This window comes from Helianthus annuus, chromosome 16 (genome assembly GCF_002127325.2).
Source record: "Helianthus annuus cultivar XRQ/B chromosome 16, HanXRQr2.0-SUNRISE, whole genome shotgun sequence".
Classification (NCBI taxonomy): Eukaryota; Viridiplantae; Streptophyta; class Magnoliopsida; order Asterales; family Asteraceae; genus Helianthus; species Helianthus annuus.
In genome coordinates this window covers 171,825,285-171,969,463 of record NC_035448.2, presented here as the reverse complement: position 1 = coordinate 171,969,463, position 144,179 = coordinate 171,825,285, and the positions used below count along the sequence as shown (strand labels likewise).

The 144,179-nt window shown below is 37.3% G+C and overlaps 9 protein-coding genes, 6 long non-coding RNA genes and 1 other non-coding gene across 17 annotated transcripts in view; 7 read left to right on the top strand and 9 right to left on the bottom strand.

The window, feature by feature from the left end:
* The window catches only part of LOC110916674 (flavonol 4'-sulfotransferase), a 1,267-nt gene extending 412 nt beyond the window's left edge, over positions 1 to 855 (top strand). The window contains exon 1 of the mRNA XM_022161370.2: positions 1 to 855. This exon is cut by the window's left edge and continues 412 nt beyond it. Coding sequence (XP_022017062.1) covers positions 1 to 644 — 644 coding nt within the window. The 3' untranslated portion in view covers positions 645 to 855.
* Positions 856 to 21,187: 20,332 nt separating this feature from the next.
* Positions 21,188 to 21,654, bottom strand: LOC118487959. The gene is made up of 3 exons (XR_004882993.1): positions 21,560 to 21,654; positions 21,397 to 21,465; positions 21,188 to 21,236 (listed from the first exon to the last, which is right to left on the bottom strand). It is a non-coding gene; the product is annotated as an uncharacterized LOC118487959 (long non-coding RNA).
* Positions 21,655 to 23,245: 1,591 nt separating this feature from the next.
* LOC110916253 lies at positions 23,246 to 23,662 on the bottom strand. The gene is made up of 3 exons (XR_002579609.2): positions 23,626 to 23,662; positions 23,462 to 23,530; positions 23,246 to 23,303 (listed from the first exon to the last, which is right to left on the bottom strand). It is a non-coding gene; the product is annotated as an uncharacterized LOC110916253 (long non-coding RNA).
* Positions 23,663 to 29,056: 5,394 nt separating this feature from the next.
* Positions 29,057 to 30,252, top strand: LOC110916656 (flavonol 4'-sulfotransferase). Its single transcript, XM_022161353.2, has one exon. The coding sequence runs from the start codon at positions 29,128 to 29,130 to the stop codon at positions 30,061 to 30,063; it is 936 nt and encodes a 311-aa protein (XP_022017045.1). The 5' UTR covers positions 29,057 to 29,127; the 3' UTR covers positions 30,064 to 30,252.
* A 7,607-nt stretch (positions 30,253 to 37,859) lies between these two features.
* LOC110920012 (cell surface glycoprotein 1-like) lies at positions 37,860 to 38,420 on the top strand. Its single transcript, XM_022164257.1, has one exon. The coding sequence runs from the start codon at positions 37,860 to 37,862 to the stop codon at positions 38,418 to 38,420; it is 561 nt and encodes a 186-aa protein (XP_022019949.1).
* Positions 38,421 to 43,715: 5,295 nt separating this feature from the next.
* Positions 43,716 to 43,822, top strand: LOC118488516. The gene has a single exon (XR_004885059.1). It is a non-coding gene; the product is annotated as a small nucleolar RNA R71 (small nucleolar RNA).
* Positions 43,823 to 57,797: 13,975 nt separating this feature from the next.
* Positions 57,798 to 59,004, top strand: LOC110916952 (flavonol 3-sulfotransferase). The gene has a single exon (XM_022161592.2). It carries the CDS (start codon positions 57,807 to 57,809, stop codon positions 58,806 to 58,808), a length of 1,002 nt encoding a protein of 333 aa, XP_022017284.2. The 5' UTR covers positions 57,798 to 57,806; the 3' UTR covers positions 58,809 to 59,004.
* Positions 59,005 to 59,139: 135 nt separating this feature from the next.
* Positions 59,140 to 62,054, bottom strand: LOC110916632. Its single transcript, XM_022161339.2, has 3 exons — positions 61,842 to 62,054; positions 60,183 to 60,237; positions 59,140 to 59,629 (listed from the first exon to the last, which is right to left on the bottom strand). The coding sequence occupies exons 1-3, from the start codon at positions 61,968 to 61,970 to the stop codon at positions 59,274 to 59,276; spliced, it is 540 nt and encodes a 179-aa protein (XP_022017031.1). The 5' UTR covers positions 61,971 to 62,054; the 3' UTR covers positions 59,140 to 59,273.
* Positions 62,055 to 77,556: 15,502 nt separating this feature from the next.
* On the top strand, positions 77,557 to 79,770 carry LOC110916627. The gene is made up of 2 exons (XM_022161333.2): positions 77,557 to 77,905; positions 79,422 to 79,770. Exons 1-2 carry the CDS (start codon positions 77,792 to 77,794, stop codon positions 79,539 to 79,541), a joined length of 234 nt encoding a protein of 77 aa, XP_022017025.1. The 5' UTR covers positions 77,557 to 77,791; the 3' UTR covers positions 79,542 to 79,770.
* Positions 79,771 to 81,219: 1,449 nt separating this feature from the next.
* LOC110916624 (UPF0187 protein At3g61320, chloroplastic) lies at positions 81,220 to 84,198 on the top strand. 2 transcript variants are annotated; one of them, XM_022161330.2, is made up of 4 exons: positions 81,222 to 81,998; positions 82,519 to 82,686; positions 82,798 to 83,004; positions 83,878 to 84,198. In XM_022161330.2, exons 1-4 carry the CDS (start codon positions 81,354 to 81,356, stop codon positions 84,091 to 84,093), a joined length of 1,236 nt encoding a protein of 411 aa, XP_022017022.1. In that variant the 5' UTR covers positions 81,222 to 81,353; the 3' UTR covers positions 84,094 to 84,198. The 2 variants fall into 2 exon arrangements, with proteins under 2 accessions (XP_035840790.1, XP_022017022.1); XM_035984897.1 differs by lacking the exon at positions 82,798 to 83,004 and having other exon boundaries at positions 81,220 to 81,998.
* Positions 84,078 to 86,442, bottom strand: LOC110916623 (riboflavin biosynthesis protein PYRD, chloroplastic). The gene is made up of 3 exons (XM_022161329.2): positions 85,939 to 86,442; positions 84,915 to 85,213; positions 84,078 to 84,832 (listed from the first exon to the last, which is right to left on the bottom strand). The coding sequence occupies exons 1-3, from the start codon at positions 86,320 to 86,322 to the stop codon at positions 84,235 to 84,237; spliced, it is 1,281 nt and encodes a 426-aa protein (XP_022017021.1). The 5' UTR covers positions 86,323 to 86,442; the 3' UTR covers positions 84,078 to 84,234.
* Positions 86,443 to 96,763: 10,321 nt separating this feature from the next.
* On the bottom strand, positions 96,764 to 102,243 carry LOC110917766 (riboflavin biosynthesis protein PYRD, chloroplastic). Its single transcript, XM_022162220.2, has 3 exons — positions 101,615 to 102,243; positions 98,377 to 98,675; positions 96,764 to 97,510 (listed from the first exon to the last, which is right to left on the bottom strand). The coding sequence occupies exons 1-3, from the start codon at positions 102,029 to 102,031 to the stop codon at positions 96,907 to 96,909; spliced, it is 1,320 nt and encodes a 439-aa protein (XP_022017912.1). The 5' UTR covers positions 102,032 to 102,243; the 3' UTR covers positions 96,764 to 96,906.
* Positions 102,244 to 102,331: 88 nt separating this feature from the next.
* LOC118487957 lies at positions 102,332 to 122,309 on the bottom strand. Its single transcript, XR_004882991.1, has 3 exons — positions 122,297 to 122,309; positions 119,879 to 119,880; positions 102,332 to 102,517 (listed from the first exon to the last, which is right to left on the bottom strand). It is a non-coding gene; the product is annotated as an uncharacterized LOC118487957 (long non-coding RNA).
* LOC118487958 lies at positions 114,265 to 114,996 on the bottom strand. The gene is made up of 2 exons (XR_004882992.1): positions 114,904 to 114,996; positions 114,265 to 114,441 (listed from the first exon to the last, which is right to left on the bottom strand). It is a non-coding gene; the product is annotated as an uncharacterized LOC118487958 (long non-coding RNA).
* On the bottom strand, positions 115,306 to 116,111 carry LOC110918216. The gene is made up of 3 exons (XR_002581148.2): positions 115,711 to 116,111; positions 115,452 to 115,597; positions 115,306 to 115,351 (listed from the first exon to the last, which is right to left on the bottom strand). It is a non-coding gene; the product is annotated as an uncharacterized LOC110918216 (long non-coding RNA).
* Positions 116,608 to 118,291, bottom strand: LOC110916350. The gene is made up of 5 exons (XR_002579668.2): positions 118,132 to 118,291; positions 117,820 to 117,889; positions 117,675 to 117,719; positions 116,912 to 117,014; positions 116,608 to 116,821 (listed from the first exon to the last, which is right to left on the bottom strand). It is a non-coding gene; the product is annotated as an uncharacterized LOC110916350 (long non-coding RNA).
* Positions 122,310 to 144,179: the final 21,870 nt, after the last annotated feature.

The following is a 144,179-nucleotide window of genomic DNA, read 5'->3' as shown; positions in this document are numbered from 1 at the left end:
AAATTGAACAAATTATAGAAAAACACCCCAACACCTCACGCTTTGCACCCATAGCCACACACCTTCCTTACAATTCCCTGCCAGAATCAATCAGAGCTTCGAACTGCAAGATAGTTTACGTATACCGGAATGTAAAAGATGTCATAGTTTCTTATTACCATTTCATGAGAGAAATATACAAACTACCCATGGAAGATGCCCCATTTGAGGAGGCGTTTGACGAGTTTTGTCAAGGCTTTTCAATATATGGACCATATTGGGATCATATCTTGGGATACTCAAAAGCAAGCTTGGAGAGACCTGAGACAACTCTTTTCCTGAAATATGAAGATATGCAAAAGGATCCTACAAGCAACGTGAAGAGACTTGCAGAGTTCATTGGGTATCCCTTTACAGCCCAAGAAGTGGAAGAAGGTGTGATAGAAAGTATTACAAAGATGTGTAGTTTTGAGAATTTGAGCAACTTAGAAGTAAACAAAACTGGTCTTCAAAAAGGAGAACGGTTCCTTGTGCCTGAAAACCGATTCTACTTCAGGAAGGGTAAGGTTGGAGATTGGGAGAACTACTTCACAGATGAGATGATCGAAAAGATTGACAAACTGATTGATGAGAAGTTGAGCTCCACCGGTTTAGCTCTAAAGTGAAAGGGATCACACTGTTGGCTCATGATTTTAGTCTATGCTTAAAGTTATGATTTTAAATAAGTGATGTTCTTGCTTTCAAATAAGTGAGGGCTATGTCTCTCTTTGAATGGGTGTTTTCCATCCATCATAATGTGATGTTCTTGCTTTCAAATTTAAACTATATATGTTGTTGTATGTCTATTAGTATTGATAGTTTCTTTGCTTTGCTTTTTGGGATATTTGTCAAATTCTACGAGATGCATTGTTAAATCATTAATAAGGTTATATGTACTGGGGCGCGAGAAAGAGCCATAGCGCCGCTATGGCGCCTAGAACACCGCCCCCAAGGGCGCTATGTTTCAAAAATGGGTGGAGGGCTTGAAATTTTTCGCGGCGTTATTGTTGTTTGGTTAATTGAGTTGGCCAATCAAAAATAGAAGAGTTTTTTTATATTAATTAATAAAACTTAAAATTATTAAATAGGTAATGATGGGTAGGGGTTTTATGACTACGGCCTCAAATTGCATAACGCCCCATAAATCCCCTTGCTGACGTGGCACGACACGTGTCGCATAACGCCCCCAAAAGGGCTTTATGACTACACATGGCCTAAACAATGGATAACTTCTGAAACCAATGTTTCTTTTATTAGTTTTCAGAAGTTAGCTCCTCCTCGTTGTGCCCAAACAACCCGACTAAGAGATCGCTTTATGCATTCAAAAAGGTCGAGTCTTCCCGGTACATAGGTGTGTTTTTCAGCACCCCAAAGCTATCAAAACGAAGTGCATTGCGGTCCATTCCGACAACCTTTTCAAACAAACAATTGAATCGTTATAGCAAGCTTCATAAATCGTGACAACATTAAAATCAATCTCGTCCATACACAAACCACAAATTCTTCGTGGTTCGACCTCGTACTACCACTAACTCATAGCTAAGGGTAAATCGGGAATATAAATATTATCTTTGACCGGGGCGCGACACTCCGATCAGGAAGCAATAATAGAGTGACACATGACAAACATAAAAAAAACTTGAGAGGGGCATTTTTGTCAAACACAAACTAGTCTCATTTAACCCTAGGGCAGGGGCGGGCCCAAGCCCACTTCAAGGTGGGCGGGCGCACCCCCGGAGAAAAAAAATTTAGTGTTAAATTCCTTCGAAAACCCCGTCCGCACCCCTTGGAATTTTTCGTCCGCACCCCTTGAAATTTTTCGACCGCACCCTTGAAATTTTTCGTCCGCACCCCTTAGGTAAAAAGTGTTATCAATTTATATTTTAATTTTTTTAGTAAACTCTTATTAAAAAAAATAATACCTAAATTATATAACTTTTAATACCTAACTAACTAAACCCAAATACCCATACATTTACCCACTTATAATTCCTAACTAGCTAGCCCACTAAGTCTTAGCCCATTAACCAAACCCAACAATATTTCAAACTATAATAAAATAATTAAAGCCCAAAACCTTTAGAAATTCTCTCCCGCTCCCTCCCTCTCTTGCGTCCCTGCACTGCCAACGAACAACATCACCCAACGACAACAGTCCAGCAGCCGGCGACCACCGTAATCAGCCACCATACCACCGTCGTTTGACACCAAATCTAACCGGAATCCGATAAGTTTCTTTGTTATTTTGATGATTTTGGTTGATATTATAGGAGAAAAAAAGGTAATAAAGTTGTTAAATAGGTTTGAAATTTTGTGTTTTTGACGTTGTTTATGGTTGTTTAGATGATTTTTAGGGTGATTATGTTGTTTATATATTTTTAGGGTGATTACAACTAACGTTATGATTTCTAGGCTTGAATAGTTGAAAATTAAAATTGAAACATTATGTTATGGAGCAATGAACTTATGTTATATAGAGAAAGAATTGTTAAAAAATTAGTTTTAAATGATGTTTTGGATAGATTTCAAAAAATGAAAACCCGTAGGGCGTCGACGTTTTAATTATGTTTGTAACAAAGTTTACATATTTTTTATTATTATATAAATTTAGTTTTATGTTCGTTTGTTTTACATGACCCGACCCGACCCGACCCGATACGAACCGATTTTTTTACTCATATACCTAGGGGCCTAAAATTTTTAAAAATGTTCCACACCCCCATGGAAAAATTCCTGGGTCCGCCACTGCCCTAGGGCTGACAATTTTACATGAATATACGACACGAACGACCTTAACAGGTATCGTGTATGACCTTAACACGTATCGTGTTAAACAGGTAGACACGAAACAACCTGCTAATTTTCGTGTCTAAACAGGTCAGATACCTGTTTACCTGTTATGTACCTGTTAAGACATGATAACGTTTTAATTTTAATTAAATTAACCCTAATCTAAAAAAAAACCCGATCATACTTCATCCCACCTCCAGACCACCACCACCACCAGGGGCGGACCCACATTGGTGCCACCGGGGTCCTCGGACCCCAATCTTTTTTAAAAAAATAGTAGATTCGAGATATTAAATTGTATATGGACCCCATAAATACAATTAGGTGGACACCATAGAAATAAAAAGAAAGCTGGTGTAGTGGTATATATCCCTCTTTTCCACCAAGAGGTTATGGGTTCAATCCTTGATAAGCTCATTTTTCTTATTTTTTTTAAAAATCTAGTTCAAACCTCACTTTAACTCGACCCGAACGAGGACCGGCCCGAAAATGGACCCCATTGAAATAAAATCATGGATCCGCCACTGACCACCACTCCACCACCCATCCCTCCGCCAACGCTGGTGTCGTCTCTTTCCGTTCGTATTGTGGACTATGGATTCCTAACGCAAGAAAACTTCTATACATGTGTACAAAGACAATTTCTTTGCCACGTGCCCATTTCTAGAAACCACTGCAAATCCTCCAAATGATTTATCTCATCTCTCTTCACAAATTTTGGAGACCAATCAATATAAAGCACCACCGACTTTGAAGATGATGACAAGTTAATGGTTTATCTTCTCCAATTGAGATATCAATCACATCATTATTCCATATATAAATAAGCAAACTTTTTTGTGCATAACCATTTGTAATTTGTGCTTTGAGAGTTTTTCAAAAAAAAAAAACTTGATTTTTTAAATTTAACCTAAAGGTTTTTACCTTTTTACAATTTTAACCCTACATAATTTGTTTTTTTAACTTTAACCCAAACTTTTCATTACTTTTAACCCAAAGGTTTTTACCTTTTGCAATTTTAACCCTACATAATTTGTTTTTTTAACTTTAACCCAAAACTTTTCATTATTTGCAATTTAACTTCACAACTTTTGTCACTTATACTTTTCATCTTTGACAAATTTTCGGTTTACGTATAGTTCTTAATTTTTCGAGTTAATACGACGCAACGTACAAGTGTGGTTCAACTTTTTTATGTTTTGTTTCAAAATTTGCAAGTTAATACGACGCAACGTACATGTGTGGTTCAACGTTTTTACCTCTATTTTTTCATGTTTGACAGGTTCGTCGCAACACGCAGATCCTAGGTCGAGTCCGTGTTGGTGGTCGATAACGATTGTGTGACAATAGTACTATTTGACACCGTTTTACGCCCCGCCGCAACGCGGCGTGTGATTTGGGTGTTTTCTAAAGAAAAAGTGGTTATGCATATGGTCGTCGTAACCTTGGCTTTGGGTGTTTCCAAAAAAAGTTGATTTTTTTTACTTTTCACCCAAAAGTATTTCATAAATTACTTTTAACCCAAAACTATTTGTTTTTTTACTTTTAACCCAAAACTATTTGTTTTTTTACTTTTAACCCAAAACTTTTTATATTTTGCAATCTATCCTCACAACTTTTTTTACTTTCAACTTGGTCCTTTATAGTTTTCATTTTCCACAATTTTTTCGCTTTATGCTTGGTTCTAAATTTTGTAACTTAACACATCGCAACGTGCGTCTTTGGTTTAACTTTTTACGTTTCGTTCTAAATTTTGCGAGTTAACATGACGCAACGTGGGTGTGTGGGTGAACGTTTTTACATCGTCTATTTTTCATCGTTTGACAGGTTTAACATAACGTACGGGTCCTAGATCGACTTAGTCATAACTAAAGAATCCCCGCCGCATTGCGGCGGGTCTCAATCCGAGTTAATTTCTAAAACGCATTACATTTCTAAAACGCATAACCTTGATTATTTGAAAATATACTCAAATAAATGATTATTTTTTTTAATTTGTGTTTTATAACAGTGTCCTACTTCATTGCGTTTTTTAGTTTTGTTTTTACTCCATTGCGTTTTACAAAAGAATGAAAAAACATATTTTTTTTTGTTTTCTGTCCATTACGTTTTAAAGAAAAAGCATTTCTTTGTGTTTTCTGGTCATTGCGTTTTACAAAAAAAGACATTTTTTTGTGTTTTCTGTCCATTGCGTTTTAGAAAAAAGACATTTCTTTGTGTTTTCTAGTCATTGCGTTTTAGAAAAAAAAAAGAATTTCTTTGTGTTTTCTGGGCATTACGTTTTAGAAAACAAAGATTTCTTTGTGTTTTCTGGCCGCCGCGTTTTAAAAAAAAAAACATTTCTTTGTGTTTTATGACTATTGCGTTTTAGAAAAAAGAGATTTTTTGTGTTTTCTGGCCATTACGTTTTAGAAAAAAAAAGATTTCTTTGTGTTTTCTGGCCATTGCGTTTTAAAAATAAGACATTTCTTTGTGTTTTTAGGCCATTGCGTTTTACAAAAAAAAAAAAAAAAAAAAAAAAGACATTTCTTTGTATTTTTCAGCCATTGCGTTTTAGAAATACCACATTTGTTTTGTGTTTTTTAACTATTGCGTTTTAGAAACAAGACGTTTCTTTGTGTTTTTTGTCATTGCGTTTTAAAAAGAAAAAAAAAAATATGCTTTTTGTCTATTACGTTTTACGCATCTGGGTTTTCGAAAAAAAATCAAAAATATAGCAATAGTTACTTGTTATAAAGATAAAAAATGCTCGTTTTTTTTTTTTTTTTGCAATTTTTATATAAAAATAATGTCGTATGAAAGAGTTATTAACGTTTAAAAAACGGGGGGGGAGGAGGAATTGGGGGAGAGAGAAACTAATGCTTTGAATTTACTAAAATACCCCTACACAAACTCACGTGCCTCTTTCTTTTTATCATTTATACTCATTTAATCCAAACCCTTGATCAATTGATGGTCAAGATTATTTCCTAGCTTTTCTAGACAAAATAAACTTCCTATTATACCCTGACCCTCAATGATGATGATGATAATAATAATAATAATAATAATAATAATAATAATAATAATAATAATAATAATAATAATAATAATAATAATAATAATAATAATAATAATAATAATAATAATAATAATAATAGCATCAATGATGAGGATAGTAATAATGATGTTTTTAGTTATGTGAATACTAATAGTTGTATCTAGCACCGAAGGGACTTAGACGGGGTGGATATTCACGCGCTTAGAGATACTAATATTGCACTGCTCTTCAAGTGGTGGCGGCGTTTCAAAGAAAATCGATATGGATTGTAGAGGAAGGTCATATGGGAGTTTCATAATAGTAGCAAGGCGTGGAGTTTCATTCCGGGTAAATTGTGCATTCCAGGTCTTTGGAAACAAATCGTAAAAAACACAACATGAACTATCAGCTCAAAACCTAAATCTATCGGGGTTGTTTCAAGGGGTTCCGGGGGTCGATCTGGGCTTATCATTCTAGCACGATTGCTTGATTTTAGATCATGTGCTGAAAGATAAACTTCCAGATATTATTTTCCCCCATAAATCTATCGGGGCTGTTTCAATGCCGTACAGGCTTGATTTTTGGTGACTCGGTTTCAGGCCAGATATAAGATAAAAACATCTCATTAAGCGTATTATATTCCAGATATTATTTTCCCCCATTCACCCATGAAGACCAGGTCATCCGCATACATTTTGGTGTGCGATTGTCGGGCCATTATTTGGTAATTGAATCCCCCTAATTAACCCAACCTCAGATGCTTTTTTAATAAAACACGTTAGTGCATGTGCCTCCATTGCCATTATAAAAAGAAAAGGTGATACAGGATCTCCCTGTGGTACCCTCCTATAGCATTGAAATTCTAAAGTGGGAAATCCATTTATTAAAACATATGCTCTTGCTGATTTTAATACTCCTTTAACCCACATCCTCCATATCCCCGGGAACCCCATTTGTTGTAGTACTGAATCAATAAAGTTCCAGTTGATTGTGTCATAGGCTTTCTCGATGTCGATTTTAAAAATGAAAGCTTCTTTTTTTTTTCTTCCTAAGCCAAGAGACCCACATAGAGCGGGTCGAGAAATGGAGCATTCAATGATCGGTTACAAGTCCCCGGGTTTTATGGTTTACCGCGTTAGAAATGGGGTTGGCGGCGGTGTTATCGCGCGGTGAGCGGTCACCACACGCCCTCCCCGAACTACGCCCCACACACCCTAAGCTATACCTAATAAATAAGTAACTGATTGCGCTACGTGTCATAATTTTATGTGCCCAAGATTCATGTAACCGTTTGAAAAGCTTCCCGCTTATTTTTCTGTGAGACTAAGTTATACCTAATAAAGAAGTAACTGAATATTAAAATTTTCTTTATTTATATTTACTTTATGAATATTTTTTATTTAGTATTTCTTTTATCTAACTATTCTTTTTATTTTTTTTCCGCTTATTACTGTATATTAACAAATGAGGTATGATCTTGACTACAGTAGTCAATTAAACCTTCATTTTAAAGTTATTTACCAAAGTGCCATTTGAGTATCATCTCTTTTTCTCCATCAAACATATCAAAGAATCAATTAGGTTTTCTTTTTTGTATTTTTTTTTTTGGTCTTACAGTATAATTTAGATTTTCAGCCCTTTGTTTTTTTTCCTTTGACTTAAGTTAAAGTGTTCTCTATAAATTTGAGTAAGTATATATTTTATGGAGTTAATTTCCTGGATAGTCCCTGTGGTTTACCGTTTTTTCACCTTTAGTCCTCACCTTTTCAAAATAGCATGTGTAGTTCCTGTGGTTTAACAAACTGTTACTCGGATAGTCCCTGTAATGGATGTGCGTTAAATAATTCAGTTAAGTGGGTTTAAATTACAAAAATACCCTTATAATTACAAAAGACTAGAAAAACAAATAATTTATTTAATAAAAATAAAAACTTTAACCTCTTCTCCCTCATCATCTAAGATCCGTGTCTCTCTCATCTCATAAACCCTCTCTCATCTCATAAACCCTCCCCCCGCCCAGATTCCCTGAAACATCATCTCCTACCACCTTCACATCCCAAAGTTCACCACCACCGGTAAACACCATCTTCTACCACCTTCACACATCCTGTCACCGTGAACCACCGCTGCAACGACTATTATCCATCTTCACCACTCAAACCACCACACCCAGCACCACAACTCTCGTATTTCCGACGAAATGGTCACCGATTTGCAGATGTTCACTGATCGAAACGAAAGTTTCCTAAACTCATTGCCTCACTGATGTGATTATCGAGTTTCGCGATGACGGAATCGACGTCGTTTTGCATTTTTAACTTTCCGGCGGGGAGATTAGCGGTCTGGCTGGTGATGGAGAATGTCAAAGTTGTCGGAGAGTGTTTGTGAGAGCGAGCGATTGATACACCAGACAAAGGTTTCATGGGATGCCACTTCAAACGCCACATCGTCTTTCAAAATTGGGCTGGTAAACCAAAAACTTCCCAAAAAATAGAATGGTAATTTATCATTTGAACGTATATACTTATCTTTGAAAGAAATAACGGTAATTTATCTTCAAGTTTCTTCAATAATTTTAAGCTTTTATGCAGCCGGTTCTTATTATTGGTGATTATAGATAGTGTAATGGTTATCTTGTGGCAGCCAGATCTGTTGACTGAGTCTTTCGAAGCTGTTATTGGTCATAATGTTGTGTTGGATGGTACATTAGACGCAGATCAAACTGAAAATGGGTAAGGTCGGTGCAGGTTTGCCAGAACTCGACCGCCGACGAGTTGGGGTGGTCGTCGGTGAGTGGATTGTGTTGTGGGTGGAGGTGAATGAGGTTGAAGATGATGGTGGTAGTGGGTGGGTCCCACATAGATGGTGGGAACTGGGAAGGGGCTGATTGGGTTAGGGGTGGAGTGGGGACCACACACATAATTATTTTATATATCTTTTAATATTTTAATTATTGTTTATTAATTATAAGGGTAATTTAGTAATTTCATACCAACTTAACTGAGCAAACTAACAGACATCCACTCTGGGGACCATCCGAGTAACAACCGAGCAAACCACAGGGACTATACATGCTATTTTGAAAAGATGGGGACTAAAGGTGAAAAATAGCAAACCACAGGGACCATCCGGGCAATTAACTCATAGTTTATGTCAGCTTTTGATATAAGTTTGCGTTTGTCTTTATCTATGTTTTATGTCATGTGGCAGTATAAATTCGTGTTTTTATTTTACGATTTCCCGGTTTTGATCGTTGATTGCTTACTACTTAACATAGTTTTACAACCCCTACGCCCGCAACGCGGAGGTTAAACACTAATTGTTTATAAAAATAGTGCACGACACAACAATATAAATGCAGCCAAACAAATTGAAATTGGCACTATGCCTGTATACATGTGTTAACCCCTAAATTTAAAAATTGAAATATTTTTCAAAGTTACTTTCCGGTCCAGTTTTATGACGGCGATTTTTTCGTATTAACAACTGACCAAAAACTGACCAAAAATTAAATTAAAAAACTGACTACAAAACCAAACCGAGATGACCAAAAATTAAATTAAAAACTGACTACAAACTGACCAAAAATTAAATTAAAAACTGACTACAAACTGACTAAACCATTCACTATAGTTCGAAAATTGTGTAACCAACTGACCAAAAATTAAATTAAAAACCGACTACAAAACCAAAGCGAGATGACCGGTTTAAATGGTTTCACAGTTTTTAAATCGAACTGTGAACACCCCTATCCCACACTTACAACCCGCCATGCACGTACTATATGACTATTAGCATATTCATGATCTTAGTTCATCGTTATTGATAATCCTTTCTTTTGATAGTCCAATGTTGCAATTGTAAATGTCTTTAACCTATATCATTCCTACACAGTGGATATTTGTTACGGGCTTTGCGACGAAAGAAATTCAAAGCAAGATCTGCAAATAAATATTTTAAGAGTAATTTTTAAATTTTCTGTAGAAAACTAAGATATAAATATTTAAAAGAGTAAAAAAACTAATGTAATAAACTAAGTATAAAAATCAACATCAGAAAATATATGAAAATCTGTTCCAAATTCACTAACAAATATTAATTAAAATTAGCAAATAAACATAATTTAATTAATTAAATTTAGGAAATAAACATAATTTAATAAATTATGCAATTAACTAAAATTAGCAAATAAACATAATTTAATAAATTATGCGGTTGAACCGTCCAATTGAACCAGTTAAACCGTGCGGTACACATGGTTGAACCACCCGATACACCCGGTTAAACTGTTTTTTAGCCCAATCCGGTACGGTGTAAAAACCGGATTTTAAAACATTGCAAATTTTCACAACAAATCGGTAGCAAATATGATTTGGTTGAAAAAAAATCCGTAACGACTGCGTGTCAAATATTCGCAAAGCATGTGAGTTGCAACTAAATGATTAGCTACTTATACTTCATATACACCAGCTAAATTTTAATAAAAAAAAATATAGTTCTGTAGAATATTTATAGATTTTATATTCTCTAGAATATTTATAGATTTTATAAGTTATAAAATTTATATTCTATAAATATTCCACAGAACTAAATTTTTTTTATTAAAATTTAGCTGGTTTATTCACTTTATGAATTTCCAAAGAACAAATAATTTCGTATAGTTTAGTTTAAGGGGAAATTCTCAATCAAGGGGTCTGTCAAATAATGGATTACGTTGCCTGATTTGACTTTGAATTAAAAAAAAAAAAAAAAAAAACTTTTACTTTTTAAAAATTTAAATTTATATTTGAATAAAAACAAAGGGAAGGATCTACTAAAAAGTGGATTTTGTCTAAGTAGTCTAAGAAAGATTGTGATGATGACATGTGGCACTCCTAATAAGTAGGAATCAAGAGCATTTTGGTCCTTATAAATAGGAGTGAAAATGACATGTGGCACCCCCTTTTGTTTTTTAAAAATACAAAAAAAAAAATCTAGTACAAAAAAATCTAGCACAAAAAATCTAGTACAAAAAAATATAGCACAAAAAATCTAGTACAAAATATATAGCACAAAAAATGTAGTACAAAAAAATATAGCACAAAAAAATCTAGTACAAAAAATATAGCACAAAAAATTCAGCAAAAAATTGTAGTACAAAAAAATCCAGTACAAAAAAATTGAGGAAAAAAAATTAAGACAAAAAAATTCAGCACAAAAAATTTAATACAAAAATATAGTACAAAAATCCAGCACAAAGAAATGTTATACAACATAGAAATACAACACATTTTAGTGGGTTTTTTTAGTCTTCATATTTTATATAGCAATATGGTACTCAAATTAAAGATAAAAAGACGCTCGATTTTATGGTGAAATTTTTATGAAAAAATAATGTCGTATAAAAAAGTTATGAACGTTTAAAAAATGGGGGTGAAATATATGCATGTGCCTTGCATGTGGAGAGAGAAAGTCCATAAATAGAATTTTCCCAAGATAACCTTGCACTCCTCCTTTCTCCTACACTTTTATCTTAACCATTGATTTGAAAAACGGATGGCTAAGATTCCTTCTCATCCTACTTAGGCAAAATAAACTTTTTATTTGATCTTATCCCTAAAAACAAAATAAGTAGTTTCGTTATTCACACGTCATCTTAACAGCTAATGCAACTATTTAGTACTAATTTCAGATTTATTATGTGGTTAAATCCATCAAAAACAGGCCGGGCTATCGTATTGAACACTCATTTTGTTAGTAAAGAAAGTATTATATAATACTACTAGGTTATAACCCGGGAATACTCTCGGGTTGTGAATCTTTATATCTAAAAAATAAATATGTATCTATATATATATTAATTAATAAAAATATACCATGTAGTTGTGAATCTTTATAACCCGGGAACTTCCCGGGCAGAAAAAATCAATTTATAATCTAATTATGTCATTAAATAAATTAAAAGACATGTTTTCAAACGTTATTAAGTGTTTAAATAAATAAGTTAAAATTGAGAATAGAAAAATTAACCTTAAAAACAGTAATATGTTTATTGAAACAAAAACCACTTTAGAAATAAATTAAAGGTATCTTTAAACCTAAATAGGAAAACTCATAAGTGACAAAACTAACAATATGAACTTCAAAAGACAATGACATAAAGTTTCAAAATTATGCCTAAACAGAAAATTTAATAAAAAATAAGAAAGAGTATACATATCAAAAAACAAACAATACCAACAACATTTAACTAACCTGTTTTGGTAGACGAACATTCCGAGTCCGAATTTCAAAAAAGATTGAGGATTGACCATGGGAAAATAGAAACAATAAATCATTCAGAACATATATTACTAATTTAAAAAAATAGTGACACAAAATTTAATAAGAAATAAGAAAGACTATACATAAAAAACAAAGAATACCAACAACATTTATCTAACTTGTTTTGATATACGAACATTCCGAGTACGAATTTCACAAAAGATTGACGGTTAACCATGGGAAAATACAAACCATAAATCATTCAGAACATACCTTACTAATTTAAAAAAAAAATACTGAACAGAAAGAATAAAATTAGATATTACAAACTTAAAAAAAGATAAAAAAATATAAAATTTAACTAACCTCTTTTGTTTGAGGAATTATCGGAGTCCGATTTTTATCACAGATTACGGATTCACATGAAAAAACAAATTCAACAAAATTCAATAACTGTCATAAATGTGGAAGACGTGATAAACAACTAACTAAAACAACATACCTTTAATTTTTTTGATCGGATCTACAGAAATAAGAACAAAGAAAACGTTAGTAGCAATCGAAACAATCTTTGTAAAATCAACTTTTGATCGGATCTAAGTGCAAATCTAATGGATTCTTCATCCACCAAATGATAGATTAGAATTTGTTCATTTTTAGATCAACAATATTTCAATTTTGAGATTTAAAATTTGAATTTAAGATTATTAATTTCAGTTTTAAAATCTAATTCATTCGTATATTGTTAATGAATTCCCCATGATACCCAAAGCAAAATAATATAAAATTCAAAAGAAAGTGTAAGAGTGAGAGATCACGTACATTGTAAGATTCCTTGATATGATAAGAATGAACTCCTCAATTGATTCCTCTCCACACATCAGCATGATATTGAAAAAAATCATCCAAATCAAATAAGTAAGATTGATTGAAACAAACAAAATAAACAATGAGAGGTTTATAGATTCATCTAACCTGTTACAAATTGACCTCGTTTTGATGCATAAGTCAAAAGCTACTTTCCAATCCATATATCTCATGATTTTTTAACATTCACAGTGACAACCCGGATATGCGAAAATAAATCGATCCATAACATACCTCTCATATGAATAGTCGTCATTGTTTTTACTCACAAATCTTTTTGAGAAACACAAAATCTAACCATAAACACACAATCTAACGATATCTTGAAGAAAAACAAAGAATTTTTTTTCACATGTTGATGTTTTTTTGTTGTACACAAACACAAATCGGAAGATCGAGAGAATCAATCATGAAAAAGAGGATTAAGACAGAGTTAGACAAAAATTTTATAATCAATGTAAATAAGAAAAATATGATTACCTGTGTGTCGATCTTTCAAGATGTAACGAAATCATAGTTAGATTCCTTGTAAGGTGGTTGTTCTCCCCACATTAATGAAGCAAATTCATTAGGTATTTCCTATCAGTGAAAACAAAAAAATAAATAATTAAATGCATAAGTTTAAATACAATATGTTTAGTAATCATAAAACCAATAAACATACAAAAAAAATAGGATCATCGTCCTCAATCAGCTTTAAGAATGAAAGACTGTTGTTACTCAAATCCATACCTGCAAATTAAATGTGAACGGTTTAAACACGTAAAAACGACAAATTATTTATAGAAGTAAACTAATAATAGCGGAAAACATATAAAACCGAAACAAACAAAATAAAAAAGGTTTCAAAAAACGTAACACCATTTATTTATAGAAATAGAAACCCTAATTCCGGAAAATTATCATACTAAAAATAAATCACTAACGAAATTTAAAATTGCTCAAAATTTTAAATTTATAATTTGAATTCCGGAAATAGAAATAGAAATAGAAACCTTAATTCCGGAAAATTATCATACTAAAAATAAATCACTAAAATTTACATTTGAGGTTTCAAAAATAAATCACTAACGAAATTTAAAATTGCTCAAAATTTTAAATTTAAAATTTGAATTCGAGAAATAGAAACTTTAATTACGAAAAATTATCATACTAAAAATAAATCACTAACGAAATTTAAAATTGCTCAAAATTTTAAATTTAAAATTTGAATTCTGGAAATAGAAATAGAAACCTTAATTGTCACACCCCAACCGATGGCGGAAACATCGGGATGAGACGAACAAATTGCTCAAAACAACATAACACTAAATGTGACAATATAAGTTAAATCATTTTATTAGATTCTAAAGGATAATACAAAGTTTCAAACATCCAAATATAAATTCAACAATAGGTTATTTCTAAAATGAGTTTCTAGGCCATCCTAGCTTGCTTTCTTGTATCTTGATAAATCAACCTGCAATATGTATTAAAATAAAGTCAACAAAAGCATGTTGGCGAGTATACAAGTTTTCATACATAGCATAGTACGTGTTTAAAATGTTGCTCATATCCAAATGTGAAATACAATATCATATTGACAGTATATACTCGAAACGATGTTACTCTACGTGTCCAAACCAAAGTTTAACGCAATTAAAGTGTCCAACCCAAAAGTGTACGGGTGGTTTTAACATAGTTTAACCTAACAATACCCGTTAATATAACGGGAGGGGCGTTTCTCAACCTATAGCGCTACCATTGTTAGGGGAGGCTTGCAAAGTTAATGAACACATAGTCATGATAGTTTACAGTAGCATAACATGTCTAACATGATTAAAATGTATCACATAGAGTATGGATAGAGTGTGCATAAAATGTTTAACGTGAATGTGTTGTTTGATATAGAATACATATTGCACCCAAAAAGTGTAAAACGAAAATGGGTCATGTATACTCACATTGATTGCGTTGCGTTTTCTTGGAAAGTAAGGAGAGATTGAGTTGGATCCAGAAGAGTGGCAACAAGCACAAGAGATTTACCCTATTTGATGATTTGGGATTCGTTAATTAAAATTGGGGAGAAGATTAATATTATCAGTAGTGATTGTAATAACAAAATATTAAGAATAGAATTTAACAATTAGTGATTTTAATATTAATGATAATAATAATATTATTATTATTGTTTAATATCCAATATTAATAATACTAATAGTGATAATATTTTCAATAATCATAATATTGATATTACTATCAATAATAACAATATTTAGTGATAGTAGTAATAATATAAAAATAACAATAATACTAATTCTGAAAAATTCTGATTTAAAAATAATAATAAAGATTCTGATTTATAATAGAAATAATGATTCTGATTTTTAAAAATAACAATAATTCTGATTAATAAGTTAATAATATTCTGAAATAATAAATCTGATTATAATAATAATATAGGTTAATAATTAAATCTGTTATATATATATATATATATATATATATATATATTAATAACAATTTTCCTGATCTATAAAGATTAGTAAAAATAATAAATCTGATTATTATTATATATTAGTAATAATTGTAATATTAATGATAATGATAAATATGATAATTAATAATAATTACACTAATAACAATGATTTTATAATTACACTAATAGTAATAACAATAATAATAATAATAAAAATAATAATAATATTAATAATAATAATAATAATAATAATAATAATATTTGTAATGATATTGATTTTAATATTAAGATATACAGAAACCTCAAAAATAGAATGTTATACAAGAATAGAAACACGACAACGAAACTGAAACGGTTAAAGGTACCGGGTTTTATCGTCTTCTCCGGCGAAGCTCCGGCGGAGTGCAGGCGGTCCGGCGACTTCGTTTTCTCGGTGACTTGAAACAAGGTGACAATCGAACTCCGGTGAAGGTGAAAAGGTATCCGAAAGGTGTTGCAATGGGTTCCGGTGTCGAGCGGGTTAAGCGAGAGTGAGCGAGTAACAGTGATGGAGGTTTCGTGGTGGTGATGGAACGAGAGTGTTTTGTGGGTGTGGTGTTCGAACAGAGGGTTCGGTATTTATAACATATGGGTCTCGCAAGATTATGGTAACGAATTCGTAATTTCGGAAACGACTCTGATTGATTGGAAATCGATCAAGAAAGGAAATGATTGATTCAGAATATAGTAAGTGTGTATTTCTGGTTCGATTTCGTTTTATTTGGAACGAAGGAAAGGAAATCATGGCTGTTACGTCTTCTGTTGGCGGCAATTCTTTTTAAAAAAAAGGGATGATGCGAAATAGTATATAAATATCAATTGGTTCCATAATCAAACGGATGTGGCATGCCCGGCCGAGTGGTTAAGATGTTATTTGTTGAGTTAGAGGTCGCGAGTTCGAGCCCAAGGGGGGGGCGGTTCTCACCCAGGAGAACCCCCCCCCCCCCTTTTTACCTTTTTGACTTAACAGCAGTTAAGTGCAGTTAACTGGGTTTTCTAACCCAGTTACATGACTTCTTTTATAAAAACTAACCCGGTTAGGTTAATTTGATGAAACTAAGGGATCTACTAACCAAGTTGGTAGAAACTAACTAAAATTCATTAAAATTCTTTTTATTTATTTACAAAACCAATTTATTTAATTAATTAATTTATTTAATTATTATAAATAGCATATTTCTTTATTTTAACTAATAATATATATTATAATTATTTGATTTAACCCAAATTTCTGGTAATTTACCGAATTATCGTACGAATTCCCGATTTTGTCTGGTTTAGGGTAATCTCTTGCTAGTACTTGTTTCGAGAGCCAAGATTAGAATATCTTTCCACTGTTTTTACGTGTTTGACATAGTTTAACGTGTTTTAACATGAAATAACATAACATAGTATTAAAACAAGCATATGATCAAAACGATGCACTTTTTCATTATGATCCAAGTCTCGAAATACAAGATAGGGTAAAATGAGAGTACAACCGACTGAAATTGGAAAGTACAACTGATAAAGCTATAAATAGAAAATTAAAAAATACGGAACGTTACAGTCTCCCCTACTTTAGGAGATTTCGTCCTCGAAATCAAGATGAAAGACCAAAAGAAAGGAAACGATGCAATGGTTATGATGGTTGAAGAACGACGCTGATCGAGACGATTTTACCATTAGGTGTTGGCATCTTGAGCTTGGTTGGCATTGAGAGCTGGGGCTTTTGGGGCTGGTTGTCGTTCTTGGTTCCATAAGGGACAGTGTGGGCGAAGGTGTGTCGTGTCTCCACACTTGAAACATGCGCGAACTCTGTTGCCTGACTCCGAGTTTTGAAATTTTCGTTTCCTACCCTCGTTGCCATTTGTTGGGGCTTCATGGCCAATGGTAACCTGGTTGGCTACCCGAGTGGATGTTGCGGCTTGTTTATCACGAACGCGATTATTGTTTAAACTGGCAGCGAGACGATAAACAGCCTCGATATTGTCAAGCTGGGCTGCCTCGATGGTGTCTCTCATGGTAGGGGGTAAACCGTGGATATACTTTTTGATCATACGATCAACCGTGAGGACTAGGTGAGGTACAACAAAGCTCAGCTGCTTAAAGCGGGTGGTATACGGGAGGTTATCGTCTCCAACTTGCTTGAGAGCCCAAAATTCTTCCTCAAGCTTCTGTTGTTCACGAGGAGGGCAAAATTCCTCCATCATGAGCTGCTTCAATTCTTCCCATGACAACGCATATGCCAACTCGTTTGAACGAATGTTCCTTTCATTCGTCCACCATTCTAGGGCTCTCGCTTGAAAGACACCAGTAGCACTACGTGTCTTGAGCTCATCAGGACATTCACTATTAATAAATGTGACCTCTATGCTGTCGAACCACTCGAACATAGCTGTCACACCTTCTTCACCAGTGAAGGGCTTAGGGCGGCAAGAGGCGAAATGTTTGTAGTTAAAGGCAATGGGCTTAGGTTGGGCAACTTTCGAGTCAATAGAAGAGTTTGGGGTGTTGGAAGCTTGGATTTCGTTCACAACTTTGGGGATAAGGCGGGCGAATTGTTTGGCCATGAATGCCATCATCTTCTTTTGCGAGCTGCCCCTTGATTTTCTGGACGAGTTGGAAAGTTGGCGAGATGAAGACATCTACGAAATTGAAATGATTTGAGGATGAGACTTTGATCATAATGATTATTGGAGAAAAATTGTTTAATGTATGCAACACGTAGCACATTGTTTCACATTGTTTCACATAGAATGACGTAGAGTGACATAGATGTTTCACATAGGGTAACATGTATGGTAAAAGCATAATAAATTTAATTTGTTTACGAAAGAGTATCATTAATTGTTTTAGATTGCGACAAAAGTGTAAATTGTGACTTCCTAGTTTGAAATGAAGATAACGCTCAATATAAAATCACATAGAAATTGAGATAACATAAAAGAGATTTATCATAAAACATGGATTGTCACGAAACGTAACATATGACACTTCCAAAGTGAATCGAAGACCTTCTCGAATTAAGGAAACGTGCTTTGGCCTAATAGGTATTAGTACTCTCATCGATGGTCCCCAGGTAGGCAACGGGTCCTTAATGGATTTATACGAATGCCAAGCCTAGACAGGACGTCCCGACTACCGGTACCTAACCCTTCCAGTTACTACACGTCCTTAATCGATTGGGAAATCGAGACTTTGGCGAGAGCGAAAATCGAGGAGTGGGACTAGTTAACAAGATGCGAGTATCACCCCTAACTTGATAACATCGTACCCTAACGTGGTTGGTACTTATCAAGAGATAAGGGTCCACTAGAGTATGAAATGGAAAACTCCCATCAAGGTTTGGATATCACTCCTAACTTGAGGGTAGATTTCGTGCAAAATCAAAGTATAGCTGAGTGAAAATCATTACCAAGTGTGGGAATCACCCCTATCTTGATAAGTCATTTCTATTGTGTTGTAAGAGTGTCTTCCAAATGTGTATTGTGTTAGCCTTAGGAAAGGCATATACATTAGAAGTCCAAAAGGATAGAGAGAAGCAAGTGAGGTAGAAGGGAGGTTGTTTTAAGCAACACATAGTGAAAAGGCTCCTAAACTATAGACTAGGCAAGGCATTCCTAATTCCCTATAGTTATGGCTCTGATACCAATCTGGTATCAAAGTACTCCTACTATAGACTAGGGAAAAGTATAGCAAGCCTACCTAATTCCCTATAGTTATGGCTCTGATACCAATCTGTCACACCCCAACCGATGGCGGAAACATCGGGGTGAGACGAACAAATTGCTCAAAACAACATAACACTAAATGTGACAATATAAGTTAAATCATTTTATTAGATTCTAAAGGATAATACAAAGTTTCAAACATCCAAATATAAATTCAACAATAGTTTATTTCTAAAATGAGTTTCTAGGCCATCCTAGCTTGCTTTCTTGTATCTTGATAAATCAACCTGCAATATGTATTAAAATAAAGTCAACAAAAGCATGTTGGCGAGTATACAAGTTTTCATACATAGCATAGTACGTGTTTAAAATGTTGCTCATATCCAAATGTGAAATACAATATCATATTGACAATATATACTCGAAACGATGTTACTCAACGTGTCCAAACCAAAGTTTAACGCAATTAAAGTGTCCAACCCAAAAGTGTACGGGTGGTTTTAACATAGTTTAACCTAACAATACCCGTTAATATAACGGGAGGGGCGTTTCTCAACCTATAGTGCTACCATTGTTAGGGGAGGCTTGCAAAGTTAATGAACACATAGTCATGAGAGTTTACAGTAGCATAACATGTCTAACATGATTAAAATGTATCACATAGAGTATGGATAGAGTGTGCATAAAATGTTTAACGTGAATGTGTTGTTTGATATAGAATACATATTGTACCCAAAAAGTGTAAAACGAAAATGGGTCATGTATACTCACATTGATTGCGTTGCGTTTTCTTGGAAAGTAAGGAGAGATTGAGTTGGATCCAGAAGAGTGGCAACAAGCACAAGAGATTTACCCTATTTGATGATTTGGGATTCGTTAATTAAAATTGGGGAGAAGATTAATATTATCAGTAGTGATTGTAATAACAAAATATTAAGAATAGAATTTAACAATTAGTGATTTTAATATTAATGATAATAATAATATTATTATTATTGTTTAATATCCAATATTAATAATACTAATAGTGATAATATTTTCAATAATCATAATATTGATATTACTATCAATAATAACAATATTTAGTGATAGTAGTAATAATATAAAAATAACAATAATAATAATTCTGAAAAATTCTGATTTAAAAATAATAATAAAGATTCTGATTTATAATAGAAATAATGATTCTGATTTTTAAAAATAACAATAATTCTGATTAATAAGTTAATAATATTCTGAAATAATAAATCTGATTATAATAATAATATAGGTTAATAATATTCTGAAATAATAAATCTGATTAAATGTTTTAACATGCATAAGTATTTTTGTTTCTAAACTTTGAACGTGTACGAAGTGCCATAAGAGACTCATCGGACACAATCATAAATGTTTTACATTTCCGAGTGGCCTAATAAGTTGAAATAAATAATAATTACTTGTTTTTTAAAAGATATAAATTTAAAAGTAAAAAAGTTATATATGATACTAAACTTTCCTCTTTCTCGGCAAAACACTTTGAGCAACATCAACTGTATATTTCGGAATGGCCTAAACAGAAAAAAAAATACATAAGTAACTACCATTATTGGAAAACATATAGAATCAGCATAACTCACATCAGAAACAAATGTGGAGCACAGACTCGGTTCAGAAAAAACAACATTTGTTTTCCCTGTAGGATCAACCTAAATAACAAAAAAGAATAAAAAATTAATATACAATGAATTAATAAATTGTATTATATAATACTTAAGTAAGTAGATATACATGGGACTTGTTCTTGGGTATCAAAAATTTGTCCAGATCCGTCTCAAACTTGCTTTTGTCCTAAAAAAGGGAAACATATATATTAAAAAAATGTAAAGAAATAAACTTAAATTCTGAAAAATATAATGAAGTAATTGGAAAAAAACCCTTTAAAATTAGATTTTTTTCAACACCGACAATTGTTTTCGCCTTGGGATCATCCTACGAAAGGTAGAACATTAACCTTTGAAAATGAAAAAAATAAACGTAAAATAATTCACTTAATTACAAAATCATATAATTTATTGAATGAACATAAACCTTTAAAGTTAAATCTTCATCACAAACAACCCTTGCTTTGCCTTGCGGTTCAGTTTTTTTTATCCCAATCATCTTTGAACTACGTATAACAAAAATAATTGTTTAACAATATAGTACCCATAATTATTAAATTTAATAAAGTAGCGAAAAAAAATTGACGAAAACTGTTTAACAATATAAAAAGAATAATAATTAAATTTAGTAAAACAAAAAAAAACAAAAAAATGACAAAAAATTACCTTCTTCTTAAGGTCTTCCATTTCAAGTAGAGATGAGAAAAAGTTATCAAACTTCGAATCATCAATATCCTACACAATTATAAATAAACAAATAAAATGTATAAATACAAAAAAGATATTTATAATACGTTTTAATAAAATTGATTAAAATATAGGGAATTACATTGAACACAGCTTCAAAACTTGCCAACTGAAATTTGTCATCTTCACATTCCACAACAACACCTTCTTGAAAGTCAGTTCCATCACTACTACACTTCTCCTTATGTTCAGACTACAAAAAATATCAAAAATAACAATGTGTTAAATTCAATATCAACTTGTAAGCTCGCGTTGATAACTAAATAATAGTGTAGATGTACCATCAACAATCTTAACTGAATCTTTGTAAGGTGGTTGGTCTCCCCAAATCATTGAAGCAAAGTCATTAGGTATTTTCTATGAGTTTAAAACAAAAAAAAAATGTCAGATTACTTAAAATATGATTAGTATTAGTAATTAGAATACAAATAAACGTACCAAAAATTTCGGATCATCTTCCTCAATAAGCTTTAAAAATGAAGGACTGTTGTGCAAGGGATCCACATCTGAAATAAAGGTTTATAAATAATTTAAACCTTTAATAATGAAGGTTTTTAAAAAATAAAAACGACAAAGTATTTATAGAAAAACAATCAATATTCCTAAATCAACAATCAATAAGCTTTAAAAGATAATTTAGTCAATGAACAAACTTCCAAATATAAAAATAAAAAGAAACGGTTTAGAAAAAATAAAAAATATTTATTTTTTAGATACAAATTCAATATTCCAAAGACAAAAAACATTAAACCGGGTGAAAAATTACCAGACCAGTGTAAATAAATCTTCATCATCAAGACAATCAAAACAGATCAGACACTAAAAAAATGCATAATCTTTAATGGATTGAGGCTTAATACACAACAAATTTATTACAAAACAAATATGAAAATGACAAATAACAGAGATTGATAGTACGGCAATGCACAAAAAAAATCAAACAAAATACCAAATTACCTTTGACAAATATGAAAATGACAAATAACAGCATACATCTTCGCATCTGTCATTGTTGTCAAAAACTGCTCGGCAATCGCTCTTCCTTCATCCCACTCCAATATAAAAGTTCCGTTAACACCTAAAAATCGATAATCATTTACAACAATTACAACAAAAAAATCAATAAATCACGAAAAACTACTACATATCAGGATTCAAATTATTAGTTTTCCGCCAAAATAATATAATTTTCAGAAAACTTAAATATCATCTAAAACTGAATAACTTCAATATACCGGAACAACATTAGATCAGATCTAAGCAAAACTAACCCAGAAGCCATGTCTCTGAAAATCAATGTGACACTTCAATATAACATTTTTTAGGTCTTTGAGATACTTATTTGGTTTCCCTGTAGGATCAACCTAAATAACAAAAAAAAGAATAAAAAAATTAATATACAATGAATTAATAAATTGTATTATATAATACTTAAGTAAGTAGATATACATGGGACTTGTTCTTGGGTATCAAAAATTTGTCCAGATCCGTCTCAAACTTGCTTTTGTCCTGAAAAAGGGAAACATATATATTAAAAAAATGTAAAGAAATAAACTTAAATTCTGAAAAATATAATGAACTAACTGGAAAAAAACCCTTTAAACTTAGATTTTTTTCAACACCAGCAATTGTTTTCGCCTTGGGATCATCCTACGAAAGGTAGAACATTAACCTTTGAAAATGAAAAAATAAACGTAAAATAATTCACTTAATTACAAAATCATATAATTTATTGAATGAACATAAACCTTTAAAGTTAAATCGTCATCACAAACAACCCTTGCTTTGCCTTGCGGTTCAGTTTTTTTATCCCAATCATCTTTGAACTACGTATAACAAAAATAATTGTTTAACAATATAGTACCCATAATTATTAAATTTAATAAAGTAGCGAAAAAAATTGACGAAAACTGTTTAACAATATAAAAAGAATAATAATTAAATTTAGTAAAATAAAAAAAACAAAAAAATGACAAAAAATTACCTTCTTCTTAAGGTCTTCCATTTCAAGTAGAGATGAGAAAAAGTTATCAAACTTCGAATCATCAATATCCTACACAATTATAAATAAACAAATAAAATGTATAAATACAAAAAAAGATATTTATAATACGTTTTAATAAAATTGATTAAAATATAGGGAATTACATTGAACACAGCTTCAAAACTTGCCAACTGAAATTTGCCATCTTCACATTCCACAACAACACCTTCTTGAAAGTCAGTTCCATCACTACTACACTTCTCCTTATGTTCAGACTACCAAAAATATCAAAAATAACAATGTGTTAAATTCAATATCAACTTGTAAGCTCGCGTTGATAACTAAATAATAGTGTAGATGTATAATTCTAACCGCAATAAAAAAATCATCATCATCATCACCATAGATTGAGTCATCCAAAACAACTAACTCCACCCTGTTGTTCTGAATTTGAGTACCGGTTTGATGATTAAAGACTGAAATCTCAAAAATTTTATTTCCATGCAATGAAAAGACAAAGGTAGATCGCCTTTCTAAGGCAAGATCGTTTATCATCTCAGAGCATCCATGAGTAAAAACACAGCTGTCAGTTAATCCGTCCATCTTAACGTTCCAAAATCTATCTCCTAAATAAAGAGTTGACTGACCACCTTTGAAATTTTGACCATAAAATTGCCTCCAAAATTCATCAGCCATTACCTGCATAGCATGTGATAATTAGTAATAAAAATTAAATTAAATACCAATATACAGAAATAAAACATTATACATCATAATTATTGTATAAATACTACTTACAATAACATCTTCGTGAGGATTGATCTTGGATATAAAGCAGTTTTTCTAAACAAATGATTTAAACACCATTAGAAAGAATGCTGATGGTCCATATGACTGAAACATAAGGTAGTCATCTTTTCTTACACAACTATCCCGAACAACTTTGGTGAAGCCATCACTAAGAACATGGCCCACATCAGTTTTTTTCACTCTTACAAATCATAACTTGTTACCATCAACAATCTTAATTGAATCTTTGTAAGGTGGTTGGTCGCCCCAAATCATTGAAGCAAAGTCATTAGGTATTTTCTATGAGTTTAAAACAAAAAAAAAATGTCAGATTACTTAAAATATGATTAGTATTAGTAATTAGAATACAAATAAACGTACCAAAAATATCGGGTCATCTTCCTCAATAAGCTTTAAAAATGAAGCACTGTTGTGCAAGGGATCCACATCTGAAATAAAGGTTATAAATAATTTAAACCTTTAATAATGAAGGTTTTTAAAAAATAAAAACGGTAAAGTATTTATAGAAAAACAATCAATATTCCTAAATCAACAATCAATAAGCTTTAAAAGATAATTTAGTCAATGCACAAACTTCCAAATATAAAAACAAAAAGAAACGGTTTAAAAAAATTAAAAAATATTTATTTTTTAGATACAAATTCAATATTTCAAAGACAAAAAACATTAAACCGGGTGAAAAATTATCAGACCAGTGTAAATAAATTTTCATCATCAAGACAATCAAAACAGATCAGACACTAAAAAAATGCATAATCTTGAATGGATTGAGGCTTAATACACAACAAATTTATTACAAAACAAATATGAAAATGACAAATAACAGAGATTGATAGTCCGGCAATGCACAAAAAAAATTAGCAAAAAAAAAAAAATCAAACAAAATACCAAATTACCTTTAACAAATATGAAAATGACAAATAACAGCATACATCTTCGCATCTGTCATTGTTGTCAAAAACTGCTCGGCAATCGCTCTTCCTTCATCCCACTTCACTATAAAAGTTCCGTTAACACCTAAAAATCGATAATCATTTACAACAATTACAACAAAAAAAATCAATAAATCACGAAAAACTACTACATATCAGGATTCAAATTATTAGTTTTCCGCCAAAATAATATAATTTTCAGAAAACTTAAATATCATCTAAAACTTAATAACTTCAATATACCGGAACAACATTAGATCAGACTAAGCAAAACTAACCCAGAAGCCATGTCTCTGAAAATCAATGTGACGCTTCAATATAACATTTTTTAGGTCTTTGAGATACTTATACCTGCATTCATAACAAATAATAACAAAAATGCTAAAAAAAAAACAAACAATGGAGCCTTAAGAAGATTACATTTAGGTCATGCCATACATTCTCATCATTACACATATGCACCCAAAATAGTTGACTAAGTAATGTGACTTTTTTTTAAATTATCCTTTGACCCATTTATAGATTTTTCCATGCAACACAAATTGAAACATAAACAAACATGAATTCATCTATAAAAAGTGCATCAAAAACTCTACTAAATCACCACAAATATAGAGAACCATCAATATAAACTCAAAAATTATGAAAAAAAAAAAACCGTTATCCCATTCAAGCATTTCATCAAACACCTTGCGTGCAATCCAAAAACTAAAACATTTTCAAACATTTTACACTAAAATTAACGTTCAGTCATCACGGATCTAATCAACCAATTTCCATAAAATTAATAAGAATAAAAAAAAAGTTAACATCAATTCAAATCTAAATAATTATGAACATATGAAATCATATGAAATTCAAGGAAAATTGTTTACAAATTGTGGACTAAAAAAAATACCACGATCCATATGAAACTGATGCAGATGAAATCAAGATAATAAATCGCCCAACTTGAAATCGTCAATGTCAAAAGCGACTGAGGTTAGGTTTTGATATTGTAATAGATTGGATGTAACAGATGACAACGAAAAGATTAAGGTAAGAGGTGGTGAGGGATCGATTCAGGGGAAGAAGAAGATGGCACATGAACAAGTTTGGTTTTTAGGGTTTGTGGAGAATGTCAAAGATCGTGAGAAAGAAGAATGAGTAAAAAGGATATAAAGGATCCGTTTGGATCATTAGGTGACCCAAAGTCCGACCCAGTTGTTTCTGGATCCCGTGTCCAATTCACAAAACATCTAATATTGTATCTTCCCTCCCAAAATCACCATCTATTCAACAATAAGTTGCCACATCATCAATTTGGCTTCACCATTCAAGGACAAATAGCCCAAATCATCTCCTTTATTAATATATATAGATAATTATTCATAAATAATTAGCTATAATCATATACATGGGTGGAGATACAATAGGAAGATTATTTGGCTAGGAAGTGATCTTGACCATCCATTAAGTTAATCAAGGGCTAAAATTAAATCAGGGAAATTGAAAGGAAGAAAAGAGGCGCGTGAGTTTGTTCAAGGGCATTCTAGTCAATCCAAGCCAATAGTTTCTCTCTCCTCCAATTCCCCCCCCCCTCCATTTTTTAAACGTTAATAACTCTTTCATACGACATTATTTTTTTATAAAAATTGCACCAAAAAAACGAGCGTTTTCTTATCTTTAAAACGAGTATACTATTGCTATATTTAAAAAAAATTAAGACCCAGTTGCATAAAACGCAATAGAAAAACCACCAGTTACGTAAAACGCAATGAAAAAAAAACCTAAAAAATGACATTTTTCTAAAACGCAATGCACCAAAAACACAAAGAAATGACTTTTTTGTAAAACGCAATGGCCAGAAAACACATAAAAATGTGTTTTACCTAAAACGCAATGCACCAAAAACACAAAAACGGTGTTTTACCTAAAACGCAATGCACCAAAAACACAAAGAAATGTCTTATTTGTAAAACGCAATGGCCAGAAAACACTTAAAATGTCTGTTTTCTAAAACGCAATGGACTGAAAACACATAAAAAATGTTTTACCTAAAACGTAATGCACAAAACACAAAGAAATGTCTTATTTGTAAAACGCAATGGCTAGAAAACACTTAAAATGACTCATTCTAAAACGCAATGGACTGAAAACACCTAAAAAAATGTGTTTTACCTAAAACGCAATGACTAAAAACACTTAAAAATGTGTTTTTTCTAAAACGCAATAGCCAGAAACCACATAAAACTCTTTTATTTCTAAAACGCAATGGACACATAAAATTGTCTGTCACTGTGAACTGTCTGAATTGTCTACGAATTACTGTCTTCGAAATGAGTAATTTTTCTGATGCATTTTTAGTACAGCAATTTAATCGAGCCAGGGACTCTGCCCCTTGGACCTCGCCAGGGGCTGCCGCCCCTAGGACCCCGCTACCAGGGGCTGCCGCCCCCGGATCCCCGCCAAGATCGTACAACGCAATGACTAAATAAAAAACCCAGATCATGAAAATGAAATTAAAGAATTTCTTACATGGATCGAAACCGATTTCTTCATCAATTGACGAAATTTGAATGATAGAAACACTTAATAACGCTCGAATCGAACGAATCGAGTGATTATCTCCAAAATCACCGGAAAAAACGAGATTTTTTTATGAAATTAAACTGGGTTTTCTTCAAAAAAAAGTTGAAGAACACGTTGATCGGGTTTTGAATCATTGATTGGTGATGAAAATCGCACTATAATGTAGTGATTATTGAGATAGAAAGTGAAGAAATGGTTGAAGATGGTGGGTTTTGAAAAAGGTGGGTTTGAAGTTACTGGGTTTTGAAAAAGGAAGAAGAAGGAGTTGGATTGACTAAAATACTCTTTTTCTTTATTTTAAATGTTGTCACATGTCATAATTCTATGGCTTCCTATCCTTCCTAGCAAAAATTAACTTCCTATTTGATCTTTTCCCTAATATACTGTTATATTTTGTTGACTATAAATAAAGTATACATGTATTAAGTTCACGCTTTGTGTTTTTAATTGTTGATAAAATGATGGAACTTGTATATTATCCTAAGACAAATTGCATTCTTCATGATGGATGAGATGAGCCAAGTTGACTATTATTATAAAACACAAGTTGACATTCTAGGAAAGACAAACCCACCTACAGAAAAAGCCAACATGTATATAAAAAAATAATACAATATTATGTATAACGTGGGGGCAACTCGACCTTTATATATGAATGTAAGGTCTAGATCTGGTGATAATTAGTTTACATCAAGTATGTGTAAAGTAATGGCATCAGAGAATACTTTTCTTTGTTAATAGATATTTATTCCATTAATCCAGCTTCGTGTAATTTACTTGAGTTTCTAACCTAATTTTTTATATAAAAAACAATACTCTCTATTTATTGAAAGTTTAAAACCTAGTGTGTTTCAAGAACCCTTCTTGAGTTTCTAAACTAACTTTTTATATACAAAAAACAATACTCTCTATTTATTAAAAGTTTAAAACCTAGTGGTTTCCAAGAACCCGTATAAATCTTCCCTTGACATCTATGTATGTGTACACAGTTATAACCTTTCAATATAATCTAATACAAGCTACCTCCCAATTATTTAATATATGGAAAATACAAAATGACGAAAATGCCCTGACTAACTGAGGAGCATGGATGGGGTTAACTCAATTTGATTAAAATGGCAATGATGGAAACTTTTTGGACCCACAGACGATTAATAAAACCTTTAGGGCAAAACTACACAAACCACAAAGACCAAAATGACAGTTTACTCTTAAATTAAAAGAAAAAAAAAAGCGTTTTTATATATAACTCATTAATTAACATGGTGCAATAAACTAGGACACTCATGTGAAGAATAAATATCAAATCAATTGAAGGTGTTTTTCACTTGTTGAGCTTAACCTGCTAGAGACATGGAGGAGATGTTCAAAACACTTCCTCAGCACACTAGTAGCTGGTTGAAAGGCAAGCAAACCTTGTACAAGTATCAAGACGTATGGAACCATGAAAAGTTCCATGCAGGAGGAATTTTAGCAAGACAAAGCTTCAAGGCGCGATCAAATGATGTATTTCTATGTAGTTATCCCAAGAGTGGCACAACATGGCTAAAGGCCTTGGCTTATGCCATCGTAACCCGAAAAAAGTTCGATGCATCAACCAGCCCTTTGCTCACAACCATGCCTCATAACTGCATTCCCACCCTTGATAAAGAAATTGAACAAATTATAGAAAAACACCCCAACACCTCACGCTTTGCACCCATAGCCACACACCTTCCTTACAATTCCCTGCCAGAATCAATCAGAGCTTCGAACTGCAAGATAGTTTACGTATACCGGAATGTAAAAGATGTCATAGTTTCTTATTACCATTTCATGAGAGAAATATACAAACTACCCATGGAAGATGCCCCATTTGAGGAGGCGTTTGACGAGTTTTGTCAAGGCTTTTCAGTATATGGACCATATTGGGATCATATCTTGGGATACTCAAAAGCAAGCTTGGAGAGACCTGAGACAACTCTTTTCCTGAAATATGAAGATATGCAAAAGGATCCTATAAGCAACGTGAAGAGACTTGCAGAGTTCATTGGGTATCCCTTTACAGCCCAAGAAGCGAAAGAAGGTGTAATAGAAAGTATTATAAAGATGTGTAGTTTTGAGAATTTGAGCAACTTAGAAGTAAACAAAACTGGTCTAGGAGAAGGATCCATTGTGCCTGAAAACCGATTCTACTTCAGGAAGGGTAAGGTTGGAGATTGGGAGAACTACTTCACGGATGAGATGATCGAAAAGATTGACAAACTGATTGATGAGAAGTTGAGCTCCACCGGTTTAGCTCTAAAGTGAAAGGGATCACACCGTTGGCTCATGATTTTAGTCTATGCTTAAAGTTTATGATTTTAAATAAGTGAGGGCTATGTCTCTCTTTGAATGGGTGTTTTCCATCCATCATAATATGATGTTCTTGCTTTCAAATTTAAACTATATATGTTGTTGTACGTATATTAGTATTGATAGTTTCTTTGCTTTGCTTTTTGGATATTTGTCAAATTCTACGAGATGCATTGTTAAATCATTAATAAACAATGGATAACTTCTGAAACTAATGTTTCTTTTATTAGTTTTCAAAAGTATTTTAATCGATTCTCCGCACCTCCTCGTTGTGCCCAAACAGCCCGACTAAGAGATCGCTTTATGCATTCAAAACGGTCAAGTCTTCCCGGTACATAGGCGTGTTTTTCAGCACCCAAAAGCCCAAAGCTATCAAAACGCTTTAACATTATTAATTGTTGAATAATAAGTACCCCAAAGCTATGTGTTGGAAAGTTGAGTTAAATGAGGTCTTCACTAAATATTTTGGACACAAATAACTATGTTTATATAAATGTTGTATAGACAATTATTTTTGGGTTTGTGAGAGCATCACAACAAAACAAACCTCGTCCAAAATGGAGTTAAAATGAATAAAATACCAATAGTTGAAGTTGTATGGTCGGAACAACCAAAGATGGAAAATATGGAAGAAAAAATAATAAGCTTTGTCAAGTTGTCTCATATAGATGGAATGCCAATAATTGAAGTGGTATATAAGGAGGATCAATCCTTGTAAATTGTCCACTAACTATAAATACTAGTGAGAACCCTAAAGGTTGTGAAGCACCCAAACTCGCACGTGCGTGCGAGATGGGCGTAACAGCGCACTTTGCACTTTGCACACCACGAGCAGCCTTCGTATTTTTTTAAAGTTGGTTCGAACGGCCCAGGTCAAGCGCGTGTGGTGCAGTCCAACGGGTCGGGTCCGAAACAACAACTGATGACATCAGCAACTGCTGTTGAGCTCAGCAGTGGTTCTAGCCAAACAACTGCTAGTTCGAACCAGCAATTGTTCACTACTTAGCTGTTTGACCAGCATTTTGGTTGGGCACTTTTTTGGGGGCCAAACAACACTTGTTTGCTCTTGATCGGTTGTTTGCTTTGGTCAACATCTTAGACCAGATCAGTTGTTCGCTACACTGATCAGTTGTTCCAAATTGTTGTTTCGACTAATTTAAGTCACAACATAGACAGGTTGGTTTGCCACTGATCAAAATTCAAAACCGCCTGACACGCAACCTGACCTTTGTCGATCACACTTGTTCAAAGAGGCTTCATCCACTAGACCAAGAAACAAAACCGCATGCTTCTACTGTTTCCTTTCACTTGCTAAACGAATTAATCCAAAGCCACCTACACTATGCTGGATCCTTTATGCCCACTTTTCATTCACCTACGTCGATCTCCCCTTATCACGAAACAAGCCAATCAAGGACTGCTCCGGTTCTTTGATCACCTTTAATAGCCACGGAACACCGTTATTCATCATCGTCATCACTATGTCAAAACGGTACTTCCCCGCAACAATGGCTGACCCGAAACACCTTATCATCTCGTATTCTGATGTTGTTAGTCTTCTCGTTGCTACCCACACCTATTTTTTCACACAAGAAAATCGTGGCTTCCCTTTCCATTCTCTCCTCATAGTATTGCAATTAATATTCCCACACACCAAGTCACTCAGTCAAACACTTGACCAAATCAGATTTGACACGTGTCAAGTTAGATCTATGGCCCGCAACTCACTAACCCATGAATAAACCGATAAACCAAACATAAGTTAGAGTAGGTTTTCGGACACAAGACGAAAACCCAATATAAACATAGCACAAAGTTTATGGTTTATGTTTGATTTAAACGGGTTTGGGTTAAACCGCGAATATGTTTAGCTAAATGGGTCGGGTGGGTCAACCTATTAACCTAATATGTCCGTGAGTTGACCTGCGTATTTTTATAAATTTACTTTAGAAAGTATTGCATATTAGAATCCAGCTTACCAACCTCATTAGACCTTTACAAGTAATTTTATTGTGTTCTTATCTTCTCTCAATCTTGAAACTCAATATTTGTTATTTTCTCAAATCTAAAACTTTAGAGTCAATATTGAGAGGCCTAGACACCAAACTATAATCGCATTTGGACATTCCGTAACAAATCGTTAACTTTGTTTTAGATCAAATAACGTGTAACGTTTCCGACAATTTAGCTACCTTCTTATATTGGCACTTATCTTTGTCTACATTTGTTTAGGATTTATGTTATAGTTTGAAAACTTATATGTATAGTTCAGCTAATGGTTTTTGTATTGGATGAGTTCGTGAAATCTCAGACTTACTTTAGTAGATGATAGTTATAAATTTGCGTTGGTTGGGCTTTATGATTCACACAACTAGGCCTGTAAACGAACCGAAAGTTCATGAACTGTTCTTGAACTTGTTCGGCGGAAAGTTCGTTTATGTTTGTTTATTTAATAAACGAACGAACACGGACAAAATATTTTGTTCGTTTAATTAAGTTTAATTAAATGAACGAACATGAACACACCTTGTGTTCGTTCATTTATGTTAATGAACGTTCGTTTATGTTCGTAAACGTTCGTTTATTTACGTTCGCTTAAATTTTAGTAAATACGTAAATAGTTATATTTATATAAATAGGGTAAGGATAGTGTAAAAAGTGCTCAAAGTGTGAGAAGTGTAAGAAGTGTATTATAACACTATATATAATACTATATAACACCATATAAACATCGTATAACAATATGTAACACCATATAATACCATATAACACTATGTAACACTATATATCATTATATAACAAATATAACACTATACATCTATAATAGACATGCTATCAGACAACCTATAGTGTTATATTTGTTATATAATGATATATAGTTTTACATAGTGTTATATGGTATTATATGGTGTTATATATTGTTATACGGTGTTTATATGGTGTTATATAGTATTATATATAGTGTTATAATACACTTCTTACACTTCTCACACTTTGAGCACTTTTTACAGGATCCTCTACCTATATAAATATTAGGTTTTTAACTACTTATAGAAATATAACTATTAGTAATTGAGTTTTTTAATAATAAAAAATGAAAGAGTAAATTGCATTTAGGTCTGTTTGCCAGTTTTATCCAAAATGACTTTTTTGTGCCAAACAGCCCTTCACCTTTGGCATTTTTTGCCATTTTCATCCAAACCACTAACTTAGTTTACTTTTTATGTTAAGTTGAAGAATATTTGGATGAAACTGGCAAATACAAAACCCCAGGGACGATTTTGGCAATTTACTCAAACTCTTTTTAATTTCTTTTATTTAATTAATTTTGTCACATATTTATACAACATAATATACATGCAATTTTTATATAAAAAAATTTAACAGTTTTGTCACATAATTTTTATAAATTTTCATTCAAACCACTAACTCAGTTTATTTTTTCTATTAAGGTGAACGATGTTTTAAATTTTATAAATTAAGACAGAAATTAAGATCCAGTTTTTTTTTTATTTAGATCTGTTTTATAAAGAGAAAACAATAGATAAAATAAATATCAATGGTGTGCAACACATAACAATCGATTACAACTTTTAGTATTTAATCAAGTGTAGAGATAGAAAAAAAAAATTGTAAAACGTTACATATTTTTAAATGTGTTGAGCACCTAAGAAATATGTTGGCATAAATAATTTATTTATCTAATTAAGATTATGAGGGTAACTAACTAATATTTATTCCGAGTGGTTTGAGTAAAGAAACTTTTGGTTCATGTCACTATACTTACTATGTAGTGGGTAATTTTAAGGTTTGGTAACGATACATTGTTTGATAGGGGGTGGCTTCTGATTTTTGTTAGGAGCGAATTTAAAATAGTAGAAAATGAATTACAAACTTGGTACATATGATAAGATTTTTATTTGACCTTTTTTCTATAAGGTCACTAGCATTTTAGTTTTATAAAATTTAGAGGTTGAAGTAGATTTTATTTTTATAAAACTGATGTATATAAAAAAATTGGAAAGTAATTTTTGTCTTACTTTATAAAATTTAAAAGATCCTTCACCTTAATAGAAAAAAATAACTGAGTTAGTGGTTGGATGAAAATTTATAAAAATTATGTGACAAAACTATTAATTTTTTTATAAGAACCGTATGTATATTATGTTTTATATATATGTGACAAAATCAATTAATTAAATAAAAGAAATTAAAAGGAATTCGAGTAAATTGCCAAAATCGTCCCTGAGATTCTATATTTGTCAGTTTCATCCAAATATTCTTTAACTTAACGAAAAAAGTAAACAAAGTTAGTGGTCTGGATGAAAATGTCAAAAAGTGTCAAAGTTGAAGGGCTATTTGGTACAAAAAAGTCATTTTGGATGAAACTGGCAAACAGGCCTAAACCTCAGGGACGATTATGGCAATTTACTCAAAATGAAATTTTAAAATTTTTCTTAGATCATAACGATCACTTACTTAATATTTATATTAATTTTAGTATCTATAAACCCTAATTTAGATGTGTTTTCGGATGAATTGTAATATACTAGACTTGCTTGTTTCTGTTCATTAATGTTAAATTATGTTTGTTTATATTTGTTCAATTATATTCATTTGTGTTCGTTTATGTTTGTTCAATCATGTTAATTTATGTTTGTTTATGTTTATTCAAATATGTTCAGCTAGATTTTTATTTTTGTTTATGTTCGTTTATGTTCGTTTAGGCTTTAAACGAACGAACACGAACATGCTCGATTTCTTAATAAACGAACATGAACAAAAAAAATGTGTTCGATTATATGTTCGCGTTCGTGCTCGTGTTCGGCTAAAGTTAAATGAACGAACACGAACATGCCCATATTCATTTTCGTTCGGTTCCTTTACATGTCTACACACAACTCGAACAGGGTGTAAGGGGTGAATGCCTCATGAGTTTGGGGGGAAATTTCACCCACTTAATCATAATATACCAGGTCATTTCCCCTCTCATTCTCTCCTCTTGCCCAAAAAACATAGGGGATGGTTTCTCCCAAACCATTTAAAAAAACATGATTGGTTAAGAAGATACTGGACTCCACCACTTACCCCTCTCCCTCAAGTCCCTGTATGCGGCAAGCTTTCCCCGATCAAACTCCTCCCTGCGCGGCATACTTTAGTGGCGGTGGTGTTTGTCGAGCGGCAAAGGGGCTTGCCGCACCCCTTGCCGCAACCATCCCGTACACCCTCAACAGCGTATAAACTATAAACGTTGTACAAATGTGACCTTTAGTGAACTTCTTTTAGTCCCTTTTCCACGTGTCTCTTCATATAATACTAGTAGTTACTCTACGTATTAACGCCATCCCTTTACCACGTATCTCTTTCATATTCCTTATATATCACGGAGAACAAAATATAAAAATTAAATAATCTTAGTAATTTGTGTGAGAACAAGAGAGCGCCCAGAGAAAGAATTTTGAGAAATTGAGATGATACTTGATTAAGGATGACAAAAATGTCCGAGAACCCAATCGATATACTTGAGACATTCGGGACAGGTATGGAACTAGATAAAAAAATGTCATAGCCATTGGAGTGGTATGGGATTAGGTGACAGTCGCCTTAACCATATCCTTGAATCATATACCCGAAATTTATTACATTTGAATTGTATTTCCCTTAATCTATCTTTAATAATATTTTATTCTAGTGATAAAATATAATTTTTCTTTTTTGATATTGTAAGACCCTTAGTAATATTTAACGGTTTTCGTATAATTTGCGTCTAAAAATGTGTATTAATGATTACACATACTTTTAAAAATACGGGTTCATTTAAAACTTTTACAAATTTAAAACAGTACAACATATTGTATATAAGTTCGTCGCTTAAAAATAACGACAAGTCAACATGCGGAAGCTTGTATCTTGATCGTGTTCGGTTTTTCGTTGAGCTTGATCGTCCTCCGGTACTATAAGTTATACCTTAAATTCATAAAACATGAATTGAATTAGTCATACGTAGATTAGAACGTGTTTAATCGAGTTCGCGAGGCAAAACTGATTAAAAAAAACAATTTTTCCGAAACTGAGCTCCGTCATGCCACGCGCCAGAGCCACATTGCTCCCTCGCGTGGCGCGAGGGAGACCCTTTTCTAGCAGGTCCGTATCTGGGACCTTCACTTTGCCAGCTATACTAGTTTTTACGGAAACGACCATAACTTATTCGTTATTGATCCGTAAAAACGCGATTCTTTTTCCTATGCAATCGTAATTTGATCATCCATCACATGGAGTTAAAATCCGACATTCGGATTAACAATATGCCCTCGGCTTTGTATTTAGTTTCTACGTATTTGACCCGTTTGTGTTTAAAAATCACAAACTTGTTTCTAGTTAATCATCAATCATACATCAATGTATTTAACACAAAATATTTATCTTGGATTCATCACTTTTGTGAATTACGCAGCCAAAATCCAAGTTTTGCACATAATTCGTTTTGACCCGTTTAGAGGATCTTTTATGCATTTAAGCATCGACTCGCTATTCTCTTTTCGCACTTCGCATTCCCATATTTAAATAACTACTTATATTCCACCACAAGTATTTTTGTGGTGGATTTAACATAATGAACCCCTTATCCCGAATTTTTACCCTTCGATTGGTCATTTTACGCAATGACCCATTCTTAGCCATTTGACCCACGAAAGTTTATGCCTGTTACTTTTATACGTGTCTAAGGATTTCATAATCATAATACAAATTTCTAAGCAACCCATAAGGGTCGTTCGCCCGATTTACCCAATAAGGACTTTTTGGTCAATTTTAGTCCCTCATTTTACGACGAAGGACTTTCACTAATTGTTTGACCAAAACCGCGCTTTAAGCTATAAACTTATTTATGCGTACCTGGCTCAGATCAACATATTGACCCGTTTCAATACCTTGTCTCGATAAATTACTAATTCATAGCATTGCTAATTCATAAGCCGTTTTATCATGTGTGCATAAAACTCGACAAACACTTATTAGTGGTTAATTGTCAAATGGTATCAACATTACCTGATGACGGGGGTAGCCCGAGACTAAATAAAATGACCAAATATGTAAACGCCCAAAAGGTTAAAAGGTTCAATGGTTGAAAAAGCTGAGAAGATAGAGTAAAGTAATACGGGAACAGTAAATAAGTCACATCCCCAAAACAGTCTCACCAACCACAGCCGTAAAAGCAACGCAGGTCCACAGAGCACATGCTATTATCCAAGGGTCAAAAGGCTTCAACCCCCGAAAGGGTAAGCCCCTCGCTGCAAGCTAGTTCACTAGTCAAATGAATGCCTCTTTGGGAGATGTCTTCTCCTATATAAGTGACACTTCATTTACTGAGAGAGGACATTCCGATCAGATTTGCTTCCTTAAACTCTGGTCCTTCACATCGTACACTTGCTTCACGCAAGTGTCCCTCACTCACATTCAATTCACACTTATTCTTTTTGTTCCTCCATCCTTTTCTGGACAACACTTAAGAATTGGATCTTCAAACAAGAAAAACAAACTAGTGAACCTCCTTCCACGTCTTGCAAACGTGGGGGGACCCCATGACCTGCGTTAGGCAAGGTTAAACCCTTTAACCCTTCTGCCTAACGACCCTCGCTACTACGTTTGGTCTATTATTTGTTGTCTCAACAAGTTGGCGCCCACCGTGGGGCTACGCCGCTATTTCTCCTAAAAAAGACCTAGTAGTGTAGCTCTTCTCTCTTGAATTCGCCATGTCTGAAAATGGGTCCCCGGGTGAAGTGAATCAGGTACCAAACACTTCAACTCCGGGTAGCAGCCAAGCTCACGTGGCTATTCCAACCTCTTTCTCAACTCCGGGGAGCACACCCGAGTTTCTTACCTTTAACACTCCAACTCCTTCTAGATCCGGAGTTCCTTCCCCTAATGTTGGCGTCACTGACACTCCAACACGTATTGAACTTACCCCCGAGGGAGTTGCCAACAATTTTCTTGAGTTGAGGACTCTCCTCAACCAGTACGTAAACAAAGAGAAGGATAAGGGAGTGAGGATTCGTCTAGACTATGATGAACCTGAACCAACGCTGTCTCCTGGACCTCCCATTCCACCCTTCACAGTCAGGAATGACGCCGGTCCCAGTAATCCTCCAAACCCTGTTCCATATTTGTCTACCATGACAAACCCTACAACACGACCCCTCTTTTCATCTCAGCCGGTTACGAGTGGTGCTCCTCTGGGCCATGAGATGACTTTGGATCAGCTCCTACATTCCCCAATATCAAGCTTTCCAGCTTCTACAGCCAATTCGTGGTAACAGGCTCTATCTGTGCTTCCATTGGCACGAAGCGCAGTAATGAGCACCCCTCTTGGAGTTAGCTGCCCAGTCACATCTGGAAGCCTTCAAGGCTTCAACCCTATGACCCAGATGATGACTCAGATGATGGCCAGCTTCCCGTGGCAACACTTCATCAATCAAGTGCTAGCCACTTGATGCGTGTGTAGTGTAATATATTTTTATAATATAATTAAACCCTTTTTTACACCTTTAGCCAAGTTTTAAATTTATAAAACACGATATTTACTAACACTAAACACACATATGGGCAAGTGCACCCATCGTGGACGTAGTATAGTGTTGGTAAGATACCGAGGTCGTCCAAGGACACAAGAGCTTTTAATACCGGTTTATCCTCAACGTCTAATCAAATCAAAAAGTTAGAAAAATGATTTTAAACTAAGAAAATAAAAACTAACTAAATGCTGAAAAATAAAAATAAATAAAAACAGATAGACAAGATGAATCACTTGGATCCGACTCGTGTATTAGTATAACCTTTGATTATTTTCGCACTTTTGCACTTGTTTAAGAGATTATCTTAGTTATTGTAGTAGGCCCCTCTTTTGAAGGCGACGTTACCCTCAACCCAGTAGTTTGAGTCAGCAAGGATACAATCCTAAAGGGCTGGATTATTGGAAGATAATGAATTAAGTTATTAATGCAAATTATGGTAGGCCCCGCTTTTGGCGGTGACGTTACCCTCGGCTAAGTAGTCTGAGTCAGCAGGGATACAGTCCTAAATAGCCGGGTTATTGTATTAATAGTAGTTAACTTATGAGGGGGTCAAAGAGTTTGGATCCCCGCCATCCAATACCTATGGGCATTGAAGGAGATCCTACTAAATTTGACCCAGGTCCCAAGCAGGACCTCTAAACGCTGAACAAGGGCAAGACCCTTACCAAACCGTTCACTTAACCCCCGACCAGGTAGCCAACATACCTCCATATAGGCCGTGGAGATATGAATGGTGAAAATCTTTTATTTTATATAGACAGTAAAATAATGCCAAGACACCACGGACAAACGATAAGGAAAGATCACCTTCAACATAAGCAACTAGTTATTAAAGTCATTAATACAAAACCAAATAAAAAGTGCAAAAGATTAAAAATAAAAAGTATTATACTAAACACTTGTCTTCACCAAGTGACGTAAGAGACTTAGGCAAACATGGCCTTGATTGTCAAGAACTCTTACTATCAATCTTGGATCCCGAGACGACTCACACACTCTACGATGGACAATGGATGATGGTGGTGGATGATGGTGTTATGGTGGTGGTGGGTGGTGGATGAAGTGTGAGAGAGGTGGTGTGCTAAGGGATGGATTGGAATGAAGCCAAGCACTCCTATTTATAGGCTGAACAGAAGGCTGGGCACGGCCCCTTGTCCGCTGGACACGCCCCCGTGCCCGTCTGACACTATCTCTCTTCATTAATTGTAATTTGCAATTACAATTAATGCGCCTGCTGTACTTTCGCCACGCCCCCGTGCTCACTGGACACGGCCCCGTGGTGGGCAATAGAAGCTTCTACAGGTTTGTCTTTTCTGATGCTTCTTGGGCACGGCCCCGTGCTGGCTGAGCACGGGGCGTGTTCAGGCTTCTGTTTTCTCTTCTTTGCTTGTGAGGATGCCGTTGAGGGTTCGGGCAGTCTACTTTTATCCCTTTTCTTGTATTTATGCTAGAATTAGCTGTCTTTTTGCTTCTTTTGTGAATTTGAGCTCATTTCATCCTGAAAATACAAAAGGAAGACAAAAACACTCTTTTTCCAACATTAGTACTTAAAAAGGGTTAGTTTTATGCCTTAATTGATGTAATTTATATGTTGCATTTTACACACATCAAATACCCCCACACTTGAACTTTTGCTTGTCCTCAAGCAAAACTCTTTAAATGTGGCTTACACTCCCAAATGGAATAGGTAGAAGAGAAGGTTTTTGGCTTGTCATAGAGTGTCGGGAATCCAAGATCTTTTTGGGCTTTATTTTTATTTATTTACAATCCTATTCGTTATGATTTATTTAGAACGTTTCATAGGATAAATTACTTATTTGGGCATAACATGCCTTTTTAAAATTTTATTTATATACAAGTTCACATACCTCACGGGAGAAATCACTCAACACTCGGCCGAAGGTGTATTTTTTTTAGTGAATCACTCGAGAGCGGCATGGAGCTTACGCCTTCCATAGGCTTGCCAAGCAATCAATCCTCCTTCTTTTTAACTTTTATACCTTTGTAAATATCAAGAGGACTTTTTGGGTGAAGGGTTAGGCTTGGGCTAAAGGTGGGTGGTTGGGTTAGTGGTTAGTAAAAGGGCGAAAAGCGTAAAAAGCGTCGGTTTTCGTAATACACTTTGTTTTTAGTGACTTTTTATTTTGAAGTATTTCTCCAAACAAGCTTTTGTTTGTATAGCTTTGTTTGTTTTTAACTTCATCATCATCATTTTTTTTTGATCAGTCACATAAAAGAATGAGTTTGCGAAAAACCGAGCTTGTTACTAAAATAAAGGGTGAAAAAAAAATAAAAAGGGTTTTTTGGTGGGTAAAAAGGGTTTAAGGTAATGAAATGAAAGGTTTAGGCTCAAAGGGGGTTAACTAGGGGGATTTTGGGTAGGTGGTAAAAAAAATGAAAAATAATGGTGTAGAAAGAAAAATGGTTAGTCCTAATGCCTCCATCATTTACTTCAATGGGTTTAAGTTGGTAAGGATCGGGAATGAATCGTCGTGGCAAGTTCTAGAGTTGTAAGAACCAAGCGGCTATTCACACAAGAAACGAAAAATGAGCATTTAGTCTAAAGATGTAAATTTGTATGCTCAATAAAGGCTCAAAACTCACTTTTGTGGGAATGGGTTTTTAATGTGATCAAGTATATATAATCAAATTTTAACTAGACTTGTTATGCCGTTTCATAATTTTCTTATGTTGGTTCTTGTTATCATGACGCTTTCGGTTGTAAATTTTATAAAAATATAATCTTATTAATCTTGTGATTCCTAACTTAAACTTTAGACAAGTAAAAAAAATGAAAAATTTTTGAAAAAATTTGGGGTGTTTAGCGGTTCCAATAGAGTTTTGTGTAAGGCTTGTTGTTAGGACTTGCAAAATTTCAAAGTGTTAGCTTCCCCCCCAACTTAAATTACACATTGTCCTCAATGTGTCCCAAAAATAAATTTTTAGGTTGATTGGATGTGTAATGTGGTGTTAAAAAGCAAAGATTTATGTTACTGGCAGTCTGGACACGGCCCCGTGGGGACCGGACACGGCCCCGTGGTCAGGTGCCAGTAACAGAAATTAAAGAAATGAGACAGAAGCCTGGACACGGGGGCGTGTCTGGTGAACACGGCCCGTGTCCAGTTACCTGAACTGGGCGATTTTTCTGCAGGTGGCTCAGCACGGGGCCGTGTTGGTTGAGCACGGCCCGTGTTGAGCCTTCTGTAAAGGAAATTTGTGTCGGGTTGCCTCGTTATTTGTGCATGGGGCCATTTTTCTCGTTCCCTTTTTTCATCCATTACCACGAGTGTGTTTTATTCCTGCAAATTAAAACTAAAAGATTAAACTAAACTAAGGATAGTTCCGCGGAATGCCTCCGTGGTGCGCCACGTTTATAAGGGTCCTTGGCTAGACCCAATGTGAGGTTATATATTTTCTGAGTGGGATGCTTGGCGTCCCATGTAACACCGTCGGAGAGCAGCATCCAAGCTCGAATCAATAACCTTCATGTAGTTGACCGGGTCGTCGTCCTCTATTCTCTTCCCAACCCCGAATTTTACTTCATCATCCCCATACCTCAAGGTGAGTGTTCCGTCATTCATATCTACCACTGCTTGTGCGGTGGCAAGAAATGGTCTCCCTAGTATGAGGGGGACCTCGGTGTCTTCCTCCATATCGAGTATGACAAAGTCGGCTGGATAGACGAATCTATCTACCTTTACCAAGACATTTTCAATGACACCTTGCGGGAATTTGAAGGATCGATCAGCGAGTTGTATGCTCATTTTTGTAGGACTCGTGGTTCCCAGGCCGAGTCTTTTAAACATTGATGAGGGCATGAGGTTAATGCTAGCTCCAAGGTCGGCTAGGGCATTACGAACGGGGGACTCCCCTATTGAGCAGGGAATCGTGAAGCTTCCAGGATCGGTTTTCTTTTGGGGAAGTTTATTGAGTACGAGGGCAGAGCATTCTTCGCCTAAATTGACTAATTGCAAATTTTCAATTTTCTTTTTATGAGTGAGGAAGTCCCTCATGAACTTAGAGTATTTTGGCATTTGGGTTAGGATCTCAATAAAAGGAATATTGACATGCAATTGCTTTAATAGACTTTCGAACTTCGCGAATTGCTCATTGGTCTTTTGACGAATTAACCTACCGGGGTACGGAACTCGAGGAGCCTTGGTAGGTTCTGGCGATGGAGGGGAGTTCTTTTCCTGCAGAGGTGTGGGTACCGTTTCTTCTATTGGTGGCGGTGCTTCTGTAGGCCCTACGGTGCGGTTTCGTAGCGTGATGAGGTGAACTTGCGCTTTTGGGTTTGTTTCGGTATTGCTAGGTAATGCGCCTTGCGGTCTCTCGGCAAAATTTTGAGCTATTTGATTTAATTGTTTTTCTATGTTTTGAATACTAGCTTGTTGATTTCTAAAATTTGATTCTAATTGTAGAAATCTTTCCGAGTTTTTCTTTTCAGTGTCGGAGATAAGGCGAGATACAGTATCTTCAAGCCTTTCTCGTCCACTTTGTTGTTGAGTGAAATTTTGTGACTCATTTCTTGGTTGTTGAAAGTTTGTTCGTTGGGTTTGTTGGTTACTACTATTGCCGGGTTCTCTCCAACCAAGGTTTGGGTGGTTTCGCCATCCTTGGTTGTAAGTTCCCGTTGGGGGACCCAACGGCCTAGGTCTATTATCAATGTAGTTTACCATTTCTTGTTGATCGTCCGTTTCTTTCATACAACTCCAATTTTCATGTGACCCACCACACCCTTCACAAGCCATAACCGAGACTGTTTTTGTCATTTCCAATTTTTTTATTTTTGAAGAAAGTGCCTCGATTTGGGCTTGTAAAGAGGTGCTTTCATCGACCTTATGGGCGCCCGGGGCAATAGTTTTATTGCCTCGGGGGGTGTGCCATTGAAAATTGGTTTGAGCAATTTCCTCAATTTGGTTATATATTTCATGCGGGCGTCGATTACCTAAAAGTCCCCTGGAGCTAGAATCAAGTGTCTGCCTTGTGTGTGGCAACAATCCATTATAGAAAGTGGATACTTGTTGCCATATCGCAAGGCCGTGATGTGGACACTTGCGTAATAACTCCTTGAACCTTTCCCAAGTTTCATATAAGGATTCCCCGTCCTCTTGTGAATATGTATTAATTTCAGTCATTAATTTAGCAGTTTTAGCGGGAGGGAAATACTTATATAGAAATTTTTGGGCTAGTTCATCCCATGTGTTTACCGATCCAGCTGGGAGGGCGTTGAGCCAAGCTTTTGCTCGGTCTTTTAGTGAGAAAGGAAACATTCGGAGGCGGATGGCGTCATTTGATGCTCCGTTGATCCGAAAGGTATCACATATTTCTAAGAAATTAGTAATATGTAGATGAGGATCCTCGTCCGCAAGCCCATGGAAGGTTGCGGAGTTTTGGAGCATTTGTATCAGATGTGGCCGAAGTTCGAAGTTATTAGCTTCAACATTCGGAGCATTGATAGCGGCGCCTAGGTTACCTACGGTGGGTCGTAGATAATCCATGAGGGTACGTTGGTCCGCCATTTGTGGTGGATCACCCGAAACCTTCCCTTGGGTTTTAGCTTTTAATCTTTTTCTGAGAAAGCGTCCGGGTTCTTCTAGAGGTTCTTTTATGTCCTTATCAGAACTGGAGCTCATACACTATGTAAGATTGGCGTCGGGTTCCAAGTCCTGCAATAAAAACAGAAAAGAATGCTGGTCAGAAGGTTCACCACGGCCCCGTGTTCAGCGAACACGGCCCGTGGTCGGAGTTGCAGTGATTGTTTTTCCAGATCCCAGTTACTGGAAGTTGGACACGGCCCCGTGTTGCACCGACACGGCCCCGTGGTCAGCCTTCTGTAACTTGGAAAACTAAAAACTGCCAGTAACGATGCTGGGCACGGCCCGTGTCCGACCAGGCACGGCCCGTGCTGAGCTCTGCAGAAGCTGAAAAACTAAGAAAATCCTAAAAAATTAAAAAGAAAAATAAAAATATGATTAAGTCGTTGATTCCTAACTTTCTTAAAATCCTTGTGTCCCCGGCAGCGGCTCCAAAAACTTGATGCGTGTGTAGTGTAATATATTTTTATAATATAATTAAGCCCTTTTTATACCTTTAGTCAAGTTTTAAATTTATAAAACACGATATTTACTAACACTAAACACACATATGGGCAAGTGCACCCATCGTGGACGTAGTATAGTGTTGGTAAGATACCGAGGTCGTCCAAGGACACAAGAGCTTTTAATACCGGTTTATCCTCAACGTCTAATCAAATCAAAAAGTTAGAAAAATGATTTTAAACTAAGAAAATAAAAACTAACTAAATGCTGAAAAATAAAAATAAATAAAAACAGATAGACAAGATGAATCACTTGGATCCGACTCGTGTATTAGTATAACCTTTGATTATTTTCGCACTTTTGCACTTGTTTAAGAGATTATCTTAGTTATTGTAGTAGGCCCCTCTTTTGAAGGCGACGTTACCCTCAACCCAGTAGTTTGAGTCAGCAAGGATACAATCCTAAAGGGCTGGATTATTGGAAGATAATGAATTAAGTTATTAATGCAAATTATGGTAGGCCCCGCTTTTGGCGATGACGTTACCCTTGGCTAAGTAGTCTGAGTCAGCAGGGATACAGTCCTAAATAGCCGGGTTATAGTATTAATAGTAGTTAACTTATGAGGGGGTCAAAGAGTTTGGATCCCCGCCATCCAATACCTATGGGCATTGAAGGAGATCCTACTAAATTTGACCCAGGTCCCAAGCAGGACCTCTAAACGCTGAACAAGGGCAAGACCCTTACCAAACCGTTCCCTTAACCCCCGACCAGGTAGCCAACATACCTCCATATAGACCGTGGAGATATGAATGGTGAAAATCTTTTATTTTATATAGACAGTAAAATAATGCCAAGACACCACGGACAAACGATAAGGAAAGATCACCTTCAACATAAGCAACTAGTTATTAAAGTCATTAATACAAAACCAAATAAAAAGTGCAAAAGATTAAAAATAAAAAGTATTATACTAAACACTTGTCTTCACCAAGTGATGTAAGAGACTTAGGCAAACATGGCCTTGATTGTCAAGAACTCTGACTATCAATCTTGGATCCCGAGACGACTCACACACTCTACGATGGACAATGGATGATGGTGGTGGATGATGGTGTTATGGTGGTGGTGGGTGGTGGATGAAGTGTGAGAGAGGCGGTGTGCTAAGGGATGGATTGGAATGAAGCCAAGCACTCCTATTTATAGGCTGAACAGAAGGCTGGGCACGGCCCCGTGTCCGCTGGACACGCCCCCGTGCCCGTCTGACACTATCTCTCTTCATTAATTGTAATTCGCAATTACAATTAATGCGCCTGCTGTACTTTCGCCACGCCCCCGTGCTCACTGGACACGGCCCCGTGGTGGGCAATAGAAGCTTCTACAGGTTTGTCTTTTCTGCTGCTTCTTGGGCACGGCCCCGTGCTGGCTGAGCACGGGGCGTGTTCAGGCTTCTGTTTTCTCTTCCTTGCTTGGGAGGATGCCGTTGAGGGTTCGGGCAGTCTACTTTTATCCCTTTTCTTGTATTTATGCTAGAATTAGCTGTCTTTTTGCTTCTTTTGTGAATTTGAGCTCATTTCATCCTGAAAATACAAAAGGAAGACAAAAACACTCTATTTCCAACATTAGTACTTAAAAAGGGTTAGTTTTATGCCTTAATTGATGTAATTTATATGTTGCATTTTACACACATCACCACTCAAGGGAACAATAATGGTAATAACAATATAGGTACAAGGGTCGAAGAAGACTTGGCCAAACCCTATAAGCCAGGTAACCTTTCATGCTTCTCACAGCAAATAGCCGATTATGATTTTCAAACAAAGATCAAGATGCCGTCCCACATCAGAACGTATGATGGGTCTGAGGACCTAGAGGACCATCTTCAGATCTTTACCGGTGCAGCAAGGATAGAGAAATGGTCAAACGCTGAATGTTGTCTAATGTTCATGCAAACCCTTATCGGATCTGCCAGGATCTGGTTCAACGATTTACCTGCTCGAAGCATTCGAAGCTTCGATGACCTTAGCAAGGGTTTTTTGGCCAACTTCTCCCAGCAGAGACGATATGTCAAAGATGCAACAATCATTTTTCAAATAAAACAACGTGACAATGAAAGTCTTCGTGAGTTTATTGAACGATACAAAAAGGAAGGTCTAACCTATGTAGGGGCCGATGAAAAAATGAGGGTAGCCGGTTTCATGAACGCTATCACCTCGAAATACCTCACAAGAGATTTCAAAAAGTCCCTGTCCAAGACCTTGGAAGAAGCCCTCGAAAGGGCAGAAGCCCACATCCGGGGAGAGGAGGCGGTCGACATCAAAGAACAAAGGAAAAGAGGGTCTAGCTGGCGAAGTAATAGCCCAGTCAGAAAAAGAGGGAATTACAACTCCTATGACAGACGACAAAAGGGTTCAGACCATCGAAGGTCTGAAGGCCGGAACCCTCCAACCAGGGAGAAAGGCATGAGCTTCACACCCCTCACAAAGACTCCTCAAGAAATCCTTGCAACAGAAGTAGTCAAGCAGAACTTTAGGCCTCCTTGGCCTCTCCCCAAAAGCAGAAAAAATGAGAACTCCACACAGTTCTGTGAGTTTCATGAAGAAAAGGGTCACCACACCAATGATTGCTTCCAACTCAAGAAAAGAATTGAGGAGGCTGTTAAGTCAGGAGAACTCGCCCATCTGGTAAAAGGGGTTCGAGACAAAATGGCTGAAGGAAAGGGAAAGGAAGTTAATATGGTGAACTCCGATGAAAAGGTTCCTCATAAAAGGCAGCGGTTGGAAGCTTTGGAGCTTCAATGCGTTTGCTTTCCCCCAACAGAAAAAGGCCCTCTTTCAAGCCCTCTCGTCGTAGAAGCTACCATTGGAACGATGAAAACATATAGGGCATAGATAGACACGGGGGCGGCCACTGAAATCATGTTCGAGAAGTTCTTCAACCGCTTGAGTAATGAAGAACGTTCAAGGCTTCAACCCTCTGGAACCTGCATAAAAGGCATTGCTGATATACCCCTCAAGCCTTTAGGGCAACTTACACTGAATGTTCGTTTCAGTGAAGGTCAGAAGGAAAGAATCCAGCCACTCACCTTTGTGGTTATCAACATACCTTCAAACTATGATGTGATCATAGGAAGACCGGGACAATGCGCCTTCTTCATGGCCGTGTCTGTTGGGCATGGCACGGTGAAATTCCTAACCGAAAGGGGGATAGCAACCCTTCAACCCTCTCAAGAGGCCTACATGGTTGAAGGCGAAAATCCCAGAAGTGAAGAAGACAAGCAAAGGATTATCATAAATCCTAGGTACCCTGAACAAAGAATAAGGGTCAATCCAAGCCTTTCACAAGAAACTCTCTCTTATCTGGAAAAGTTGTTGACACATTACAGTGATGTCTTCGCTTGGTGTCCAGAAGACATGACAGGAATCCCCCGAAACATTGCTGAGCATGAGTTAAGAATACCACCTGATGTTAAGCCCGTGGTCCAAAAGAAAAGAAGCTTAGCACCCGAAAGAAGCCTAGCTGCTTGTCAGGAGGTGGAGAAGCTCGTATCTGCTTACATTCTCCGAGAAGTCAAATACCAATCATCGGTTGCAAACCCGGTTATGGTCAAGAAACCAGACAAATCTTGGAGAATGTGCATAGACTTCAAAGATCTCAACAAAGCTTGTCCTAAGGACTGTTATCCACTACCTGAAATCGACCTCAAGGTTGACTCACTCATCGGTTACCCTTTCAAATGCTTTCTCGACGCTTACAAAGGGAATCATCAAATACTTATGAAAGAGGAAGACGAAGAAAAGACGGCGTTCCACACTGATAAAGGAATTTTTTGTTACAAGAAGATGCCCTTTGGACTAAAGAACGCCGGAGCAACCTACCAACATCTGGTGGACAAAGCTTTTGCAAGCCAAATTGGCAAGAACATGGAAGCCTATGTCGATGACTTGGTGATTAAAAGCAAGACGGAATATCAAATGCTTGACGACATCCAAGAAACTTTCAAAAATCTCAGAAAGGTTAACATGAAACTTAACCCTAAAAAATGCTCATTTGGATTCGAGGAAGGAAAGTTCCTGGGTCACATTGTCGGGAAACAAAGCATCAAGGCCAACCCAAATAAAGTAAAAGCCTTCCTCGAAGCCAAGCCACCAAAAACCAAAAAGGAGGATGAAAGCTTAAATGGGAAACTGGCTGCCTTGAAGCGTTTCACCTCCAAGCTGGCTGAAAGGTCCCTACCCTTCTACAAAACACTCAAAAATTGTTCTGATAAGAAGGATTTCAAGTGGACTGATGAGGCTGAGGAAGCCTTCAACCAGATGAAGCAACACCTTGCTTCCTTGCCAGACATCGCAGCTCCAGAAATAGGAGAGTTAATTTCAGTCTACCTATCAATTGCTGAAGAAGCTATAAGTGCAGTCCTCACAATCGAACGAAACACGGCCCAGGTACCTGTTTACTTCTTCAGCAAAACTTTAAAATTGACTGAGACCAAATATCCTCCCCTTGAAAAGCTTGCCCTAGCCTTAGTTCAAACAGCTAGAAGGCTTAGGAGGTATTTCCAAGCACATCCCATACAAGTGGTCACTGACCAACCTGTTAAAAATGTGCTTGAAAAACCTGAGAACTCGGGAAGATTGGCAAAGTGGGCGGTGGAGCTAGGTGAATACAACATCACCTATGTCCCACGAAAAGCTATTAAAGCCCAAGTCTTGGCCGACTTCATTGTGGAAGTCCCAAACCAAACAATTGACGAAGTAAACACTACCACCACTGAACCCTTCAACCCTGAAGCCTGGAAGCTATTCACCGACGGAGCTTCAAGCGTTGAAGGGTCAGGGGCTGGGTTAGTTTTAATCAACCCAGAAGGGTTGGAATTCACATATGCTCTTCGTTTTGATTTTCAGACCACAAATAATGAGGCTGAATACGAGGCACTGATCGCCGGCTTAAGGCTGGCTAAAGAAATGAAAGTTCAAAAGCTTGAAGTGTTCACAGACTCATTACTAGTCTCGAGCCAAGTCAACGATAGCTATGTATGAGAAGATATAAGGAAAAATCCAAAGAGCTGATGAATACCTTCCAAGCATGCAGTATCAAACAAATTCCCAGATCCCAAAACAAAAAGGCTGATGCCTTAAGTAAGCTAGCATCTCTCACCTTTGCCCACCTCACCAAGAAGGTGTTGGTAGAAGTGTTGAAGGCTCCATCGATTGATGAATTGGAGGTCCAAGACGTAGTCACCGAGGAAGATCCAAACTGGATGACTCCCATCAAAAATTTCCTTCAAAATGGTGAACTACCCAATGATTAAGTAGAAGCTGAAAGGGTTAAAATTAAAGCAAGACAATATGTGTTGCAAGGAGAAACCCTCTACAAAAAGGGTTACCTTGCCCCCTTGCTAAGATGTGTTGGTCCCGAGCAAAGTAAGTATTTGATCAAAGAAATTCACGAAGGCGTATGTGGAGCCCATTTTGGAGCAAGGTCGGTGGTTGCAAAACTCATGAACCTCGGATATTTTTGGCCCTCGATGCATCGTGACACCACTGAGCAATTGAAGAAATGTGATGCTTGTCAGATTCATGCACCGATCCCAAAAAATCCCAAGCATGATCTTGTCCCAATAACCTCGGCATGGCCATTCCATAAGTGGGGAATGGACATTGTTGGACCATTCCCTCCAAGCAAAGGAGGAGTGAAATTCCTGCTAGTGGCAGTAGATTATTTCACCAAATGGCCCGAGGTTAAACCCCTTGCAAAGATCACAGGCAAACAGGTCATCGACTTCGTTTGGGAAAACATCATCTGCCACTACGGATTGCCGGAAGTGATTGTCACCGACAACGGGAAGCAATTTGCTGAAAAGCCCTTCAGCGTTTGGTGTAAAGAGTACAGGATCAACCAAATCTTCAGCTCAGTGGCTTACCCGCAATCAAATGGCCAGGTTGAAAGGGCAAATCGAAGCATAGTGGAAGGTATCAAGACAAGATTAGGAAGATATGAAAGCAACTGGCTCGAAGAATTGCCTAGTGTTCTATGGGCAATTAGAACAACCGAAAAAACAAGCCACAAGAAAACACCTTATAGCTTGGTATTTGGATCCGAGGCTGTAATCCCTGCTGAAATAGGAGTTGTAACCCAACGAATCGTCAACATGGATCCCGAAACAAACCAAAAAGAGACCATGTTGAATTTACAACTCCTAGAAGAAGCTCGAGATCAAGCCGCAATTCAAGAAGCCAAGTATAAGCAGCAAATGGAAGCCTACTACAACAAGAAAGTCAAGAATGAACGATTCAAGCCAGGGGACCTAGTCCTCAGAAACAATGAAGCTAGCAAAAAGGAAAATCAAGGAAAGCTGGGCCCAAAATGGGAAGGTCCATACACCATCCTTGAAGCACACAAGGGTGGATCCTACAAGCTAGCAGATTCAGAAGGCAAAAGGCTTCCAAGGCATTGGAACGGCAAAACCCTGAGAAGATTCCATGTTTAGACAGGAAAGTTTGGTTTGTATCAAAATGTATCTCGAACAACCCTATGAAAACCTTTTGTAAAAAGCAAGTATTGCTTGAATGAATGAAGTTGTTTTATCAAACTTGTCTTTCTATCCTAAGGTCAGGCTGAGAACCTAGCAAAAAACTCCATGGCAAGGGCCATGTAAGGGGATGAGCTCCCAGGCCACATCGCTCAATAGGTTCAAGGGTTGAATGAACCTATATAAGGGGTGAGTTCCTAAATCAATACAACTCCATGAGACTTACTAAGCCAAAACAAAATTGTCTCATAGACAGGTCTGAACAACCTACATCAATCGTTCCTTAAGCCTTAGAAATATAACAAACAAACAGGCTTACGAAGTCGAATAAATAACAAAGAAATAACAAAGAGGATAGGTGCTATGTCTTATTGTTAAAAAACACCAAGGCTAAGTGTCTGCAGCACTGAACCCTTTAAGGTATAAAAAACATAAAGACAACACAAACTCAACAAAGACAAAGTTACAAGAAAGAAAAACACAAGCAAAAAGAAAATCCTTTAAACAAAACATACAAACCAAATCAAGTCATAACAAGCCATTAAGGCTTCAAGCTACCCACATGACAGCCCGAAACCTTGAAGGCTTCAACCCACCCACGACTAGCCAAAAGGCTCGAAGGGTTAAAGCCAATCAAACTAACTCAGCAAAAAAGGCATAAGTATAAAAACATAACAAAAGTAGCATAATTAACCAGCATACCATAGCAAAGAAAGTCATAAAAGACTTTCAAATAAAAGTTAAGGCAAGTCCTAGTAACTTGCAAATTTAACTACTGTTCAAACGGCCATACAGGCCCAACACACAACCAACAGGAACCTTAAGGGTTCCTGGAAACCTAATATTGTTCAAAGTAACATTACAAACCATAAGTTGTTTTGCTAAGAAAGCTACGAATAACCATTAAACAGCAGAAGACTTAGAGACACCAGAACCTTCAGCTTTGGCCTTCTTTGCTTTCTTGGACTTCCTAGCCTTTGCACCACCATCACCACCCACCGCTGAAGCCTCCAAGCCCGCATCCTTCGAAACATCCGGCACACTTGAAAAAGTATCATCACTATCTCCGGAATAGGATCTTTTCTTCGAAAATGAGCCCAAAACTTCCGCACAAACCTTTTCATTAAGGCCCTCTGGTTTCAAGTCCTGTAAAACAGATAAGGGCTTACCAAAACAAGAGGAAACCTGATGAACATAAGGATAGGTCAGCCTTTCCATCTGTTCAACTGAGCCTTTAAAAACATCAGAAGCATCGGAACGAAACAAGGGGGACTTTTCTAAAGGATGCCCAGCTTCATGCAACTTATAACCAGCAATGAGGCCTTGGTGTTTTCCCAAATTGAGCAACTTTGTATAAACCTCACCAAGAGCGGAGTTAAATTCAGTAGAATGAAGCAGATAAGTGACAACTTGTTGAAAGCCCTGCTCAATCAACCACTGGTTATCACTAGTTGCCCGGGAAACCAAAGCCTTCAAGCTTTCTTTTTCTTCATCAAAAGCTTTCTGAGCAACAGACAAAGCCTCCTTGTCTGCCTTTAGCTTCAACCGATCGGCCTCAAAACTCTTCTTAAAAGCACTCATCTCAATCTCATGCTGCTTGGACAAGGCTTCAACCTTTTTCGACCAAGCTTCCTCCTTCTCAGCAAAACCACTTATCTCCTTCTTCATCGCTGCCATCGAAGACTTCATTTTGTCTTTCTTCTTAGAAAACTCTTCGTGCTCTTGCATCCTCTGACGAAAACGGGCAACGCCCTGAGGAAGCATGGCAGCAAGATTGCAAGTGCTTAGAATCATACGAGATAACATCACATCATCATCCATTTCGGAGATAGTATTATGAACAGAAGGAGGAGCAATATGACTCAAGGCATCTTCACAAACAGCAGCATCTTTAAAACTGTCGTCAATTTTCACCGACCAACCTGGTACATAAACCGCATCCGGATCCAACCCTTCAACATCCATGCTCGAAGAACCCTGAACAGGAGCAGCAGCAACCTTCTTGGCCGAAGCCTTTTTGCCATGAACAACTAGTTTCTTCTCTTTCTCAGAACCCGCTTCAACACCTTGATCCCCAGACACTTCGACATCATCACTCAACTCCACCGGTTCAGTAGAGGTGGATTGAGGAACACCTTTTAAACGACGAGTAGATCGCCGGGTCGAAGTCTTGGGGACAAGAGGTTTAGAAAAACCTTTCACGTTGGAAACACTAACATACCCAGTACCCTCAAACCTTTGTTCAGCACCTTTCACCACAACATTCTCATCAGGGATAACAGAAACGTCCCCAAAAACAACATCAGAAGTGTCGTCGCTCTTAATGAAATCCAAGGCAGACATAACTGCAAGAAACAAACAGACAAAACATAAGACCTAAATTAAGAAAAACACGAGAAAAGTGGAAAAGAAAATGCATACCCGTGCCATCTCTCATCAGAACCGGATCCCGATTAGCTTTTTCCCATAACTTACTAACCCCTAACAAGACTAGCAAATGCTCAGGAAGGGGACGAACCCTTGAAGGGTATTCACGGATGGCTTTCAGAAAAGCATCATTCAAGTCAGATTCAAGGGGTTCCGGTTCATTGAGAACAGCATCCGGGTGCCTCCACACCATTTTAAATGGAACAATAGTATCGGAAACCCAGAAAAAACGATTCTTCCAAGTCCGAAGTGTTGTAACCATAGATGAAATAAGGCAGGAATCAACCTTGGATGTTTCAAAGGTAAACCAATCGCCATTTTTGGCCAAACGGCAAAAAAGCAATAACGAAGGATCATATCCGAGGGCACGGCACAAAACCTCAAAATGTAAAACCCTAGCCATGCCCTTCGGATGAATCTGACCGAAGGAGACTCGATAATACTCCAGTAAGTTCAACACAAATAAGGAAAACGGATAACGAAGGTTTGAAAACTCGAAATGACGACAATAAAGAGTGACAAAACCAACCGGACATTTGTCAATCGAAGCATCACACGCAGGGGCAGTAGGTTTAAATTTAGTCCCAATACCATATTCCATACAAAACAACTCTACTTCTTCCTGGGTTAATCGGGAAAAGGATTTTGCTAAATCCTTAAGAGCACCCATTTTTTGCAAAGAAAATATGAAGAATGTAACGAAATAAAGGGAACCGGAACTAACCTTGAGAAAAAGGAAAGGAGTTGCAGCGAGAAACTTGATGGAATTATGAAGAAAGCAAATGAGAAAATGTAAATGTAACAATCTAATATAGGGGTAATAATGTAAAACAATAAACCCTGCAAAACCGCCACCCTACGAACTGCCATACATCAAATCAGTTGTCAGATATTCAAATTTCAAACATTAACTGTTGACAACCTTCCAAGCCTTCAAGCACTGAACCCTTAAAACCTTCAGGCAATAAGATAAATGCATAAAAGTCAGAAGTCTTTGAGCTACTCCCAAAAACCTCTGACTTGGGGGGCTGATGACGGGGGTAGCCCGAGACTAAATAAAATGACCAAATATGTAAACGCCCAAAAGGTTAAAAGGTTCAATGGTTGAAAAAGCTGAGAAGATGGAGTAAAGTAATATGGGAACAGTAAACAAGTCACATCTCCAAAACAGTCTCACCAACCCCAGCCGTAAAAGCAACGCAGGTCCACAGAGCACATGCTATTATCCAGGGGTCAAAAGGCTTCAACCCACGGAAGGGTAAGCCCCTCGCTGCAAGCTAGTTCACTAGTCAAATGAATGCCTCTTTGGGAGATGTCTTCTCCTATATAAGTGACACTTCATTTACTGAGAGAGGACATTCCGATCAGATTTGCTTCCTTAAACTCTGATCCTTCACATCGTACACTTGCTTCACGCAAGTGTCCCTCACTCACATTCAATTCACACTTATTCTTTTTGTTCCTCCATCCTTTTCTGGACAACACTTCAGAATTGGATCTTCAAACAAGAAAAACAAACTAGTGAACCTCCTTCCACGTCTTGCAAACGTGGGGGGACCCCACGACTTGCGTTAGGCAAGGTTAAGCCCTTTAACCCTTCTGCCTAACGACCCTCGCTACTACGTTTGGTCTATTATTTGTTGTCTCAACATTACCATTTGACCCATTTGGTCTAAACGACCAAACATTTTGCGCTTATTTTTTAATGGTATTTTTTCACCATTTCATTAAGTAACTCTCTTTGGATTTCTCACCATTTAGTTATGTCGCCTTAACCCGTTTCTTACGCGTTTAACCCAACATAGTTTATGCCACTTGGCGTCATTTAAAGCTTCTACTTTTATCCATTTGTACGTGTCTAAATCACCACTTTACATATGTCATTTCATGACTAAATTACCATTTTGCCCTTTTTACCATTATACATGGTTTTTCATCTTTTGATATGTTCCGACCCGTACCATATCGCGTCGGAAACCATGTCTTGAATATTATCTCTATCGTATATGTAACTTTTGGAATAAGCACGTATTCTACAAAAAGGTGTAAGTTTCACTTACCTTGCATCCTAGAGTATGCTTTTCCTTCATGCTTGAATCGTTTGACCCGCTTCCTTCCCAAGCTTCACCTAGCTTGTCAAGCGTCAAACTATCATCATAATTCGTAAGCTGGTTAGATTGGTCATTATCAATCATGACTATTCCACCTTACGTATTTTCTATCAAAATTATCATTCGATCTTGTCATTGGTCAGTTTGACTTTTAAATGGTCAATTAACTTATTAACATACATGAATGCACAAGTTAACTCACTTAGGCATTTCATTCGAATATTCGATGAAATCACATTTTACATACTAACTAGTAGATAACATGATTTCAAGCATCAATAACATGATTTTAACATCAATTTCTTTAGATCATACAAAAACCTATCTCATGTCATGTATAATCTTATACTCGAATTCATAATTGTTCAAATATCTCGCTATTACTACCATCCATGATGATTTTGAGCATAAGTTTATAATAAACTTATTCATATTATCAAGTTTATCACAAGTTTGGCACTCTAACTCAAGTGTTCATCATATTTTCATAAAACCCACTTAGCTAGGTGTGATTATCCACTCAAACACCTAATCGTGGCAATTTTACTTCAAATCTCTACTTAGGGTTTGTTCCTAAGCAATCATACTTCACTAATTCGGCCATAGCCTCTACGATTCATACTTAATTCGCATCTTGCAATGTTAAATCAAAATTTCACAACTTCATGAATGTCAAAAATTCGACATACCTTACGATCCCCTTGACTTGGTGATCATTTATATGCATTCAAATCCGAATTTCGCCTTCGATTGATCCTTAAATTTGAAGATTTGGTGGAGCTAGGGTTTCACCTCTTTTTGTCTCCTGGAGGTCGATGCGCGCGCGCACACACACACTAAGTGTGTGTTGTGTTAAGGATTTAATTAAATAAAAATACTTGTTTCTTTTTTACGATTTTTGGTCCCTCAAGTTTAACTTTAATTATTTGGGACTACAACTCCATGTTTTATTACTTCTTTACATATTACTAACTAGGTTAATCACTCCTAGTTAACTTAGTGGGTTTGGGGAAATTATGACCCGTTTCATCTTAAGTCCCGTTAACTCGGGCCTTTTATATACTTTGTTTTCTCAAAGTATTTATCCTTCTTTTAATTAATATTAGGTTTAATTATTTAAATCCTAATATTTATCAGGTTAATTTTTACTACATATGGTATTTTACCCGTTCATTATTATTAACATGATTTGACTATCAAACCCGTTTTCGGGGTGTTACAAGTCTACCCCCTTAAAGAGGTTTCGTCCTTGAAACCTTTCTCCCATAGTTCATTGGGTTAAACTTAATGAACCTGATTTCGGTGATCATTTGAGCATTGCTCACATTCACTAATCTTACCAGGAAAGTATGGTAATGTCCGTTTGGCTTCTAAGCGTATGCGCCTTTCACGTGTAAGGCCTCATGGGCCGTTACTTTCAGCTTGTATCCTTTATCTTTATTGATTACTTATCTTGGCGGTTAGACTTATTAGTCACCGGTTACCTTATACCCCATCGCTCGGGTATATCCACTTTGCCTTTTTGAGGCTTACAAACATTTATTAACCCAATTTCATAGTTTACGCTACAACGTGGTTATATTCCATATTACTTTCCTTGACCGTAATCGCATCACGTCATGTTTAAGTTTATATAAACTTTTCATTATCGAGGATCTTCTTTTCGAATATATCGTCTTGCACCCATTGGTGTTAAGACCGGTATCTTTTAGTGTTTTCCGTTTTCTAATTTCTCTCATAATATTATATTTGTTAAAACGTTATTTCTCACTAAAACTGAATTTTAGTTTAACGTTTTTTTTTTAACTTATGTGAATCACTCATATCAAGTGGTGTTGTCATATCTTCCTTGCATGATTTTTAAGGAACTCTTATGTGGTGTTGTCATATCTTCCTTGCAGAATAGGATAGACCACATATAAAATTTAATGTATTCTAATTCCCTAAATTATTGAAATTGGGTCCACTACAATTTAAAAACCAAAAGAAGACACTCATGTACAGTTGTACACTGTACCTCATGCATATCAATTGGATGTTTCTAACAATCACCAAAACCCAAGTAATGTCTACTAGAGACATTGAAGAGATGATCAAAACACTTCCTCAACACACCCTTAGCTGGTTGAAAGGCAGGCTAACCTTGTACAACTATCAAGGCATATGGTTCAATACAAAGCTCCTTGTAGGAGTAATTTTAGCACAACAAAGCTTCAAGACGCGACCAAGTGATGTATTTCTATGCAGTCATCCCAAAAGCGGCACAACATGGCTAAAGGCCATTGTTTTTGCCATCATTACCCGACAAAAGTTTGATGAATCCAACACTCCTTTGCTCACAACCATGCCTCATAACCTCATTCCCTCCCTTGAGAAAAATATTGAACAAATTCTAGAAAATCGCCACAATGACTCATGCCTCACAGCCATAACCACAAACATTCCTTACAATATCCTGCCGGAATCAATCCGAGCTTCAAACTGCAAGATAGTTTACATATATCGGAATATAAAAGATGTCATAGTTTCTTATTACCATTTCTTGTGCGGAATACATAAAGTACCCATAGAAGATGCCCCATTTGAGGAGGCAGTTGATGAGTTTTGTCGGGGTATCAATGGTTCTGGACCATATTGGGATCATATCTTAGGATATGCAAAAGCAAGCTTGGAGAGGCCCGATATAACTCTTTTGTTGAAATATGAAGATATGATAAAGGATCCTACAAGCAATGTGAAGAGACTTGCGAAGTTCATTGAGTATCCCTTTACAGCGCAAGAAGAGAAAGAAGGTGTGATAGAAAGCATTATAAAGATGACTAGTTTTGAGAAGCTGAGCAACTTAGAAGTAAACAAAAGTGGTCTTCAACAAGGAGAACGAGTTGTTGTGCCTGAAAACCGACTCTACTTTAGGAAGGGTAAGGTTGGAGATTCGGAGAACCACTTCACGGATGAGATGAATGAAAAGATTGACAAACTTATTGATGAGAAATTAGGTCACACCGGCTTAGTTCTAAAATGACAAGCTCAAGACTCTACACTAAAGTTCATGGTTTTAAACTATATAATGTTTTAAACTTAGAAGTAAACAAAAGTGCTCTTCACATTTGGTCTCTCTTTGAATGTTTACTTTCCATCTATAACTATGTGATGTTCTTTCTTTCATATTTAAACTATGTTGTTGTATATCTATTAATAATATCAGTTTCTTTGCTTAACTATAAAATTTTTCTTGTGAAAACCTTTGAAAGACAAGCAAAGAGTGATATAGATACTTTTTTCAACTATTTTTGATATTTTTTTTCAAGGGTTATGTGTGTATATCTTTTTAAATTTAAATATGAACCACCCACAAAGCAGAAAACATATTTAACAAAATCATCAAAAGAGACACTGACCAAGTCCTCAAAAGTACATCAAACTACAAATAAAACATTCAGTGACGAGCGATTAACATGTAATCTTTCTCTAAATCAATAATGGTATGCTACTCGGCCATTTCTGAGTAAGTTGGTATGGGATTAGCTGCCCGGAAATCCTCTTTACTTCTACCATAATACGCGGTTAATTTGGTGCTGGGATAGGTGATGAAATTCCAACCAAAAGCGGACCCACCTACAATGTAGCTACCATGTGATACTACTTCTTCAACCGTAGCAGGTCTCTCTTCTGAAGGTTTTCTGATCACAGTTTTCTCTTTCTCTAATGGAGGCTCGGGGGGTTTGACATCTGTTGACTTTTTCCGGTCATCGACACTGTGGTCAGCAATGGTGGTCTTACATTTCTCCATGGTGTTTGTTTCTGAGGTCATCTCTTCGTATAGCTTCATCAAAACCTTCATTTCTGAAGAATGTATGTACCTCCATGAGTTTATGGTGAAACATAATAAAATATATATAGGGCTCTTTTTTTTTTGTTTACTTATAAACGTATCTGCTCGGGTTACCTTTATATCTAATGGGTCAAACGAGTGACGGATGGGTTAAACAGGTCAAAAGTCTATATAACTTTATTTCAAAAAAAGTTAAAACTATTATTGAATTAATATAAAAAAAATCCACTTTCATATCTACAGTTTTCGAGATTTTTTCTGTTTTTTATCTCCTTAAAATGCAGAAAACGTGTTCAAGTAAAAAAAAAGAAATATGTAAAAAATAATGCAGCAAGTAAGAATGCAGTGGGTTGGAAAAAGGTAAAAAGCTTTGGAAATATAGATCGTATTTATAAACGAAAAGTCTGGAAAACTCGATACACGCTACTTAAAAAATAGTGGGAATTTTTGGACATGGTTTTGGCTCCACCCCATTTGACCGGTACCAAAAATTATCCATTTTAACACAAACGAACACATTTTACTACCTCTGTCTAGAACACTTTGATTGTTGTAAAGACTTACGTTGATTGATTTCATTAGCAGCTTTGGACGTCTGAAAGTCTGGAGTCCGGAGAACCTTTAAGATAAGAGAAATTAATGAAAAAATATAATCATATAAAGAGTGAACTGATGAGAATCCTGTGTGTTTATATATGGTACAACTACTTAATGCAGGAAGTAGCATTTAAAAAACGCTTGCATCCGGTAGGACAAAAAGTTCAAGGCAACTCCTTAAGTAATCTTTTCATTTTCAAAAGCAAAGTTATAATATCCAAAAATTAAAGAGTGAACACATTTTTTTGCTAACCCGTTAAATCTTTTATGGCATTAGCATTATTAAATTCAAAGGGCTTAAAAGGTTTTTCTTTTCTCAAGAATAAAAAATGTTCGATAAAATTCAAGTTGAGAAACTAATTAGTAAACAGTATGAAGTCAGAATATATAATTTGCTTGAAGCAGATGAGATACAGATATACCAAACTTTAGTGACTACGGGCAATGGATCTATAACATTTGTATATAAAATTTGAACCGAAATAATTTGTATATTAACTAATATTTCACAAAAATCAGACTAATAACAGGCAATGTATCTAACATTTGTTTTATTATTATAAACATGTAATTGATAATCATATACACATGCACTAATAAATTCCAAAAAAAATAAACATTTAAATTCTTAAGAAAAGTATAGTCATCTTTGTTCAAATCAGACTCGAATAACTTGAAATCTGATTCAAACAGAATTCGAATTTCAGTGTATTCGAATTGGGTCATTATTCGACTTCAATATTTAATTCGAACTCAAATTCAGGGATCCCAAACCTGATCGATTCGAATAACCTGATTACGCATTATATATTCAAAAAAAATAAAAAAAATAAATAAATAAACATACTTATTAACTTATAAAATCAGTTGGGTTCCTTTTGTACTTGAAGAATCTGTAGTCTGCACAAGTTTTTGTATGTGCTAAAAAACAAAATTAAGTCCACTAAACCAGACTTCACTTTTAACGCTTATTGCTAACCCTCGACACTCAGTTATCGCTAAACCATTCGCAACCTTCGCCGTTCATGAATAGTTCTAATTTTTTTTCCTTAACCGGTTTATTCGAATAGTCCCGATTTCTATTCGACTGAACACCCCTAGTAGAAACGCTTCCACGCGTACGTCTATAAAACAAGGGACCTTAATGTTGCCAAAGCTCACAAAGCTTAAAAGAAAGAAAACAATAAAACAATACAAATATAAACTGTGATTGTCTAAACTAGATAAATATAATAAAACTACACAATACCACCACAAATTAACTACAATAAACTGCATTCCTAAACCAATGAGTCAAGCATTGTCTAAACTAGACATATTATTTTCATATTGATATTTTGGGCATAACACAAATAGGGGGAAAATGCTACAACCATTTAGGGCAAACTGCATAGGGAGTTGAACAAAACTAAATTCAACTATTCAAGAATACTTTTCTTTCAATATTTTACAAGGTTTCAACTAATTTCCTACAATTTAAGTTTCTTGTTACAAACCCTAATTAAACTGGCAAAAAGTTAGGCTAAAATTATCATAAAGATACAGTTTTTCCGAGAAAAACAATATATCAAGAAACTATAAGTAGAAAAAAGTATGGAAGGCCTGAAGTTAAGAAAGTTTGATTACCTCAAGGAAGTGAGGACGAAGATCCTTAAGAAGGGCTCGAATCTTGTAGTAATTTGAATCTTGGATGTTCGGAATGGTGTCGTAAGATCGCTTTTTGGGGTTTTGTGGGAGATTTTGGGGGTTTTCCATCTTTGAGATCAGGGCTATGGGTAATCTAGTGTGGGAGCTGTATCGATTCTTTTGGGAACGATGACGAAAACTGTTGCGTCTGGTTATATGTTGTTTATACTTTTTGTGCTTTTTATTTTTTCTTTTCTTTTGAAAACAACTTATTGAATTATTGGCTTTTCAGAAAAGTGATATGAAGTGATTTTTTGAAAAAGTCACTTTTCCCCTCACATACAACCTGGTTGCCAAACATCATTTTAGAGGTTAGGGCATACGGTGTGGTTTCGGTAAAACCACTTTACCGAAGTGGCAAACCAATGCCAACATAGTTTGCCGAACATCATTTGCCGAAAAAGGGGCAAAATCGGCGAGTGTATGCCGATTCGGGAAGAGGAAAGATGTGAGAGAGAGGGTATTGTGGGGTGGGGTCCAATCCAATCTCAACCAATCACACTTTTTTTCTTTTTTTTTTAAAAAAATAGTTTACCACTTCACCAAGTGTCTAAACCATTGCCAACATTTTGAGCATAGTTTACCACTTTGACATGGCACACTTTTATTGGTTGATTTTTTAGTTTGTCATTCAAAGTGTTTAACCACTCCCTACACCCTTATAACTTTTCAAAAAGCCAATAAGTTGTTTCAAAAGGCTTAGAGGTTGTTTGGTAGCCTCTGAATGGTCATTAAGAGACTACCTCTTAATGGAACCATTAAGAATTTTACCAATGAGAAGGTAGAAGAATGTGACATGTGATGATTTACCATTCAGAGGTTAGATCTTAACCATTCAGACTTGAGGTTACCTCTTATTCATTCAGAGGTTTTAAACCATTAAGAGGTAGCATCTGAATGGTCATTAAGAGGCTACCAAACAGCCCCTTAGCCAAACATGCCCTAAGAGTAAAAATGGTCCGGTTTGGTTTGATCACTTTTGTCACTTTAGTCTATAACTCAAATCTTTTAAATATGGGTCCCTGTGATTTTAATTTTGTTGTCATTTTCATCCAAAAGCAAATTCTGACCAGAATTTTCAGTTAACATCCAGTTTTTTTGTCTTTTTCCTCCCTTTTAATGAAGGGAAAACTGGTCGGATATTTTTAATTTGTTATAATAAAATGTTAAAAAATCATATTGCCCTTCATTAAAAGGGGGGAAAAGACCAAAAAGTTGGATATTAATTGAAAAATATGACCAGACTTTGATTTTGGATGAAAATGGTAACAAAATTGAACCCACAGGGACCCAAATTCAAAAGTTTGAGTTTTGACGAAAGTGGCAAAAGTGTCCTGTGACCGTTTTAGCAGTTTACTCTTTTTCTAATTTATTTGTTCATTGTTTTTTTTTTTTTTTTTGAAGTTACGTTAATTGTGTAATTGTCGTAAGTTAAATTAACTCGAAAAGAAAAAAGTTATTGTTCATCTGTATTTAAGGGCAAACTTCGCCCTCTGTAACTTATTAATATATGTTGAAAGTGGTTGTGTATACGTGAGGAGAATAGTAATGATAAAAGTATAAAAAAAGTAGTATTTAATTACACGGATAGAGAAAATGTAGTTGTTTTTAAAGTAATTATAAAGTAAAAATTGTAGAAACGCTGTGAATGCTTTAAACATAATTTTTTTAATTGTTAAAGGTTGAAATTTACAAGTTTATATAAACCTGAGTGACTAAAAGGATAATTTAGTAATGTTTTCGTACATTTTTGTAATAATAAAAAAAAATTATTTCTTAATCGCTATTTATATAATTTTTTTAGTAAACGTTTGTTGGGACTTATATTACTAAACATTCAACAATATTGCTAGATGAATTTAGAGGTTTCACTTTTGTCGGATTGGTTGGTAGACCGGTTGATGTGTTTAATCCGAACATGATCCATATTATTATTTGTGTCAAAAAATTCAACACTAACCCACACACAAACAAATCCGGATCAATCAGAACACGACCGGTTTTATTGGTAACGTGTTTAATGAGTGAATATGAGCAACGATTACATGATGTTTAAAGAGTTAAACAATCCTAACACAAAACGCCAACGAGGTTAAATTATTTATGAAATAATTATACATGTGGTTACTTATTTAGAATATATAACTAGTTAGTTACTATTTATTTGTAACTGGATTGCAAATTATTTAATTTAATTATCAAGGTTAGTTTTTTTAATGGCTTTACATCACGTCTGTTTTTGGCAGGATTTAAACCCTTAATCTCAAGGGGAGAAACACATTAACTCGAATAGATTTCCTGATTGGACCCAACCCTCCACCCGATTGTAAGGTTAGTTGACAATCATAAATGAATTACGATTACGATTATTATTTGAATTCTGAATACCCCTAACTTGTTACTCTAAGTTTTGAAAAATATATTTTTTTTGTTGCAATATAAAAAAATAATTGATAAGAATAGAAAGATTAAACTTAATTAGTGGTTACCCCCCCCCCCCTCCCCCAATTATTTGTTTCTCGGCCAGTGGCTTGCTAGTCATGGTTTTTTGTATAAAATTAGGTGATGCCTCGTTCGCGTTGCGGGGCGATGGCCGAACAATTCTCAACCAATTAAAAAAACAATACTATAGTTTTGATAGAAATAAAAAGTAAAAAGAGTGCTAAGCAGCTTTTTGACACGATTTTTAGCTAGGGCAAAGTCATATTTTTAGTTTTACTTGGGGGAAAATCATTTTTTCCCGAGGGTAAAATCCTAAGTTTTAGCTAGGGCAAAGTCATATTTTTATTTTTTATGGGGGGCAAAAACGTAATTTTGAATTGAGGGTGATATCGTAATTTTGAACCGAGGGGAAATTCGTAAATTTTAGCTGGGGGCAAAAGCATAAATTTATTTTGCACTGGGGGCAAATACGTAATTTTAAACTGTGGGTAAAACCGTAATTTTAAAGTAAGTATAAAATAATAAACTGGTGTAAATTCGTAATTTTGAGCTGGGGGGGAACAAAATTTTATTTTTAACCGGGGCGAAAACGTAATTTAGGCTGAGGGTAAAAGCGTAATTTTTTACCGAGGGCGAAATCGTATTTTTTAGCTCGGGGCAAAAGGGTAAATGTATTTTGAAGCTGGGGCAAAACCGTATTTTTTAACGGGGAGCAAAACTTTAACTTTAAAGTGGGTATAAAATAAGAATCTGGTTGGTCCAATGAGTATTGCTCGCCGCGCATTTGAACCAATGGCAGAGAAACACTGTTCCGGTTCAAAACCGTAATTTTAAAGCATATATAAAATAATAAATTGGTTGGTTGAATAAGGAAAGGACGACCGCCCATTTCAGCTAATGGCTGCAAAGTCCTGTTCCCGCCCACGGGAATTGTACGTGTTGAAAATAGGGCTGTAAACGAGCCGAGTCGAGCCGAGCTAGACCCAGCTCGAGCTCGGCTCGAACTAGATTCGAGCTGGCTTGGCTCGAGCTCGAATTTCAAATCGAGCTGAGTTTTGAGGCTCGAGCTCGGCTCGATTAGAATTCGAGCTAGCTCGGCTCGGCTCGATCTAGCTCGAACTAACAAAGAACCGCAAAATTTATTACTTAAAAATCCCTTAAAAACGAATTTCTTCATAGCCTAAGGGTCATAATTGCCATTTAATTTAACCATATGGCTAAATATGCAAGTATAAATAGTTAATTCACTTTCTCCATTGTCTTTACCTTCTTTTATAAGGGAGATACTCTCTTAGTTTTTGTTTTCTAAGCGATGTGGGACAAAAAAATGAAGGATGTAAACCTTATCGAGCCAGCTCACGAGCTCACGAGCCGAGCCAGGCCAAGCTCGAGCTCGGCTCGTTTACAAACCGAGCCGAGCTGGCTCGTTTACAACCGAGCCAATTTCGAGCCGAGCTTTCTTCGAGCTTTTTTCGAGCGAGTTTCGAGCGAGCTACGAGCCACGAGTTTTTTTAACACCCCTAGTTGAAAATGAAAATTCTCGTTGTTTAAAAAAACAATATGAGATTATTAGTAGTTATGGAGTGTTGGAATCTTCAAAAGAAAAGTGTTTGTGACATCGATAATAACTTTATCGATAGGTTTCTATGCTGATATCACAATAACTTTAACGAGCTGTAACTAACATAGAGTCATAGACCCGTTATCTAGGATGTCAATCGTGTAGGGTTGAGGGTGGGGGTATGGTTAATCACTCTAGGGTGATTGAGTGATTCTTTACCCAATAATATTATGTCATGTCAATTCCCAATTCTACTCTCCATTTTGCACTCAATCAGTAGGTATGGTTAATCACTCTAAGGTGTTTGAGTAGGTTAAAAAATAAAAAATTTTGATTGTTTATTCTCTCCTCTTTCCTCTCTCTCTCTCTCTCCTCCATCACTCCTTCTCCCCTTCGGTGAATAGTCACCGATTTCTTTCCCTTTCTCCTACTCAAACACCCTAACTCAAACACTAGGTGTGGTCACCGATCGGTGACTCCCCATCCCCGATGAAGTCCCCGCAAACCACACCGCCCACCCTAAGTAGGTGATTTCAAGCCTTGCTCGTATACTTATTCGTGTCAAAGACATTAAATATTGTAGCCGTATTATGAGGAATGGAATTAGAGAATGAATAGTTATCACTATTGCTACAAGGATTATGCGGTGGTAAATAAGTATGTATTATTGATATAACGATGCACTTATCCTGGAAGACCCAATGTTGAGTGGTGTGATTATACAGAAGAAAGGCAAGTTACAACTGATGAAGTACAATGAACATACAAAGGAAGAGTAGCAGACTACGAAGGAGAAGTAAGACTATGGGGTATGCGGTTTGGGTTGGGGCGTGGGTTGGGGGAAAACGCCCAAGCCACCATCCCGGGTGGGCTTGGGTTGGGGCGTGGCCCTTGGGGCTTGGGTTTTGAAGAACCAGGAAGTCAAGTTCAGGCCGAAGCCTGTAAATGAAGATCTGGATCTTGTTAAAGGTTGAGAGAGTTTCCTGCAAAACAGAAAACCGTTAGGCTCGCCGCAGAGATGGGAGGGCCACTCTGCGACCACCCTCCGGCGTGAGGATAAGTATTGGTAGAGAGAGAAAATAGAGAGAGAAAATAGGGACGAAGGTTCAGAGAAATCGTACTTGGATTTGTACTTGAAGGGGTATTTATAGTAGTCAACTGAGATGATGTCATCTGTTTGGACGCACTTGAACGGGGGCTCGTCCTCGGAGCTTTCTGGTGTGGGGCGGACATGCTTTGGATGCCCGCCCGAGTGTAGTCCGGTTCGTCTCTGGGATCATGTCCGGCTTCGGACATGTGTCTTCAAGTCCCCTAGTTTGGGAAGTCTTTTGTGAAGACTTTGACAAACTATTATTCCAAGCTTTTTTATCCCGTTCAGATGACGTGTCACTGCAGGAGTAGTTTTAAATCGATTACGTGGCGTGTTTTGTATGGTGTGGGTGACCTTCACTATTTGGACCGTCGGTCACCTACACGTGACGGTAACGGAACCCTTGTTGGGAATCGTGGGAAGCGACGGTTGATGTGACTGGCCCCAACCGACTTACATTTTCTATAAATTCAATTTTTCACCACTTCATTTTTACCGTTTTTTCTCTCTTTTTCATTCTCCTCTGCTGTTACCCTCTCTAGTATCTTCTTCTTCTCCAAAGAAAAAAGGTGCGTCTTTGTTCCTTTTTACTTTTTACGGTTATGGCTCCGGGTAAGGAGAACCTTTCGGAGAGTGTGAGCGTGCTTACCCAACGTCAGTTGGATAAGTTTATTAGAGAATATAGGATTCCCTTAGATCTACATTCGGTCCTCTCTTCTAGTACGGAAGCCATATACCCCTTTCGTCAAGGGAAATTCCCCTTTTACACTCGCGTCTGTAACTTCGCCAATTATAGGGTTCCTTTTTCCCGTTTTCTGATTAGGGTTTTACAGTTTTTTAGAGTTCACGTTTGTCAGGTTAACCCATTCGGCCTTAGCCGTGTTAACCATTTTGAGATTTCTTGTCGAGCCCTCGATCAGAAACCGGATTTGAACATTTTCCGGTATTTTTATGAGTTTATCTCGGCCGGAGACTGGTACACTTTTGCACACCGGAAGAATGTCCCTTCTCCGTCTTCCAACGAACGGTCTAGTTTAAAAAACTGGAAAGATAACTTCTTTTGGTTAGACGACCGTTGCCTTCCGGAGGACATGAGGTGGCGTTTTAAGGACCAGTCTATGTCGTTTGATCTTGACGAAAACTTTGTTTTTAACGAAAGCTTAGGCCGTGCTTTGGTTGAACATCAGTCCCCTATTCGTCCTCTTCCCGAGCATTTCCTTTGGTTAGGTCGAGTCAGTTTTTCGTGGGCCCGGGGGGATAAGGATTGGCCGATTATACGCCGGAAGAGTGATCGTAAGTTCCGGTTCTTTATACCCCCTTCGGCTCTTTTATTTGATAGTTTTGCTAACTCTTTATTTATTTTGGAAATGTAGGTGCTGCGATGTCGCTTCTTGATGCCTTAAAGGTTCCGATCATGGACTCCTTTGACTTTGATTTTGAGCAGCAGGAGGACGTTCCGTTCATGAAGCAGGTAGCACCCTCCGCTCATCCCGTTCGTGGTCAGGCGGATACGAACATACCCGTATCGTCTGCTGCTGAAACGACCTCTTCCGTTCCGAAGGACTCTTCTGAACAAGCCACTGCTGAAGCGGTTTCCCATATGCCGGCATCTTCTAAGGAGGCGGGAGGTTCGTCCGGATCTCATGCTGGGCGAAAGTCCATTCTTGACGACGTGGATGATGATCCGGAGATACGCAGTCTGGACGAGGCACTTCTGCATCAGCCTTCATCTTTGAAGAGTAAAAGCGTTGGAGCGGACACTGATCTGGTAATCCGATCCCGCAAGAGGAAGGGTGAATCGGCTCAGATACGTTCTTTCGACTCTCTGCCCATGCCAAGATTGAAGAAGACGAAGGGGAGTTCTTATTCTGAAGGCACTGTGATGGAGGAGCTTGACGAACATCTTTCTGGGGGTAAGAGTTCAAGGGAAGAAGCGGCCTTAGCCCGCAGTAAACCGACTCCAGCTTATTCAGGTGGTTTTGTCCCTGATAGCGAGGTGGAGAGCATGGAGATGGAGAATCCGGTGGGCGTGGATAAGGGTAAGGCCCATAGTGAGCCGAAGGTGGTCACTTTTTCAGGTACGCACTTGGGCTCTTCTCTGGGTCCGGACTATTTTATGGATGATGAGGAAGATCAAGTGTCTTCGCTTCCCTCATCTTGGTTCGGACCTGAGTTGATGTCCTTTTTTCGATATGCAGATCTGTTCTCGGAAGATATGGAGATTGACCCATCCACCGCTGAGGAGAAGTTTATTCCCGACTGGGACATTCGGAACAAAGATACGGTCCTGGATGTTTTGACCGCTAAGATGATGCTCTTCAATATAAATACTCCGATGGACCATGTTCGAAGTCGGAAGATGAAAAACCCGGATCTAGGGGCCGCGGTTTTGACTAACCAAGCTCAATCTAACATATTCGTGACGGAACTTTATCGTAGGTGGGTTGAAGCGGAGTCTGTGCGGGAGAATTTGGAGAAGGAAGTTCGTTCCTTGAAACGTAAAATTCTTAAAAGCCCGGAGGTGGAAAAGAAGGTAGCCCAGCTGACTCAAGACCTTCGGACTCAGCAAGAAAAGGTCACATCTTTGATGGCTCTGAATCAATCATCGCAGGCGGCTGCCGCGGCCGCTGCTGAGGACAGGGATAAAATCTCTTCGGAATTCAAGGTATTTTCTGAGTCTATGAAACAGAAGGACGAAGAGCACAAGGCGGTTTTGGCGAAAATGGAGGAATCTCTCAGCGGTGCCCGTCTTGCGTATGAGAGTATGATGGCTGGTACGCTCGTATTTCCGTTTTACTAAATTCTTACTTCTTCTATTTTCTCTAACTTTTTTCCCAGAGCGTGATGCGCTTAAAACAGGGGAAGCTGATTTGAAGGGTCGTCTGGAGGAGATGGAGGGGGAGAATGCTTCTCTGAATACGGAAGTGACTGATCTCCGCGAGACGAAAGTTTGGATGCTTACGGAAGGTGCCCAGCTTCTAGCGAAGAATATTCACAAGGGCAAGGAGATGACTGCTGCCGTAGCTGGAGTCAATAATGCGATGAGCGCGGTAGGCATTAATTCGGGCTTGCACTCCGGCTACGTTCATGCTTTGCAGAAAAAGACTCCTTTCAAGGAGATTCCACTGTTGAATCGTAATGCTACGGAGGAGCTGAAGGTGGCGGTCGCTTGTTTTGATACTCTCAAGTTCCCAGTAATAGAAGATCTTCCGAAACTCAGCGACGCACCCCTTCCTGAAATTAAGAAGGCCCTTCGCTTTGCTAGCGATGATTCTTCGGATGAATGAGGTGGACATGCCCGGCTTTTTGGGGTATGCACCTTAGGTATTTTTTAGTTAGTCCAGATGAATGTAAAGCTCGTTCGGTACTTTGACAGATGTCCTGCTTTTTTGGACTTGTAATGATGTTTTTACTTTTGTTTGTTTGTTATCCTTTTGTGAATGGTATTAAAACTTATTCCGGTTGTTTATGTCCGGTTTATATTTGATGTAACTACTTTACACATGCGTCCATGTTAATGGTGTACATTTTGAATTTTCTAGAACGTTCTTTTGTTAAATGCGGATCCGATTTTGTCTTATTAAGGATAACTTGAAGGACATACGAACAATGCCAGTTCGTCTTTTCCTTTTAGGGTTGGATCCCTGGATTCGGCCGATGAGTATTCGTTAGTTGCAACTTTTTTAACATTTTATTTATCAGGTTCGGAGTTTGAATTTCTCCGATAGATGCAAAGTAAAAAACATTTTTAATCAATCCGCAGGTACTACCCTCCGCGGTTCTTGTAGTTTAACTGGTGCGGGAAAAAACATCCCGCGGAAAATTAAAATATGACGGAGCTCATAGCTTCCGTTTTACAATTATTTGTTTAAAAACCTTCTAAAGATAACACTTTTTTAGGTGCACTCCGTTCCAAGTACGTGGAACGGAGGTTCCATCCATCTTGCTTAAAGTATACGCGCCGTCTTTTCCTGCGGTTTTGATCTGATAGGGTCCTTCCCACTTGGGGGCTAACTTCCCCGTTCCTTCAGCTAAGCTCGCTTCATTGTTCCGCATAACATATTCTCCGATTTTGAACCGGGTTTCTTTAACTTTGGAGTTGTAGTGTTTTTCCAACTCTTTTTTATACTTGGCTTCCCGGATTGCCGCAAGTTCTCTCCTCTCTTCGATTAAATCGAGGTTTAAACGGAGTTCTCTTTCATTCTCTTGCTGGCTTAATTGTATGCGGGGCGTGGGGATCCCTACCTCTGCGGGTATGACAGCTTCGGTGCCGTATGTCAAGCTGAAAGGAGTTTCTTTGTTGCTTGTTTTAGGCATGGTTCGGTGTGCCCATAGGACATGCGGAAGCTCGTCTGCCCATGAAACGCCTTCCTTCCCTAACCGTTTTTTAATTCCTTCCACGATACTCCGGTTGGTTCTTTCCACTTGCTCGTTGGCCTGGGGATGGGCCACCGAAGCGAAGCTCTGTTCGATGCTCATTCTTTGGCACCATGTTTTAAACGGCTTCTCCGCAAACTGTTTTCCATTGTCGCTCACTATGCAAAGAGGCATTCCGAACCTGCACACTATGTTTTCCCATGCGAACCTCAGCACTTGGTCTCCTGTGATCGTCCGGAGGGGTTTAGCTTCGACCCATTTAGTGAAGTAGTCGATGGCAACCAGCAGGAATCTTACTCCTCCGGTGGAGACGGGGAAAGGACCTACGATGTCAATTCCCCATTTCTGGAACGGCCAAGCCGAGGTTACGGGTACGAGATTGTTTTTGGCACGATGACTTACAGGAGCGTGGCGTTGGCAATCTTCGCATGACTGGAGCTCGTTTACTGCGCTTTGGTGCATTCCTGGCCAGAAATACCCGGCGTTCATGACTTTTGCAATAACCATCCTTGGCCCCGCGTGGATGCCGCATATTCCCCAATGTATCTCCCTTATAACGTAACTTGCTTCCTCTGGGGTTAGGCATTTTAGGAGCGGACCTAAAAAGGTTTTCCTGTAGAGCTGACCATCGTGCATCTGATATTGCAGCGCTTTCACTTTTAACTTCCGCGCCTGAGCCTTGTCTTCTGGAAGCGTCCCATTTTTCAAGTAATCTACGATCGGAGTCATCCAAGACTTTTCGGACACGGAAACTGACATGACTGGCCTCGTCTGTTGGATGGCCGGAATCTGCAGGGTCTCGACTAGAACCTCTTTTGATAAATGGCAGAATGCTACGGATGCCAGTTTGCTCAAAGCATCGGCTTTTTTGTTTTTGCTCCTCGGTATGTGCACTATTTTGCAGGAATCGAAAGAGGAGATTAAACTGTTGACCTGCTGTAGATACCGAACCATATTATCCTCTCGTGCCTCGTATTCGCCGCTGACTTGATTGGCTACCAATAGCGAATCGACATGAGCTAACACGGAGGTTGCACCTGCTTTGGCTGCGGTTTGCAAGCCTGCAAGGAGAGCCTCATACTCTGCTTCATTGTTTGACGTCTTGAATTCGAAACGCAATGCGTAAGTGTACTCTATTCCCTCCGGATCTATTAGAATTAACCCTGCTCCCGACCCTTCTTTACTGGAAGCCCCGTCTGTATACAGGTTCCATACCTTCGGTAAGATGGGTTTTCCTTTGACGCTTTCTCCGGTCGGGACCTCGGTGAGGAAATCTGCTACTGCCTGCCCTTTTACTGGACCTCTGGTACGATAGGTGATATCAAAGGCACTGAGCTCTATTGCCCATTTGGTGAGACGTCCGGAGACCTCTGGCTTCCTGAGGATTTGTTGGATCTGGAGATCAGTCTGTACTTCTATATTAAAAGCTTGGAAGTACCTTCGGAGGCGTCTGGAAGCATGTACCAAGGCGAGTGCCAATTTTTCGATCATTGGGTACCGAGTTTCATAGTCTTTCAGGATACGGCTTACATAATAGACCGGGATTTGTGCCTGGTTCCGGTGTACTACGAGTACCGCACTTATCGCAAAGTGGGACGCAGATAGATATACCGTGACAGTTTCTCCGGTAGATGGTGCGGTCAAAGTAGGCAGGGACCCGAGGCATACCTTTAACTCCTGAAATGCCGAGTCTGCTTCTGGCGTCCACTCTATTTGGCCTTTTGCCGTTCGCTTTTTTAATACATTCATGAAAGGGATGGAGCGGTCTGCTGCTTTTGAAACAAAACGGTGAAGAGCGACGAGTTTTCCATTTAGGGATTGGATCTCTTTGATAGTTTTAGGAGGCTGCATGGAGACCACCGCCTTGATTTTATCCGGGTGCGCCTGGATTACGGATCGTGTAACCCATACCCCGAGGAATTTTCCCTCTTCCAAGCCAAAAGAGCATTTTTTGGGATTGAGTTTGAGGTTGATACTCCGAAGCCTTGTAAAGGTTTCGAGTATGTCATCTATCATGTCGTCTTCCGCCCGGCTTTTTATGACCAAGTCATCGACATAGATCTCCAAGTTTCTTCCGATCTGATCTTTGAACGCTTTATCCATCAATCTCTGGTACGTGGCTCCGGCGTTTTTTAAACCGAATGGCATTTTAGTATATCAGAACAGTCCCTCGTTTGTTACGAACGCGGTCTTATCTTCGTCTTCCGAAGCCATTTGGATTTGATGATAACCCTTATATGCATCCAAGAAGCACTTGAGACGGAAACTTGAGAGGGAGTCTATCTTTAAATCAATCTCCGGCAAAGGATAGCAATCCTTTGGGCACGCATTGTTTAGATCTGAAAAATCAACGCACATCCTCCAGGTTTTATCCTTCTTGGTTACCATTACTGGATTGGAGACCCAGGTTTGGTAACGCACCTCTCTTATAATACCGGCGCTCAACAACTTTCGTACGTCTTCGGAGATGGCCTTGTTACGAGCCGGAGCCATGTTTCTTTTTCTCTGGGCTACTGGTTTTATCGAGTGTGACACTTTTAACTTATGTTCGGCCAAACACCGGGGAACTCCAACCATGTCGGAGGTTTGCCAGGCGAACACGTCAAGTGAATTGGACAGTAGTTTCCACAACTTCTTCTTAGTTTGCTTGGGAAGTTGAGCCCCGATTGCAATTTTTTGTTCTGGAAAATGTGGGTGTATAGCCCATTCTTCTGTGAGAGTATTAGGAGGTTCGGCATTACCCTCGCTTTGTCGTATTTCAGCTACACCGATCGTTGATTCGGAGTACAGTGTTGCTATTCCCGCTTCAGTGGGGAATTTTAACGCTCCATGTATGGTTGAACTGATCATTCCGAAGGCGCACATACCAGGTCTTCCGAGTATGACATTGTGGACGGACCGTGCCTCAACCACTAGATACGTCAAGTTGACAGTTCGAACCAAACTCCCTTCCCCCATCGTTGTTGGAAGAGTGATTTGGCCCAAAGGCTGAACCACTTCTCCGGAGAAACTGACCAGAGGCATTGACACTTGGAGCAATTTCGCCTTTGTCTGTGGGGCTAACTGTTGAAAGCACTGCTTGTACATAATCTCGGTGGCGCTTCCACTGTCGACGTATACTCTTCGAACCTTGTGTCCTACAATGATTGCGGACACTATGACCGGTCTGTCCTTGATATCTTCCAAGCTGACGGGTGGGAAACCAATGGGTTGCTGCATCCAGGCGGCCAAATGCTGACTGGTCCGCTTGATGCCTTGGTTGTTTGCCCTGCGGATCATGCAAATTGCCGGCTGATTGTTCGGATTGTCTCCCGAATTCCCGGAAGATTTTCCTTCCTTTACTTCTTTGACTAGGTGCGATAGCTTCCCGGACCGTACTGCCTTTTCTATTTCTTGCTTCAAAGACCAACAGTCATCTGTATTGTGACCCCGAGCATGATGGTAGTCACAATATTTCTTAGAATTTTTGTCTCCTGGGTTTCGAAGTTTTGGTGGGGCGGGGAAATTCATCCCCTCCGCACTGAGAATTTCACTGGGAGTTTTGGAGAGATCCGATAAATTGTAAAATCGTGATCCGGAGCTTTTCCCTCGCGGAGGTCTGTCGTTTCTACTGTAAGGGTGTGATCGTCCCCTGCTCCCCGGTGGAGTCTTATCAAACACCGATCCACCATTTTTCTTCCATGAAGACATCTTGTGATCTGACTATGGAGTAGGATTACATGCATTCTTGCCTCGAGCGAAAGCTCTGGCCCGTTCCATCAGTACCTCCATCGTCTTCGGGAGATTTTCGTGCAATTTTTCAACTAACTGATTATTCCGAACGCCGTGACAAAATCCGGAGATCCGCAGTTGATCAACTACCCCACTGATCTGCATGCTTTCCCGGTTAAACCGGTCAATGAAACTGTCTAAAGACTCTCCGTCCTTTCTTCGGATGTTGTGGACTTCGGTAATTTCTTTAGAGTAGTGCCTTTGTTGGCTGAAATTTTGGAGGAATAACCTTCGGAACTCCTCAAAGTCGTTGATCTCACCTTCATTCAACGCATCAAACCATACTCGTGCGGCTCCAGTTAGAGTTTGTGCGAACATAAAGCACCATGCTGGCATCGGCCATTGTTCAACTCGTGCAGCTCCGTCAAAATCGAACATATGATCATCCGGATCAGTTGTGCCGTCGTACTTTTTCACCGTAGTTGGCATTTTGAGTTTTGGAGGAAGTTTGGCATGTGTTATACGAGCACTAAACTTCGACTTGGCTGTCATAGAAACTGGATGGTACGGCTTGGTAAGTTCCGGATCGCTAATTACATCCATCTGTGTTTCATTTCGCGTGGTCATTACTGGTGAAGGTCCGGAGGAACCTTGTACATATCCAGTATAGGTTTCCGAAGTGACGATTGTGGAAAATGTAGGAGTGATCATTGTCGGGCCCATAGTCCCCGTTGGTGCTTCGTCATGAAAGAGCCTGGTTCGCAAACCGAGGATCTGTTCATCTCTGGCCTGTTGTGCTTTTAATCTTCGTAGAAGACTTGCGTTTTTGGCGAGAAATTCTGCATCGAACTCTGATGTTTGCGAAGTAGGGAGTAAGATGAAAGGCAAGGTTGTTCCCGGACCTGAGCTTAAAGTAGCTGAGGTCGTAGAGACAATACTTGCTGGTGCAGTAACTTGCGTGCTAACAACCGTGGATCCCAAATTCAAAGAACCTGGGGCCGCCATTTGTCAGTTCTTTGCTCAAGAAGTTCACTAAAGTGAAGGACTAAGAGCTTTAAGATCGGATGGCGCCAATTGAAGAACCAGGAAGTCAAGTTCAGGCCGAAGCCTGTAAATGAAGATCTGGATCTTGTTAAAGGTTGAGAGAGTTTCCTGCAAAACAGAAAACCGTTAGGCTCGCCGCAGAGATGGGAGGGCCACTCTGCGACCACCCTCCGGCGTGAGGATAAGTATTGGTAGAGAGAGAAAATAGGGACGAAGGTTCAGAGAAATCGTACTTGGATTTGTACTTGAAGGGGTATTTATAGTAGTCAACTGAGATGATGTCATCTGTTTGGACGCACTTGAACGGGGGCTCGTCCTCGGAGCTTTCTGGTGTGGGGCGGACATGCTTTGGATGCCCGCCCGAGTGTAGTCCGGTTCGTCTCTGGGATCATGTCCGGCTTCGGACATGTGTCTTCAGGTTTCAAGCCGGGCGTGGGGCGGTCTTGACATCCTAGCTGGCGGCCTCCTATTCGCTGACCCCGCCATGTCATAGCGGGCCATTTCAAAAGTTTGAATTTTAAATTCAAACCGTTTGGCCAAGCCAAGCGGTCACCCCAACCCCAACATCCCCTATAAATATAACCCCCAACCCCAGGTGGTCCATCCCAAACCGTCACTATCCACCGCTACCCCACCGGCTACCCACTTGATCCCACGAAACCGCTACCCCAACCCGAAGAAGATGGCATCTTGGACCCACGAGGAAGAATTGGCTCTCGTCACAAGCGTCGTTGACGCTATGAAGGGTCGGCAACCCGGCCAAACACGATATTGGCCGGAAGCATTCGCAACCTACAAACATAACGTCCGACACGACCGCCACAACCTCAACGCGTGCCAACATAAATGGCGCGAGCTACGGCCCAAGCTCGATCGTTTCAAGGCTTACTACGAAGCCGTTCCGAGCGGCGATTTAAGCCACGAGGACCGGGTGGCGGTAGCGAACATTGAATTTTTAGGCAAGGAGCGAAAGGCGTTCGACAAGATCGCCGTTTTTGAAATTTACCTAACGCTCTAGGTTTTTTATTTTGTAATTTTTAGGTATTATGTAATTTTTAGGTTTTTATTTTGTAATTTTTAGGTATTATATCTAATGAAATTTTAGGTTTTTTTTTTATAAATGTTGTGTGAATTTTAATAAATTTTTTGTAATTTTTTTTTAATAATCTGCCAAGCGGTGCACCTAACCCAACCCAAGCCTAACCCACGCCCCGCCATACCCCACGGACACGTCACCAGGCGGTGGGGGCTCCAATTCCAGGTGTTAACTCATGCCTCAACCCAAGCTCAACCCAAACCCCATGGTCTAAGTAAGAACTTTTTTAACAACAAATTTGAATCACTAACGAACCACTGAATTATTATCGTGCCACTAACAAAACCAGCCCATGATATTAGCCTCAAAGTTTTATCAAGCTCTAAAATGAGACTAGACTATAAAGATATGGTCAAGTGAACTTGGCTTTCTCTTCTCTCAGCTTTGACTTATGAGATTGAGCTGCCTTGATCGTCGTGCACCGCCATCGGCCATCGCTGTCATCAAGCCAGAAGGTGTACTGTGTGCATCTAAAGTTGTACATCCTTTTTAATTTCGAGATTCTCCGGAAATTTGAGCAATTCCTCCCTCTCATCTTCCTTCCTCTTTTTCACCGGTTAACAAGAATTATGAATCCGAACACTGATAAGTTGGTGCGAAGAACAACAATGGTGGCCACAGTTACCGCCGGTTATTTTCTTCTAACCGCTGATTATGGCCCCGAGCCTAATGTTCTTGATCCCGTAAGATTTACTTAATCTAGGGTTTTTCTATTTTAGTCTAATTACTTATATTATGTTGTTGTTGTTGTGATTAAATTATTATCTGCATCTACTTGTATACTGAGACTGTTAGTTAGTGATTCCATGGTGATGTTGATATTATAGACTTATTAGGTTTTCTTGCTAAGGCCATGTGTAGTCATAAAGCCCCCAAATGGGCGTTATGCGCCATGTGGCATGCCACGTCACCCCGGGGCTTTATGGGGCTTGAGGCCGTAGTCATAAAGCCCTACCTCATCATAACCAAAGTGTAAAATGCAGGGACCAAAGTGTAAAATGCAGGGACCAAAGTGTTTTAATGCAGGGACCAAATTGTAAAATGCAGGGACCAAAGTGGAAATCTCCTTCTTCCTCGCGCCGCGAAATTTTTCACGGGGGTTTTCTTTTTTTTGATCATGGCGCCCCTGGGGGCGGTGTGGGGGGCTCCATCCCGGCGCTATGGCCTTCACCGCGCCCCAGTACATGTAGTCTAAGGCGGATACTGTTTGACTAATTCTCAATCGATTCATTGCTTGTGTGGCTAATTTACAAACTATTCATGATGCCTATGAAGGATTTAATCCTAATAAAAATGTTGATTTGGTTGAAATAAAGAAGACGAAGGAAATAGATAAATGGGCTGGATATTCAAGAAATAATATTGAGTTTTATTATTTGTTTTGTTACTAGAGTAGGGTTAGAATTGTTGGTTAACAAGTTATGTATTAGTATAAAATATAAATAGAGATGTTAGGGTATTGTATTTGGTGTGGTTTTCGTTCTTAATATATCGTAAAAGAGTCGTGCGGAGTTTCCACAAATACCACAAAATATTTGTGTTCTTTCGTGTGTGATATCGGTCCAGGCCAACAGTTTATTGTTTGGCTAGTTCTTACTAGGGATGAGCTTGGTACTGAAAATACCCGGTATGGTACGGTTTGGTACCGGTATTTGAAGGTACCCGGTACCATTTGCTCATCCCTTCTTAACACTATTCATGATGCCTACTGTTTAGCTAATTCACACTTACATGAAGTTATCCTGAATCATCTCTCAAGTTCGCTGTTCCATTGTTCTGGATTAACGTTGCTGGCTATTCTGTCTATTAGCTTGCCTGGTTGTATAGAAATTTGGTTGACTGTTGTTGATCATCTTCAAACTCAGTTGATTATTAATGAGAAACAAGATGGTGATCAACAGTCTGGTTTTGTTAAAGTGGTGTCCATCATAGTTTCCGATTCGTGAATTGAATCCGAGAGTCATTGCGACTTATCGTTCAAATTGTGAATCGAATGCTTTTGTGAAACTATATTATAGCATTTGGCGTTTAACGCATAACCAAACAAGGTCAGAAATTTATGGTCATGAACCCTAGTTTACTTTAGGCTACAAGTTGAGCATTTGCGTACAACAATATGACTTGTTATGTTTGGATAATTTTTACATTTGTTTTATCATACTTGATCTCACATATATGTTCTTGCACCGAAAATAATAGATCAAGAATGCCATACAATCTGGGGAACAAGCGGTCAAAAATTTCTTCTTTGGATCGAAGGGAGGAGTCCAAGAAGCCGAGAAACCAACATCTGATGCTGCGTCAGGGAAACATCCTTAATCTTTCAGAGAACATAGCCAGATTCTCCTCTGGTTTTCCAAGGTTCTTGTGGTGTTTTTACTCCTAATTTCCCTTAGAATGCAAACCTTGATGAACCACCAGTAGTACTGATGTAGATGTAAATCTTGGGTTGCGTACTATGTAAAATCTTGTTGGTTAGATTTTTCTTATAACCTTGTTAAACATGATTAGTTACATTTCTTTTCTGTTTAGTTACATGTTTTTTTTTTCTGTTAGTAGAAGAAAGTAGCCCAAACCGGTTCTCGTTGGTTTGTCTGTTTGGGTCATAGTTGTCAATAGCGAGCGTAGCAATCACTATAGCACGCCACGTAGCGTATAGTTCCAGGCTCGCTATTAGGGTTGTAGCGATAGATAGCAATTATAGCGACAAATAATTAACTTTTTTTGTTTTCTTTAATATAAATTGCAATTAAATATGGCTATAAAATAGCTGGACTTTAGTTTTTTGTTAAATATACATGTAAAATAACATATATATCAGGGTATTTTGATATAATATACATATAAATTTTCTTTCTAGTGTATCGTTATTTATAAAATAGCCGCTCGCTATTTATCGCTATTCGCCATGTAGTATATAGGTACCTTACCGCTATTTGTTGCTATTCGCCATTAACAACTATGGTTTGGGTTTGGAAATGTGAAACCATAGTGACTGGTCACCCACTGGATGGGAGTGAACTTACGGTTCATTCTATTGTTGTGTTGTTATTGGTTATTTAGTTTTACTCCTTTCATAATCAATATCACACACAAAAAAAGTGTTGCAGTGATTGTTGACATATAAGTAACTAATGGTAAGAGTTCACTTTTTTTTAATAACATTATTTTACACCTAAATACCACGTAATCTTTCACACTAAAATCACTTTTGTAGAGGGCAAACATCATACCATAGGTCACGGGTGGTAAGAGTTCGTCTATAGTGAGAACTTTGAAAGAGGGTTAGATGGGTGGCTTTAGTTATGGGTCAAAACTGAATCTTTAATCAATGATGCTATAAATGTTTCCGTTATTTGGAAGTTTGTACGGTTAATTTTAGTTAACCATGGCTCTAGACGAACTAAAACATTAAAACCCACTTCTATAGCCTAGTGGCGTCTTGGAGGTGGGATAAGGCTTTGGGACCACTAGGTCCTGGGTTTGATTCCGACAAGAGGTTTTTCCGATATTTTTTGGGTTTCCTCTTGAATTGGTGTATAGGCATTATGCCTAGTGGAGATGGATATGATCGTGTGGTTTCGTTGGTGGCACGATAATACTCCAGTTGTCCGTCAATGATCCAAATTTATCGTTCAAAAAAATTGGATAAATAAATAAGCCCATTTGAGTCGGATTAGAAAAAAAAAATCAGGATAAGGATATCATGTATAAAAATACTATTTGTAAATAGAAAAAATATGTATATATAAAGAGTGCTTTTGCCGACGGTTGGGCTTGGTTATTATATTATACACAACTGATCCCAACCAAAACACAAAATTGAGTTACAAAAATACATAAGGAAACAAATTGAAAAGGTATTATTTTCAATAAACGATTTTAAAAGTTAAAAAAGAATGATAGAAAACTATTGTATTGTCCTTATCAAAATAATTATTCCCAAAAAAAGAATATAAAATATTTAAAAAAACCTCCTTCACATAACTGTTTTAACAAACATCCACTCCCTCCATCACTCAAAAAATCTTTGCACTCTTCACTTCTATGAAGCTCCCCAAACAATGTCCTGTATCTCAACTGTCCCCAAAACCCTAAACCAAACCCTAACCCTAACCCTAACTTCTCTCAATGGCTATCCCAAATTCTTCACTTCATATAATATCATCTTCTCCTTCAAAGTTTCCCTCTATGACACCCTTCAAATTCCCATCAAAACCGTCGAAAATTCGCTGTTCTCAAAATCCTAATCCACCATCTCCACCGTCAACCCTAAACTTAATCTCGATTCTTCGAATAATACCCGATTGGGCCGATGAAATCAAGGAGAGTAGAATGAAACAAACCAAGTCACTTTACAAACATGAGGATTGGGTTGAACATAGAAGCTCTTTGAGACATATTCGGCATCTGTTGTCTAGTTTGAGCTCCAGGGTGATTCTGTCGTTGGTTCCGCCAGTTATTGCTTTTACGACGGTCGCTGTGGTGGTGGCGAGTTATAACACGGCAGTGTTTTGGGAATTGTTGCCGGAGTTTTTCCCGGTTTTGAGGGCGAGTTCTTTGCCTTACCAACTGACGGCGCCTGCGTTGGCGCTGTTGTTGGTTTTTAGAACGGAAGCTTCGTATTCGAGGTTTGAAGAAGGTAGGAAGGCGTGGACTAAGATTGTTTCTGGGACATATGATTTTGCTAGGCAAGTGATTGTTAGCGTGGAGACGGATTCGGTTTTGAAAATGGCGCTTTTGCGGTACATCTTGGCGTTCCCGGTTGCTCTTAAGGTTTGTAGTTTCTAAATTCAGCAACTTTGCTTTTACTTTGACTTGTGAAGTCAACTGTCTGTATTCCTTTAGCTTCAGAAGTTCCTTAAAGATTTTGATGTATTTGTATATTGACACAGAGATTAGTCAAACCGAATAGTGAACTGTCGAAGTATCTAAATAAAATATAAAAGCTAAAAACACTAATGAACTGTCAAACACAATCAAACATAAACGAACACGTTACCGAACGTACACGAACATAAATGAACAAACGCGGTATCTGTTCATCTTCGTTCATTTAACTAAACGAACGGAATTTCTTGTTTGTGTTCGTTTGTTTAATAAACGAGTGAACACAAACGAACTTCCCGCCGAACAGTTCCTGAACGTTTGGTTCGTTTGCAGCCCCTAGAAATCAGCATTACAAAATATGAAGTTGTGGCTACTAAAGAGCAATGCTGTTTTTAAGTACAAAGTTTCAATTACTCAACAAATTATGGTTTATGCATATTTGCTGACTTTTTTTGGTCAACTGCAGTGCCATTTGGTTCATGGATCGGATACAGGAAAAGATCTAAAGAATCTGCTCGAGGACGATGACCTAGCAGTAGTTCTCCGTTCAAATCACCGTCCACGCTGCATTATTCAATTCATCTCTCAAAGTCTTCAGATGTTGAATTTGGAGCCATCAAAGCGAACGTCACTCGTAAGTTTCCCATTTTCAAAAGTCCTAATTTTGACCTCAAAAGTCAAACCATATCTCCTTTTTAGAAGTAACGAAAATACGGAATGTAATGTTGTGCTAACTACTATTCAGGAATCAAAAGTTACTTGTTTCCATGAAGGTATTGGTGTTTGTGAACAAATTACGAGCATACCCATCCCTGTTTCTTACACTCGTTTGACTTCGAGATTTCTTGTTCTGTGGCACCTTACACTTCCGATAATTCTCTGGGATGATTGCCACTGGATTGTGGTCCCCGCGACCTTCATCAGCGCTGCTTCTCTATTCTGCATCGAAGAGGTTTCTCTCATCTCTGCGCTTAAATAAATCTGAGTGCAGTTTGACTTTTAAGGTCAAAGTCAAAACCATCACTTTTCATACATCAATTTCGTTATATAATGAATCTTTTCTAGTAACTTTTGACTAAAGGATTGATCTTTTTATCATAGTCATGAGATATACATCAATCTGGTGTGAAAATTTTACATATAATAATATCAATTTCAAACTTCCAAAAATTACAGTTTGACCTCAAAAGAATTTTTTCATTCAAAGATTCTTATTCTTATTAGGGCTTCAAACGAACATGAACAAGACCTTGCTCATTTTCGCTTGTTAAGGAAATGCATGTGTTCACAAACTGTTCATGAACACTTACCGAACGGGATTTTATGTTCGTTTTCGATTGTTAAGGAAATGAACATGTTCGTGTTCAATTATTAATTTTTGGAAACGAACGCAAACGGACGTTCATGAACACAATTGAACACAAACTAATGTTCATGAACACAAATGGAAACAAACAAACACAAACAAGCGTTCATGAATAGTATATATAATACACTGATACTTATTAAATATTTTATTTGTCGGAATTTTGAAGCATTAAAATAAAATATAAAAACTAAAAACACTAATGAAATATCAAACAAAAACAAACATAAAGGAACACGTTACCGAACGTACACAAACATAAATGAATGAACGGCTGCCTCTGTTCATGTTCGTTCCTTTAACTAAACGAACGAAGCTTCTCGTTTGTGTTCGTTCATTTATTAAACAAATGAACACAAACGAACTTTCTGCCAAACGGTTCCCAAACTGTTCGCTGAACGTTCGGTTCATTTGCAACCCTAATTCTTATGATTTTTTTGACATATTGTTTGACTGTAGGTGGGTGTTTTAATCGAAGAACCGTTTCCGATGCTTGCGTTAGACGAGCTATGCAAATTGGTTTACGACAATGTCCAAGAAGCATTAACAAGTGAGAAAAAGATTAAAGATTTACTTGATGCAAAAATGGCAGATCATGCTTCTAGAAAACGGTCATCAAACGGGCACCCGACTTCAGGAAGTGGTCAAGCTACTTGGCCTAACATAAACTTCTGATGAATAATATTCAAGAAATAACTTCTGTAGTTATCTGTATATATTTGTTTATAGAAGAAACATTTCAACAAGTTGGCAAATAAATACATATACTCTTTAATCAAAGTTCTTCAAACCCGCTCTTCGGCTAATCTTCATTGATTAGAAGTAACCCTCGAGTAATACGCTTTTACCGTCTTTTCTAGGTTCAAAGTTCTTCAAACCCGCTCTTCGGCTAATCTTTATTGCCTCAAGGGTGGTATTATCTTCTTTGCTTTCACTCCAAACTGGCAACACTTCCACCACCAGCTTCTGCAACAAGTTTCCCTCAACCCCCTTCAAGATCTCATCAAAGTCACCGAACCCCCCTCTTAAATCCAACAATACACTGCACAGTCCTCGACCTTTCAAACTCTCCAAAATTGTCGTTAACTTCATTTGATCCAGCACAAGTGTCTCGATCCCTTGTTCAAATCCCACAACGGTTTCTTGGTCTGCGAGTATGATGACTTTTGAAGCTGATTCTTCGTGGGTATGTTTGGGGATCGGGATCACGGGACTTGGATCTTTTGCGATTATTATGTAAAGCGGTTGGTTGGATTTTGGTTCTTTTGATTCGGGAAGTGGATGTTTAGCTAACGATTTTGAAGAAATTATAACCGCATCGTGTTGTTGTAATAATCTCGAGTAGTATCCACCAGCCTCCATGGATTCTTCCCCAACGTCATCCGAAAGGCTACCATCGATAGTGAGCGAATATCTGTAGTTTTCAAGATAAATCATCACAAAAATCCAATACAGAAATTTAGTGAAATGACCTTTAAAAACAACATAAAGCTTACCGTAAGGTAACAAAAGGATTCCCGGTTTGCATTTGATGTATCCATGCCTCGTTAAGTTTCTTGCACATTTCTTCTTCAACACCAACGGTAACGTGAATTCCTGCATCTCTTAGTTTCGCAACACCCCTTGATGCTACAATCGGGTTTGGGTCAACCATTCCCACCACCACTCTTTTGACTTTTGCTTTGATTAATGCTTCGGAACATGGAGGAGTTCTTCCAAAGTGATTACATGGTTCTAAGCTCACATACGCAGTTGCATTCTCTGCCAATTCACCAGCATCTCTTAGTGCAAAAACCTGCAAACATAGAAATAAAATTTGAGCATGGGATTCAAACTCTAAAATAAAGTTTAACTCTTGTGCATATACATCTTGACAGTTCTGTTTCTAGTCTATTAACCTGTAAGGTAGGAAATCTAATCAAGATTCACTGTTTAAATGATTGTTCTGAACTTATAAATATTATAGATAATCCAAACTCAACTAAATAGATTGTCGTAGCGACTAGGTAGTTCATAATATATATTACGATCTCTATGAGCTTATACAATCCTAACCGAGCCAAATCGAAGTGGTCAGTTGTGTGCAATTTATATGCTGCGAGAATAAACAAATATGTGACTGTATATGCGACTGTGGGTTCCCTTTCTATCCCCCCTCCTCGTTACAAATATCACGACTAAGTTGCCAAAAGAATGCAACTTTTCCAAATATCAAAGAAAAAGAAGTGTGATTTCTTCGGTTAAACATCTAATGTGGTTACAAGAAAACTAGACAAGTTCATTAAACTTCATAATTATACCATAGATTACTAAACTTTGGTAGTTTAGCATATAATAACCACAACAAAACTACATCAAAAAACACATAAATATAATTCAATTCAATTCAATTCAATGTAGTAGTGTAGCTATCTAAAAGTTAACAAAATCCTGCTATTTTCATTTCAAAACATTCTTTTCAAAAATGTCAAACTTGGAGTCTTGGAGCAGAAAAAAAAAAAGCAACATAAAAGTAAGTACCTCAGCATGAGGTTGACCAGCTTTGGGATGAAACCCTTCACCAACAATTACCCCATCTTTAACAATGACACAGCCCACCATAGGATTAGGGCTAGTACACCCAATAGCCTTTTTAGCAAGCTCCACACACCTTCTTATATAAAACCCATCATCTTTCCCCTGTAACCCTTCCATTCGAATCCCAGCTGATACCACATGTTTCGTTGAATTGTGGGGTGATTCAGATACCCTTTTAGTTGAATTGCAAAACCCTTGTTTGAATTTGAAAACGGAATGAAATTTAGTAAAATGGGGAGGTGGGTTAGGGTTTAGAGAGTGAAAGTAAGATGAGGGTTTTGTAGGGTTGATATTATAATTTGAAACTGGAAGTGTTTGTGCATACATTGTTTGTAAATATGAATGAAATGTTAATAGAAGTTTTTAAACAATGAACAGTTTGTTGAAGAAGACGTTTAATTCAACACAAGTTTTGGTGGCAGGAAGAAGGGGTTTTGAAGAGTGAAAATGTGAGTTCTGCTTCAACAATAATTATTTTTTTAATTAATTAATTAATTTATATTTTGTCTTTTTGGGGTTTTTTTCGTATTAAACTTTGTATTTTTTTAGTTTTGTAAGAAAACTTTAGGGTTTTAAATGAGTTTCATTTTTCTATCGGAATTTATTTTCTGTTTTTCTCGAATTTAGTTATTGTTTGGTTGCTACTTAGTATAGTGTTTGAAAGTCACATTTGGTCCCTCAGCTTTTCTTACTCCATCGACTTTCTAATATGTGTCGGTGTAAATTCGACTTCGACTACCTTTTACGTCACGTGGGTCACTTGGTGTAAAAATTCGTGTTTTTATTTTACGCTTTTTGCCGGTTTTAATCGTCGTTCGGTTGCTACTTACACGGTTTACCTTATTTTTACTTGTTATATATTATATACTATTAGTTATTAGTTAATTTATTTATTTATTTAATATAATACATAAACGGAATGAATAATGCCTAAAACTTTTTCAATTGGTTTATGTGGGGCTATACGATTAATAATACACAAACGGCATGCATTTAACCAGCTGCTCAACAATCGTCATCTTGAACTAGGTAAAAGGTGATTGCTCGTTAAATCTGATATCCATTTTGGGTTATTTGTTCTACAAGCCACGAGGTATAATTTCATAACATTGATTTATGAGATTTATTAACACCCGTAGTTTCTCAAATGTCATGGGTTTGTCAAAAAATATAGATTTTCGTCTACATTCCTACTACACCGACACGATGTTACCATAGTTATATGGGAAAATCCCCAAAATGTCCCTTTTTACTATCAAATGCCTCAAAACGTCCCTTTGATTTTCCTATCTCACAAATGTCTCTCAACACACGGGTGGCAACACCCATGTATTAAGGTTAGACGACGGTGTTTAAGTCCATTGAGGTCGTGCCATGTGTCCAGAAAATACCAATGTCTCTCTAACAGTATTTCTTTCGTCGATGTCACGAGTGGCACACGGTGTATATAAAACTTTCTTTAGATAGATAAAACAATCACTGAACTAAACAGACTCACAAGGCTAGAAAGAAGAATCCCGGTAATGAAGGACCTTTTATATTCATTTATACGTAAGACCTGACCACTTGTTATGGGGTGTAGGTAGGGTGCCAGTGGTGCCACGTAGATAGCATCAGGCTGCGAAGGGCAAATCGCGAGCATGAGCGAAAGGAGCAATGGGCGCCATTGAAAGAAGAGGGCGTGGAACCATAACCGGGGGCGCCGTTGGAGCATATGCTTAGTGTTTTATTAGTTTAGGGACTTGATCACGCAAAGAAAGAGAGAAATTTGTTAAAGATAAAGTCTAGGGACTTTTTTTGTTGTAAATCTTCACGTAAAAATTCCATGACATACCAATTCAATAAAAGTCAAGAAATGATTTTAAAAGAGGTGGAAAGTTGGTCAGTCACGTAGGTCGGGTAACAACTAAAATGGCTTAAAGTCAAAGCAGTTAATTTTAAGTTTTTAATAGTTCAGGTTGGATTGACGAGAAACACTTGATTCAAGACATCTATTGTTATATACTTAAGTGTCAACACAACATTCATGTTATCTCAATAAGACTTAGTTCTATAAAAAATAATTAATCAAATTTAACACATTAAAAATATACCATTTAAACCTGTTGACAAATGTAACCCGAGTCAACCATCCAAAAAATAAATAAATAAAATTTCCAACACTTATTTTATGATGAGAAGTTATTACCTTTTTGACAATAAACTTTAAAACGCCAGAAAATATGCCAACAACTGAGGTAGGGCTTTCAATGGCTTGGTAGCCACCTTAACAAATTCTACGCACAAAGCATCTACAACAATGACCTAAAAACAGACATCCATGATAAAGACGAGAGATTAATTTTTTTATTTTTTTAATTCATTTAGCATATGATGTACTTGAAAAGCAGTTTTCTCTCAATCAACATTTACATTTTCTAGTAACTGCTTCAGTATCGTATTTGTACAGTTGCATTAGTATTTTGGAACACAACATGCTTGTCAGGTATGTGTGCTTCACAGTGTATACAACATATTTCGTCTGAGCTTCAGTTAGATCAATTGACACTAAGAACTGTTGCAGATTTGAACCACATACAGTTTACGAAATGAATCAAAAAATACAATCATGTGTTGGAAGACAAAGTAGATTTTATAACCACTGGAATATAGCCTTTGGGAAATTTAATTAATATATAATTTTTAAATTATTATTTATTATATTGTTTTTTAAAATTATTATTTTAAAATAAAGGGATATATTAAGATTAAATTTGCATTTACATTAAATTAAAAGCAATGATTGGAAACAATTGAGGGGAACTTTAAACCACACCATACTAGTTAGACACTAGTGGGTATGGAGAGCCTCATTCCCAAGGAGATGGGTCGCCACGTCAGCGCCACATAGGCTCGGCTTGGAGGGGATGGACCTAAGGGTGGGGGATGAACCCCTTTATATATATATGTATGTATAGATGTGTGTGTGTGATGAGAGAAGAAGGAGCCCCGTCGAGTTTGGCTGCTGGGTGACGGAAAGGACGAGCCGGAGGAGTGGGGGGTGGTGTGGGGGACCGGCGCCGGGCCTAAGCCGGCCTCCATACCGCTTGGTCTTAAGGGTTAAGATAGATAAAGCTCCACTGCCTACGTGGCATTGACGTCACATTTTAACTAGCTGCACACTCTAGTAAAACCATGCTATATAGCCTACCAAGTGAGAAAAGGATTAAAGAAATGCTTGATGCAAAAAAAGTAGGATCAGGCTTTTAGAAAACGATTATCAAATTGGCACCCTAGAGGAGGTAATCAAACTACTTGGCCTAACATAAACTTCTGATTAATCTCATACAATGAATAATATCCAAAAATAACTTCGATGGTAATATGTATATATTTGTCTATAGAAGATAGAATGCCCCGCTTGCGGTGTGCACATATAACTAGTTTAATACCCGTCCGGTGGACGGGTTACGTTCAACAACGTAAAAAGAAGCTAATTTTTATTAAGTGTAGACAAATATGATCTGATTAAACACCAATATAATATGAGTTAATAACTTGCCATGAATTGAAAACAAAATACTTATATAGTTATATCTGCAACTCTGCACTTTTCAATTCCAATACTTATATCTGAAACCACACTTTTCGATTACACTATTTCCAATTTCTAGGCTAGTCCACCCACCCATCCATGTTTCTTTTTACTACACTTTCAACTTTAAAAATTACATTTTTAATGCTTTGGAGACTGTTTACAGTTAGCACCATGTTTTTGTGATACTTTATACTTATGTGGGTACCAACTTCCAAATGATCGGCCTTCTTGTTGAAATACCATATAACTTAGCTTCGAATCAGTTGATACTATAACTCGTGAATCAAGTAAACTGGTTCGAAATATAGATAAGTATCTAATATATAAAATGATTGTCGCAATCTGATGATTTGAAGCACTGAATTAAATAACTCGTTAATCAAGTAAACTGGTTCGAAATATAGATAAGTATCTAATATATATAATGATTGTCGCAATCTGATGATTTGAAGCACTGAATTAAATTGTTCATATCATAACAAAAAAGGGGCAATATCAATCTATATAGATTAAAATGCTAATATTATGATTGTATCCATTAATAACACAAATAGTCACCAAGTAATAATGTATGGTAAAGAAAAGCAAAAATATGTGGAATGTCATGAAACATGCACGCACTACGCACATCTTATTTAATTGGGATAAGTAAGAGTAAGTTTGGATAAACGTCCAACTTCCATTTAAAACATACAAAACTCCATACGCATCGGTTGGTAATATTAATTAACTAATATTTATATGCAATATTTATATGAACCAAAAAATGGCAAAACTAACTTTATTTGAACTTCAAATGGTGGTAGCAGTTCAATTTTCCGACCAACTATAGCATTAAATTGAATGGTGATTACACTGATCATGTGCTTAAGAAATAATTGTCCAAATTTGGAGTCCCTTTTGTAATAGTGTGCCAGGGACATGGAAAGATATTTGTGTGGATATTTAGTTAGACTAGTTACCAAAATAACACACATATTAAAAACTACTCCGATTACAAACTTATAAAATATCTCACTTTAAATTTTATGTTTCAAATAACAAATGAGATGCATAAAGTCATACCTATGATGCTTCACACTACATACTCTGCTCAAGAATTTTGTGCTCTGACATACCCATACATGGTTATAATCAATAAATGAGAAGACAAATAATGAACAATAGTTTCCTATTCACCAAACATGTAATCTAGACCACAATAATAGAAAATTAATTATAAGATAACTTAACCAACAGTTATTAATTATAAAATACAATGATGCGACGACTAATTATATTATACCCTTATACAAAAAGCAAGCCTTTAACAAATCATCACATCCCTTCAATTGCAAGGCACCGTTTCATTCCCCCTTACAAAATAATGTATGCCCCGTTTCATTCAAATCAGATAACCGACATTAAAGAAACCGATAAACACTTTTACATGAATGAAAAACCGAACAACCGGACTTTACATAACCCGGTGCACCGACCAACAATCAGACATCCAAACCGACGAGACATCCAAACCGATGGGCCGAATAAAACCATTAATAAAATCCGACAAAAACCTTCACATGAATGAAAAAACGAACAACAATCGGACTTTACATTTTTATCTGAACCGGGCGCCGGAAACAATCGGACTTTACATCCAAACCGCTGTGTCTTCTCCATAATAAAACCTTCATCGCCGACAAACGCATTCATCAATCGTCATAACTCTCCGATTTATTATATATCATATTAAAACCTTCATCGCCGGAAAAAAAAGTGCACTCGCCACCGCCGTAGTACGATCATGGACTTGGGTTTTTTGGCACGAAAAAATCGTCAAAAACAGACACCAATCTTCACCCATTCGATTTCTTCTTCACAAATCTCCTATTCAAATCAAACACTTTATGTCGATTCATCCAGATCTGACGACCAAACCGATGGTTGTTAACGGCCGTGGATTGAAGATGATGAAACAGCGACGGATTAGGTTTCAATTTACAAATGAATTTTGAAGAGTGATAACGGGATTTGGGGATTTGGTTTCCGTTGAAGTGGTTCTTGACATCACGAATCGCCTTCAGCCCAGTGGTCATGGCAGTGATGGTTTGGGCTTGGGACTGAAAAGTCTCAGGTTCGAATCCTGAGCCACTCCCGAGTTTTCTATTACAGTGCGGTTACTCCGGCTCTGGTGCCAGCATGAGGTCTGGGTGCAGAGTGCGGAGGCCGCAACGGCAGTCAGATGGCTGTCGGCTGGAAATTTTCTTAGGGAGCGCCTGGTCACTTTCGGATGCCACGCCCGAGGGTGACTAAGGACCCATGGATGTATCACTCGAATACATGTAGGTGCGAAGACCTCTCGACTGTTGGAGTCGGTGGCCGTTCAAAAAAAAAAATTGCTGATAAAAATGGTTGAATCAACATCAAATTCCTTTGCAAACCTTAATGGGATGTGTAATTTGCAATTGCTATATCAATGGAATTCCTTTGCTTTTCCAAGACGATTACTGATTCAAATTCATATTTATTTTTTATTTCATTCACTTTATATGAAAATTATTTTCTTAACTTTTTATTTTAATTGTTCTTATTAATTATTTTTTCCACTTCCATTCAATTTTATTTTATTTTTCCAAAAAATAAAAAAACATTGTGTGTACTGATGTAAATGTGCATTTCAATACGAATTTTATTCAAAATAATTTGTAAGCACTCAGTGGCGGACCCAGGAATTTTTTCATAGGGGTGCGGAGCATTTTTAAAAATTTTAGGCCCCTAGGTATATGAGTAAAAAAATCGGTTCGTATCGGGTCGGTCAGGTCGGGTCATGTAAAACAAACGAACATCAAACTAAATTTATATAATAATCAAAACATGTAAACTTTGTTACAAACATAATTAAAACGTCGACGCCCTACGGGTTTTCATTTTTTGAAATCTATCCAAAACATCATTTAAAACTAATTTTTTAAACAATTCTTTCTCTATATAACACAAGTTCATTGCTCCATAACATAATGTTTCAATTTTAATTTTCAACTATTCAAGCCTAGAAATCATAACGTTAGTTGTAATCACCCTAAAAATATATAAACAACATAATCACCCTAAAAATCATCTAAACAACCATAAACAACGTCAAAAACACAAAATTTCAAACCTATTTAACAACTTTATTACCTTTTTTTCTCCTATAATATCAACCAAAATCATCAAAATAACAAAGAAACTTATCGGATTCCGGTTAGATTTGGTGTCAAACGACGGTGGTATGGTGGCTGATTACGGTGGTCGCCGGCTGCTGGACTGTTGTCGTTGGGTGATGTTGTTCGTTGGCAGTGCAGGGACGCAAGAGAGGGAGGGAGCGGGAGAGAATTTCTAAAGGTTTTGGGCTTTAATTATTTTATTATAGTTTGAAATATTGTTGAGTTTGGTTAATGGGCTAAGACTTAGTGGGCTAGCTAGTTAGGAATTATAAGTGGGTAAATGTATGGGTATTTGGGTTTAGTTAGTAAGGTATTAAAATTTATATAATTTAGGTAGTATTTTTTTTAAATAAGAGTTTACTAAAAAAATTAAAATATAAATTGATAACACTTTTTACCTAAGGGGTGCGGACGAAAAATTTCAAGGGTGCAGTCGAAAAATTCCAAGGGGTGCGGACGAAAAATTCCAAGGGGTGCGGACGGGATTTTCGAAGGAATTTAACACTAATTTTTTTTTTCCCCGGGGGTGCGCCCGCCCACCTTGAAGTGGGCTTGGGTCCGCCCCTGTAAGCACTAATGTCGTCTTTCATCTTTTACTATTCAAATATAACTTGGATGTTATTTAAAGTTGATTATCTGAAGTGGATTTTTAATAGATGTCATAATATCATAGCATAAAAGAAAATTGAATTTTATAGTTCGTACACTAATTATTCGCTGCAACGTGGGACAGGTTCTTAGCAATAAACTGGTTGGTTCCCCGCTGCAACGCGCGGGTGGGAACTAACCTCGTATATACATAAAAAGTAATTTAAGACACCATAGTTGAGATCACACCTTTTCAAAAAGTCACAACCCTTCAAAATAATTACATACAAAAAAATAATAAAACCCTTCAACACACCCGTTAAAATCTTACTAATCGACACACCCTTTAAAAATAAAATATGAAATCTTACTTACACTCCATACCCTATTAAAGAATTATAAAAAGAATTAAAGGAACTAAATAAATTGCATTTTCAAAACACCGACACATCGTTTAATTGATTTTGAATCTTTGATATACCAAATGCTAAACCGCCAAAAAGTGGTGGTAACTTCAAAGTTGACAAAAATTTAACTGTGAACCATTGTAATACATAGCAGTTCATGTAGCGTTTATGTATAATATAAATGATAAAGCAACGCACATGTTACGAACCAATATTTTATTTTAGCTGATGCATCGTTTAAAATATTATAATACAAATTAACCACTGCTTCAAGAACATTAACGCAACCCTTCACCATCAACAACATACCCCTAGAAACTATACTGATGTGTCGTTTTTTTGTAAGCACTGCTTCACGAAACGCAACCCTTCACCGTAGAACTGAATTGGCGTGTCGGTTTTTTTTTAAGCACCGCTTCACAAAAACTAAGGCTCGCAACCCTTTACCAAAATCCCGTATAAATATACAAATCAATTCCAAAATTTCACTGACGTTCAGATGTATTAGCGTTTCTTTGCATGAAAAAGATTAAAAAAATATACATGAAATGGGTATCATATATTCATATACATTATTCGCAGGTCTCAAGTTTGCAGATCTGTTTCTTTCTAATTGTCGTAGTTGCAGATCTGTTCTCAGATCGCTTTCTGATTAATAAAATCCTCGGAAAGACCAACCGCTGCAGCCCTTATGTTTTTCCGACGACAGTCACCACACCGCCGCACCCCATTGTAACCGTAACCACCACCGATCACCTACTTCCGTATGAACTCTCGGCTTTCTGAATCTCGGTATAGTTAATCTTCGCCTTTCAGACTCAAACTCATGTTTCGAAATGGGCTCTTTGGACAGTTCGGATTCCAAATTCGCTAACCCATAAACTTACGGATCAACAAAATAAAACAGGTGGTGTGCATGTAGACTCAGTTGATAAAATATCTTTCAAAATTAATTAAGCGATTGCATAAAAACAAACGAAGTATCGTACATTCGGGCATAATTAACATAAATCGATTAAGTGCATATTAAGTTAATAATTATTTGTTTTATATTTCAAATATAATATTAAAATCATCAGCGGATGAAGATGGAAAACAAACCTTCTTCTGTGGATTGCAACAGTCGGTGTCTAAGCCTCTTTGTTCTATCACATTGTCACAGACTTCATCGTCACCTGCGCTCTCTCCCTGTGTTCTATACATCCAGGCCATATCTTCGTATGACACCAAGCTTTCCTTTGGTTTCAAGGAATCAACCTACACAAATTCATGACCAAATTATTACAATTTCAATTCTCTTGAAATCATTAGGGAATCATGGAGTGCAAGCCTGAGAAGAATAGGATGTGGCCATCATTATCTGCAAACTTGTTGATAAATTCTTTAAATGTGATTGTTTTTTCTTTCTTTTTCTATAGAGAGAGAATGGGTATGGATGTTGGGTAGTTGGAGAAAAATTGAAGCTATCGGTGAGTGCAGGGTGCCAGGGTTGTACATTATATAAGAATGCTCTCAACTGAATTCACAACACTATCCAGGTTTGTAGGAGTTCTGAAGATCATGGGCAGAAAAAGATTGAGTTAACCACCAACTAAGAAAACTGATTAAAACCGTCCTAAACCGTCATCATAGCGGTTAATTTTGTGAGTTTAAGTGGCTGAGATTTAATCTCAGCCAAATCCAACGGTGGATATCGATTTAGAAAGCGGTTACACTTAATGGGAACCATATATAATATATAATGTATATATATGTGGGCGCTCGAGGGGCAAAAGTGAAATGGTACTAACTTTAACGTTATTTTACTAATATCATGAAAATAACGTTAAAAGCGACGGATGGTTAATCATGCATCATGTAGTGACGTTGATAGCTGAAAGACACAGGGGTACCTGCACCAATCAGTCTCTGTCCCGATTGTTTGAGTGTTATGTGTCTTAGACTATGGGGTATGGGGCTTGGGTTGGGGCGTGGGTTGGGGGAAAACGCCCAAGCCACCACCCTGGGTGGGCTTGGGTTGGGGCGTGGCGCTTGGGGCTTGGGTTTCAAGCCGGGCGTGCGGCGGGGGTGACAAGCTGACATGGCGGGCTCTCAATGGCCAAACCAAAATAGCCGTTGGGCTAGCCGTTGGCCAACGGCTATGTTAAAAAAAATCACTATAAAACTCACATTTTTCTTCCATTTTTTTACCACATTCAACCACATCTTCTACATCTTCTGTAATCATCTTCAATTCTCCTTCTACAAAACGAAAAAATGCATCCTTATAACCGTGCTTATGACTCGAACAACCCGTATGCATTCCAAGAAAATAATCCTAGCCCACCACCCAATCGTCCAATGCCTCGTCCATTTTTCATACACTCTTCTATGCCCGTTGAAATGAGTTATGCATCGTATATTGGGAATCGTTTGTATACTAACTTCCCACACACCGACGATTCGATACCTACCCCGTTTACACAATAGCCCATCAACCTTTCACCAACCTCCATCGACCTTTCACAAACCGAAACCGTCCCCGAAACTCAACCACCCAACGATGCTTCTTTATTTAAAAATATTAAAAAAATTAAATTTGTTGTTTTAAAAAATATTCAAATAGCCCAGCGGGTCAGCCCAGCGAAGCCCACCAAACCCACGCCTCAAACCCCCGCCCCACCATACCGTGTTGAATGTGGGTCAGCCCATGTCTGCCCCCCCCCCCCCCCCCTAAGCCACGTGTCAACTCATGCCCCAACCCAAGCCCAACCCCCGCCCCACCATACCCCATGGTCTTAGGTTCAAGGCTTGATACAAAACTACAATCGAGCCGGGGTCTCACTGGAAGTAGCCTCTCTATTCATATGGGGTAGAGGTAAGGCTGTCTACATCTACCCTCCTCAGACCCTATCTTAGCTTGTTTGCTATTGGTGGGATTTACTGAGTATGACGATGATGATGATGTCTACAGAAGACAGACACATTTCAACAAGTTGGCAAACACATATACTCTTTGATCAAATCAATGAGTAATAATAACCTTTGTAATTAACAGCATTCTTCAAATTCGCACACCCATCACTTACATTATACAAAAAGACCATCGTTATCCAGTGAATTATGAATCTAGTAATCGAGTTACTCATTAAGAGTAAGGAGATCGCTTCGTTTAGAAGTAGGCCTCGATTAATATATTTATACCATCTCTTTTAGTAAAGTTCTTCAAAACTGCTTTGTGGCTAATCTTCATTGCCTCATGGGCTGTGTCATTTTCTTTGCCTTCATTCCAAACTGGCAAGACAGCCAAGACTTCCATCACCAACTTCTGCAACAACTTTACTTCAACCCCCTTCAAGATCTCATCAAAGTCACCATACCCCCCTCTTAAATCCAATAATACACTGCACAGTCCTCGACCTTTCAAATTCTCCAATATTGTCATTAACTTCATTTGATCCAGAACAAGTGTCTCAATGCCCTGTTCAGATCCCACAACAGATTCTTGGTCTGTGAATATGATAAGTTTAGGAGCCGACTCTTCATGGGTATGTTTGGGAATCTGGATCACAGGACTTGGATCTTTTGCGATTATTACATAAAGCGGTTGGTTGGATTTTGGTTCTTTTGATTCAGGAAGTGGATGTTTAGCTAATGATTTTGAAGAAAGTATAACTGCATCGTGTTCTTGTAATAACTTTGAGTAGTATCCACCAGCGTCCATGGTTTCTTCCCCAAGATCATCTGAGAAGACACCATCGATAGTGAGGGTATATCTGTAATTTTCAAGATACATTATAACAAGAATCCAATATTTACATAACAATTCTAGTCTTAACTAAGAGGCGGAAAGTGGGTGGGTCGGTAACGCGTCAAACAAGTAATTGTTTGTGTGAGTGTATGACTCTAACTGGGCTGGATCAATTGGGGTTGCCCTGATACAACTTTTGTTCGAAATTTATAGATTTCTGTAAGAGTAAAATGCCATTTTCGTCCCTAAGGTTTGGCCAGTTTTGCAACTTTTGTCCCAAGGTTTGTTTTTCTGCATCTGAATCCGAAAGGTTTAAAATCTTGCCATTTTCATCCGGCCCGTTAACTCCATCCATTTTTCTCCGTTAAGTCAGGGGTATTTTCGTACAAGCATTTAGCATAATGTACAAGTATTCAAAATACCCTTACTAAACAAAAAACAAGTAGGTAAAAAAACGGAAATACCCCTGACTTAACGGAGAAAAATGGATGGAGTTAACAAGCTGGATGAAAATGGCAAAACTTCAAACCTTTTGGACCTATATGCGAAAAAACAAACCTTTAGACGAAAGTCGCAAAACTGGCCAAACCTCAGGGATGAAAATGACATTTTACTCTTTCTATAAATAGTTAGGTGTGTCAAATTTAAGTACAAAAAAAAATCTATTTTTTCAATAATAATCTAAGAATAATATGATTTAGGAGGTTTTATGCATTAAAACTAGCAAGCATTGATCCATTCATAAAAAAGGGGCCCAAACTGTCACATCCACCCCCCCCCCCCCAACTGGTCTAATCCTGCATTGCTAGCTTCAAAATATAGATACAAAACTCATACCAATTTTAAAACTGAAAATCAGTCGATAACCTTAAAAGACAACATAAAGCTTACCTTAAAGTAACAAAGAGATTCCCAGTTTGCATTTGATGTATCCATGCCTCGTTAAGTTTCTTGCACATTTCTTCTTCAACACCGACGGTAACATCAATTCCTGCATCTCTTAGTTTGGCAACACCCCTTAATGCTACATTCGGGTTTGGATCGACCATTCCCACCACCACTCTTTTGACTTTTGCTTTGATTAATGCTTCGGAACATGGAGGAGTTCTTCCAAAGTGATTACATGGTTCTAAGCTCACATATGCAGTTGCATTCTCTGCCAATTCCCCAGCATCTCTCAAAGCAAAAACCTGCAAAAGAAAGTATAATTTGAGCATGAAATTTAAACTCCAAAATACAATTCAAACCTTGTACATATACATTTTGACTAAAGATTCTAAAATACGGTATTTCTATTTTCGAGTTTGTTAACCTATCAAGGTAGGTAATCCAATCAAGATTTGCTCTTTAAATGATTGTTTTGAACTTACATATACTAATAATCCAAACTCAAGTAAATGGATTTTGGTAAAAGCTTGTAGTTCATAGTGTTCACAACTAACGATCTCTATGACCTTATATGATCCGAACTTTAGCCAAATAGAAGCTTTCAGTCAGTTGTTATTATATGTGATACTGGGTTCATTTTCTATCTATGCAGTTAATATCGGTGAGATATTGGTGATATATCGGTTATATCGGTCATATTGGTCCCTTAATAAAATATCGGTGTCAAATATCGGTCAAAATATCGGTACCGATATTATCGGCAATATTGACCGATATTTGACCGATATAACCAATATATCACCGATATTTGACCGATGTAACCGATATATCACCAATATTTGACCGATATAACCGATATATCACTGAAGAGTTAACTGCCATTTTCGTCCCTGTGGTTTGGTCACTTTGGCTATTTCAGTCCATTTTTCAAAAATGCGTCATTTTCCTCCCCAACGTTCTGGAAAGGTGCCATTTCAGTCCAAAAATCATAACCCAGTTAAGTCGGTTAGTAAATAAGGACTGATTGTGTAAATTTGTAACATAAAGGACTGATTGTGTAAATTTGTAACACCACCACCACTAGCCCTGCCACCACCACCACTCCGCTGCCACCACCACCACCACTCCGCTGCCACCACCACCACCACCACCACCCCCACCGTCGCCGGTTCTCTCTCCCGCCTCCCTCTCTCTCTCTCTCTCCGACTGTGATGATGATTGATGAAGATGAGTTGCAGGTACCCCGCCACCACCACCCCCACCCGTACACCGTCATTCACCACCATACCCATCATCCGTTCAAACCGTGTCAAACCACCACGTACCCCATCGTCTAACCCCACCGTTGTTTCACAAGTTAGAGAGAAAAGAGTAGAAAGTGAGAGTGTAGATAAAAAAACAAACCACCATCTTCATCTCCACTACACTGCCACACCACCCGAAATCTCCACGTTCGTTCCTCCTCAGCCGTATTCCACCACCATAAGCCTCTACACCTGTAACCCATTCTTGTGAAGTTGCTGCTGTTGTGATTATAGAACATAGCAGAATAGAGAGAAAGGGTTTGCTGTTGTGTGCTAAGAGAGTAAGAAGTGTGCGAGCGGCTGATGCTTTTAGATTTTTAAGGTTTGGGTGTAAAGATGATCTAGAGAGAGAGAGAAACAATATTGGACGGTTGGATCTGGATGTTTTGAATATTTAGGGTTCCTTTTTTTTTTATTTCTCTTTTTATGGTAATTGTAACATGCATTTGCAGCTTTAAAAATTTTCTGCCATTTTGAATGGCAAATTGTGTAGCTTTTCAAAAATTTCACCATTTTAAATGGCAAATTTTGCAGCTTTTCTTATTTCGCCATTCCAAATGGCAAATTTTGCAGCTTTTCTTATTTCACCACGGTGGGGGTGGTGGTGGTGGTGGCAGCGGAGTGGTGGTGGTGGCGGCGGTGGTGGTGGTGGTGGCAGCGGAGTGGTGGTGGTGGCAGGGCTAGTGGTGGTGGTGTTAGAAATTTACACAATCAGTCCTTTATGTTACAAATTTACACAATCAGTCCTTATTTACTAACCGACTTAACTGGGTTATGATTTTTGGACTGAAATGACACCTTTCCAGAACATCGGGGAGGAAAATGGCGCATTTTTGAAAAATGGACTGAAATGGCCAAAGTGACCAAACCACAGGGACGAAAATGGCAGTTAACTCATCACTGAATTATTGGTGTTAAATTGCTATATATATATATTAATTCTGCATTATATTAAAATTACCGATATCTCACCGAGATAACCTATATTTCAAATATCGGTCCTTTACCGATATCCGATATTTTACCGCATTAACTGCATAGTTTTCTATCATAAAACCCCGGCTTTCCTCGTTATAAAATCACAACTATATTGCAAAAGAACGCAACTTTTCCAATTTACAAAGGAAAAAAAAAGGTGTGATTTGACTAAGAAGGTCAAACTAACTAATAACTAACTTCACTATTGATAAACATTCTAATGTAATTACAAGAAAATTAGACAACTACATTAAACTTCATATAATACCATAGATTACCACAACAAAACTAAATCTAAAAAAACACAGATTTGACCCTTTACAATTCAATGTAGCTAAGACTGGATCCAAGGCACATGTTGGGGGGATGCATTTGATGAGTTGGCATGGTGCACTTGGGAAGGATGGAGTGGAGTGAAGAATAAAGTGAGGGGCATGTATATGAGAAGTGCAGCAAAGTGGAGAGAGAGGGTGGGCCCATTTATTAAAAAATAAATTTTAAGCCAAAAACAAAAAGCCAAACGGCTATGATGTGGAAGAGAGAGGATGCATGTGCGAAGGATGGGTTGGAGTTAAAAAGAGGAGAGAAAGTGTATGTGAAAATGATGGGTAAAAAGCGTGACAATGATGACTAGGATGCATGTAGTAAATCCAGGCCTTTATAGTTTGTATTGGAGCCAGCAGAAACAGTTATAGCACCAAATGTATCAGCCTTAATTTTCTCTTTATAATTCGATGTAGCTATCCAAAAGCTAACAAAATCTGGTTATTTGATGTTAAAAAAACAAACTTTATAAAATGTTCAACTTGAATATGAAATGTAGCAACATACCCCCCCTCCCCCCCCCCCCCCCCAATAATTATATGCATCGAGTCCGCCCCCCTTTTTTTTTTTTCTTTAAAAACTCTTCGGTCCGCTGTTTAAAAATAAGCTAACCCAAACACCCACTAATTAAGTACCTCAGCATGAGGTTGACCAGCTTTGGGATGAAACCCTTCACCAACAATCACCCCATCTTTAACAATAACACAACCAACCATAGGATTAGGGCTAGTACACCCAATAGCTTTTTTAGCAAGCTCCACACACCTTCTTATATAAAACCCATCATCTTTCTTATCATCATCATCATCTTTCCCCTGTAACCCTTCCATTCCAATCCCAGCTGATACCACCTGTTTCCTCAAATTGGTTGGTGAATCAGATACCCTTTTAGTTGAATTGCAAAACCCATGTTTCAATTTGAAAACACAATGAAACTTTTTAGTAAAATGGATTGGAGGTGGGTTAGGGTTAGGGTTTAGAGAGTGGAAGTAAGATGAGGGTTTTGTAGGATTGGTATTATAATTTGAAATTGGAAGTGTTTGTGCATACATTGTTGTTTATAAATATGAATGAAATGTAGAAATTATAATTTGAAATTGGAAGTGTTACTTTGTGCATACATTATTGTTAAAGAATTTCCGATTGGAATCGTGGATTGTATCGACAAATTATGAATTTGAAGTTCGAATTTGTCGCCGGCGGAAAACTCGATGATGCATCAGAATATTGTATGGGCGTGACGGTAGAACGAATAGTTTTCATGTTTGAAGTTCGAATTTGTCGCCGGCGGAAGTTCGATTTTTTTTTTTTTTTAGAACTTTCAAAAAAAAACTTTTTTTTTAGTCTATGGGCATGTTTGGCTTAACTTATTTTCAACTTTTCCAAAAGTTCTTTTGAAAAAAATAAGTCAGAAAAACCTGACTTCTAGCTTTTGCAAAGGACTTTTGCCTTCAAAAGGAAAGCCAAACACCCTCAAAAGTCCTTTTTTCCCTTCAAAAGTCCTTTTTTCCTCAAAAAAAAGGAACCCCAAACACCCTCTATGTGTTTTAGTAATTTTAATAACTTGAGTTTAAAATAAAAATGTTTAACGTACTGAATCTTTACAGTCATTTTTTTTAACCCTTTGAGTCTAAATTTTTAACTCTATCCACCAAGCGTGTTAGTTTTTAATTAAAAGACTAGATTTATGCAGTAATAATTTTTATGAGTTGTAGTTCGTTGAATCGTAATGGGGATGTTTCTGCATTTTGTTTGTTGCAAAGTCTTATCGAACGGGCTAACGAAATGTGTGCAAAGGGATTTCAAGCTTTTTTTAGCTTATTTTGTTGCATAAACACTTAAAAGAAGAGAAACCATTTTACATGTAGAGCATTATTATTATTCGATCAATATGTTGTTAATCAGAAAATCGAAATTAAAAACAAAAAAGATAAATAAGAAGCAAAAAACAACAATAAAGAATGAAATATCAAGAGAAAACATAAATTCTGAACATTTAGAAGTAGGTATCATTTGCATATCAACGAATACGATCACCTGCACAAATTAAAACTACCAATCGAAAGCTCCTAGGTCTCAAAAGTTCCGTCAAAAGCAAACATAAATTAAACGTCGACGCCATTAGCGTCACACGCCGTCGCAAACGACTATCTTGATGCCGTTTTCCACTGTCACCACCGATAGCAACCTGGTCGACCGGACTATTTGTGAGCCGATCATGCCATTAGCATCACACGCCATTGTCAACAACCATATCGCGACCGTCTTCCTCTGTCTTTGCCGACAGAGACTAGTCACCGGAGGTCGGCTTCCTCCTTTTCGGACTCTTTCTCTCTCTGTGTGATTTGGTGGGTCTCATCTGTGTGGTGGAAAAAGAAAGCGAAAGTACAAACATGGCATTTCTATAATAAGTTAAGGGCTTCTTTGTGAAGCAACCGTAGATTAGAATATTGACGGTCAAGATAGATCACTGTAGCTAAGATGCTACCTTATTTGTTATATAATAATAAGTAAACTAAGCTACTATATAAACATCTCTTTATTTATATTTAAAGGAAAATTACCATAAAAAAATACTAAAGTCATTTCACAATTTTCTGCACCTTATGTTTTTTTCTCGCAAAAGTCACTCAACGATTTTTTAAACATAAAAAACACTATATTTCGGGGTTTTTTTTAACAAAGTCACTCAACAATTTTATCATTTTCAATCTTTTTATAAAAATAAAGAATATATAAGAATGGCACAAAAGAACACGTTCGAAGACACACACTAAGTTCCAAATTCTATGTTAACATTCTTTAGTTTCTTACAACATTTATTTTGTTAGACCATCTCAAGAATTCCTAAATTTGAAGATGATATTAATTTATTTCGTCCTTTGTAAATCAAACATATCAATATAATTAACTATGGTTTTTAAAATAATCACTTTTTTCTGAATTTGAAAGTTTTAAGGTTAATTATTATGTATAAGTGTATTCTCTTTTAAATCATTTACACCTTATTTGGCTATGACTTAAAAAGTTGAATATAGTAAATAAAAGTTGACGTCACTTACATGCAATGGTTTTGTAACATTTGGTGCAAAGATCGAATTTATCAAATAAAAACTTGGTTATTTAATAAAAAAAGTCAAAAAAAATTTGTTTTTTAAATTGACATGTAGAGTGACTTTTATATGTAAAAAAAGTGGAGTAACTTTTACTAGAAAAAAATAATAAGTATATTAATTTTCGAGTAAACTGCAATTTTACCCTCTGGAGTTTAGGCTAATTGGCACTCTGACCCCCTCTAACGAAATAATTGCATTCCCCCCCCCAACGTTTATATTATGCCGCAATTTTACCCCCTGGCCCATGTTTCCGTCACTTATCAACGTTTGTTGTTAATGGTCAAAGGGCAGAAAGGTAAATTCACCCTAATCTTTACCTGCAACCTCATATAATTCCCATTTCATCACTTTGAAACCCTCAAGTTAACCTACCTCTAAAATCAAGAGTTGTACATGGCGATCAGTCATTCTTGAAGAATTACAGTCGATTGGAACTCTGTTACGAGCATAGATCTTCGATTATGGAAGGTTAGAGCTGAAGATCAGTATTTTGAACCGGATGAAATGTACCGTAAGTGACATGCAAGCTCACAGGGTCTGAATTAGGTAAAATTTGAACCTTTTGTTGTGTTAATTTGTTATTGATGTTTGTTACAGGTGAAACCCAAAGTCAATTTAGCATTAAATTTCACCATGGATGTAATTTTGTAGAAAACCCAAATAGGAAATACTTTGGTGGGAAGATGAACTACATTGATCATCTAAATTTTCGAGTGTTGACTACGGATGTTTTAGAGGAGATGGTTAAGAAATTAGGATATAATGATGGTCTCTTTTTCTGCATTCATTACAAGGAACCCTACTGTTCTTTGGATTTTGTTCAAGACAATGTTTGTTTTCATTTCTACACGTTTGACTATGGTTTGTAACTTTAGACTATGTTTGTAAGTTTATTATGTTGTCATGAAGATGTTTGGTTGTTTGTATATGGTTTGTAACTTTAGACTATGTTTGCATACGGCTGCTTTATTATGTTCACATTTGTGTTCAAACAGAATTTCGGCGGAAAGTGATAATATCAATACATTGCAACATTTAGTACAAATTCCTTAATTTAGTGATCCAAAATACAACATACAACATAACAAATCTAGATGCTGCTTTCTACCCTATTTCCAGTGACAATCATCCAAACAAGACCAATCCGAATCAGAACCATGCTCCCCTTCGTATAGATCAAAGTACCAATCATCCTCTTCATCCTAATATGTGTAATCCCATGCATGTTCCAGCACTTCTGTCACACCCCAACCGATGGCGGAAACATCGAGATGAGACGTACAAACTGTTCAAAGACATCATAACACTAAATGTGACAATAATTAAAATTCCATTTATTAATAATTCAAAGTTTCATACAAAGTCTCAAAAAGAAATAACATAACATTAAACAAGTTTATTTCGTAGGTGGGTTTCTAAGCCATCCTATTTATTTCTTCACTTCTTGTATCATCACCCTGCAGTATGCATTTAAAATAAAGTCAACAAATAATGCTGGCGAGTATACAAGTTTGTACATAGCATAATAGAGTTAAAATAGTTTATCATGATCTAGTCCACGTGAATATTTGAATTCATATTAACAGTTATACTCGTAACGATGAAATCTATGTGTCCAAACCAAAGTTTAACGCAATTAACATAGCCTAACCCTCGAAAGGGTGGTAACATAGAATAATAATCCTAACAATACCCATAATATTATGGGAGGGGCGTTTCTCAACCTACAGCGCTGCCATTGTTAGGGGAGGCTTGCAAAGTTAATGAACACACAGTCATAAATGTTTAACATTAGCATAACATGAATAACATGATTCAAATAGATTCACAAGAAATGTGGATAGATAGTGCAAAAATATTTAACATAGTGTTTTTGATATAGGAAATGCATACTACACCCAAAAGTGTAAAAAAAGAAAATGGGTCATGTATACTCACCTTAGAGTGCGTTGCGTATTCTTGGAATAAGATAGAATAATAGAATAATAGATTTCCCAAGAGGCGTGCACAAGAAGATTACCCTATTAAGTTGGAAGGATTTTGTTAAATATTGGGAATTTTGGGAATTATAATATGACAATTCAATAGGTAAAATAAATACTAATCTTACCAAAACATCACAAATAGAATTTCCAAAATGTTGGATTAAATAAATGAGAATATGTATAAAATTATTTAAATTAACAATCTAAAATAAATAATTTAACATTAACAATTCTATAAATAATAAACTTATTTATAAAATTCTAGTTATATTAAAATAAGATAATAAATCTAAGAAAATTTAAATAATAAATTCTGAAATAATTAAATATGTGTAATACAAATTTCTGTTTTTAATAAAATAAAAATTCTGATTTACTAAGTATATATAATAATAACAATTCTAATTATAAATAATTCGGATTTTTAAATAATAAATCAGAATTATATAAATAACACAAAGAATAATTCTGAATTAATAAAACTGATTTAAATAGATAAATGTAATTATAAATCTGATTCAAATAAACAAGAAATAAAATTCTGAAATAATAAAACTGTTTTAATAAAATATAAATCTGATTTTCAAAATTCTGATTTTATAAACTGAAATAATTAAATAAAATTCTGAAATATATATATCTGAAAAATAAATAATAGAAATATAATTCTGAATAAATAATTATTTCAGATTTAAATAAATCTGATTTTATAAATAATAATATTAATAATCTGTTTTATTATAATGATAATAATAATAATTGTAATAATAATAATAATAATAATAGTAATATTAATAATAATAATAATAATAATAATAATAATAATAATAATAATAATAATAATAATAATAATAATAATAATAATAATCATAATAATAATAACAATAATAATCCTATAACAGTTCAACGATCGGAGAAAGAAAAGAAGGCGGAAAATGTTACCGGATGGTCGGAGACGGTCGGAGGTGGTGGCCGGAGAAGGTGGACCGGTGGTGGTGAACTCCGGCGGCGAGAGGTGACGGAGATGTAGTTCGGTTTCGTTTCGGGTTTGATTCGTTTGAAAGGAACGATATGATGAAGTTTTGATTGGGTTTTATAAAGGAATGAGGATGTTCGGTTACAGAAACAGAAGGGTCACCCGTAACAATCGAAGAAGAAGAAGAAACGAATGGACGTAGAAGATGAAGCTGTTTGGCGGTTTGTTGTTTGATTTTAAATTCGCAATAAATGAATGCTTAAATACAAAACAGATCCAACTTGTTAACATGTTGCGAGATAGTCCAGTTGGTTTGTGCGCTGTTTGAGTTGTTGTTGGTCGCGGGTTCTAGTCCCGGTTCATGCACAAAATCCCATTTTTTTAATACAGTTAGTTTTAACTAACTGGGTTAGCCACTAACTGAGTTTTCTAACTCAGTTAGTGCTGTTCTTTAATAAAACTAACTAGGTTAGGCTGATTTAACCTGGTTTTCACTAACGGGGTTAGATTTACTAACAAAAATGTTCAAAAACCAATAAAAATTCAGAAAATATTTATTTATTTAATTTAAATTATTATTTTATTCATTTAAAATAATAATAAAATAATATAATAGTCAAATTTAACCCAACTTCAATATTTTTACCAAATTAGCGTATAAACTCCCAATTTTTGTACGATTTAGGGTAATCTCTTGGCAACGATGAATTAAAGAGCTGGAATTAAGATGTAATTTCTCTGTTTTTACGTGTTTAACATAGTTTCAACGTGTTTCAATTGTTTCAACAATACATAGCATTCAAACACAAATATGGATAAAATCATGCATTTTCATTATGATTTCAAGTCTCGAGTACAATTTGGAATTTGAAACAAATACCATGAAGGTACAACTTACAAAAATAGAAAGTACAAGTAGACTTGCCAAAAATGGAAAGATTGAAAATACGAGATGTCACAACTTCAGGGTCATAATCCTCTGTCGGATCTCCGAATATCTTTTCATTATCTGTTTCTTGCTCCAAGTAAGGTCTGAGTATCTCAGAGTCTTGATCCTCAAAGTATAAAAAGTATACATAACTGTCTGGTTCTTCGGCTGCAACGACGTCTTCATCCTTAGCAATATCTTTCTCATTCTCGACTATATCTTTCTCTTTGTCAGCAATACCTACAACATTACAAACATGCTACCAAAACAAACATAAAGTAAGAACTTGAAAATGACCATTGCATAAACTTGAAAACTCATAACTCAAATACAATTAGGGTCAAAATACACAAACTAATCCAATTTCTCTACATTTAACTACTTAAGTAAATAAAGTATAACAAGCAAGACCCAAGTAATCCCTAAGTACATCTTCAGTTTGAACACATCGCCATTCTTGTACCGAGCCAACTGGTCTTTGCACTTAGCCAACTCATCCTTATCTTTAATGCTTTGAATTAAAGCAGGCATTACCTCTCGACAAATCGGACATCCCTGTTCTTCACCAACATCAGCCCATCTGAGGAATCAACATCCTCCAACCTATAATCGGACATCATAAGCAACACCACAACTCGTAATAATCACAGAAGTAAACCCATGAAGCATGAATTAGATGTACATTTTCGAATTCTAGATGTGTTCATGAGAAACCCATTTGAAGTTGTGATGATATGATTAGTGATGATGATGCATGTGTTAATTCTTGATGTAGTTTGATGTGTAAGGTTAATATATGCGTAATGATGTTATAATAATCTGAATATTTGAAGAATTTATGTGTTTGTGATGTATTGCCATGATTTTAGAAAGGCTTGGTAGAGATGCGTTTGATATGCTTGTACATTGTGCTAGTTAAGTTGTATGCACATAAGGTGTTCGATGAAATGCTTGAGCTGAATTGGTTATGTATGAACATGAGAAATTGTAGTTTCACTTACAAATCGAAGATACCGTCTTCCAGGATTAACCTTGGTTTTGTTTGTAAACTGTTTGCCCACCACAAGGACAGATAATGTCTGAGGGTTGAGTTTTGGCCATTGTTCCTTCGATCGAAGCACAGAGGAAGAAGAGCTAGACATGTTCAGCAACAACGATGAATTTAGGGCTTGCAGATTTGGGGGGCGATTGAACAATTGGGGGAGAACGGTTGAACATCGATGGAATTAGGGCAAATGAGTTGGGTTAGTTTCTTAAACGAGGAAGAGGAAGGGCAGAATGGACAATTCAACAAGGACTAACGGTAATATTAACGTTGGCTGGAAGGAGGGGGTAAAATTGCAACATAATATCAACGTTGGGTGGGAAAATTGCAATTATTTCGTTAGAGGGGGTCAGAGTGCCAATTGGCCTAAACCCCAGGGGGTAAAATTGCAGTTTACTCTTATTTTTATATGCAAAAAAGTATGAAGTGACTTATGTGATAAAAGAAAAACAAAAAGTATAGTATTTTCTAAATTCAACATACTATTAGTTAATCGATTGCTCTTGAATTAATAAGACTTGTTTATAACACAAGATTTAGTTAATTTTTTCCCGATTTTATTTTTCTAGTTGTTGGAACTCCACTGTCGTTAGTCTCAGGCTCTCAGCACTTAGAATTAGGCCTTGTGGAAAAGGCAAACCTGAGTTTCCAATGTAAGAATAAGTCTGAAATCTTTAGAAATAAGAAAAAAACAACGTCGTTAAGTATGTATGCAATGTGCAACTTAAAAGCACTCGAGCCCATAGGGTTGGAAGAAGATGAAGCTCAGTAGTTATGCCGATTGCTTACGTTTTTGTGTTCAGTCCAAGTGACAATTAATGTATGGAATATCATCAGCCTACTTTTGTTATGCTACTTGTTTATTTATAAATACGCCATAGGTGATTGGAACCAAGATCACAATTCGTGCATTGATTCAACTCCTCCTTTTTATATCGATTTCATACTGATGCATCTAAAAAAATATTGTTTTCTCAAATTTCCTAAATCAAACATGGTCTCTTATAATCAACTAAGATGTATATATCCCTAAAACAATATTATTACATTGTTGTTGAAAGATTATTAATCTTTTTTTTTTTTTTTATCATTTCATTACATCACAGGAAACTCAAAATGGCACTCATCTAGATATTTGTGATTAGACCACATGATAACACAGAACCAGTCCAAGAGTTATAAGGAGATGAAAACCATACAATAAAGCAAAGAGCTATGCTAACTTTTTGTAGATAATCATCTAAGCTTTACGTAATATATTTCAGTAATAATATATCATTGTGATTTTTCGCCCACTTTAGATTATTTTCTTTCAATTAGGGATTATGCTTTAGTGTAGTGTTTTAGGATGGGGATACAGTAAAATGAAAAGAACGTTTTGCGCGAATTTGAGAATTTTCGCATCTCATATATTGATACTAAAGATGTTTATAATCAACATCACGCCGCAGCACATCAGCTGACACCAACTCATGACTTGAACAAAAACCAACCGGCCATTTGTTTATGTTTATACATTTATATAAAATAAGTTGAAACTACAACTATTATTATAACTAGTAAACCCGCTAGCTAACCTTATAGCGTGATTACTACACTAAACCCGCTAACACTTAGTTTTTCATATTAACCACATATACAATGTTTAAACAAAACCTAGACCTATTAACTGAAGCATTCGTCATCACTAGGTGCACTTACAAGACCTATAAAATGATAGTTTTTTTAAACACACAATGATTTGTAGACCATTCTTAGATTACTTGCAATAGGTCCCTGGTAACAGATTTGAGATCTGTGAGGCTGGAGGTTGTGGGATGGAGCCCCTAGGAGCTTTATCAAGACATATCAGCGCGACCTAGGATCCAAGTCAGTCTGAAATGATGTGGGCCCCACCTGATAAAGCCCTTCTTCCTCGTTACCATGATGGAACCCCATCAATGGCGCCCCAGTTTAATTTGCTTGGTGTGGATGGTGACGCTAAAGGGGACACTATAGGCGGTGAGGTGACACGATAGAGCCCTCCATTAATATCATTTTAAAAAATAGACATACTAATCCCAACGTGTTATATTTGGTGGAGTTATATCATATTGTGTAATGTAATTTAATTCATAAATGCTTGTGTAAAGTAAATTGATTCATCTAAATGCTTGTGTAATGTAAAAATAAACATGCCAACTTTTTTTTTTTTTTTTTTTTTTTTTGTAGATAATCAAATATTTTTGTCTTCTAGTAGTATTATAACAATATATTTCTAGATTACGAAAATATTACACCACATCCTTACTTCACCGGCGCTGAGGGTGGGCGGGGATGACTACGGGTAAGGGCCTGATATTTCGAAGGGCATGTTATTCTAAAAAAAATTCGATATACATATGTAAAATAAAATAAATTAATAGGATATACCCATACAAACACCAACTTAGGCTCACTTACAAAACGGTTGTTAGCCCATTGACATTAGGTTTAAATCTTTAGTGAGCCCAATACTCAATTTCATTAAGGCCTAAGGGCACGTTTTTCAAGCTCGAACAAGGTACACAAATTCTCAGGGGCCGGCCCACGTTCTTCAACGGAGATTCAAGTTTGATTTTTAACTGTGTCACTTTTGGTGGATTAAGACAATGAAATATTGGAGCTAGACCTTGTGCGAGGTTGTCAGTTTGAATCCCAAGTGCAAACGGGTTTTTGTCGCACCGTGTGTTACGCCAACTGTCAAGTGATAATCCGCGGTATGGTTTCCCGTGGGAACATCCAAGCCAAACTTTGAAGCTAGCATGAGCCCTGTTAAGACAACACTTGTGTCACTTTTGGTGGATTAAGACAATGAAATATTTGAGCTAGGCCTTGTGCGAGGTTGTCGGTTCAAATCCCAAGTCCACATGGGTTTTTGTCCCACCATATGTTACGCCAACTGTCAAGTGGCAGCCGCCGGTATGGTTTCTCGTGGGAACGTTCAAGCCAAACTCTGAAGCTAGCGCGAGCCCTGTTAAGACAGCATAGTCTAGCCAAAGTAGGGTAACAGTACTTTCAAATTTGAGAAGTGCAATGGCCAAACACAAAAAAAAATCGCTGCTAAAAAACAAAGTTGTTTCTCCCGTTATTTGACTTTGCTATAATTATCACTCTCAGCCACATCTACATAAAGAAGAGCAACTCAAGCATTTTCATATCAATCAACCAACTAAATCTCACCTCTCTATGCTAATGGCTCATAGCATGAAAAGTTACCTGTTTGTCTCATTTCTACTAGCACTTTCCTTGGTCTATAGATCAAATGGTTTTTGCATTAAAGTAGATTGGCAAATACATATCCTCAGTGGCCTTGCAAAGAAACTTTTAATCCACCCTACATCCAATGATGGTAAAGATTTAGGAAGCCATTTGTTGAATTATGGGGATGATTTTGTTTGGCAATTCTGCGAGAATTATGGTAATGTATATTACTCAACATTTTTCATGGACTATCTAGCAAATCGTACTGTTTATAATTATGAGATCGAACGTAACTGTTATCAAGGACTTCGGACAGGAACATGTTACTGGCTAGTGAGACTGGATGGGTTTTATCTTAATGGTAAGAATACTCCATTTCCCGGAGGAGGTTGGGTGAAATATTATAATTGGTAATGTGTTTGTTGTACATTGTGGTTAACCACAAGTTATCTTGCTATAATAATAACTAGCTTAAGATCCCGCGAGCTTCGCGGGTGGTTTAACACAAACATATAATATATACTGGCAATGAGATGAGCTTTGTAATGAAAGAACTTTTCAATATAAACGTATAAAAATATAATTTTTCTCACTTAGGTAAATATGTCTTGATTTATTTTTTATAGGTATTGAGATGTTATTATATAAATGATTTTATAGCAATTTTTAGAACCCGGATAGATTTCATTTTTTTTAATTATTTTTTTATAACTTTGGTTATTTGATATATATTTTTTTAAATAAAGCATTTTTAACCAGTTTTGACCTTAACGTATATTGAGCAGAACACGTATGGACATGAACCTATTTTGAGCAAAACCCGTTTTGACTGACCCGAACCTATTTTGACCTTAACATATATTGAGCAGAACACATATAATCAATAATCAATGAAATAAATCATATAGTAAAGCTATTTATGATTAACACATAACTAAATCATACAAAAAGTAATTTATTCGTTACACATGCTAATTGACAAATACTCTTTGCTACAAAGTAATCACCGGTAGGATTGGGTGGTGGAGTTCTTTGACCGAGTGTTTTCGCTATTGGACTGAAACAAATCCGGTTTTGATCCAAGTTTCATGAACTTCATCTTGAAAAGCTGGAACTTAGTTCACCTTCAAGACAAAATCAAAATTCGAAACAACCCGTAAACTTAATGGACTTGATCATCTAATTTACATAAAACATTAGTGTATAAGTTCCCTTCGATATACATGTGAACCAACAATGAACGTCATTCATTAGTCTGTTTCGGTTCATGTACCATTGCATAACATATGTAAGTAGCCATTGAGCCGGGAATATCATGAGCCTTGAGTGAAGTAGATGTTCAAAAGCATCTTGAAGGATTTAACCAATTAACATAACTGAGCTGGTTTTATGAGAGTGACCAATTCAGATGCATTGTATAACTTGAGTAGCCTTATTCAACCCATTTAGCAAAGTAATGATCTAAATCGACCCATTTGTTAAAATTTAATCATGATTGGAAGGTGTAGTTTACAATTAAAAATATGAAAAGAAGATTAAAAAAGACAGAAATTAAATTCAATTAGAAGACAATAGACACTTTATTACATTTTTCTTTCATACACAAGGTATAACTGCAAACTTTGTTAAAGTGAAAATGGTTGTATAACATTTAATATTCATCATCAAGCATGCAATATCTTTTTAGCACATGCAGCATGTCTCTAACACCTTTTGTGAATAAAAATTAGTATTGAAGAGGGACATTATAGTTAAAAGGAGACTCAAGAAAGTAGCTACAAGTGATAGAATCGTTGTCACCCATTTCCATTTCCATATCTTAACATATCAATATCAAATTACAAAACTTCAAAATCAATTTTTGAGCAACAGTTGAGATCAAATTACTAACCCAGTCACCAAGGAGACTGAAGAAAATGTGATTGTGCAGGTCTTTATTAACCGTAGAGCATGAATGTGATCACCACTATGTTCAAAATCATCACAGATAATATCTTCAAGCTGTTACACCAATTGCAAAAGTTGGTAATTTTTATAATGCTTCAAGCATGTAGTAGGTGTACAAAGGAAGCACAATATAATTAAATGCAAGTTCCACATATGACAATACTTATCCACCTCACAAAACACGTGCAATTCAATGCCATTAGCAAATGAAAACTTCATAGCAGCTAGAAGTAATCTCCACACCTACAGGAGCATCAAACAAAGTGAAACCCCCAAAAAGTAAGACTAAAATAGGGATTACTGATAATACCAGGTAAAATTATAGTGAAAAAGCTGAGGTCTTTAAACCCATTCAATATAATGAGGTCAATGCATATAGCCAAATATAAGTATCGGACATGGTAAAAGATTAAAGAAGTAAAAAAGGATAGCACAACCGTAATGTAACCAATAAAGGTGGCAATGTTAACCTGTTAATATAAATGAGTTATTGTGTATTCTATTTGTTTAATAACCGATCAACTGAAGGAAAAATCGTATCAATGAACAAAAATGTTCAGACGTGTTAACAGGTTATAGGAATCAAAAGTCGTCGAAATCTATTTTATTTAAAAAAACTACTATTTTTATTTAGTAACTTATTTCTTTTAACTGTATTTTACATGTGAACTATTTATAAAGTTTAAGAAATACACAATAAATAACCTGTTTCAGTTGAGAATGGATATCCGATGTTTCAATTGGGAGTCGCCATGCTCTAGAAAACGCAAGACCCTCGAATCTTTTAATGCATTGATGATTCTCTGTGGAATAACAATTATTAAAAGAAGATTATCGATTCAATTGGATTGTAGATGCTTCAAGTAGAGGAAGAAGAAAGTGATATCTAGATTTTTGACCTACATCGACTAATGGTATTTGTAGTGAATTTGAATAAAATTGAAAACCTCAATTCTTAGAACATGAACATAATATATCATTACTATAGCTAAAATATGTAAAAAAAATAGTGAAACATGTCGAGTCAACAACCAGCTAAACCATATGGCTAATCTAGTCATAATATAAAAATCCCCAAGTTCAGGTAAAGTACATAGCAAAAGCGACCTTAGTTAGAGATCAGCTCTTGAATCTTGATTTTAGAAAGACCCATCTACACATCAAACATGGTAAAATAAAACTTTCAATCAACAAACTCATATAACATTCAGTTGATCAATCAATAAAAATTTAAAAAAGGTGAAAACTTGAACCTTGAACAGGATATGATCAAGCGGTTCCTGAACATAGGGTAAAAGCCAATCAAACTCCCCAGCTAGCTGGTGCGCACCCTATCGACCTGTTCAGCTAGCCGGTGCGTAATATTGAACCACATTCCTTGTAAAAAGTGGATGACTACCTGCTTCAATTGGTGATATATACATAAATTAAAAAATTAAAAAACTCAGTAAGTAATACATAACATTTGCTTTACTTTTGAAAACACAAACAGAATAAAAATGGTAATTTTACCTTTGCTCGTTGTTGTGCCATTGTTGCATATGCTACTGGACACGATGTTGCAGTTGCTAGACATGATAAACGGCTTGGATGGTTTCACAATTTGAAAATAAGGTGTGAACGCCTCTATTCATACATAAATTATGTAAACTTTATAGTGGAGGTGGCAATGGGTCAACACAGGTAATCATTAGTGTGAGCTGAAATGGGTTGGGTAGTCGGACCACAAACACATCATTTATCATTTTTGGTTATACAAAATCTGTATTATTACAATGTATTCTAAACATTAATGAGGACTCGTTTTAGGTTTTGGTGTATTTACATACACTTCCGCTGAGTTTCAAACCGTTTGATCAAGCTTGACTCATCTAGCCAGTTAGATTTGTTCAAAGCAATTCTCTTTAGTTAAATCATTTAAAACATAATATGTTTGACCCGTTTAAAATACAAAAAAAATAACCTACTAATATATAGAAGGTAAGGATGGGCATTTGGTACTTGAGACCAGTACTGTACCAAATTATTTTCGGTATCGATTCGTACCCACTTTTTGGCATTTTTGGTACCGGTACTTTTGGTCAGTACTGCAATATCTACTATAATAAAAAATCCACATTAAAAATCACAAATCCTTGATACATCAGATTATTTTTTATTCATAGGCAAAAAAATAAAAATAAAAAATACGGATATAAAACACACATCACCTTCAAATAGCTGTTGTTATATTCTTCAAAACTGTAGCACCGTAAACAAAACATCCTATTTCTTTGTTGTTTGCTTGAAAAACACAACTTTTTAACAGCGAATAAAACTGCAATATGAAGTAATAAGAGAAAACTGGAATATAATTACCGCAATAACGTCTGAAAGTGAAGGTTGTTTCTTCTTCGTGTGGAGAAGATGCGATTGCCATTAACTTAGTATACTGGTAAATAAACTTTGGTCATATAAAAATATTAGAATTCAAGAGATTTTGTAACTTACAACATTCATATTAGCAGCCCATATAGCAAATTAATGTTCCCAATTCCTTAATGTAGAAAGCGGTGCTACTAAATGAGGGGAGACATTCTCTTTAGACAACGATGCCAAAAAAGCAATACTTTGTATCGTTTCCCTGAATGTTATAAAGCATACTATAAAGGTAAAGGTTACTTTTTCATAAATATATAAAAACAAATTTTTAAAAAATATAAGGAAATCTTACCAAGACCCATTTCGTCTGCAAGTATCACATGTGTTTGTTTAGACTTTAGACCATGAGAAACGTAAGAAATTCAATCCTTCAAGCTGGTACGGAAGTAGCTCACCTATAGTTACACGTAATCAAGTTATGAGAACATCTTCTAGATTATACATATAGCTATTAAAATTGAGAGGCTTATACATATACCCAAAAAGCTTACATGCGGCAAATAGTTTTCAGCACTTAAATACATATTTAGAAGAGAGATGAGGCAGAACAATAAGTTAGGCCCTTCGAGACTACAGCCAAGAAGAAGAAAAGCTAAAACATAAACCCTAACCTTTTTATCAACTTTTTACACCATATCAAAATTATTAGATTTGATATTGCATTATTTAATCATCATAACTGAAACAATACACATCTCCAACAACATCATTAACTGTCCAAGAAAGTAGTAGTTAGTTGATGGCTGGCTATTCGCTTAATTTATCACAGCACTTTGAAACTCAAAAGTAAAGACATATGCTAGCTAAGAACAACAAACACTCATGAAAACGTAAATGGTTGATATTTAAATAGCGTTAATTCATTAGGAGAAGCATGATAGTCATAACTTGTAGCAATAAACGGGCCACCAGTAGTACGCCCGAAGTTGGTTCCTTCATGACACTATTAAAAAAATTAAATTAACAAATAAAGTTAAATCCATTATTATCAAGTGAGTGGGAACTAAAAATAATACATAAAAAGGTACAAAAAAGGATATTTTTGGTTGTCTTACTCTTGCCTGTCTCACTTATTTGGAGTGCCCGGATCTCCCGTCAGCCTACAAATGAACAAAACTATCGGTGTTATATTAAATAAATGTAAAAATTAAGACATAAGAAAAGGTACTTATGAATACTCTGAACCACCACCAGACTCACCCAATTCTGGAAAACCCTAACCATATAAATCAAACGCCACAACCACCTTGTCGACAGAAAAACTGAGCACCTAACAAATCGGAAAGAACAATCAAATATATAACAAATTAACAATCGGAATAACAAATAAAATTAACCCGATTTACACTTTGAATCCAAACTTGCTATCATAGTACCAAATAACATAAACCACATAAGATCAGGCGAAATAAAATCCCCAAAATTAAGGTAATCCACATATAAATATGTAATCAAAATCAAATACAACAAACCTAGTAAAATATTAGCAATCAAATCGAAAATATGAAATACCTCAAAAAGATTTGAAACAGGGAACATTATCGTCTCTCGAATCCTTTGGATGCTTCAAGTGCCGCCAGTTCCGATGACTCCTTCAAGAATCAATACAAAAACCTTAGAAACCGATGGTCACATTGTCTCACAATCAAGGGTTCCTAGGAAAAACCAATATTAAAAAAGACATGAAACAAAAATTAACATTAGAAACTTTCATGAATCAGGTTACAAATTGAAAAAACAAACTTACCAGGTTACTTTTGACCGTAGAGAGATGAGATCTAGGTTCTTTCAATTGAAAAAAAAGAGAACTAATTGGAGGCAAAGGATGAAAAGAAACGCTTGTGTTAATTCTATATTTAGGGTTCTTGGTATTGCAAATTAGATCCGGTTATCGGACTGACTGGATCACAACAATCGGAGAACCAGGATACAACTGATTTCAGATGAGATATACAAAATAAAAGAAATTATTAGTTATAAAATCTAAAATATCAAGAACGATAGTTGATCCATTGACAAAATCTAACCTTTATCACGAAGATCAGAGTCGGATTCATAGAGGAATGAATGAGAGGCAGAGAGCGATTCATTGATAACGCAGAAACCCTAACAATTCCAAAGCGTGTGAGAGACGGAACATAATCAAGAGTTAGAGATGAAACTGAAATTAGGGTTTCTCAATGAAATTCATTTGAAAAAGGAAACGGTTTTATAATTTTGGCAAGATTGAGGGCGGATTGTTTGAGAAGCTATGTGAAGGTAGCGTCTATTCATTTGCCGCTCAAAGAAAGAATTCGAGAAACAATTAGATGCCACGTGGCATCTGGTAGCCTAATTACATGCCAAGTGGCATAAGTTTGTTTTGTTTTAATATAGATAATAGATAATAAAAAATAGTTTTGCATAAACTTATTGTTCTTCACTTAAATTGCTTGGTTTCCTAGCATATGATATTATAAATCAAAATACACAATCAGAATGCCTAAAATATTCTATATATTTGATATGTGTTTTTTTCTTCTAATACTAGATGTATAGGGTTATTTTATTAGCCTATCAGGCCCAACTTAAAGAAAATAAGACCTAATAATTTATATCAACTAGTGGGATTCCTTAAAACTCTGCGACGGGAATTTGATCGGTAATTGTTCGGTTCATTACAGTATCGACATTCGCTATAGCAATTGAAAACCATGCTAAGTAGCAAACAAAAATTCACTAAATAAGAAAACACTATATGACAACCGAGTAAAGTACAGGGGGTGCAAACACAAATTCGCTAAACAACTAAGCCAAGGAAAAGTGTGCTACCGGCATTATGGGGTGGAGGCGTAAAACCATGCTAAATAGTAACCGAAAATTCACTAAATGACAACCGACTAAAGTACAACGAAAATTCACTAAATGACCAAGCCAGGGAGTGTAAATGAAAATTCAGTAAGTAAATGACAAATCACTAACGAGTAAAGTTCAGGGGGCGTAAACAAAAATAAACTAAATGACAAAAGACACTAAATACAAAAGAGTTACTATTCCTAACTATATTCTAGATATATATCTATCTAAATGAGAAATCCAAGTGACATAAGAAAAGCTGATGTGTCAGCTTGAGAGCATGTCCAACAAGGCTTTTCTTATCTCATTATTACATCATAAAGCCTAATGTTAAAAGACTTTATAATTCAAAGTTGGCCCACATCAAACCACTGCCTTGTGTATTCAAGTGTTAAAGGTCTGGCCCACATTCCAAAGGGTAAACCACTGCCCAGATACAATGTAGTAGCAGATGGTTCCTTTGGTAAACGTATATCTAGCAGCAGATGTGTCTAAATTGCGGGTAATTTGAATTTTAAAATGCATGGGGATATGTAATATTCAATTAATGCATGTCACTCGCCAATAAACATCTGTTGAGATTCAAAATTCTGGCTCCACATTTAAAATTCAAACCCTATATATTCTAACTCTATAAATAAGGGTTAATAATCTGGCTCGACATCAAATCTCTCCTGCTCACATCTATGAGCTTGTCTCTGCCTCTCAAATGCATCTTTCTCGTGATTTAGCCGCTAATCTCCGATTACACTTTTTTGTTCGAATGTTTGGTAATTATCGTTCCAGTGTCATTGTTCCAACATCGTCGTTTCAATAAACTTTCCCATCACACATCAACCTTTTAGTATCGATGTTGCAGTATCATTGTTGCAACATCGTGTTTAGTTGCATGTGATATCTTCTTCGATGGGAGACTTCCATGGTTTTATAAAAAGTATATATATAGATTCGTGCAATATCGTGAAAAGTTAGATGTAGTACAACAGTTCTGTTTCGCCCTTTGCATGTTAGGTTTGTTTCTTATTTTAAGATGTAGTACAACTGTTGATGATGTTCAGAGTTTTTTATAGACACTGAAATTATAGAATATTTTAAGATGTATGTTTATATTATTAAAATGAGCTGTTACATAGAAAAATACAAATTTAAAGAAATATTTATAAAGGATTACACGCTAGAGTTAACACTTGTTAGGATTTCATAGACTCTGGCCTTTCTCCATGTGATTTCATGTTCTCTTTTGATTTTCAGGTCAGTTAGCATGTTGCAGATTTTCTGATCCTGTTTTAGAAGTTGTGTCAGAAACTCCTCTGCATTCTTCTGGAAATCTGATGGAGGAGAGTGGATGTCACACCCCTATTTTTCCACGTGTCACCGGTGGGCCCGGTGGGGAGTATTGTGACGTAGTTGATATCATCATAGTCAAACAACACAAATTTAAAATGCACAGCGGAAGCAAAAAGATAGATTTATTTCAACCGAATAAATATTGTAATATTAAGTATCACAAACAGTTGAAATAGATCCACAGGCGGATCAAAAGAAAAAGGAAACTTGTTCAACAGATTTATTTGCATCCCAGCTTGCGAGACTCTAAATGATGCTAAGGAGAGGCCAGCCTATTACGCGTAGTACTTGCACTTAATCTTTTTGGGAAAATACGTTAGTTTACACTGGTAATACAATTTAACTGACTCATTTTAAAAAGGTTTAAAATTGATTTGAATGCACATGGCACAAAAAGATTTTTATAACTTGGGATAATTATTTGAATATAAACTTGTAAAAGATTTACATGTTTCATATGCGTCTAGTAGCCCGGGTCTATACCGGGTTAAAGATCAATAGACACACCACATGATATAATCCCCCAGCGGTTTAACCCAAAACCGGCGGTTATACCTTAATATTTATGCACAACGCGTGTACGCCTACACCCGCATGCTTAGGTCGTGGCCATTTCGTAAAATGATGCCAAGGATATCCGGGACATGGTCATTAACCCCCCAAAGGCTTTAAGCAAACAAAACAATTTTAACGGGTCATTTCAATGATTTAACCTACATTTAATTAAAGATTCAATGCCCGACCAAGCGGTATTTTATATGCCGTACCCCAAGCCCGTATAGGGAAAATAAGTTAAAAGTATTTACCTGAGCAAGTATCGTCACAATAAGCAAGTGCAAAATAGCTTTTACTGGATCTCCTATTCTGGAACAAAAGTTTATAATAACCTATTAGAATCCTAACGGGTCTTTTATTTTAGCCTAAGCTTAGACCGGTTAGTCTTAAAGAAAGATACGGTTCAAACGCATAATAACGCGAAGACCGGTTTAGAATGTGGTTTTGACCTGAAAAGCTTGCATGCTTGTTTAATATGGGTAACTTAAACACATTCTGGATTTTGAGACAAAACGATATGGTTTGACCCGTTTCGGCTAATATGTGTAAACTAGTTACATAAGCCGATCCGAACGTGGAAAGTGCGTAACGAGTAACCATATGAATCATATACAAGTTCCTGAGTTAATATGCACTAAATATGTTGTGACATCAGTAAGATATCTTCTATTATGCCCAAAATGATTTTAAACTCAAACTATGCCTCATAAAGGCATTTTGGTCTTTTTAAAGGGTATAAAAGAGTTTAATTTGTAATCTGAGTTATAGGTCTGATTTATTTAGTAAATATACTTAATTTAATAAGTTATAACAGTAGGTTATCACATATATGTGAAATTTATTAATTATAACCATATTATGCACCGTAGGGGCATTTTGGTAATTTCACATAAGCCTAAAAGGTCAAAACTGAAAATCTGAGTTTAAAATCTTTGTTTACTATTATAATATAAAAATTTACTGAATATATCAGTAGGTATCAAACCTTGTATATATAAACTAGTTTTGATACATACTATGTCGTTAAAATGCTTAAAAAGGCGATTTGGAGCCATTTCCGGGTTTCGTATAGAAAGCTGATATTTTTAATATTCCAGAAGGCTCAAAATAATTTATTTAACATAATGAATCAGTAGAAAAAGGCTTGAGGTCAAAAGGATTTATAAAACTCATTTTATAGCCCAAAAGGGCAAAACCGATAATAACCGAATTAAGCTTAGAACTCTAAGTTATGCTCAACCTAAAAATAAATAAAAATCTCCAAAAATCCCAAAATATTATTTTACATCAGTAGGTAAAAAGTTTGATATTTAAATTTGGGTTTAGTTAGGCTATATGCTAATTACTCCATTTAATTACTAAAAAGGCTTCTAATTACGCTAATGAGCATAACTCTAAATCTAGACCTCAAACTGATGTCAAATTTTGGGTACAAGTTTATAAATCAGTAACTAAGGTGTCTACTCTTTTACATTTTCAAAAAAAATCATAATTTAAGGTGGAAAGGGCATAATAGTCAACATTTAGGCGATTAACGGAAACTTGCATAATATTTGGACAACTAATGAACCAAGCCGTATAATCACAGAGGGTTATACTAACATGCAACTAGGTCCAAAAGAAGCTCTAAGGTAATCCTAAACTTGGCTTAACGGGTTAGAACTGAAAGTCAACGTATAAGTCATACTATGCGACTTTCGGTTCCAAACCGAGCCTAAACTAAAAGTTGTCGGGGTGAACATGTTTAGACATGTTCTTACATTAATTACCAAGTTATATTAATGATAAAACAGGTTGTATGGATCCTACATTGCTAATTATGCATTAATTTGAAATAAAGCTTTCTGTTGACTTTTTGTAATTAGCTTTGACCCGACAATTGACATAGTTAGAGTGGGAATCAGAGAGTACCCTTTTAAGGGTTTATTACCCACATAATTACCTACTTATAGGTATTTTTAATTCGAGATTTTACTGGATAATTATAACTTAATCTCGAAGTCAAACCTTAATTACGACGGTTTGACTTTTAGCTAATTAACTAAGCTAAACTGAATTAAAGAGGATTAAAGACACTTACACGAGTCCTAAGTATGCTTAGGGACTTTAGGAAAAGTTGGTTGCTGTCCAGAGAGCTCCAGGGATGCTTGAAATATATTGCAAGTGAGCAAGTGCAAAGTTCACAACTTCAACTCTTTATATAGGAGTTTAAATTTCTCAAGATCATGCCATGTAACTCTACAAGTGTTGTGAGATGATCCCAGGTGCCCCTATGTTGCTATATACCAGTTACCAAGCCCCTGTTTTCGAAAACCACACTAATAAGGTGGTGTAACAGGCTGAACAGGCAGCTGTCCAAAATCTGCTGCCAGCGACAGGCTTACATACCGTAAGCCAAAACTTTTGTGGTCCGTAAGCACCTCCTTGCGGACCGTAAGCCTATACGGATACGGTCCGTAACCGACCCAGGTCTGATGCGCCCAGTTATGCTTCTTGCAGACCGTAAGCTTAAAGCCATACGGTCCGTAACCGATGGCCAGAATCCAAAATTTTTGCAAACTTTCAAGTATTGACCATGCAACTTTGTAGTCTCCGAATCTTGGGTCCTTTAATCAGTTGAGGGCCCCTTTTGCTCAGACCTTGCATGCTTTGCATGCACTTACATGTTTTGGATCTTGTGGGAGGTTTTAAAAGTGTCGGAAATAACAAAAATTCACAATGGACATGAATTAATTCAAGTTCAATTCTTTTAATCAAGAATCTAAATTTCCTGAATGTTGTAGTAACATTCTAAAGAACCCAATTTCCTTAATAATGGAATTTATTTATTTAGGAATAACCAGCTAAATATATATCAGATGTTTATCATAACGATTCAAGGTCTTGGGATTTATAACTTGGGTCGCTCAAAGGTATTTTAATAACATGTCGCCCTTCTTAAATCCTACCATACATCTTTTATTTGATCCGGGTTCCTGACACGTTTGTCTTACATGACACGTGTCTTTATTTTATTGGGTATGATGTTACGAGGTGTTACATCCTCACCCCCTTAAAATAAATCTCGACCTCGAGATTTACGGAAACAATTGAGGGTATTTTTCTTTCATTGTGGACTCTAACTCCCACGTATATTCGAGACCTCTACGGGCATCCCATTTGACCTTTACAATAGGTACATGCTTCCTCCGAAGCTTCTTAACCTGTCGATCCTCAATCGACAAAGGTTTTTCCACAAATTTCAAGCTCTCATCTATGTGCACATCCGTGTGTGGTATGACTAGTGATTCATCAGCTAGACATTTCTTCAGATTGCAGATGTGGAATACATTGTGAATACCACTGAGCTCTTCAGGTAAGTTTAACTTATAAGCCACGGTTCCTACGCATTCAATGATCTCAAATGGTCCTATATATCTCGGGCTTAACTTACCTTTCTTACCAAATCGCATCATCCCCTTCCAGGGAGACACTTTAAGCAGGACTTTATCACCAACCTCAAACTTTAGAGGTTTTCGCCTTTTATCAGCATAGCTTTTCTGCCTATCCCTGGCAGCTTTCAGGCGGTCACGAATCTGGACAATCTTGTCCGTTGTTTCAAAGACTAGATCAGGGCCTGATAACTGTGCTTCTCCTACTTCTGCCCAACAAATAGGCGTTCTGCATTTTCTACCATATAATGCCTCAAAATGCGCAGCCTGAATGCTGGTATGGTAGCTATTGTTGTAGGAGAACTCGACCAATGGCAGATGTTTATCCCAACTACCACCTAAGTCAATTACACATGCATGTAGCATGTCTTCCAGAGTTTGGATTGTACGCTCACTCTGGCTGTCTGTCTGAGGATGGTAAGCCGTACTGAAGTTTAAGCGCGTGCCCAAAGACTGTTGGAAACTTTTCCAAAAGTGTGACGTGAATCTTGTATCTCTATCAGAGATAATGGCCACTGGTACTCCATGCAAGGACACAATCTTATCAACGTACAATTGGGCTAACATGTCAGAACTGTAAGTTTCCTTAATGGGTAGGAAATGTGCTGACTTAGTAAATCTATCTACTATCACCCATATAGTATCATTTCCCTTCTTTGTCTTTGGCAACTTGGTGATGAAATCCATTGTCACCATTTCCCATTTCCAAGTGGGAATTTCAGGCTGTTGTAGCAAACCTGATGGCTTCTGATGTTCAGCTTTGACTTGCGCACACGTCAAACATTTAGCTACATAGGTAGCTATAGACTTCTTCAAGCCTATCCACCAATAGTTTGCCTTCAAATCCTGGTACATCTTATCAGCTCCAGGATGAACGGAATATTTGGAACTGTGGGCTTCCTGGAGGATGACATCCCGAAGTCCTTCATAAACTGGAACCCATATGCGTCCATTTAGCCTTAGGATTCCGTCCTTGCCATAGGATAACTGTTCTTCAGTTACTCCTAGCTTTTCATCAGGATAGTTAGCTTCCAACACAGCTTCCTTCTGTGCAGCTAACAACCTTTCATTCAGACTGTTCTTTATCTCAATGCTCTTGGCATTGATTCTTATAGGCTTCACTCTTTCCCTTCTACTCAAGGCATCTGCGACTACATTGGCCTTGCCCGGATGGTATCTTATTTCACAGTCATAATCATTCAAAGTTTCCATCCAACGTCGCTGCCTCATATTTAAATCCTTCTGATTGAACAGATGCTGAAGGCTTTTGTGATCAGGATAGATCACACACTTAGTTACATACAGATAATGTCTCCATAGTTTTAGTGCGAATACAACGACACCCAGCTCCAAGTCATGGGTGGTGTAGTTCTTTTCGTGCACTTTCAACTGTCGTGAAGCATAGGCAATGGCCTTGCCTTTTTGTATAAGCACACATCCCATCCCGGTGTGTGATGCATCACAATACACTACAAACTCATCAATTCCTTCAGGCAATGTTAGTACTGGAGTGTTGCTCAATTTCTGCTTTAGAATATCAAAAGATTCTTGCTGCTTAGGCCCCCAATCAAACTTGCTATTCTTGCGAGTGAGTAAGGTCAGGGGTGCTGCAATTCTTGAGAAGTTTTCGATGAATCGTCTATAGTATCCTGCTAGTCCTAAGAAACTGCGAATCTCCTTAGGCGTCTTCGGCTCTTGCCAGTTCATAATAGCTTCAATCTTAGCGGGATCTACTTGAATACCACGCTCACTAACAACATGTCCAAGGAATTGGACTTCACGAAGCCAGAACTCACACTTTGAAAACTTGGCGTAGAGCTTTTCTTGATGTAGTAATTTTAGAATGCAATGGAGATGCTTCTCGTGGTCAGCTTGACTATTCGAGTAGATGAGGATGTCATCGATGAAGACGATGACGAATTTATCTAGATAAGGCTTGCAGACGCGATTCATGAGATCCATGAATGCGGCAGGTGCATTAGTGAGCCCAAAAGGCATCACTAGGAACTCGTAATGACCATAACGAGTCCTAAATGTAGTTTTGTGTACATCTTCATCTTTAACCTTCAACTGATGATAGCCTGACCTCAGATCAATCTTGGAAAAGTAGCTTGCTCCTTGTAGCTGATCGAACAAATCATCGATCCTGGGCAAAGGATACCTATTCTTGATAGTGACCTTATTAAGCTCATGGTAATCGATGCATAAACGCATCGACCAATCTTTCTTCTTGACAAAGAAGATTGGTGCTCCCCATGGAGACGGGCTAGGTCTAATGAAACCTTTGGCTAGCAAATCATCTAACTGCGTCCTCAATTCCTTCATCTCTGTCGGTGCCAACCTATAAGGTGCTCTTGCAATACGCGCTGCTCCTGGAATGATGTCGATTCTGAACTCTACTTGTCTATCTGGTGGCAAACTAGGTAGTTCTTCTGGGAAAACTTCAGGGTATTCAGAAATGACTGGGATATCTTCAATCTTGGGTTTCAGCTCATCAACAGTCACTTGTGCCATATAAATGACACAACCCTTCTTCAAGCATCTAGATGCTTTGAGCATAGACACTTGCTCGGGTAACCCGTACTGGGTATCTCCTTGGATGGTAAGTGGCTCACTAGACGGAGTCTTGATCACCACTTGCTTCTTGTTGCACACAATCTGGGCTTGGTTATGCGATAACCAATCCATGCCTATCACTATATCGAAACCGGCTAGCTTAAACGAAAGCAGGGACAAAGGAAAAGAGTGGTTCCTAATGGATATGAAACATCCATCTAAAACGGTTGATGCGGTTTCTATGGTTCCATCAGCTAATTCCACTTCAGACTTCACACTTAACGCTTTAACAGGCATTTTCAACAACTCACAAAACTTATTATCTACAAAAGATTTATCTGCTCCAGAATCAAACAATACTCTTGCGTAGATATCATTAATAAGAAAAGTACCTGTTATGACATTATCATTCTGGATCGCCTCCTGTGCGTTCATCTGAAAGACCCTGGCATTGGTCTTCTTCCCTTCATCAGCTTTCTTTGCAGCTTTTGGGCAATTTATCTTAATATGCCCTTTTTCATTGCAACTGTAGCACGTTGCATCCTTTAGTTTCTTGCAGTCTAGGGTCTTATGCTCAGAAGATTTGCAAATCCCACATGGCCTTGGCTGAGACTGGGATTTTGAGTCATATCTGCACTTCCCAAAGTGGTGCTTCTTGCAGACCTTACACTTGGGCTTATCTCCAGACTGATTCCCGTCCTTCTTGGATCCAGACCCCTTCTTGTGGTCATTGTTTCCCTTGTGCTTCTTGTCTGACCGTCGTGAATTGTCATCATCACGCTTTCTCTTCTCTGCATCCGTGTTCCTCAGTGATCTCTTCCGGACCGCGTCCAAAGTGAGGGACAAGGATATATCAGCTACAGACCTGAATGTATCTGGCCGAGAAGCCTTTACACTTTCCTTGATCTCTGGGGCTAAACCCCCAATGAAACGAGCTATTCTTTTGGGTTCCGGGGTCACAAGATAAGGAACCAACCTTGACATTGTATTAAAGCTTGTGAGGTAGACTTGGCAATCCAGGTTTTTCATCACCAATGACAGAAAATCAGACTCAATCTTTTCAACCTCATGCTGAGGGCAGTAGTTCTCCTTGATTAGGGACACAAACTGTTCCCAAGACATATTGTACAATGGGATTTTCCCTGTATCTTCAATCAAGGACCTCCACCAAGCTAATACCTCACCCTTAAAAGACTGAGACACAAACTTCACAATGTCTCTTTCAGCACATCCACTTATATCTACCATAATGTCCATTTCATCCAACCAGGTTATGCAATCCACTGCCCCTTTCTCCCCAGTGAAATCCCGGGGCTTGCAAGAAACAAAGTATTTATATGTGCAACCTTTGGCACGTGGTGCATTATCAAACACTATCTTCTTGGAGGGAACACTGTTTTGGTTTGAAGAATGTCGATCATCATCATTCTTTGATTCTTCTTTCTTAGGCTTAGGTTGGGTAGAGGGTGGCTTGCTGTGAGCCTCAGAATGAGTCTTAGGCTTGGAATGCGGTGTAGATAGGGTCCTACTTCGAGTCCCACTAGACTCACTATTCTGCCGATCCAAAGCCCTTGTAACAGCATTATCAACTAGTGCTTGCAGTTCTGCACCAGTCAGCTGTATCCTAGCATTCTCGCGGTTTTCCACCGGATGACTGTTTACTTCATCCGACCCAGCCATGTAGCTTCTATTGCTACATATAGAAAAATAATGGGCAAGGTTTTATTTAGAAGCTTTTACAGTATTTTATGATTTATTAACCATGGTTTTAATAGCCATTTTTGGTTAATTTATTAATTATTCATGTATTCAGGACCTTTATTATAATCCTATATTTTAATTTAATAATAGCACAAAAGGGCATAGTCATAGAGACAAATTAAATTTATAAACCAAGACTTTTACGGAGTCAAGGTATTAAGGTTTGAATTAAAGTCCATTACCTTTTTCTAGACAGGGAGTTGTGGGCTACTACTCTCTTATAGTCCCAAGGACATCAATTTTAGCCCGTAGGCACTTCATCCATAAGGGATGGTTATATAATTAAGGGAATTTAAAACAACCCAATTAAAAGATGACCTATGTGATTTTATCGCATCACAGTTTGTCATGAATGTTACATGCTTTCAGATGTTAACAAGAATTGAAATCTTTTGTGTAGGTTCTACCATCTTGGCCATGTCTGCAACGACATATAGGCTAGGTTTTACCTTTAAGATTCTTTTAATAATTAACGCAGAACAGTCCTAAATTGAGATATTAATATGGATCTGAATCTAATTATGGAACTACCATCTTGGCCCTGTCTTATGAAGACACATGGCTAGGTCTTGTCCTTTTTAGATTTTGCCATTTTAATATAATGGTAGATCTTTTAATAGGAAAAATTATTTTCATTTATTTTATGTTTCATGCACATAATAAATAACAAACAAAATGAAAACTTAAATTAAACATCTCATTAATAATTCAAACAAGTACATTTTTGCCCTAAACGGGACTTCTACAAAATAACATGCCCACGCAGGGGCGAAACAAACAACAAACGCACGCAGGGGTCAACAGAAGACATGCCCACGCAGGGGCAGAGTACAAAAAGACAAGCCCACGCAGGGGCTGAGTACTGAAACAAAAGTTCACGCAGGGACTTGATTACAACTAAATGAAATAAATAAACAAAGGTCTTTAATGACCCCTTCTTTTGGACTTCCCCTTGATCAGGTCTGATAATCCCTTGAAGAAGCCTCGAGTGTTACCGCACTCCGTTTAAATATCCCGTTCACATCGGTCCAATCTATCGAGGACCTCTTGTTGACGTTCCGGCGGGATTAGCTGCGGTTGCGCCGGCTGGTCATGTAGTGGTTGAGGAGGTGGCAGGTGCTGGTACACATAAGGTGGATACCCTATGTCCAAGGACCACCATAGGGCCCTTCAGGGTGACGAGCATTGTAGTCCCATGCCTCTTAGTACGGGTCCACATTGGCATAGTTGTAGCTGTTGTGGCCCGGTAGCTCGGACGGGTTATATGCCGCGGAACCGGCATATGCAGGGATTGGGTTATCAAAACCTAATGGTGGCGCCACAGGCGTAGAGTTTGCTTCCGAGACGGGGTTTGATGGTCCCCCGATCTGCGGGTCTTCTTCTTGGAGTGGCGGATAGTGGCTGCCACTCGAGGGCTGAGGAGTGCTGTTGCGGACTCCTCCTCGCATGGACATCCGCGCGTTTGATCTTCTCCGCCTCGGCGGTTTCGGAAGCGGCTGCTCCACTGGTGGTGGTGGTAGCGGAGTGACTGCCACAAATCGGGAATCCTCGGAAGGATCCTGCTGTTGTTGCTGCTGGTATGGAGACGAGTGTTCAGAGAGTGTAAAATACTAGTCCCACTGGTTGAACCTCGCTTGGTAGCTATCCGGACCGCGATAAGGCAATCCATGAAACGACGACCCATCCAGATCTCGATGGGATGGTTTGGGGTCCCGGTTGCAGGCTCCACGGGATCCGTATCCTCATCCATGTCGTTGTCACCCGAAAAGTGATCTTCGGGTCCTAGTGGGTTAAAACCCACGGGTTCTTGAATGTAATTAGCCGGGTTGAACCAGCTCTGAAAGGCGGGAGTGGGGTCGCCGAAAGAATGGTGCAAGTTTGATCGCTGTAGTGGTATGAAAGATGCTTGGGGGTTGTTGGGCTCGTTTTCAGATTGCGGCCCAAATGAGTGTAGGTAAGATGGTGAGAAGCTTAGGGAGACAGATCGCCTCCCGGGTTCAATATATGTCCTCCAGGGCTCCTGAGGACACGTGCTCATAGTGATCGAGGGTGTACGCCGGTGAGAAGGCCCGACTTCATGGTCATGGCTAGTAAATGGAGCCTTACCTCGTCCTCGTCTCATCCTGGGCGGCATTCTTAAACCTGTAAACATAACTAAACATAACAACAAGAATATATAAAATAAAGACAAAAATAAAACAAAAACAGAATTTGTCCTATGTTCTTTGTCTAGACTCGGAACTCGAGGAATGTGCAATTTGTGCACTGAGATTAAACACAAAAGGCTAGTATTTAATTCACTCAGTGTTGGCTCTGATACCAACCTGTCACACCCCTATTTTTCCACGTGTCACCGGTGGGGAGTATCGTGCCGTAGTTGATATCATCATAGTCAAACAACACAAATTTAAAATGCACAGCGGAAGCAAAAAGATAGATTTATTTCAACCGAATAAATATTGTAATATTAAGTATCACAAACAGTTGAAATAGATCCACAGGCGGATCAAAAGAAAAAGGAAACTTGTTCAACAGATTTATTTGCATCCAAGCTTGCGAGACTGAAAATGATGCTAAGGAGAGGCCAGCCTATTACGCGTAGTACCTGCACTTAATCTTTTTGGGAAAATACGTCAGTTTACACTGGTAAATACAATTTAACTGACTCATTTTAAAAAGGTTTAAAATTGATTTGAATGCACATGGCACAAAAAGATTTTTATAACTTGGGATAATTATTTGAATATAAACTTGTAAAAGATTTACATGTTTCATATGCGTCTAGTAGCCCGGGTCTATACCGGGTTAAAGATCAATAGACACACCACATGATATAATCCCGCAGCGGTTTAACCCAAAACTGGCGGTTATACCTTAATATTTATGCACAACGCGTGTACGCCTACACCCGCATGCTTAGGTCGTGGCCATTTCGTAAAATGATGCCAAGGATATCCGGGACATGGTCATTAACCCCCCAAAGGCTTTAAGCAAACAAAACAATTTTAACGGGTCATTTCATTTAACCTACATTTGATTAAAGATTCAATGCCCGACCAAGCAGTATTTTATATACCGTACCCTAAGCCCGTATAGGGAAAATAAGTTAAAAATATTTACCTGAGCAAGTATAGTCACAATAAGCAAGTGCAAAATAGCTTTTACTGGATTTCCTATTCTGGAACGAAGGTTTATAATAACCTATTAGAATCCTAACGGGTCTTTTATTTTAGCCTAAGCTTAGACCGGTTAGTCTTAAAGAAAGATACGGTTCAAACGCATAATAACGCGAAGACCGGTTTAGAATGTGGTTTTGACCCGACAAGCTTGCATGCTTGTTTAATATGGGTAACTTAAACACATTCTGGATTTTGAGACAAAAACGATATGGTTTGACCCGTTTCGGCTAATATGTGTAAACTAGTTACATAAGCCGATCCGAATGCGAAAAGTGCGTAACGAGTAACCATATGAATCATATACAAGTTCCCTGAGTTAATATGCACTAAATATGTCGTGACATCAGTAAGATATATTCTATTACGCCCAAAATGATTTTAAACTCAAACTATGCCTCATAAGGGAATTTTGGTCTTTTTAAAGGGTATAAAAGAGTTTAATTTGTAATCTGAGTTACAGGTCTGATTTATTTAGTAAATATACTTAATTTAATAAGTTATAACAGTAGGTTATCACATATATGTGAAATTTATTAATTATAACCATATTATGCACCGTAGGGGCATTTTGGTAATTTCACATAAGCCTAAAAGGTCAAAACTGAAAATCTAAGTTTAAAATCTTTGTTTACTATTATAATATAAAAATTTACTGAATATATCAGTAGGTATCAAACCTTATATATATAAACTAGTTTTGATACATACTATGTCGTTAAAATGCTTAAAAAGGCGATTTGGAGCCATTTCTGGGTTTCGTATAGAAAGATGATATTTTTAATATTCCAGAAGGCTCAAAATAATTTATTTAACATAATGAATCAGTAGAAAAAGGTTTGAGGTCAAAAGAATTTATAAAACTCATTTTATAGCCCAAAAGGGCAAAACCGGCAATAACCGAATTAAGCTTAGAACTCTAAGTTATGCTCAACCTAAAAATAAATAAAAATCTCCAAAAATCCCAAAATATTATTTTACATCAGTAGGTAAAAAGTTTCATATTAAAATTTGGGTTTAGTTAGGCTATATGCTAATTATGCCATTTAATTACTAAAAAGGCTTCTAATTACGCTAATGAGCCTAACTCTAAATCTAGACCTCAAACTGATGTCAAATTTTGGGTACAAGTTTATAAATCAGTAACTAAGGTGTCTACTCTTTTACATTTGCAAAAAAAAAATCATAATTTAAGGTGGAAAGGGCATAATAGTCAACATTTAGGCGATTAACGGAAACTTGCATAATATTTGGACAACTAATGAACCAAGCCGTATAATCACAGAGGGTTATACTAACATGCAACTACGTCCAAAAGAAGCTCTAAAGCAATCCTAAACTTGGCTTAAACGGGTCAGAACTGAAAGTCAACGTATAAGTCATACTATGCGACTTTCGGTTCCAAACCGAGCCTAAACTGAAAATTGTCGGGGTGAACATGTTTAGACATGTTCTTACATTAATTACCAAGTTATATTAATGATAAAACAGGTTGTATGGATCCTACATTGCTAATTATACATTAATTTGAAATAAAGCTTTCTGTTGACTTTTTGTAATTAGCTTTGACCCGACAATTGACATAGTTAGAGTGGGAATCAGAGAGTACCTTTTTAAGGGTTTATTACCCACATAATTACCTACTTATACGTATTTTTAATTCGATATTTTACTGGATAATTATAACTTAATCTCGAAGTCAAACCTTAATTACGACGGTTTGACTTTTAGCTAATTAACTAAGCTAAACTGAATTAAAGAGGATTAAGGACACTTACACGAGTCCTAAGTATGCTTAGGGACTTTAGGAAAAGTTGGTTGCTGTCCAGAGAGCTCCAGAGATGTTTGAAATATATTGCAAGTGAGCAAGTGCAAAGTTCACAACTTCAACTCTTTATATAGGAGTTTAAATTTCTCAAGATCATGCCATGTAACTCTACAAGTGTTGTGAGATGATCCCAGGTGCCCCTATGTTGCTATATACCAGTTACCAAGCCCCTGTTTTCGAAAACCACACTAATAAGGCGGTGTAACAGGCTGAACAGGTAGCTGTCCAAAATCTGCTGCCAGCGACAGGCTTACGGACCGTAAGTCAAAACTTTTGCAGTCCGTAAGCACCTCCTTGTGGACCGTAAGCCTATACAGATACGATCCGTAACCGACCCAGGTCTGATGCGCCCAGGTATGCTTCTTGCGGACCGTAAGCTTAAAGCCATACGGTCCGTGTCACACCCCGATTTCCACGTGTATCACCGGTGGGCCCGGTGGGGGATTACCGTGACGTAGTTGGCAACAATATAGTCAAACCACACAATTATATGAATGCACAGTGGAAGCATAAAGATAAATATAATTCAACCTTTTGAATGTAATATCGAATGTATTACAAAAGTCGAATGTATCCACAGGGGATCAAATAATAATAAAGTATTGTTCAGTCAGATACAGCATCAAGCTTGCGAGACTTATCACGATGCTAGGAAGCTATCACCAGCCAATTTACGTGTAGTACCTGCACTTAATCTTTTTGGGAAAATACGTCAGTTTACACTGGTAAATACGTTCAACTGACACATTTAAAAATGTTTATTAAAATTGATTTGAATGCACGAGGCACAAACTCTTTTATAACTTGGGAAAATTATTAAAATCTTGTGAACGAATTACATGTCCTTTTATGCGTTCAGTAGCCCGGATCCTGTCCGGGTTAAAGATTAATAGACACACCACATTGCGTAAAACCGTGGTGTAAAAACCAACGGCTACGTCTTTTAATAATAATAATGTCGACATAATATACCGGGTGTACGCCTACACCGGGATGTCGAGGTCGTGGCCATTTTGTAAAATGATGCCAAGGATATCCGGGACAACGGTCATTAACCCCCCAAAGGCTTTTAAGTAACAAGACTGTTTAAATGAGCCGATCACATTATTCAATTAACCACCTAAGCGATGGAAGATATGATGCTCAATCAAACGGTATTTTATATACCGTAACCCAAGCCCGTATAAGGGAAAATAAGTTAAAAGTATTTACCTTCGCAAGTATATTCCTTAATGGATTACGTCACAGATAGCTTTTACTGGGGCTCCTATTCTGGAACGAAGGTTTTAATTAACCTATTAGAATCCTAACGGGTCTTTATATTAGCCGTAGCCTAGACCGGTCGGTTTCAAAAGATAGATATGGTTTAACCGCGCGAAAAGGCGGAAACCGAGAATGGAGTGTGATTCTGACCCAACAAGTTCAGAGACTTGTTTTATATGAGTTTAAGGTTCACACTCTGGATTTTGGGGTCACAATGATATAATTTGACCCATCTCGGCTAATTTACGAAAACTAGTTTCATAAGCCGAACCGTGCGCGCATTAGGCGAAACGGTTAACCATGAGAGTCCTACGCTTATTTCCTAAGTCAATATGCCTTAAAGAGGTTGTGGTATCAGTAGGATACCTTCCGTGATGCCCGTAACGAGTTTTAGTTAATATATCGCCCCGTAGGGGTTTTTCGGTCATTTTAAAGACTTTTAAAGAGCTTTTCGAGTTCTACAAGAAATCTGAGTTTCCCGAACAGTTTATAGAGTCTAAAATACTTTATTTATTATTTAAAATCAGTAGCAACTGGAATCGGGTCAAAAGACCTTGTAGAACTCAAGTTTCGGCCAAAAAGGGCATATTCGGTATTTACCGAACCGTAGCCATAACCGCAGGTTATGAGCAAGGTAAAAATTATTAAAAATCTTTAAAATTCCAAAAATATTATTTTACAATAGTGGGTAAAAGTTTTGGTGATGAAATCTTGGTTTAAATAGGCGTTATGCTAATTGCGCCGTTTATTACAAAAGTTTACTTTAATTGCGCTATTTAGCATAACTCCCATTCTAGACCTCGGATTGACGTGAAACTTTAAGGACATGCTTATAATTTAGTAAGCAAGGTTATGGTCCATTCACGTGTCCGAAATACTCGTTTTATTTTAAAAAGGGCGTTACGGTCAACTTTTAGGCGATTAACGGAAATGCGTAAAAGACTCGGACAAACAATGAACCGGTCACAGAGGGTTATACCATCATGTAAACTGGTCCTAAGAGAGTCCTAAGGCATATCTATACCTCACTAAAACGGGTCAGAACTGAAGTCAAAGCAAAAGTCAAACTTTTGCGACATTCGGCTCCGAACCGGTTCAATATAGCAAATGGTCGATTCAAACGAGCGTAAACAAGTTTATATACTTAATATCATGTTTTATGAGTGTCTAAACAGGTTGCATATCATATACATTACAGATTATGCAAGATTCGCAAAAACGGCTTTTTGTTGACTTTTTAAGTAGGCGTTTGACTCGACATTTGAACTAGTTAGAGTGGTGATCAGAGGGAACCCTTTTAGGGGTTTATTACCCACATAATTACCAACTCATAACTACTTTTGATCCGTCATAAGACTGAGCCATTACGGATTTATTTTGAAGTCAAACCGTAGTTACGACGGTTTGGTTTTTAGCTACATTACTAAGTAAAATTGAACCACAAAGGATCTAAACGACTTACAGAAGCTTAGGCTTGCTTAGAGAACAAAGAAGAACACTTGGGAGCTTTTGAAGTGACCAGAGAAGTGTTTTTGAGTTGTGATGAACTTATGCACACAATATGCTTATTTATAGTGCAAGAAGGGCTTTAAGATCATCACAACACACTCTACAAGTGACCATGGATGAATGGCAGGTGGCCTAGAGAGTTATGGGTCGAGTAGGGGGCACCCATGACCCTGAGAAACCCGTTACTTCATGTTTTACCGCTTTGGACAGCCAACAGCCAACTTTCTGTCGCTGGGCATCGCTTACGGACCGTATGGCTTCGGCCTTGCGGTCCGTAAGCCAGAGGCGGATCAAAATCAATCATTCCCCTCCTTACGGTCCGTAAGGCATAACCTTTACGGTCCGTAAGGGGTTAAAATGAATATCTTTTTAAATCTTTTGTAATGATTATAAAATCTTGGTAATTAATTACCTGACCTTTCGGGTTTGAAGGGGTAACTTTGCGATTTGGCCCTTGGTTAATTACAATTAAGGACCTCGCGTTATTTACCCGTATTGTTAAGCCCCCGGTTAATTTATTTATTATCCGGAAAGCCTTAAATTATATTATTGACGCTTTTAACCCTTCTCATACGAATTTGATCATAACTTTCTCGTTTTAAAACGGAACTTCGCGGAATTTATACAGTATATTCTGGTGAGCGTATAATACTGTTACAAAGCCTCGGGAACGTTAATGGGTCATTCAGAGGTATAATTTAAACATGTTGACACGGTTAACCCCTGTAGCTCGTAATCTCTCACTTTCTTCCGCGTTTCGCTTCCGTACGATCCATGATTTATTCGTTTGAAGGTACGAGCATCATTTAGGGTTACTATACAGTATATTTACCCTTTGTTGACATTTATAACCCTCGAATTTACATACTTTCAAGGCTTGTCAAAATTAGTCCTTTATTTAATATCAATGCCACGTGTAATCAAATGACACGTGTTAACACATCATTGGACACAAAAATTCGAGGTGTTACATCCTCACCCCCTTAAAATAAATCTTGACCCGAGATTTACTCAAATAAATAGGGGTACTTTTCTTTCATCGAGGCTTCGACTTCCCACGTGTATTCGGGACCTCTACGAGCATCCCATTTGACCTTTACAATTGGTACGTGCTTTCTTCGAAGCTTTTTCACCTGTCGATCTTCAATCGACAAAGGCTTCTCTACAAACTTTAAGCTCTCATCTATATGCACATCTGTGTGTGGGATCACCAATGATTCATCGGCGAAGCACTTCTTGAGATTGCTGATGTGGAACACATTGTGAATTCCATTGAGCTCTTCAGGCAAGTTCAACTTATAGGCAACTGACCCGACACGTTCTGTGACCTCAAAAGGTCCTATGTATCTCGGACTCAGCTTGCCCTTCTTGCCGAAACGCATCACCCCCTTCCAGGGTGACACTTTAAGCAACACCTTTTCACCTACTTCGAAGTGAAAGACCTTACGCTTTGGATCAGCGTAGCTCTTCTGCCTATCGCGGGCAGCCTTGAGACATTCCCGAATCTGAACAATTTTGTCCGTTGTCTGGAAAACTATCTCTGGTCCTGAATTGGACCTCTCCTACTTCCGCCCAACAAACAGGCGATCTACACTTCCTACCGTATAATGCCTTGAAAGGCGCAGCCTTTATGCTGGTATGGTAGCTGTTATTGTAGGAGAATTCGATTAGGGGTAGATTCTTATCCCAGTTACCACCTAAATCGATCGCAGATGCACGAAGCATGTCTTCTAGCGTTTGAATGGTACGCTCACTCTGACCGTCCGTCTGTGGATGGTAAGCCGTACTGAAGTTCAAACGCGTGCCCAAAGATTGCTGGAAACTTTTCCAGAAATGAGACGTGTGCCTAGTATCCCTGTCGGAGATAATAGACACAGGTATGCCGTGTAAGGCTACAATCTTATCAACATAAAGTTGGGCTAACATATCGGAGCTATACGTCTCCTTGATGGGTAAGAAATGAGCTGATTTAGTCAGCCTATCGACTATGACCCATATTGTGTCGTTTCCTTTCCTTGTTTTGGGTAACTTGGTAATGAAATCCATAGTTACACACTCCCACTTCCATTTGGGAAGTTCAGGCTGTTGTAGCAAGCCAGACGGCTTTTGGTGCTCAGCTTTGACTTGAGCACAAGTCAAGCACTTTGCTACATGGGCGGCTACAGACTTTTTCAAGCCTATCCACCAATAATTTGCCTTTAAGTCCTGATACATTTTGTCTGCTCCAGGATGGACATAATATTTGGAACTATGGGCTTCCTGGAGGATAACATCCCGTAGTCCTCCATAAATCGGAACCCATATTCGTCCGTTCAATCTAAGGATTCCATCCTTGCTAAGAGTTAACTGCTCTTCAGTTACTCCTAACTTTTCCTTAGGATAATTAGCTTCCAACACAGCCTCTCGCTGTGCAGCTAAGATCCTTTCAATCAAGTTATTCCTGACTTCAATGCTCTTGGCATTGATTTGAATAGGTTTTACCCTTTCTTTTCTGCTCAGGGCATCAGCGACTACATTCGCTTTGCCGGGATGGTACCTGATCTCACAATCATAATCATTCAAGGTTTCCATCCAACGGCGTTGCCTCATGTTCAACTCTTTCTGGTTGAACAGATGTTGAAGGCTTTTGTGATCAGAATAAATCACAAATTTAATACCATAGAGGTAATGCCTCCACAATTTTAGTGCAAATACAACGGCACCCAATTCCAAGTCGTGGGTGGTGTAATTCTTCCCGTGCACCTTTAATTGTCTTGAAGCATAGGCAATCACCTTGCCTTTCTGCATAAGTACACACCCCATGCCAGTGTGTGACGCATCGCAGTAAACTACGAATTCTTCTGTACCTTCCGGTAGTGTCAACACAGGTGCGTTGCTTAGCTTCTGCTTCAGAATTTCGAAAGATTTTTGCTGCTTTGGGCCCCAAATGAACTTTTCTTTCTTCTTGGTTAGGGAAGTCAAGGGCGCAGCAATCCTCGAAAAATTCTCAATAAATCTCCTGTAGTATCCTGCTAACCCCAGGAAACTACGAATTTCGGTAGGCGTCTTTGGCTCTTGCCAGTTCATGACTGCCTCCACCTTAGCGGGATCCACCTGGATACCACGCTCACTTACAACGTGACCCAAAAATTGAACCTCTCGTAGCCAAAATTCGCATTTAGAGAATTTGGCGTAGAGTTTCTCACACTGTAGCAATTCGAGAATACAACGGAGGTGTTTCTCGTGGTCAGCTTGGTTCTTGGAATATATAAGGATATCGTCGATGAAGACGATGACAAATTTGTCCAAGTACGGCTTGCAGACGCGATTCATGAGATCCATGAACGCAGCCGGTGCATTTGTGAGCCCAAAAGGCATCACTAGAAACTCGTAATGACCGTAGCGAGTCCTAAATGCTGTCTTATGCACGTCTTCATCTCTGACCTTTAGCTGATGATAGCCCGACCTTAAGTCGATCTTCGAGAAGTAGCTCGCTCCTTGCAGTTGATCGAACAAATCGTCGACCCTTGGCAAAGGATATCTATTCTTTATGGTAACTTTATTGAACTCACGATAATCGATGCACAAGCGCATCGATCCGTCCTTCTTCTTCACAAATAGGACAGGTGCTCCCCAGGGAGACGAACTAGGTCTGATAAAACCTTTTGCCAACAGTTCATCCAACTGGGTCCTTAGTTCTTTCATTTCAGTAGGAGCTAGCCTGTAGGGCACTCTAGCTATAGGAGCTGCTCCAGGAATGATATCTATCCTGAATTCCACTTGTCTATCTGGTGGTAAACCAGGTAGTTCTTCGGGGAAAACCTCGGGATATTCAGAAATAATAGGAAGATCCTCCATCTTCGGCTTGGGCTCTTCGATTATCACCTGAGCCATGTAAATGACACAACCTCTTTTCAAACATCTAGAAGCCTTGAGCATAGATACATTCTTGGGCAATCCATAGTGCGTATCTCCTCGAATGGTAAGCGATTCACCACTCGGAGTCTTTAGCACTATATGCCTTTTGTTGCAAACGATTTGGGCCTGATTACGGGATAACCAGTCCATGCCCAGAACAATGTCGAAACCCGCCAGATTGAAGGGAAGTAGAGATAGAGGAAAAGAATGGTTCTTAATGGATATTTCACATCCCTCTAGGATAGTGGAGACGGTTTCTATCGTGCCGTCTGCTAACTCTACCTCGTATTTCACATCTAGGGTTTCGATAGGCATATTCAATAGTTTGCAAAATTTTTGGTCTACAAAGGACTTATCAGCGCCTGAATCGAAAAGTACTCTTGCAAATATATTATTTACGAGAAAAGTACCTGTAAGAACATTGTCGTTCAGCACTGCTTCCTTTGCATCCATGGCGGAAGACTCTCGCATTCGTCTTCTTGCTCTCTTCTGGTTTCCTGGTATTCTTAGGGCAGTTACTCTTGATATGCCCCTTTTCATTGCAACCATAGCAGGTTGCGTCCTTGATTTTCTTGCAGTCCATAGTCTTATGGTCCCTGGACTTGCATAGTCCACAGGCAAAAGACTTTGGCTGGGACTGTGAATTCGACCCAAACCTACATTTCCCAGAGTGGGGTTTCTGGCAGATTTTGCATTTGGGCCTTTCTCCTGCTTGCCCATCTTTCTTCGCTTCCGCCCCTCTCTTGCCATCACCGCTTCCACGGTGTTTCTTTCCCGACCTTCGTGAGGTGTCATCCTCACGTTTCCTCTTTTCTGCCTCCTTGCTCCTTAGCGTCCTCAGACGGACAGCATCTAAGGTGAGAGACAAGGAGAGGTCAGTCACTGACCTGACGGTCGTCGGCCGAGAGGCCTTCACACTAGCCTTTATCGCCGGCTCTAATCCCCCAATGAAACGAGCGATTCTTCTGGACTCTGGTGTCACAAGGTACGGAACCAGGCGAGACATCATATTGAAGCTCGTCAAGTAGGCCTGGCAGTCCAGGTTTGTCATTACCAATGACACAAAATCAGATTCGATCTTCTCCACCTCATGCTGAGGGCAGTAGTTTTCTTTAATGAGAGTAATAAATTCCTCCCATGTCATCTTGTATAGAGCAAACTTACCCGATGCTTGTACCAACGCTCTCCACCATGCCAGGGCCTCGCCCTTAAACGACTGCGACACAAACTTCACCACATCCTTCTCCGCACACCCACTGATGTCCACAATAGTGTCCATCTCATCCAGCCAGGTGATACAATCAACAGCACCCTTTTCCCCTGTGAATTCCCGGGGTTTACAAGACACGAAGTACTTGTAGGTGCAGCCCTTGGCACCGGATGCATCAGTATATTCTCGATCACGACGAATACTATTCTCAGCGGACGAGTGATTATCGTCATCTTTCTTGGGTTTGGAGAGTGGTTTGGATTGTGACTTTGGTTTGGAGGGTGGTTTTGATACGGTTCTGCTATGAGACTCGGTGTATTGACGATCAAGAGCTGCCTGAACAGCGTTGTCAATCAGAGCCTTTAGCTGTGCGCCTGTCAGATGCACTTGCGCATTGTCGTAGTCATCTTCGTTTGTATGGCTGTTTACTTCGTTGGGATCCGCAATTGTAACTTGAATCTGTTACAGAAGATAACAAAATTTTATTCAGGAGTTTATTATGGAATTGTCTTTTATGACAATTCGTTAACCATGGTAACAGAGACCATATCTGATTAACTTATTACTTACTTAGTTTAGGATTTGAATATATCCTATTTTAGCTATAACAATAATATTGGCGGCACAAAGCCTAATCACGAGGATGTTTTATAATATTAGCCGAGATTTCAGAGAATCAAAGGCATAGAGGTTTGAACCGTAGTTATTTTACCCCTTTCTGACAGGGAGTCATAGACCACCACTGTCTTTTGTCCTTATAAGACAATTATTATCGCCCATAGGCACTACATCACTAATGGATGTTTTATTAAGGTTGGCCCGTAGGCACTACATCTCTAATGGATGTTTAAATAAGATTGACCCGTAGGCACTACATCACTAATGGATGTTTTAATAAGATTGGCCCGTAGGCACTACATCACTAATGGATGTTTAAACAAATGATCATCTCTATTGATAATTTAACCCATGATTTACAAATCATTTAGTAGGGTTTTTGAAATCCTTAGAAGGATTATTGTATAAGAATGACGTGTGCGATTTTAACGAATCACATCTGTCATGATTTGTTAACATGCTTACAGAGGTTAACAGTGAATCTGAATCTTTCAATTAGGTCGTACCATCTTGGCCGGATCTTAAAAGACACCAGGCTAGGTTTCACTCTTAAGATTCTTTATTTAGGCAGATCAATTTAAAAGGAATGGTTTTGATTTATTTCATATATATTAAAAAATAAGACTCATAACATACATTCCATAGTTTCAAATACAATCACATATTGCCCTAAACGGGTCTTTAAATAGTACATACCTACATAGAGGTTTAAAAACAAGAGTCAAGTCCACGCAGGGACTAATATAAGATAAGTGTCCATGCAAGGACTAGAAGGTAAGTCCACGTAGGGACTGAAATATGATAAATGTCCACGCAGGGACTTCTTTTAAAATAAACATTACATTAGAACTTTCATAAGGACTAATGGTCACGTTTCTTCTTCTTGCCCTTTAGTAGGTTTGCTAAGCCCTTGAGGAATCCTCGGTGGCTCTTACGTTCTTCCTCGAAGTCTCTTTCCACACGGCTCAAACGGTGGAGTATTTCTTCTTGTTCAGGAGGAGAGAAACGTGGTTGTGGCGCCTGCTGCGGAACTGGAGGTCTGGGAGGTATTGGATACCCATGAGCTGAGTAGTCCGGTGCTCCCATGTTCCCATGAGCTCCGTCGGGATATCGTGCATTATACCTGGCCGACACCACATATGGGTCGCGCTCATAATTGTAGTTGTAATGTGCTTGTGATGACGGTTCGAACGGGTTGTAAGCCGTTGGACCCGTGTAAGCAGGTATGGGTTGGTCATACCCAAATGGTGGCGAATTTGGTGCAGCTGGTGCGGAGTTCGCCTCCTGTACAGGACTTGAAGGTCCTTCTTCTTGTAGTGGCGGGTAGTGGCTACTACTAGAGTGTCGAGGGGTGCTGAAGTGGAAATCCCCTCCTCCTCGTGTGGACATACGAGCATTTGTCCTCCTACGCCTTGGCGGATCAGGCATTTCTGGTTACGCCGGTGGCGGAGGTGGTGGCGTAACTGCCACGAAATGTGGATCCTCGGAGGGATCTCGCGGATGTCGCGGTTGTTGTGATGTCTGCTGAGGTGGCGTGTAGTACCACTCATGTCGGTCAAACAACGCTTGGAAAC

Excerpts from the sequence above, each read along its gene's own strand:
- LOC110917766 (XM_022162220.2), bottom strand. The coding sequence starts at position 102,031 with ATGTATGCACAAACACTTCCAATTTCAAATTATAATACCAATCCTACA. Across the intron at positions 98,676-101,614 it reads CTGGTCAACCTCATGCTGAG|GTTTTTGCTTTGAGAGATGC; the intron begins GTACTTAATTAG and ends TTTCTTTTGCAG. Across the intron at positions 97,511-98,376 it reads AATCTCTTTGTTACTTTAAG|ATATACCCTCACTATCGATG; the intron begins GTAAGCTTTATG and ends TGAAAATTACAG.
- LOC110916632 (XM_022161339.2), bottom strand. The coding sequence starts at position 61,970 with ATGGAAAACCCCCAAAATCTCCCACAAAACCCCAAAAAGCGATCTTAC. Across the intron at positions 60,238-61,841 it reads TTCGTCCTCACTTCCTTGAG|GTTCTCCGGACTCCAGACTT; the intron begins GTAATCAAACTT and ends CTTATCTTAAAG. Across the intron at positions 59,630-60,182 it reads TGCTAATGAAATCAATCAAC|AAATGAAGGTTTTGATGAAG; the intron begins GTAAGTCTTTAC and ends TACATTCTTCAG.
- LOC110916656 (XM_022161353.2), top strand. The coding sequence starts at position 29,128 with ATGGAGGAGATGTTCAAAACACTTCCTCAGCACACTAGTAGCTGGTTG.
- LOC110916952 (XM_022161592.2), top strand. The coding sequence starts at position 57,807 with ATGCATATCAATTGGATGTTTCTAACAATCACCAAAACCCAAGTAATG.
- LOC110916624 (XM_022161330.2), top strand. The coding sequence starts at position 81,354 with ATGGCTATCCCAAATTCTTCACTTCATATAATATCATCTTCTCCTTCA. Across the intron at positions 81,999-82,518 it reads CGTTCCCGGTTGCTCTTAAG|TGCCATTTGGTTCATGGATC; the intron begins GTTTGTAGTTTC and ends GGTCAACTGCAG. Across the intron at positions 82,687-82,797 it reads CATCAAAGCGAACGTCACTC|GAATCAAAAGTTACTTGTTT; the intron begins GTAAGTTTCCCA and ends ACTACTATTCAG.
- LOC110920012 (XM_022164257.1), top strand. The coding sequence starts at position 37,860 with ATGTCTGAAAATGGGTCCCCGGGTGAAGTGAATCAGGTACCAAACACT.
- LOC110916627 (XM_022161333.2), top strand. The coding sequence starts at position 77,792 with ATGAATCCGAACACTGATAAGTTGGTGCGAAGAACAACAATGGTGGCC. Across the intron at positions 77,906-79,421 it reads AGCCTAATGTTCTTGATCCC|ATCAAGAATGCCATACAATC; the intron begins GTAAGATTTACT and ends CGAAAATAATAG.
- LOC110916623 (XM_022161329.2), bottom strand. The coding sequence starts at position 86,322 with ATGTATGCACAAACACTTCCAGTTTCAAATTATAATATCAACCCTACA. Across the intron at positions 85,214-85,938 it reads CTGGTCAACCTCATGCTGAG|GTTTTTGCACTAAGAGATGC; the intron begins GTACTTACTTTT and ends CTATGTTTGCAG. Across the intron at positions 84,833-84,914 it reads AATCCTTTTGTTACCTTACG|ATATTCGCTCACTATCGATG; the intron begins GTAAGCTTTATG and ends TGAAAACTACAG.